This window comes from Takifugu rubripes, chromosome 4, assembly GCF_901000725.2.
Source record: "Takifugu rubripes chromosome 4, fTakRub1.2, whole genome shotgun sequence".
In the NCBI taxonomy this organism is placed as follows: domain Eukaryota; kingdom Metazoa; phylum Chordata; class Actinopteri; order Tetraodontiformes; family Tetraodontidae; genus Takifugu; species Takifugu rubripes.
The window spans coordinates 8082391-8186724 of NC_042288.1; the positions used below are offsets into that span (position 1 = coordinate 8082391).

Consider the following 104334-nt stretch of genomic DNA (forward strand, 5'->3'; position numbering starts at 1 on the left):
GTCCCCGTTTTCTCCGATGCTGTTTAGCTTGAGCTTCCTTCCAAACGCTGAATCGTTCACTGAAGCCTAATGAGGTTTAAAAAATAAATAATTAAATAACAACCAGGCCCATCAGGAAAGAAATGATTTGAGAGCTATTGGTGAACAGTCAGAATCACTTTGTATTGATTTCTGTCTTAGTGGACAAATGGAAAAGCACCACAGTCAGATGACCCTTGCCCCACACACCCAGACCACTGAGGCCAATCTCTTGGCCTATGCTTAAAACATGATTCATCTCACTGTGATTTATATATTTATTCCTTGCTCCACTCAACTCTAAAAAATATGAATTTGTCGCTGCAATGAGGCGTAATGTTTCTCTAATATTACAAAAGCATTGAGATTAATGTACATACACCTCATATCTTACATTTGCAGTGAAACTTCAGACGTTTACTGCATATTAAATAAAATCGGTCCCATGAAAGCACCATATTGTTGCATTTTGTTGTTGGTATAAAAAAAGGTGTTCTCCTTTGGGGTTCAGCAGATCAATCCGAAACACAAGGGATGTCATGTTGGAGGCATGTCTGCAGCGAGATAAATCCACCCTCCTGCAGTCGTGGGCGGGGGTCGGTGGCCGATAACTAAGCCGTGACTGAGTCCAAAAGGCTGCTCAGATAAATCTATAAAGACTGGGCACTGCGGCAGCAGCTTGAGCGAAATGAAAGTGGGGAGAAGCCCATGAGCTCGTGGCTGACAATGAAACTGTGTAGCTGTGCTGCTGGACCGATGAGGCCATCAGAATGACATCAGAATATTAAGAGTCCATGAGTGTGCCATAGAGTTGCATGATAAATTTAAAGAGTATTGACGCTTGGCTAAAATTTCACTTGAGCTGTGAACGGTGTCTGACATGGATGAGCAGCTGTCACACAGCAGCTGCGTGATGTCTGCGTGCTCTTCATCACAAAAATGCGAGCCTGAGCAGCGCTTCCTGTTTCAAAATCACTTGGACTGAACTGGAAATGCGGTCAACTGGAGTGCAATTCCCCTTAAAGATCAGCTGGAAGATCTTCAAGTGGAGCATTTCCTGTTTCAAAGTAGGCAGGGAGCTGCAGAGAAAATCATCAAGAAATAATGCTCAGCTATAAAGGTGCCAATCAAAGCCTGATGCTGCATCTAAAAACAGCCCAGGAATATCTGGACAGCTCCAAACCACAGTGGTGAAACTGCGAGAGCAGAACAGAAGGTGCATGAGAATGTTGATGCTTTGAAAAGCGGGTAGAATCTCCTAAGAGTGCAGCAGCAGCAGCAGCAGCAGCAGCAGCAGCAGCAGCAGCATCAGCATCAGCGCGTGGCCGATGACCCTGGTGAGATGCTCAACCGGCAGCTCTGCTGGTGATCTCAGCAAAGGGGACGCCCACTTCGTACAGGCTGCAGGTGGAGGTCAACCGTGAGGCAAAGTGAAGAGGTAAGAAAAGACCACGTGACCGCGCAGATTACTGAAACACCAAAGAAGCAAAATAGCAGCTCGTGATTTCATGTGCAACCTGGAATTCAAAATAGTCTACATTTTAAACATGAGAGAAATAAAGCCAAAGGAGGGAGTGTCGTCGTTATCAGGAATGCTGCTGCAAGTGAATCAACGGCAGGTTGGAGAAGGAAACTGGCAAATGTGTGACAGGGGGGGGAGAAGAAAATAAAGACTGGTGATCAGGCACTTTGAGGGTTTGCATCCAAATGTGGGACATTAGTGATGGCCTGTCATGCCAAAAAAGCTCCCAATATCACCAAAAATGGGGGGAAGCAATTTGTTTATCTTTTCATGAACACAGGAAACAGATTGCCAAGACATGAGGTGGGATTTGGGATTCCACATGGCAGAAAAGATGTTTTTGTAAAGATAATACACAGTTAAAAAGTAATTCAGCTGAAACACATTTACAGTAACAGATACATCACTGGGGCAGCACGGTGGTGTGGTGGTTAGCATACATAAATAGTAAGAAATAGTGCAGAAATAGTGAGACCTTAATGGTGAGCATGAGAGGGTATAATGGGCTGATTTGTAAGTCAGTGTTTGATCTCATTAACACATATTTCTTCTGTAGCCTCATGCCCCCTCCCCTCCCCTCCCCTCTCTGTCTCTCTGTCGCACTCCCTGTGCAACCATCTACAGGTATTGCTGACTTCACAGTTATGCACCGACCTCCAGCACCACTGACCCGCTCGGTTTTAAATCTATATCGTCGAGATGTGAGTCTTTGGCTCTCCTCTTTCTGTCCTTCCCCTTTGTCCCATCTCTCCTTCCCCTCCTCCTTTACTTGGCTGACCATCAGTAGCAAGGCCTCACCCTTATGAGCCTGGTCCTGCTCAATGCTTCTTCCTGTTAAAATGGATCTTTTCCCTTCGACTGTTGCTTGCTTAAGGGTCAGGTGAAAGATAGCCTTGATTATTACAGATGCTTTAGGTGTAAATTTGAAAATTTGAATGAAAGAACAACCTGAAAGAATTGTGATGCCAGTCTGGATGAGATGTTTGCAGGCCGTGCTTACTTCACCACCTACTCTCCAGCGCAGCCGTGCAACAACAGTGACAGTGATTAATGACTGGATTCACAGTAGTTATTGTCCAAACAGACCTGCTTTTATTCAATTTTGTCACTTGTAATGAATAAACATGTTAGTTTTTTTTTTTTTTAATACAGTACAATACAACAATATTTTTGGTTTCTTTCTTTAGTTTATTCATTTGATGGATATTTGCATTTGAATTTGAATGAAAGATCTGAGGGGGATTAATGCTTTTGTACTTTAATCAACTGCTGTTATCAACTTTATCAGCATTTCCACTCTTCATCTCAGCATAGGGTATAACTCGGAAATGGAGGGAGAAATTGCATTAATTTATTGCAACTTGCTCAACATAGTCAGGTCGAGGTAAAGGAAAGAGGCTTGACAAACTCACCTGTGATTGGAAATGAAATGGAAACCATCAGAGTGTGAACTGTGATTTAAGTCAGGTCAGGAGTTGAAGGTAAATACACACTTTGATCCAGCAGCAGAGACCTCCACACTCCTGCCTCGATCTTTGTAATTTCACTCTCGCACACTTTTCATGTCAGTGGAAAATATTTTCTCTTATTTTTCCCTGCACCTGGCATTTGCATTAGGCCAAACTTCTTCACCTCCACGTATCACCGCTGTAAGGTTTGCTAATGACAGCAAAAGTGGCATTTGTGCCTTTGAAAATGCAGATTCCAAACACTCTGGCCTCTTTTTTTTTTTTTTTTTGCCGCACTGATGCAAAGACTATGAGCCGCAGAAGAAGCCATTTGACAACCATCTACATCCTGATGTTAAACCGGCTAAAAGGATTTTTAAAAGACAGACCTTCCTTCTGAAATCACTGTGGCCTTCTAAGACATTCTTTAATTTCCTGCCCCTTCAGCCTCGACTCTCTCTCTCTCTTTCTCTTACACACACATATGCACAGATCGCCCTCACTCTCTGCTTCCCAACTCGGTGTTTGATGTAATTGGGGAGGAGGTGGTGCGTGCATTCCCACAGCCAACAGTCCAGAGAGTGAAACCTCTAATCTAGGATGTCATCAGATGACATGTTTGCAGCGCCGCAACACCGATGCTGATAAGAACGACTGTGTTAAGCGGTGCAACACTAACAATCCCTCTGATTTCTGCGCAGCAACAAAAGGAGGAGACGTTCAGATGTTTTTCTATGGCGACCGGGATGTTACTGCCACAGTCTTTTCACTGGAATGGCTGATAATACTTGACGTAGCCAGTGCTCCGGAAGCTCCCCACAACGTCCTAGAGAGACATCAAAGCTGCGTTTGAATCAAATCACACGAATGAACTCACTTCATGTGTACTTTGTGTCACGCTGTCGCAACTGAAAATCGAACAGTTGCGCTTCAATCTTGATTACCGTCCTTTAGCACATTAACATATAAATTAACAATTATGTGGCCACAGGTGTGCATTAATTGGCTGTTTAATGGTGGCTCCAACCCAGCAAATTAGAGCAGCAAGTAAGGAGTCTCCATTTAAAAACCCATCATTAACAGATGTCGTCCATTCTCAGTCTCGTATCCTTTATCTCTCTGATGGAAAACAAACTGTATTCCTGAATTAAATGTGAAATCATTTTAGAAGAAAAAAAATAAATGTGTAGTCATGGCTCTGGTCTCGGGTGGAAAAAGCTGAACAGCAGTTAAACAGCGACGGAGCGTTTGTGAAGCTCAAGCTTGAATGTGGATCGCAGCTTTGGGACAGGCTGTCTGCCAAGCCGCTGGTGGGTCTGTGCATCTATCTTATTTGCAATCAAATGTGCAAAATTTCTGTGTAGGTGCAGAGCAGCACCATCATTGCTGAACATGATGGGGTGCTGAATAAATGAGATGTTTATTCCACAAGCCGATCTAAAACCTTTTGCCCTCTTTCGTGGAAATGTTTTTAAAAGGAAACGTCAGAAATATAAAAGCAGAGCAGAAAACAGTACCAGCAAATAGAAGAGACATCATGTTCTTTGGGTGTTTGCATGAAAAAAAAGATTAGATGATAAAATATGACGATTTAGCACACTTTTAAAGGGTTCCTATGAATACATCAATTCATCTATTACTCAAATACAATGTGTGTTAACATTGTTTTGCATGCTTTTTGTATTACAATGACTCACGGCAAGAACAAAACCTCAATCACAAATCACACAGCAGCATTTTTAACTAAAATCTACAGATTCATGAGCAGCAACGGTAACTGGGAAACTGCGAGATGAACGCATATTTCTCAAAGGTAATTACGGACGATGGCACGCTGCACTTAATATCCCATCTGGTGAAATTTGGCAGATCGATGCTGATGCTTCAGCGTGCTGACACACGACTCTGATCTTTTCACAGGTCAGCTCAGGTGAGCTGTAATCACGCTGTAATCGGCGCTGCTTCTTCCTTAGATGCTGCCTGCCGCGCTGACGGTTTTGGCAGATCATCAGCAATTATGACAGAGGAGTTAAGTGGCACTTGACCTCTGACCCGTGATTAAAGCCCCCCCCCCCCTTCCACTTTATTTTATTGTCTCGAGAGCTTCAAAAGCCATTTCAAGTAAAGGGTGAAACTGCTGTTGCTATGGTTTTAAATAATCATGCTCAAGCTTTTAACATTTAGTGGTGGTGAACATTTGTATTTTGACAAGCATTAGCCCGACAATAGTCCCACTATTCAACACTTTGTTACAAAAATAGCAGTTGCTTGAAAACTGTGATATGATATGAAAGGACTATGATGCTGCTGACATCGTCCACAATAAGAGTATTAATAAGAGTAGTAATTTTCTCTAAAGTAGAACCCTCCGTTGAAAAGCACACACCAATTTATATCAAAAAAGCAAAACGCTTACAGAAAAATACTTTTTTTCAGAGAGCATTCCAAAGGTTTTCTTCTCATGCCGATTTTATATTAATCTCATTTTTGTAGAACATTTTACAAACAAGAACATGTGGCCAACTAATGCTTATCACAATCCATTGACATCTCTCAATTTTTCACTTTTTGCACTGCATTTCAATGGCAAATGAAGAGGAATATAATCTATTATTACCTGAACATCTCAAGCCCCTTTATAATAACACTGGGCTCCTCAAAAGCCTTCTTCTCAGAAACCGGAGTTCCAGAACATCATCTCAGGTTCCTTGAAGGAGCCACATTTTCCACGTTGCTGGATTGCTCTTGCTGCTTGACCAATATTTAGACCACTTTCTGGTTCTGCTGTAAAAATAGAGTGATACACTTCCAAACTGAGCAAATGGGATTTTACACCGTTTCCCCTGTGGCATCACAACACTAACTGTCTGGATTAAACTTCTCTTCCTCTGTGCTGTTGCCCTGTCAACACTTTATAGCGATTTAGCCAAATTGCGAACATGGATACAGTCCAGTCTGGATGGATGGTGGGATTTTCCCCATCTCCATGGCACCCTTTTGACTGCGGTGCTGAAGCGGATGCTTTTAATAGATGGTGGACAAAGGTACCCATGAAAAACCTGCGGAGGATGTTGAGCATAAAATCTTGCACCAGAAAGAAACCTTACATTAAGCAATGCGACTGTGCCTATGGCTGAACTGCGTCAGCAGGCTAAGCTCAATTCCAAATCAATCTAAAACTCCCGGAAAGTCTGTATTTGAATTGAAACCATTTGTAATTTGGATCAAACTTTTTCCACCGAAAAGAAAACAGATGAGGAGGCATAAGAACAAAGGCTCTGCTCCGGGTCACCTCCTCCCCGTTCTGTCGTATTTCCCCCTCCCAACTGCTTGCGTATCCCAGGTTGGGTCTTCTAAGCTGTTGGAGCTCACAGACAATGCTGCCGTTGTTGGGCTGATTACAAATGATGAATCACTTCTACACCGTAAGTAATGCGGTGCGTCAGAGACGCATTCAATCTGCAACCTTTTGTTTTTCCCTAAACACGTACAACAATAAAAAGGAAACAATGTCCCCGAGCGAGAAGCGAGACATGATCAGTCATCATCAACGAGAAGAAAAGTGGCAGACTTAGTTCCTCAGCGCTAAATCACTGTCGGCTTTGAAATCGGGGGGAGTCGTGTTGACAGCATGGTGAGAAAAGGCCCATCAGAGGTTCCACTGACTCGGATGTCTACGTATATGTTTGATCCGGCAGCCATGACCCATTTCTGCACAGGGGCGCCAAGTAGGAGTGATCAAAAACCTCAGAATAAATGTTATTGCTTCCCGTTGCTTCCCTGTGGTTTCGGAGGGGGAGTTTCAGAGTCCTGACTTCCTGCAGTGGAAGTGTGCGCCCATCCTGAAAGAATAACCGCCAACTATTCAGGCAGCGGGACGATGCCCTGAGGATTACACAGCTCCTCCATTTCCCTGAAGTTACAGCACGATACATCCCCAGTGAAAGGTGCACCTCAGCGTTTTTCTACCTTCGCCACAGAATACCAGAGTCAAAAGCAAAATAATGTTTAAATGTTTAAAAAAGGTGTTGTGTTATAATATAGGAATGACTCTGTGCTTTCTGAATGGCATCTGCAGTGGAAGCGGAGAAAGGAGGGAACCATAATGCACTGCTGCTCGCACGCTGTAGAGTCTATTAACTCATTCAACAGGAACTGGCTGCTTGAGCTGAGGCGTCCATCAGCTGTTGCGGGAGGAAGCTGAACCACCCACTGAGCAAGGAGAGAGGAGTTTGAGTTGTGTTGAGATCTTGGGCTTATACACTCACGTACCACAGACACATGCACACACACACACACACACATGTCACAGAACTAAATCTATATGGCCAAGTTTTAATGTCAGAAGGTTTTCTTCTTGGCTTTTAAAGGTCATGGCAGCAAATGGACGAGAACCGTTGATTCAGTAATAAAGTGAACTTGACTTGGCGCGTGCACACACACACACACACACACACACACACACACACACACACACACACACACACACACACACGCACATACACACACACACACACACAGACTGGAAATATTATGCATAAGCCAGAGACATACAGCCTCAGGTGTTGAACATGTTGGGTTTTAACGCTAATTTAGCCGTTGGAAATGACAATCCCAGCTGTCTAAAGGCCTTCCAGACACACACAAACGCACAAAAAACACACACATCTGATCAACGGAAGGACTGTATGTGAATTTGTCCATGTCAAAATGCATTTTCCATGATTAAATGTGAGTCAAATATTCTTATGAATATAATACATATAAAATTCAAATATTCACATTTATAAGATTTTTGCCCTAATTGCTTTAGTTCCCTGATAGTAATGTTGTGATTAGAGTTGTGCATAGCCAGATCTCTCTAATAAGATTCCATTCCAAAGTGAACCCTCTCTGGGAGAAGCAATGACCACAAGACACGCTAATATGACCTCTTCTGATTTATTTTCATTTTCAGAGGAATTTCTTTTTCTCAATAGATTTACAAGATCTATAATATATGCAGGCGTAAAATCAGTGGATATGAGTCCGCTGGAATTGGATTACACAAAAATAAATTTGACAAATTGGTCCAAGACATTTCTTCGACAAAATTGCTTTCTGGGGGAACTTAAACAGCCTTTTAAACACATTCATTGATTACACAGACGTTGAAGAACATTTACAACAGCTTGACAAGAGAATAAATTGGATATTTTAGGTTTCTAGCTTAAAATATTGGATTACAAATACAAAAACTGGGCCTCATTCAACTGAGGTATTTCTACAAAAATACATCTAATAACAGCATTTCCCCCCCCCCTAATTTATACAGCTTTATTACAATTAAATAAAACAAATGAGATCAGAAATAACATATGGACTTAGTCCCTGCTTTCTCTCCCCGTGGCCATGTCCTGGGCCACGGGGAGAGAAAGCCGTCGCAACTGGTTTTAAATAAATCTTGCACCGGGAAGTCCAAGGTCTGAAGTATCACATTGTTAGCTCTATTCATAAACACATCAGGAAGCAAAAGAGTCATGCGCATAAGCCTAGGCTCGATAATGTTGCCATGACAACGCAGCCAACTGATTGATCATGTGGGGAGAAGTTAGCCTACCAACTGCTGACCTATAGGCGAGATTGCTAAATATTTTACAGCGTGGATATGGAAAAATGTACACGGTGACGCATCGCAAACTGTGCTGCGTGTTGTCTACTGATGATGATGCTATTGCACCTGAAGAATTAATTCACTGAGATAGCGAAAGGTAATAAGCTATCGCCCCGATCCTTTACAGCCACACGTATTTCACTGGAGAGAAGTGAGAGAAATGAGGACATAATTGGTTAATCAGGATGGCAGTTGCTCCTCCTATTGATGCCTCTCCTTGCAGATATGCAGCAGAATCACACATCTTAATTGCGAGGTGCTTCTGCAGCTAGGAATTAAAGTGTTGAGAGCGCAATGGGGATTGAGACAGTTTCTTTTTTTCTGAACTGCACAGACCCAACCCCAAGGTTCTGACTGACAGGCGTGCACCTGGAAAGAAACACCTGGAACTTTCTGCGCAGGAAGTAAAACGGCCGTTATGTGAAAAGTAGAGAGTGGTTCCCTGTCATTTTGCCCCTCTGTGGAAATTTCCTGACAAGCAGAAAGGACGGACCGATGACAACGTGAAGCGACATACTTAATGAAAACGGTTATCTTGTGGTTTCCCGACAATCCTAACCCCCCCACCCCCTCTCACTTCCAATTCTGTCTCTCACGCAGACACATGATGAGCTGAATCACTGCGACGTCATCTTTATGTGGATGAATCACTCAGTGCAACCGTCTCCCACACCGGGAATATTTTCAGTCCAGCATGGGTAGGAAATCTGCGGTCTGGAACACGAGGAGGGACGAGCAGACACTCGAGTTCAACGATCTGATGTTCAACAGTCTCCCCACACATAATGAACTGTCGAAAAATATGATTGCACCCGTTAATTACAACACCACAGTTAGTATGATGGAGCCATAAGAGTATGCAACTGCCCTTTCTGGAGTAATTGGAAATGCGTCTATTTCCATTCTTTTTTAATTAAACTGACACTATTTTTTTTATCCTGTAACAAAAATGTTGGCGTGATGGGGAGATGTAACCAGGCACATTGAATATAACCCATAAAAGTACTCCCTAAATGTGAATCTAAATTAATTTCTGTTTCTTTCAGGGGAACTTAATCCCCTTTTCTGTTAGACAAAATGAGAGGAAAACTATCTGTTCACATCTAACCAAAGCTCTGACTCAACTTTTGCATGATGCATTTACAATATCTGAATGGATCAAGAAGAGTGTTTTGACAAGTTGTTTCAATCTTCCATAGAAACTGTAAAGGAAAGGAAAGGAAAGGAAAGGAAAGGAAAGGAAAGGAAAGGAAAGGAAAGGAAAGGAAAGGAAAGGAAAGGAAAGGGTCCCCCGTCGAGGGTCCCTCTTTTTCCAACCACCCAAATTTAAGAGTTGTTTTTTTGATCAGTCACTTTTTCATGAAACAAAATAAAAACGCAACATCAGGAGCAGAGGAGCTGAATAAAATAAAGCAGGATTTGACTTCAGCAATTTGATTATTCCTTGCTAGTTGTATCCCAGGTCAAAATAAACATGTAAAAGAAGAAATAAGACTGCCCGAAGCCGTCTTAATACCCCTTACACCATTCATACCGTCGTAAATGCAAACAGAATCTTTGCAGATTTTAGAAATCTGAATATTTACTAGGCTGAGGTTCCCACCATTAACGATTGACCGCATTTAAAAAAAAAAAAAAAAAAGCTGTAATGGCTGATTTCTTGAGAGGAAAAACGAGCACAGCTGTGAATCCCCACCGCAGCTCTAATGGCTGCCCACCTGAGGCTTTTTCTTTCTTAGCAGGATTTCCATTGATGAAGATAATCAGCGGCCTTCTCTTCCTTTCAGGCGCTCGGAGTAAATGCTGGGGTGGTCGAACTCCCAAAGGTTTAGCTTCAGAACAACATCTGTAGGGGCAGGACTGCAGGATAAGCTGGGGGATACAGAGATGGGTGGTGACTCTGCAGTGGGTGAAAAGCAGCTGGGATGGGATACGGACCAGGGTCGTCGAGGAAAGGGAAGGAGGGTGCGGCGTAGAAAGCAGGTGGAAGTGGAGGAGGAGGTGGTGGCGGAGGAGGAGCAGGAGCTGGGTTGAGAGCGAGGGGTGAGAGATGTGGTGAGAAGGAAGGGTGAAGATGAGGATAAGGGTGCACAGGTAGGTGGGCTGAAGGTGGAGGAAGAAGAGAGAGGTGATGCTGGACAATGGTGTGGTGGAAAGAGAAGGCTGTGGAGGAGGAGGAGGAGGAGAGGGACGGTGGAAGAAGGAAAGGAGAATGGAGGGGTATACAATGGGGAGGGTGGGTATGAGGGAAAAAGGGCCTTTTTTCTGGATAATGATCAATATCTCTCTCTTTTCTCCTCTCCCTGTCCTTCTTTTCCTTTTCTTTTCTCCTCACCCATGTCTTTTCCCACTCCTCTTGCCTCTCCTTCAGCCTCTCCCTCTCTTTCTCCTCTTCCTTCCTGCGCTCCTTCTCAGCATCTGTTTGCTCCGTCTCTTGCCTCCTGCGCGCACTCGTCTGTTCCTCCGCCGCATTTTGATCGGCATCAGCGCAGTGATTGCAATCACTGGCGTGATTACTGTGGGAATTACCACACTGTCCACTGTCAATATCATCATGGCCATTTGCCTCCCTTTGATCAATAACACTGCAATCAATCGGTGAATCAGAAAGGTTGCTACTCTGGTCAATATGCCACTCATTCTTGGTTTTATCCCTCCCACTGTGATCTTTTTTACTACAACATATCTGCGTAATCTTTCCAATAGTGTATCTTTTGTCTTTACTAGAAATAACAGAATTGGACATTTCCTGGCTGTCATTTTGCCTGTTTTTATATTGGCTGTGCGCCGTGCATGTGTCTTTAGAACAGGCAGAAAGGTCTTTTGAAAGTAGCAGCGCAGATCTGTCTGTGTTGTTGCTCTGAGCAGGAGGATTCTCATCTTTACTTGTGCAGCCTTTGCTGTTTTTGATGTGCAGATCGTCTCGCGAAGGATTCCAGTTCCCAGAACTTTCATCACTGTTGTTTGGTGTGATGCCGGCAGGACTTTGCTGCTGTCCCTCAGCACTGAAAGGAACATAGTCTAAGCCACAGGAGCAATCCATATTGTTGCTCTCGCTGTCATGACGGGTGAAGGGTGCGTTCGCGTTAACTGTTGTCCCATCGTTGATTTTTATTGTTCCATTAGAAAACTGAGTGTTTTCCTCTGTCCTGCTTCTTTTGGTGCTGTGCTCTGTCGTGGGTCCGTAACTTAGAGTCTCCAGAACCTTTGCAGAGTCTTTGCTGTTTAATTTAAGTGCTTTTTCATGGTCCTGCATACACGCCTCATCTACACCGATCTCTGTAATCAACTGAACAGGAGGTCTTTCCTGTTGCTGCACGCAATTCCTCAAAGCACAGGTGATTCTTCTCGCCTGTCTCCTTCCACGTTTCCGCTTTTTCCTCGGTGTTTCCCCGGCCTCTGGCAATTTCCTCTTGCCTGTGTCGGCTGTCACTGCCCCGTTTTGCATTTCTTCTTTTGAAACCTCGTTGCCGGTGAGGGTGACGTGGGCACAGAGTGATCTAATTTCCAGTTGTGTTCTGGTCTGTGCTGTTGTGCAGCATGGGGCCGAGTCCCGCGTTGGACCTCTGTGTCCTGCAGGTATTATTTGTGTCTGACTGCCTGCTGTTCCTCTAAAGGGAGCAGGGATGAGGCTAATCGCTGGATCACACGCTGTTTCCGTGTGAGTTGTACGAACGAGACCAATTTCTTGTCCTGGTTTTGCTGCTTCTTGGCAGGGAAAAGTAACGCCGCTGATAACAAGGTTGCACATGCTTTCTTCAGCATTCGGAATGCCTCTTATCGCAGCCTTCCCCAGATTCCTCCGCTGCTCACCCCTCCACCTTCCCCCCTCAATCCCTGCTTGTGTGTTTTTCTTTATCTCCCTCATCTCATCCTGAGCCAGGCCAGGTGTAATTGCGGGGCAGCATGGCATCTGTATAACAGACCTAGAGCGGGGGCTAATCATTGAGTTACATGCTGTACCCCTGCAGAGGGGTGTTCTGAGTTCCTGGCCCAACCCGGAGTCTGATTGCTGGAATTGACAGTGGTTGGCCTCCCTTTTCACCTGTGCACACAGCTGGTTACACAGATTACAGCGATTTAAGGGAAGATCACTTAATAGCTCTCCTGTCTTTTTGTTATTTCTGCCTGCCCTCACTGGCTCTGTCTGATCTCCTTGAATCTTTCTCTCTTCTCCTTTTATCCCCCTTTTTCTGCCACCTACTAGTCGATGATCTCCGAGATTACTTAGCATCACCTCCTCCCTCTTTTCTTCTTTGTCTGTGGCTTCTCCTTTTTCCAGATTCTGAAAAGGACTATTTATTATCTTATTTTCTCTTCTGGGCTTTTCTCCCATCTTTCTTCTTCCCTTTCGCCTCACTCCTCCCCTTTTCCTCCTTCTCCTCCCCACCATTTCAGGAAGGCCCAGTGTGAGTTCAAGGTGGCCTTCTGAAGCCAATTTTAAAGTGCTTTCGTCACGGCAGCCACAGCGGCGGGAAACTGTATCGCTTCTGCTACAATGGCTTATAACTTCCATAGGATTTCCTGCTTGTCCTCCTTCATTATCTTCCTCTCTTTCATCTAACTTCCCTTCCCTTCCTCCTTCCATAACTTCCTGCCTCTGCTGGCTGTCGGCTTGTTTGATCACAGACGGCTTTATTCTCTCGCTCCTTTCCTCTAGCCTTCCTTTCTTGTCCGTTCCCCCTTCCTTGGCCCTGTTATGTGCTCTGAAGTCATAGAGTAGGGGGTTGATGCTGTAAGAGATGGAAGGTGATGTTTTGGTGTAGCTGACCATCTCTGATGGCCAGAGAAGAACCCTGCTACCGTCTCGACTCTGGACATGGCAAAATGGCTCTTTAGGACGACTGGGAGGCAAAGTTATGGTCTCGTTACCATCATTTGATGATGGTGATGAGATATTTGGTGCTTGAGTGTGACTGGACGATTCTTTGGAGTCTTCCGAAGAACCAAAAATGATCTTTCCAGGCAGATTCATAACAGAAAACTGCAGTCCGTTTGCTAGCTTGGTGGGGATTATCTGTGTTTGGTTTTCCACCTCAGGCTGGTTGTCGCTGCATGCTAAATCTTTAGACCGATCCGTGGCAACATTATCAGGAGTGTTTTCTTGCGGGACTCCACTGTTTAAATAAAGATGAGCTTCAGTCCCACTTTTGGTGCAGACTTGGTCTCCAGTCCCATCACCATTACATGAGGAGAACTGAGCTTCATTCCTACTAATAACAGAGTCCTCAACTCTGATCACATTACATAAATGAGTCTGTGTTCCTGTTCTTATTCCGTCAGACTCTCTGCCTGCAGTTTCAGTAGCTTGAATTGCAGTTTTACTATCTAAATTGGGCGGTTTTCCCATGTCCCAGTGATCCATGTCTTCATTATTCACATCTGCGGATACTGGGGACTTATGTTGTTGGTCTTCCACCTTTTCACCATCTTTGATTCGTTCTTGCAGCATCACTCCTTCCTCCTTCTCTAACAAGCCAGAATTTCGAGTGGCTTGGATAAAAATGGCAGCTGATTGGTGGAGAAGCACACAGCTTCGTTTGGGCAGCGAGAACGAGACTGGGCGGAGTCTGGGGCGGATGGACTGGAGCTCTGAGCCTCCACCTGTCACGCGTGCGTCTTTGCTCCTCTCGACGCTGATGTCTGATGTTTTAGAAACAGTTGCAGTGGTGGTGGTTGTTATTTTCGGACTGCATCTCGCTGTTGTTGTCTTCTTTATAATGCCATTAGCAGTGTCTGTAACAGTTGCTGGGGTGAAACTGGGACTAGTGGTTTGCCTTAAATAACGATTAGCCCAAGTCATTTGGTTAAGGTCATGAGTTTCAGCAGAGGGATTTGTGTTTGGGTTCCTGATATTTTTACTAGTACAGGGCATAATGTCTGCAGCCTTCATGCCCTTGTATCCCATTTGGGTCCCAGTGAGGATGCTGGGTTCGGTAACTCTTGCGTTATTGGGGTCTGTTTGCCTGTATGTCCATGGCCTGTTGCACAAGAGTCTGGTTTCCAGTGCGGGGTTCAAAGGAAAGAGGGCCTTGGTTGTTGAGTCTTGAGATGCTGGAGGGAGAGACAATAGAAACAAATACATGGACCCTGGTTAAGGCAAAACTACAGAAATATCTCTCTATAAAAACAACAAATAATACAGATGCATATAGAATAATGACATTCACTTTTTGGATTACACCTTTATCATATTTTCTAATGCATTTAGCTTCTCTCATCTTTTACTCTTTTGTTGCTTTTGTGTTAGAGATGGACTTTAAGACAACATGAATAAGAGTGTACTGGGCTTTAAACCTGGACAAGAATTCAGATGAAGGGCTTCCCTCTAAAATGTCATATCCACTTATATAACCTTTCTAATGCAGAAGATTCTGCCAGACAATTACCTGTCTTTCCGTTGGTGCGGCACATTATTCAGCCTCATAATAACCCAATAAAACACGCAGGGTCATTCAAGGTGATGCTCTGTTTTCCTCCTTAATGTTTTAACCTCTTATTAAATAGTGCAGCTGCTCCGTCAAATTCTATTGTGATCGAATCAAAATCTGCAGTCCGCTGTATGTGTTGATAAATTCTGGTGATGTGTATAATCGAAGAATTACTGAGACCATCTGTAATTTCCTTATTGTTATTAAATGAGGTTTCCATCAGTAACAATATTTGAATACATTCAAAGCTGTAAAATGATATTAGAGGGTAGGTGTTCATTTTGATCCAATTTTCCCATCAAACTTTGGAAAGTCTCTTTTGTATAGCAGGTCTCCCCCCAGCAGAGCAAGGTTCTATACTCTTAGTTGAAGTAATATAATAGCTTTTTTTCCCTGCTGCTTTTAAAGGTCAGCAGTCTGTTTGCAGAAGTCAGGTATATGTCTGACAAAATTTAGCTAAATGTGAAAGCTCTGTGCAGGTTTAGTGCAGCAATTGCAGTAATGGCTGCGATTCAATTGAAAATAATTGATTTGACTCTGAAATTAACATGCAAATGAGTCTCTGGAGCAATTAGTCAGAAGTTTGATGTATTGTTCCTGTTGCCTGCACCCTAAACACTAGCCTTTCACTTGATCTGCTTTTAATGCATCATTCCTTTTATAAAAAATTAATTCAGACACTTTTGTATTACTGCGGCAGGTTGTTAATCCCTCAGTATTAAAGTGATATCTCCATCAGCAAAAACAGACAAGTGCTCATTAAATATTCAAAAGTCTGACAGAAGTGCTTACTTGTTTCCAGTGTGGTGCTACTTGGATTCATGTCAGCCCAGCTCTGTACTGAGGTTGTTCTTGTTTGGCTGACTGGTTCCACTGCTACTGTTGTGGACCTGAACATGGGCCCAGATCCTGGAGCACTGCGGAGGATGGGGAGGAGAGGATGAGAGAGAGAAGATCCTTACACAGAGAAGATCCTTACACATCATAGACAAATGAGATAAAGATGTCTACTTTTAACCAGGTTACAAAGACTCTTTCACTTATTAACGACATGACTTGCTTTGTTGGATTTGAAGCAAACCTCTCTTTTGACTTGTAGCTAATATACATACATTAAATATCACTGAACGGATTACTAGCCTGCACTTCCTGCATTTTGGGCCTGCCAGAAGTGTGTCAGAAGGAGCTTAAAGGAGGATGACCCAGAACAAATAAAAAGAGAAGGTGAAAGAAACAAGAGGAGAGGATGAAGGCCGTAAGAGAGGACAGAATCATCCAAGGAAGCCGAAAGAGAAGATCAGCGAGGAGGTCAAGATGGGCTGAAATCCAGCTCAAAATCAATTTAGCCACGCTTTCCATCTTCTCTCTTTGTGCTGGGATGCTGCATTTTTCCAAATCTAAAAATGCTCAGGACATAAGGCGCTCTGTAACTGGGCAGGAAAACAGCAAAGCCATGCTGATTATCTCAATTATGGACACTATATGTATATTATTACCATCTTGGGGAGGGAGCTTTCCCACCTCCCCTGTTTTGGAGTTACTCTATTTCATTCATGTTTAATAGACAGATTGCAACATGGCAAAGTGCAAATGTAACAGAAAAGAGAATAAATAAATGAAGAGACAAAAAATAGTTGTTTTTTTTATCCCATCATCATGGAACTTTTTGGGCTTGTTGTTCTTCGTTCTGTGTGGGCATCTCCAGCACCGAGCGCAAATGGTGCATTCATGTGCACTTGAACCAGATTCCCTCATTTTGGTGGCGTGCCAGGTGAACTTTCATACTGACTTTTTGTCTGTCGGGGGAGAATACACAGCGCCTGTTGCCTGTTTCTGCACATCTCTGTGCTTGTTTAGCGTTTAAGCTTTTTAAGAGAAGAAAATGCAGACAAATACTGTTGGGCAGCCAGATAAGAAGTCATAAAATCAGAAAAAACACAGAGAGAGAGAAAGAGAGAGATAAAAAACTGGTGTTCTGAGAATACCATCTGTACAACTGTTTAATTCTGCGATTCCTCTGAAGACTGCCTTGCATATTTTGATTGAACTTGTTTTTTTCATTGAAATAAAGAAAAATATTTTTTTTAAATCAACAGATAGAAAAAAAATAGATTTTTAAAAAATATCGTTCACTTTTATGTTTATTTGTGCTATTTATCTTCACACAATTTGGAGTCACTTTTTAATTTAATGGAATCTTTTTACATTTTATAACATTTGATAACAGCTGCAGTAAAGTAAAAAGTAGTGTAAGTCAGTTTGTGACAGATTAAGAAAGCACAGCCTCGATGGAAAAGAAGTGTGAATCATTTCACAAAAAAGAGTTTGTTGGTTCGTACTCAACAAAGTTGTTAATATTCATATATTCCTCTTTCCACTTAAGAAGGATGTAGTTTGAAAAGAGGACTACCCACCACTCTCCTGACCGCCTTGCTTCATTCTTCTGGAGGCTCCTCAGCGCTCTCTCCTCCCTCCTCTCCTCCCTGCGTCTTCTCTGCCTCCTGCAGGCCAGAGCTCGGTAAAACTCCCTCTGTTTCAGCTCTTTGAGGCGCTGAATGGCAAACACATTGATTATGACTGCGGGTAATTGCAAGAGCATAAGCTGATTTCAAAGAAAACAATTTAAAGAAGAAAATAAGGTGCCTCTTTGCACCTATTTATCTGCCGTGCATGTGTGGTTTTATGTTCTTCCTTAGTTATCCAGTGTCAGCTTTATTAGAGTCCATCACTGCTTAACTTGCTTACTGAGCTCTGTCTGCAAGCTGTCTGCAAGTCCGAGATACAGACTGTGTGCATGCGTGTGCAGGTGTGTGTGTGTATGTGTGTGTTACAAGTAACATCAATAAAATAGCAGTGGGTTAATATCAAAGACAGGGATGACAACAGAGAGACAGACAGCCCGGGAGGCCGAGAGGTTGACAAATAGATAAACAGACCAAAAAACACAGACAGACGGACGGATGGACAGGCAGGCAGGCAGGCAGGCAGGCAGAGAGACAGACACCAGCATGGCGGGGAAGACACACAGGTACACCGTCTCCAGGTTACACTGGCTTTAACGGTCAGACAACCCATTGCAGACCCCAAAATAGCACAATCCCATTCAGACTGCAGCACAACATCTGGAACATGTGGCCTGTGGTTTGTAGCGGCAGATCAGGTAATGAAGCACGGCTCTGTCCCACTGGGGGTCATTGATCCGAACGGTTCTGCGCCAGGTTGCGAAGTTCAAACAGGCTCCAGATGCATTTGGACATTTTCCGCTTACGGTAATATTACACAGGCTGTTACAAGTAGGAGAGAATAAATAGTTGTTTAAATTAGGAGGAAACTCTGTATGACTAAATAATTACATATTTATGACGCCGTGTAAGTTTTCTTTCACCAGAGTGAGAAATGTGTAGCTACAGTAAGTGCCCATTTAAATGAACGCATCATTGACATAATAGTGTTTTGTATTGGTATTTAGATGATTGCAGTGAGCACTGCTGTAAAATGTTAGAAACAGAGATGATGACTATTATGCTTAGGATTTTATGGGCAAAAGATGTCCAGTCCCGTTACTGTCCATGAAAGCACCGTTAGGGGTATAAAGAGGTAATATAATACATAAATTATATGTTGCAAATATAAAGAGGCAGCACGAAAGACAGCTGTTGCATGAAAACCGTGAAATGTTAATTTCACAGGTAAGCTGATGGAGATGTAAATACTCTGAAACTAGAGCTGGGAAAGGACATTTAGGATAATAGTCATTTTATCCTGAAGGAGGATTAAAACCGTAAATAATGTGTCAGCTTCCTGCTCTCACTGTTTACTACATTAGGGATTTAAGCAGAAACAAAAACAGTGTTTTTAAAGTGACGGGATAAACTGCACACGGATCTTCACTTTCCCAGCCCGGGCCATCGATGACGTTGCCTTTGTGGAAACCTCGTTTTTGAAAAGAGCAGGAGACTGCGCCTGAATGGGAGCCAAAGACAGGCAGCTTAGGCCTGGGTGAGGCTGGGGAATATTCCTAAAAACCTATTTCCTGTAAGTGCCGAGGTATCCAACAATATGCCCTAAATGCTCTGCATCCTCAAGTAAACCTAATAACAGTGACACGCGGCAAAGGAAACAATATTATGCCTCTTTCAGCACGAGCAACTGAACAAATGATAATTGCAGCAAATTCATTCCTCCCAGCACCAATAATTTCGTAAACACCCAAACAGCTGCAAGTTCTCGCTCTCCCTTCTGCAGGTCCTGTGGAGAAATAACTTCTGCCACCTCAGAGGGAAATGAGAAGGAAAAGAGGGAGAGGCGAGGACAGCGCCACAATATGTGCTTCTGCAGCCGTGTCCTATTGATTTTAACACCAAAGATAACACGCCCTGGTGTTTGTGGTTGCATTTCCTGACTGTTTTTTTTTTTTTTTTCTAGCTTTTTCAAATTCAATTTTATAAGTTCTAAAATGACTAGCCTGAAGAAGTCAGTGGAGGAGGTGTGGAGTAGTGGGGTTTTGGAGTGATTGAAAATGGTATAAAGTGTGACATAAAGTGCTCTAGGAACTACAAACAGGTGGAGGTAGGGAGAACATAATTCTACAAATCGATAATCTATAATGTCATTTTTAATGTGTGTGTCAAGTCAAATCATTGCTGTCAACACAATGTTTCTGTTTCATCTGTTAATGATACTGATATGCGCACAAGGATATTTATTGTTTCATCCACGGTTGTGTGAACATACCTCACAGTGATCTTGGTCGTTTTTATGTATGTTCAGCTATCAGCAGTGATTTAGCAAATATCTAAAACCCCATTTGGTCAGCTAAAACATCTTTTTTATAGCATTAGCGAGTTTGCAGAGTGGCATTTTTCTAAGTCCTGCCCTCACAAGCCGTTGCTAGCTTTGCCATGATAGTGGTGGAATTTCGCAGAGGAACGAAGAGCTGAAACAGTTCTTGTGATGTGCGTCGAGCTGAGTGCTCATTATGTTGTTGCGACATAACAAATCCCTGACCTTGGTCAGCGAGGTTTAAGGCATGCGTATGGATAAACTCGACCCCCCTGGATGCCTCGTTAAGGCGCTCTGAGCTACCTGCTTGTGGTGATGGTCGTAGGAGTTGATGTGATTGTCATACTGCTGGTGTCTCAAGTACTGCTTATCACACAGCTCGCAGTAGAAACTCGAGTCTCCGTCCTCCTGTATTAAGACACAAAAGGCAAAATGGTCAGAAGTGGAAATGGCACAGATGCACATTGTTTAGCTCAAAGAAATGAAAGAAAAAGGGACTGAAATAAAAGGTACATTAGTGTGTAACATGTTAAACATCAGGTGGATATTAGCATGTTTTTATCACAGCTTACCTGTTCCTTACCTGCTTTTGCAGCCAGATTGATGAGCAGACTCATAATTAGACGACTGTAAAGTTGCTTTTGCGTAGATCTAAATGATTCGTCTCAGACTTAGCTTTGAATGCCAAATTTAAACAAAGCCTGTGAGGATGCCCGAGACTCTGTTTGTATAAGTGAGTTTTAGGTGAGGACTGAACTGCTGTTATACTGTATAAAGTGTGGGCCATAAAATGTATTTGAGGGAAATGTACATTCATCACACTCTAGCTTTTAATTTGTCAACTCTCATATACTGTGTGTGTGCTCGTGTGTGTGTGTGTGTGTGTGTGTGTGTGTGTGTGTGTGTGTGTGTGTGCAGTCTGATGCAGTTTGTCATGTGGAGTAATGCTGTCTTTTTGGCTTCCGATGCCTAATGGGCCCTTCAATCACAACTATTGATCAGCACTCTGAGTTTCTGAGCACACACACACACACACACACACACACACACACACACACACACACACACACACGTGCGTTTATGTAAAGCCATTTACGGATACATGGAGCTCTTAATCCAAAAGTTTAAATTTAGTCTACACACAGATTCGCAGAAATGTTGGATTGTGCATGTGCACACATGTATTGCGTCGGACTGCACACACACACACACACATCCACACAAACAGATAAAGTGAGCAAGAGTAAGAGAGAAACACTGTTAATGGAAGATTGATTTATCTTTAAAACCAGTGAACATTCAATCTGTGACATGACCTTCAGTGGAGGTTTGGGCACTCTGTGTGTGTGTGTGTGTGTGTGTGTGTGTGTGTGTGTGTGTGTGTGTGTGTGTGTGTGTGTGTGTGTGTGTGTGTGTGTCACAGTTTGCATAAGTCCCCTCCATTTTGTCTCCAACAATCAAGCTTCTTGAACTGTGCGCCCATTTGGAGCCAGACTGAGGGCGGTGGGGGGGGGGGCAGGGCACCAGAGATAAGAAGCACAGGAATGGACTTGGATTTAAAGTGTGACAGAGGATTAATAAAGACAAACAGGCAGACAGTGAAAACGCCAAACAGAAACACAGACATCCTAGTTTAAGTCCTCATCATACATCCCGCTACCTTGGCCATTACTGTCAGGATCCTTTCCGTCACTCAGCATTAGATGATTAGACAAGTGATTACTGCAGTACTGTAATTCTATTAAGTAACAAATTTATGTTGCATTATTGTATTACAGAAAAACAACAAAACATTACATTTGCATTATTGCATAATGAAAGACAGCACTGGTTTGCATTATACCATTAAAGATCTCATTGGGTTGCATTAGCCTCCAGAAGATGGGTTTGGACATCCATTAAACATGGCCAGCTGAATGGCTTTAAAACCACAGCTTTGTAAACTCAAATTAAAACACATTATAATTCAAAACCTTTTGCCCAACCAAAACAGATTTATTATCCTTTTCAACAATTGTTTGAATTTGTCTTGTAGGTGGAATGAAACCTCCAAAATCCATGTTAAAAACCTTAAATCTGGACTGTAAAACAACCTTTTTAGAGTGACCTTGGGCTGACGCTTTACCTGTTCATGAGGTGGAAAATGCTCTGGATCCCATTTGAATCCTTTAAGATCCTTTTATAAATAATTTCATCGCTCTAATTTTAGTTTGGTTGTTAGCCCCGAGTGACTGCTGGGAGAAACAACTGTTTCTATATTCTCTCGTTTTTGCTATATCTCTGTTTCCTGCCACACGTTTGGATAAATAACAAAAAGGTCTAAAAATGTTGGTGGTTTGAAGTGTAACATTTGCATCCAATTAGCAAAAATGGGTTCTTTTGTTGTATTTTGTTTTGCATCTTACTTTTGTCTCTGGGCAAAAACATGACAAAAGTGAGGCGAAAAGGCGTCTCGCTCGGCTTCAGATCAAATGTATTTCACTTGCAGAAACTAAGTTGTCGCCCATGACTAATTTGATTTTTTCCTCCGTGTCATAAAAGTAGCTGGATAAGAATGGACTGTGAAGACTTGTGACGTAAAGCTTCTCTGCAGATTTTTTTTTCATTTATATATTTCATTTTTTTGCCATCAAGTGCTCACTGAGCAGCTACTCTACAGTAAATGACAGGATTTTTTCCCCTTTTTCTCCCTCATCTTCACGTTCCACCTCCGAGCTCGTGCTGTTTATTTAACATAATGATCAGCATGTCTTGCAACTTGATAGCTTCTCTTCTAGTTAAATTATTTCTTAGATTGCAACAAAAGAGTAAAAACATGAGGGAAGCTGTGGATACTTTATAAAAGCGATAAAGACGAGGTCGCTATGACTTTATTGAAGACCTGCAGTAGCTGCATTTATTCAAATAGAACACTAAAATAATAGCAAATTTTTTTGTTAGAAATGATTATTCACTTCTTCGCTACAAATTTCTCCTACGCAGAGCGAAAGACAAAAAAACTCCCTGGAAATTCCAAGAGAAACGGTTGCTGGATTTGTTTGTTCCATATAGATGTAATTGCCTAAAATGGTGAGGCCGGGCAGCTTTGCGTCATCATTTTTCTTTTCAATACTAATAAACGTTTTATTGCACTATATGGAGCTATTGTCTCTGGAGTAATTACCCTTTTTTCTTATTTGTATTATAATGTGCTGTTGCTTATAGATAGATAGATAGATAGATAGATAGATAGATAGATAGATAGATAGATAGATAGATAGATAGATAGATAGATAGATAGATAGATAGATAGATAGATAGATAGATAGATAGATAGATAGATAGATGAAAATGTCAGCGTCTGCTTTCAACACAAGGTGATTGGCCACATGTTTACATCCATGGAAACCTTAATGACAAAACAGGAGAAAGGCATCTGTTTTTTTGTGAGTCATTAGGGAATATGTTGACTGATCATGGAAAAGTATTTTAATTACATTCGCCAGCTCGAAGTTTGTAAAGACACTAAAAGAGCAAAAGCAGGTATGCGGATGTTTATCACCGCGGTAACCTGCTCATGTCTGGTCATCCAGGGATGCGCTGGAGACTTTGGCGGGTGTTCCGAGACGGCACTCACCCAAAGACCTGCTGCATTTCTGTTCACCTCAGCCACTTTCAAGTCGGCACACGCACAGGAGGATGTCCCGCATCCCATCACATTCTCCATAATGCTGCCGAGTCAAAGCCTGCTGGAGGAGGTGTGAGACTTGGAACCCAACAAAAAAAAGGCAGAGGCTCCGACTGCTGTCTGACAGCTGCACCTCTGGTCGAGACTCCAAAGGCCAGATGAATGCAAAACGCTGTGCTGCGGGGGGGGGGTATTCTTTGGGCTCGCTTCACTTCGGTTGTTGAATTTTGTTGCCGACTCCAGCCCTGAAAGTGTGTTTGTGTGTGGCAGCAGGGGGGCTGAGAATGTCCTCAAAGGCAAACAGTAAGAAACAGCCAACGCAGAGAGAAGCACGAGATCTTGAATTAGAATCAACAACATCAAGGCAGCAGACTGCATCAAAATTAGCTTCAACCGACACTCCGGCTGCACCTCGCGCTTTAAGTAGTCCTCCAAAATAAAACACACTTCTGTGTCTACCTTTGTAAATCTGTGCCAGAGGCATCACCGTTGCCAGGAATGTAAATGATTAACTGTGGGTCTGACAGCTATAGGGATTCATTTATGGCAATTTAAAGAAATAACTGTGGTAAATGTATTCAAATGTCAAACTTTATCTGTTCTTTCTGTTTCTGTACTGCACTTCGTTCACCATTTGTGCTCGCAGGGTCCTCAGTCAAGGCACTAACGAACAAGAGACGCCGGTCCGTGTCTCTCAGACTACGCATGCAGAGGGGAGGTGGGGGTCATACTTTTAGAAAGGGTGACAACTTCTTCAGATCTTCACCCACATGCTCCGACTCAAAGGAGGAGGTTGCGCATGCATGTGGGCTGAGTCTAAAGGCATGAGTTCAAACATACTGCAGTGCCTCTGGCTCAGTATTTGTGATGCAGAATTGTAAGCATATTTCACAAAGTCCTGTAAAGAAGGCGAGGATGGGAATCATCTGCAATTTAAATGGGTGGACCCGCACGTCCAGAGAACAGCTCATGCTGTACAATCCTATTTCCGAAGAAATTAGTTCATTTTTATTGAACTGCTGTTGTCTGGTGCAGTTTAGCGCTTCCTCTGTTCCCTGCCTGCTTAATCAGACCGCCAAAACCTGATTATCCTCAAGAAACATTCTGTCATTTATCATGCTGATTACTACTGACTACTGTCAGGAACCAGGTAATGTTGCAACAATAATTGGTCTGTGGCACAATATGTAGAGAGCATTAACGTACAGTGGTATCATAGCAACCATGACTGTAACTGTGGTGATTTGTCTCAGGGTTTTAAAAAAAGTCATTGTAATTTTAAGTGATAGCCAAAGAGAAAGAAGACAATAATGGGGGGAGCATTAAGTGGTCACAAAGTTTAAGACAATGTTTAAAATGAATTCAAAGGAGGCGTTCTGTGCACTTGTACAATACACACATCAGAAATCCTCTCTTCATTTTGTGCCACTGTTATTTCATGGGGCGGTGTTTCTTGTGTTCCTGCTAGAGTCTGGGATTTTCTTGGCTGGTCAACAGTGCAGTGGCCATTTAATTCACATATTTTTCAGCTTCCAATTTTGATTTTGTGCCTGCCAAAGGATTTTTGGACCAGAAAAAGTCTGATGAAACACAGGTGGGCTACTTTCCAAAGTGGCTAGTTTACCCAATAAACTTCAAAGCCAAAGTCAGAATCACACACACACACACAAACACACACACGTACACACACACACACACACACACGCACGCGCAAAACTACCAACCCACCCACAGAAAGAAACACTCGTAGAAGTCTCTTCGTGTCTTAATGGGAAATATTTTAAGGCTCATTTCACTGGGTATCTGAACAACAGAAACAAAAACAGAGATAAAAACTAATGATGTAGACCAAGAAAAGGATGGATAACAGGAAAAAAGACAGAAGAAAGGGCAAATTATAAAAGAAGAAAAATTAGTCTATATGGAAGAATGTGATGATGTAGGAATAACATTCTCAGCTGTCAGTTGTCTCCGTTTCTGCCTCTTTTGTGTCTTTTCACTGTCATTTCCTGTCTCTTTGTCCCTCATCTTTCAGGTCATTTCATCATCAATCGCACAACAGAGCTGAGGCCAAGTCAAGAACCTCTCCAAGTCTGTGTATTTTCAGTCAAAATGAAACCACACAAGAGTTTTTGTGCGTGTCTTTGTGTGTGTCTTTTTTTCCTTCTTTTTTTTTTACAATTCTGGCAAAATCATGAAGACATTCACTGAAGAAAATGTCACACAACAGCTACAAGGAGATGCAAATACAATATTAAGCTTAAACTGGAGATGTCAAATTGCTTTAAGAGGCACTAAACAATTACAGTGAGATGCAGTATAACCATAGAAAGAAAGAATGTCAACGCAAAACAGGCTGCGAAAATGTCTGCAGAAAATAAATAATGCCAGCAAATAAACAGAAAATGGCCCCAGAAATCTTTAAAGCGGGGACACATTAAAACACAAACGACTGGTTCAATCAAAATATAGCTTCAGCGTCACAATAGCGATAAAGTAGCAATGAGGAAATGCAAATATAGACAGAGATTTAGATGGATGTGGTGAAATGATAAATGAACAACCACCAAGGCAACAACAAGATGACAATAACACACAAAGAGCTTAAAAAAAGGCTGCAATGAGATGCAAAATTAATTCAGTTAGAGGAAAGGGCCTAACAGTGAGAAAAAAAAGTGGGAGCAAAGAAATATACAGTGGCTACTAATTTTTTCAGATGACCACTGGACAGGAGCAAAAATGACTCCAGACAGGAGGACTTTTCCACCATCATTGAACAGGCAGCAGGTAGATCCTGGATGGGAGTAATTCCACCACATTTGTGTTTCACTCCCAATCATAATGAGTTTCAAATACCTCACAGAAAAATGCACATAGGTGTCCCCTCAGGAGGCACCTTTATCTCACAGCTGATTTAAAATGACTGGACTATGTTGAAAAGAGGGGGGGTTTCCTCCAGGGAGGTCCTTAGGCAGCATGTTACATTTATTTAACTTTTAAACTAGCCTTAATGAAGACCCTACAGGCATCAGCTGTTCCTCTTATAAGAACTTGATTCTTTTTTAAAGGGTGAAACTGTGCAAATGTGTGTATTTTATAGTTCTACTCTTCTGAATATTTCACTGCAAGTGAGTGCAGAAGGAAATTCAGATTTCCGTGGATTCGTGAGTGTGTTTCTGTCTATAGGATACACTCCTTTGATAAGAATATGACATGAGCAAATCATTCTTTCGTACATTCATCTCACACCTCTGTCCTCCCCGTTTCTCCTCCTCCTCCTCCTCCTCTTCGTCTTTTCTCTCATTATGCGCAACTTTAATTAGCCCTTCTGATATGGCAACTGGACTTCAGAGAGACAGCAGGAGAGAAAGATGGAGAGATAGGGCGAGCAAGGGAAAATAGAGCAATAAAAGAAGACGGGTTTTGAAGTCGACAGCACACTTTTTGGGTTAATTACACAGAGTTTTCCTCCCACTTCCCTTTCCGCTTTTTTTTTTTTTTAAATTCCAGCTCGTGTGCAAGCGTGTGTGCGCGCGTGCCAACTTGTGTAACAATTGATCTCGTAATGAAATTAAGCTCCGGGAAATCTGGAAGCTTATACTCGGTCTCTCCTCTCATGTTGTCATCTTCTGACATCGTCTTCAAGGCCTCGTCAACCGTTTGTCCGCCGCCGACCTCTTCATCCGAGATCAGTCAGCACCACATTCGGTCCACATAATAACACCATTTACTGTGTGGTTCCGCATTTTCTCACCCAATGTGTGGTAAATACTAGCCCAAGTAATTCAACCGTCATTATGGGCCAAATAGGTTGTGTGAGTTGGTTTTGTGAATCAGCACACACACGAGCTGGATATTGGACAGATTGACTTCTTGCTTCTGTGGCTAAAAAAAGAGTAAAAAGGGGAATTAACAGCTTGTTGCACACTCTCTCTCTCTCTCTCTCTCTTTTTATATGGATCTGTTGTCATCTTTTTTTCTTCCTTTCCAAGGGATAGGTTACCCCAAATGATGCACTTATGGCTGTATTCATGGTAGTTTAAGCCCATAATCTACTAAAATGGGAGCTAATGCGCACCAGATACACAAATATAAACAGAACGGGCCATGCAGGTGTGGGGAATAATGCTATATAGATTTAAACATGCGGAGATCAGTTCAAAAATGGTTGGTTGTAGCTTCATCGCTACATCACATTCTTACGCGTACTGAGCCACTTGTATGGGATGGCAAAAGAAGAGTCATCCCAAACCTGCAGCAGTGTGCTGAAGCATAAGTGACAAGCATTTGGGCATTAATATTGCATCAATTTCATGAGATTGCCACATTTTTTGTGAGCATCGCCCACATTCAGCCAGACAGTCCAGGCCCCACGAACAAACACACACACACACACACACACACACACCTTCAACTATTAGGCACCAGCAGAGGACTTGTCGCTCACACTAATGGCAGTTATTTCAGGTTAGACTGACTGAGACTTTATTGGCCACAGTAGAGGGGAGGTGTTTTTAATAGAGACAGAGGGCGAGCACCACCTTTCCATCTCTGAATAAATGAGAGGAGAGTCTGCTCGCAAATGAGTTTGCTACACGTCACCCCCCCTCCACACACACACACACACACACACACAGCCCTTCACAGGTGATTTTAAAGGCTTTTATCAGCACACAGAAACCTGGAAATTATAGAAAACTGCTCTGACTGAAGATGTGAATTAAAATGCATTTGAGTGGCAGCTGTAGCGTCTCAACCCTGTTCATCTGTGGCAGGTGAGGACTCCCAAGTGCACTTCAGGGGACACAGAGCTTAGCTGATGCATCAGTTGCATGCGTGTTAGCAAGTGTGCGCAAGTGTGTGTGTGTGAAGTATCAGGAAAGTGTCTGCAGCCAGAAGGCCAGATGGAGACAAATGGATGATCCCTCAAGACAACAGCCCTCCAATTAACACACAGACACACTCGCAAATCACACACCCTCTCCCTCCACACACATATGCAGACACACATTCACACATCACGCATACACACACTAACAGATACAGACGTCTATGTAAAATTGTGCCAGGTCCTGTTAGTGACAGCCCTTTTTTTCATCTTCTGCTCATCATCATCTTTGATATTTTGTCATGGTTGCTTCCAGAAACATCCAGAGGTTTGACATGGTGAGGCAGAAGCTGCACAAGAGCAGAAAAGTTTAATGTACCAGCAAGACAGGACGACATGATAGAGAGACCGTGCGGGTTTCAAAGCGAATGGCTGCCTCAAAGTTCACATTAAGTTATTGATTAAACCCTATCAAAGTGCATTTCTCTGAATAAATTGTCTTTTAAATGGCTTGGTATTATCCTACAGCATTGCCTCATCCATTTGGAACCAGTTACTGGCACATAAGTCTCTCTGTATTTTCCTAAAATTTTAAGCTAATGCAGAACTGAATAAAAAGAAGACAAGATGAAACAAATCAATATTTTGTTGGACCAGAACAGGCACTGCAGTTTCATTTGGTTTGCTAGTGAAGAATGACGCCTCACCTCCTGCAGCTGTCAGTGTTTTCTCTCTGACTGCCTCTAAGTCTTAATTTTAACCAACATGTTAAAAAAAAAAGAAGTCTCGACCAAAAGTCAATTCAACGTATCAAATTTCAAACACATAAGACCTTTCCTGACTACTGAGGCAGCAGAGATGCTATACACTTGTTAATAAGTACAAAAACCATGGACTTTGATATCCACCAGCTGTTCTTGGATGTCCGTCTCATCTTTACGGTTTTGAATGGAACCAGCCCCTCAGCTATGTCAGGATTTCATCAAGAAACAAAAAACTCTTCTCGAGCACTGACTAGATGTGATACTGTGAAGCACAGCGGCACAAGTCAATTTGAGCAAATGGTGGTGTCCATCTGAGGGACACAGGCTTGGATCACACTGCCCGCTCATGTTGGAACAGTCATGTCAGACCTGCTCTCATGGGGAAGTTCTTCATCTTTTATAAGATTAAGATTTCATATTTAAAATGAATCTCTATCAATTTATTGGGGTTGTTTTGATACCTGATTATACCAGATTTTTGATGCTTGTTGCTGATATGCGGATCAATGTCCATTGTCCTAATCAAATAAATAACTACCGGTAAGTAGGAGAGAGTTGTTATGAAGTACTGCAGTTCATGCTAAAACATTTTATTTCTGAATATAAGTTGCTTACAGCTGCATTGATATTATTGAATTAGCCTAAACACAATTAACTAACAACTCAGATTGTGTCGAGTCTGCAGAGTCGTCTGACAAATATAGGCATATTTATTAATATTTGTGGAGGAATCTCAAATATTCTCTTATGTGAGCACCTTAGGTCTGCACTGCAATCACTACATTAACATCTGATAATATTTTGAAGCACAGTGTTTAATTTTTAACATTTATCTAATGGCTTGAGGAAAAATGGATGTTTGAATACTTCGACCCACATTCTGTAACTCTCACTTTTTCTCTCTACGTGTGTGTTTGAATATGTACAATGGGCTGCTATAGTGTGTCTGACCAGGTGAAGCCCACCGACCTTGTGACGTCGTTCTAACATCATAATAACTTCCTTGCAGTGTCTGACATTCTGTTCACAATTCATTCGGTTAGTGGCCAAGTGCATTTATTCATTTTTTTCAGGTTTCGACTCAATATATGATACATAGACAGTGAGACGTTCAAGTGGAAGCTGTATAATTCTATTATTAATTAACACAAGTCTGAACACTTCTGATCACTGTGTTTTCATGACCAGGGCTCAGATTGCTTCATGAGATATAGTATATAGAGTCTTTGTTGCCTCAAGTGTCTCAGAGTCTATTTGTGCTCTTTAGGTCCATGTGTTCTCCTTTTTGCTGCCAGATTGTTGCATATGTTTCTATCTTTGCCACCAGGCTCTAGTTTTCCTATTCTACTTTGTGTTAGTGTATCTGTGATACTATCTGCAATCGTTATACGCTCAAATTGAACAGAACTCTCCCTCTCTGTGGGGAAAAAAAAAGAAAAACAAAGACTCGTTTCATTACCAGGGATGGAACTGTGAAAAACAGTGGGCAGATTTTTATACATCAGCATGCTCAGAGGTGCATAACAGACATTATATAAAAAGAAAAGTAGAAGGAGAAGCAAATCTCCGTGGCTTGATTTGGTTTGGGCATCCCAGTGACTTGTGCACACACGTGTGCTACTGCAACATGCCTGGGACCAGTCCATTCAGTGAGTGATTCACTGTAAGTGTGTGAGCGTCTCACTGAGATGCTCTTTCATTTCTGCATTGTCTCATTACTCTCCCTGGACTCACACATTTCTCTTCATTCACAGCTTGAGATTCTCCTTCTAAAAACAAAGCCAAGTGTCTATTTGTGTCCATGCGTCTGAGTGCACGAGGGGAGATATTTCATGACTCATTCATTGATTATCTGTGCTATTTCTTAGTTACCTGATAAACCAAAATCATTCTTACTATTTTCTAAACACGATATATATGTGATTGAAAGGGCTTAAGTAGATCTGGTTGACTTAAAAGATGTGTTTCCACCCCTGGTTTTGCATACATGAAACCAGGCATAGTTGTGCACGCGTGCATTTCAATTTGACAGCCAGGAAAATGAACTTTATGATCAACTGTGTCTCCATCTCCACCACAACTTTAAAATGAATAAGCTACTGATTAACTGCTTGTCACGCCTGGATTTGGCTCTGCTCATATGGATTTCTTGGAACGCTCAGCGTGACCAGGAATAATGATTTTGGATCGGCACTTGAAGCTTGGGATCTGGACAAGATAGAGCTGCATGTAGTGACACGACCCCGTCTTTAACCTCAAAACACTCCTTCCCACCATGGCACATTCACCTCCTCTGCTTCCTGTTTACCTTCTCCCTCTGTCCACGGGCCAGTGGAACCAGCCAAGCAGAACTGGTGTGCAGGAAGAGGCTTAGTTTCACTTCACACCTCTGCCCTTACCTGACAGATTCAATAAAGTGACTTTGTTGAAGCCGGCCTCTGCTCCTGGCGAGCTGAGTGTACCTCCAGCCAAAAACGTAACATAAGTACACTTGCAGAAATACATGCACATGCACACACAAATTGTTGAAGCAGATACACCAAGCAGCCTCTGACTCTGTATCAGAGTTAGACACACATCCTCAGGCTTAGTCGGGATTAGACCGTACACACAGTTACACACACACAAACTCTGCAGATATCCAGTTCTGCACACACAGCTTGTTTTGCACACACACGTCGTCTGTCAGAGTGCCCCCAACACACAAACACCCCCACACACACTTTCTGTGCGGTTGAATTTAAGTCAGAGTGGAAATCAATGCAACTACTGCCACAACGCATGATAATGAGAAAGACTGTAAAAGTGGTTTTCTCTATGTGTGTGTGTGTGTGTGTGTGTGTAAGTGTTGGGGGTTGAGGGAGGGGTCATCTTAGGCTTCTGCAGCCTAAGTGAAGATTACGGCTCAGAGATTTTTCACTTCTCCTCCTTTTTACCCTCCCTGCTCCTTTGCTCCTTTCCCTCTATTATCCCCCTTCACTTACTCATACTCCCTCTCTTCATGTCTCTTTATTGCAGTTCTTTCCATCAATCTCTATCTTTGCTCCCTCTCCCCGAACAGAAAGTATCGTTATGGAATTTCTAGCAGGCAACGAGAGGGGAAGTGAGGAAGAAATGAGAAGAGGGCAGACATGATAAGAGGAGATGAAGAGGAGGAAAAGGCCCAGTGGAGGATAGGAAGAGGGACAAGCCAGATAAAAAGTGGTAATGCGTGGTAGGTTAGTAATGAACAGGCATTCAGGGGGGCTGAAGGAAGGAGGCTTTAACTAAGTTTGGAAATTATTTTTCGCATGGTGACTAAAACCAGCCGTCAGGATTGACAAATAAAGCGGTGAAAAGCAGGCGGCCGCTTTCCTTCCCCAGCTTTGCGGATGTCAGAAGATGCAGCTGTAAGACCGAGCTGATCTCCTCCACTCCAAGAGGCTGTTCAGCCAGGATCTCTCAGGCATTATGGCTATATTATGGGATGTTTTAACTGCTGGCACTGCTCCATTCTAATTAACTACCTCACGGTTTATATCGGGCTCCTCCGACATTTAGCTAATGGTTTTGCAGCAAGGCATGAGCAATTCAATACCGCAATTAGAAAGGTTTACTAACTTCTTGCAGAAGGTACCTGCAACATAATTACTTAAAGCTTCAATCCCTAATGGCGAAAGCTCTTTTTTCTTTTTTAAACACAGCCTTGCATAATGAATTTCCTGAATAAGAACTGTGATCGATTTGCTGACGCCTGTCAGCTGCCAAACTGAAGGTCTGAATTTGTGCATTGAAAAGTGCTGTGAATATAATCTGCTTAGTTTTGTACAAAACAGCTAGATGCAAATAACAGCTTCATTTAAATGTCAGTTAAAGTATGTGGAAAATATGATGAATTTTCCAAATCAAAGCGAAAAGTGAACCTTTCCATTCTTTTCTTAAAATCCGGTTTTAAAGTCAGTCCCAATCCTCACGAATGAAGACCGGCACCTGATTGCAGGTCTGTCCACCTGATTTTGAATATTTCAGACCCCTGTTCTTAAATACACTCATTTCACAGTGAAGGTCAAACTTTAAGAATGAGCGAGGCACATTTTTAAATATTACTCATATCAGGGACTGACTCAAATGTGTGCCCTTGCAAATGAATTCAGTCATCCTGAATAAGTTAAGTGCCAACACATTTTTTTTCTTTGCCGCAAGTGCCGTCTTTTCCTTGCTGTTTTAATCTTCATCACAGGCTTCAACAACAATATACTGTACATACTTGTGTATATACTCATAAATCGATGATCATGGTTGTACAGTCACCCTTATACGGATATCACATCACACAATGTCATCCAAGAATTGTTTGAGAAACATGTCAAAGTCAAATCTGCACAGGCCTGGCCTTTAAAAAGCAATATTCCCACTTCCATGGGATGCAAGGCACCTTAGTGAGTCCAGGGCATTGCCTCCCACACAGCAATACCACTGATTTTGTTCTGGAGACCATGTGACCAAAAAGCCCCTTGTCCTTTCCTTATTTATTCTGTCTTTTGCACTGTGTGGTTTTGCAGTCTTTCCACTCCAAAGTTCTGGAAGCTTTTACAATTTTCAGTCCTAACAATGGCTCCGTCACGGGGGACGTCTCACAGAGATGAGCTGCACAATGCTGAATAGAAAGCTAGTTTTCCTCTCCATTCTGTTGTTGGTTTATGGAAAGGGCACATTTAGAATACCAAGCACAAAGTCAGAAATATTGTGGACAGCGTTGTCTTCCTAAAATATTGCCCGAGACACACCATTGCAAACCTAAGCTTCTGAAATCAAGCAATGCCAATTTAAGCAGCGCATCATAAAACTGTCATTCTTGTACAGCAAGGTCGGTACATTCAGGACAATCCTTGGACTTTTTCCTGCCAGCAGAATGTGAAAACAAATGGAAAAAACTAAAAACATAGTGTTGGTTTCATGATGACATCAGAACAGCAAGCCGTTAAATCATAAATAACTGAATAGTTTATTACATTAGAAAAAAAGGAACTTTTTTAACTGGCACTTTCCATACCAAGGGCAGTGTACCATTTAATACATTGTGTGAGGGGTTCGATGTTAGACGCCACTGCAGAAATAGATCGATCGGATTATCGCTTGGAGTAATCATTATAAAGAAGGGTATGTTAAACTGTTCGTATCAGTACCGCCGTCTCCCAGCTCTGTTCAGAAAAAAACATATTGAAAATCAGTATTATCGCTTGATGTCAGCACACAAACCTCTACTCGTATACATTTTTTATGGGATTACGTGAGTTACGTGAAGCTGAACCGTCACAGGCACCTCTGGGTTAGTTATATGTGCAAAAGACAATGTATTTGGCTGTGCCGTTAGCATCCAGCAAAATGTTTTATTAACATTTGTTAGGCCTGGAGAGAGAACTATTTTGCTATCGGCTAAGTTGTAATATGTCACACTGAATCCCAATAACCTCTCCTCTATAATAGAATTGCTGTGTCAGCACGGTCGAAAAATTGTCGATTAGCCCCCTGTGATCATGGAAAGGTATTGTTGCTTGAAATGCCTCTCCCTACTCCTTATATCTGTTTTAAACTCAATCTCAACTCTTACCAAAAACCTTATTTTTGTTTGTTTGCAACAAGCAAAAGGACATCCCAATTCTCTGTAAGGTTAATCGGTAGGGCTATACAGCCCTTGAAAAGAAGACAATCCAAGGCCGTCACTTGAAACGAAAGGGTAGAGACATGTTTTCCTGATTTTAAATTGTTTGTTATAAGAGCGATACTGCACCTATAGCTAAAATGCTACACCAATGGCAAATTCACTGTAAACTGATCATCACTACAATGTTCTGCATTTCATGAAGGATTAGAGAGCTAACATATGAGCAGCGAAGGTCACGCATTTCAGAAGCTACATTAGCTGATGCTGCTTCTGGAGCTGCCTGCATCGCGCCATAGCTGCCTGGAAAAACACAAGAGACCAACGTAATAACGGACATCAGACACGTTTTCCTCCACTGGGACGCTAGAGGAGGAAAACATCTTATAAGATTTAGGATCGAAAAAGGGGTGATGACTTAGCAAAAGTCAAGTGGTGTCCTGCTTCAAGGGAAAATGTCTTCACCCCTTGCTACTCCATTTTGAGGGACAATGGGGAGATGAAGGGGAAGGGGTGAAAGGAGAATTTGGAAGAATTTCCGTTTAAATCTCTGTACCTTTACTCATAAATGAACTATTTTTTTGCTGGTATATCTCATCTCCCATTCTGTGTACTGGTCCTTTTCATATGTTGTACTCATGCATGCAATTACGCTCTTCTCCCAGAAATGATACATTATACAGGAGAGCAGTTGAACTGACAAATGCAAAGTACAACCTTGCTGTGCCCTACCAGCCCCTCTTGTCTCCCATTTGCTCCAGCCATAACTAATTTGTTCTCCCTCTCACCTAATCCCCATACATCTCCTTTTATTCTTTCACCCTCTATCACTCATTTCCCCTCCTTTAAATCTTCCTCTGCCATTTTATCCTCTGTTACCCTTTTTTTCCCCCTTTCCCTCTCTCGGTTCCTCTCATCCATCTCCCGCCTCAACATCTCCCTCTCTTCTCCCATTTCTTTGCCATCTTCATATCTATCTCGCTCTCTGTCAGGGGTAGAGGAGGCAGGGTATCATTTAGAGGAGATAGCTTTCGCAAGACATGTCAGTGCATGCACACACACACAGACACACACACACACAACTTAGCCCGGCTATCTATTGTCTCCCCGGTGAAGTGCTGTTTGGTGGGCAGCTGCTAAACTAGATGTTATAAAGTGCAACTGGTGGTCTGTTCGGAGAAAGGTGGAGAAGAGTGTAATGGAAAGCAGAGAAGGAGGTAGGGATTGGGGGTAGAGAGGAGGGCTAAGACTGCACAGAGTGGGCCCAGGCGGGGTAGATAGACAGAGGAATGGAAAACAGGAAAAAGCAAAAGCGGGGGGGAAAGCAATCCTGTTGGCGCTGATAGATTTCTGGGAGAACAATGTTATCTCTGTGTCTTTCTCTCTTTACACACACTGAGCAGCACACACGCTCACACACAGGCCATGTTACGGAGAGAGCTAACAAATCTTTGTGGAGAAGTACTTGTATCCAAAACCTTTACTTTACAAGCACAAAGGCTCCAAAGGCAGCACAGCAGACTTACAAAGAAGCCAAGCCATCCAGAAATAGAAACACGGTCAAACTCTGCATACCAATCTGTGTGTCTATGTTGGCTGTGGCATCTCAATGTCGGTTTATTTACATTCACCACTGCATGGGGGCACGTGGCGAGGAATACGGTAAACCCACAGAGGCTGTAAATAGCACCGACGGAAAATCCGAGACAGGTGATATTCAAGCAGCGACAAAAAATGCTGGCTAAAATCAGAATGGACGTTTGCGCGAGGTTGAGCGTGAGGCGACTGAATGGAGCGTCTGAAGAAAGCCAGTGGAAAGCTGCCCTTTCAAAGTGCCCCCCTGGTGTTGGAAGGATTTGCAGGCTTACTCTCAGAATGAAGGCCACATTGTTCACTTTGGATTCATTACGATGTTCATTGTGGCAGCCAGTCAGCAGCTATAATAAGTAAACAAAGGCAACAGTCTTGTCGCAAAAGTAACAAATTATACGCAGAAAGAAATAACAACTTCGGCAGAAGCAACCTTCCTTTAGTACAGCTATAAAACCACAACTGTTGAGCGCAGTTGCTGCTTTGTTTATAAATTATGGCTACAGCAGAAAAAGCAGATAACAGCAGGTGAATGTTTAGTGATTATTGCTGCCACGTACCTAATTTTTTAACAAAAACTATTCAAACGCATTTATTCATTATTGTGTGATTGAAATGCATTGACATAATGAGTTATAATCTGTTTCTTTTATGACTGTGAACTCTACGGATAGAAACATCCAAAAGAATCAGAAAATAATCTGAGCATGAAGGGAGTATTATAAAAATGCTTTATTCTCACGTGTTTTAGATTAGCTGTCAGATGCTGTGTGGTGTCGGTAAATGACAAGCTTGCAAAGTGTGAAATGTAGTACAGGTGAATAATAAATGCTGACCTGCTTCTGGAGCTATTTATGAAAAAAGAACAAACCAATTACTGTATCATATCATATAGTTTACACAGATTAAAAGCCTCTCCTCAGATTTAAAGGTACATTTATAGGATTGAGGAAAGGATCTGATCTGAGTGAAGTTGATTACAATAAACCAGACAGCAGGAAACTGAAATACTACCAAGATGAAACATAGTCAATCATGCGGCATTTCACACTCGTCACCAAGTGGCTGCTGGTGTGTGAAATGAACGACTGGCACACACTACGTGGTACATACAGTACCAACCAAATGTGGCTTCATATCTTTTGATAAACATGGACTTTGTCTGGGTGCACCTGTCAAAATTAGATTAGTTTTCCACAGCAAGTATTGCCTTTACACGTGCACAGAAACGCTAAGTTAACACACACACACACACACACACACACACAGGGATGGACTCAGGTTCCTTTGTGTTAGGCAATTCATTTTGCCACAAGTGGTCCCAGATTGGATCTGGTCAGAGTCCTATTACACCTCACCTTGGCTGACCTTAAGCTGCCCTCACCAATACCCACTCGAACCCACTTTTACACACGCATATATGCACACAGGGGAATACACACAGACAGCAACAGTCTCATGAAGACATGGGTCAGGTCGCTAAGAGATAGCAGCCACACATCCACACAGATTTATTGATCGAGTGTAACGTTATCTAGATGGGATCATTTCTATTGATTGAGACAGAAGGGGTCACTCTGATCAATCCTATCTGCTCTGTCTGCTGTGTCATTAGAGCAGAGCCTGAGTGCTAAAATATCTGATGGTCTTTGCTTCACTCTTAGACAGACCACCAAGCAGAAGGGATTACTTGTTTAAGCTATCAGCATTGCCCGGTGCTGCTGATGTGCCCCTGCAAGGGCATCTATGTGTCATCTGTGTCTCAACTGCTCTGAGGATTTGTACACAACATAAGTTAACAAGTGCTACCCAGAGATAACAGGAGTGGAGGTCTGCAGTCTCTCAGGGGAGGGGTGGGTCCATTACAGATGCAGTCATTATGTTTCAGAATGGCTGAGGTGAGAACGTGCGCTCCTGATTCGAGACAGAATCCATGTCGTGGCTCGGCTTATTTCAATGACGCTAACATCACATTAATAAACCATTCCTGTGCCTTCCTCATCTCTTATCGATGTTTTTCTCATCTCACCAAAGCCATTTGCATCAGTTTCAGATGACCTGAGCAGACGGTGTCCCACGAGGTGCATCCCAAAATCATTTCAAAACGCCAAGAGAGTGAGGACAGGGGTGGGTTCAAACCAATGAACGGAATTACAAAATGTCATCAGTGGTGATGGGAAAGGGAAATGAAAAATTCTTGAACTTGTCAACATGGAATATCATTAGCAATACGATAGCAACGTGTGGTAATTAGTTAGCAATGTCACTTTACAGCAGGAAGGTTCTTGGTTTAGGACCTGGGACCATTCTATGTCGAGCGTTCATAGTGTACGGAGCCCAAAGATGTGTGGTAGACTATTGACCTGTCCAGGGTTTATTTCTGCCTCTCCCTGGATGAACTGTTGGGTGAGGCTCCAGTTCCATCTGTGACTGTGATGATTCATGAGTCTGGAATTTCAGTCAACAGAAGAAGAATGGATGGGCAAGCTCCAACAAGGACAACATATATGGATGATGAAAACATTCTTTTTTATTAAATAAGAGATAGGCGAGTGTATGTGTGCAAGTGTATGTGTGTGTGTGTGCGCGTGTGTGTGTGTGTGTGTGCGCATGTGTGTGTGTGTGTACGCGTTGGGGGGCGTCTCCCTGAGGCTCTCATGACCAGATGTGTTCTTTTTAGCCCATTTTTCTGCACCAGTGGTCCTTAAACTTAATCAAGCGGACCAGGTTCACCATAGTTGACATGCAGACACACACATGCGCATACCCACAAACACATCACATGCACATGCCCACATACAGGCTTTTATATTAAAAATAAAAAAATTAAAGGTGGGACAAAAACAAAAGTGCCCCAGGGCGTCTGCTGACTGAAACATGGGAAACCTGTTAAATTCATCGACATCTTGTGAAAAATGCTGCCTGGATTTTTCATCACCGGTTCCACTGGTTTTCAGACTCCCTTCAGTCACTTCAACTTGATTCCCAGTTTCCACTAAATTTATTTAGCGGTGAGGTGAGGAGGTGTCTCTCCCTCACTTTAAAAGTTTACTTAAGTATCGACCAAAGGAAGTCAAAGGGATTATTCCGCGTTCGTGTGGCTGCAAGCTTCACACAATGACAGGAGTGAATACCATTCCTGTTCACACACACACAGTCTCACTTATTTCTCATTCTATCGCTCTCACACACTGTGCAGTCGCCTCCAGTCAAGCGTGTCTTATTGGCCTTCTGTTTCACTTCCTATTCAGCTCAGTGTGTGTGCGCGTGTGCCGCAGTGTGAGGGAGTGACAGATCCAGATGGAGATGGGTTTATAATCACGAGACGGTCATTGTTGTTTTTATTATTATTTTATTGCTGTTTTTATTGCTAACTGAGAACAACAAACACAATGCAAGGGTGCAAAGGCTTTGCAGAAAGAGAGAGGTCGATTCGCCTCACTTTTGTCAAATGACGCATCCTAAAGCACTGCAGAGCCCTGACCGGTCAGATGGAACGACCATTTCTTTTCTTAACATTTTCTCAGGCTTCCAAAAGGTGGAATTGTCAAATTCACCACCACAAATGGCATTACACTGCTACATGAAAGACAAATGTTCTTACACTGAGGCAAAACACAACCCGTCTGTAATTTCAGGGTATGTGTACCTCAAAGTTCTTTGGATCAATGTTATTTATCTGATTAGTTTTGAAGTTTTTAAAATTATAAGGACACTTTCCACTCTGAGTTAAAAAGGAAATTAAAATCCATTCATTTAAAAAATCATCTATTTGCACCACTGGGCAATGAGAATTTCTGGCAGATGATGTGTGCTTTTCATTATATATATTTTCTATCCTTATCAGGTCTTTCTTACTCTTGTGTATTCCGTCTTCCACTTGTCTTTTTCAACGCGGTCCCTGACACAGTTGAGTGTATTTTAACACACAGCTTGAACATGGTTGTTTTCAGCCCCAACTGAAGCACTTTTCCAGCTCCTGGGAAACAACAATCGAGACTTTTCTTGGTTGGGAGAAGCAATATTGTTTTTAACACGTCTTGCTGCTAACTTTCTGTTTAGCATAAGCTCACCATTATATTATGTGCTGGCTCAGTGTGCACTTTTATCTATGCAAGCACAACCTTTATTTTACTGTACAAAGGTTTGATAGACACATACTCATACAAACACAAACTACTATAAAAATAGATTGTGGGAAAGGGCCAACGAGAGCAGCAAAGAAGGAAGGAAGATGAGAAATTGAAGAGGTGATGTTCAAATAAATGCTTGGTTTGTATTGGAGAGAAGTATAAAAGGCAAAAAGGGGGATTGAGCAGGAAAGGAGGAGGAAATTAAATACCCTTTGAGCGAAAGCTTCGATGAGACGAGTCCAGCAGAGCTGATGGACAGGAGGATGTATAAGGCCATGAACAGAGGGAAGGTATCGGGCAAGTATAGAGAGGCTGGAAAGAGGTGGGGGGTCATAAGAAACAGGAGAATAGAGAGGAGAATAATGGAGAGGGGAGAAGGCAAATTAAAGAGTGAAAGTGTACAAAGAAAAGAGAAAATCCAACACACAAAGAAGGTGGGGAACAGAATAGAGTCAATGTTTCATGTTCTGGAGAGATTTTCCACTCAGGTCTAAAAGTCACAATGCTGTTTCTGGTGGTATGAGGAAGACTGCAATACTTTCCCATTTGTTTTTGTTATAAAACACTAAATGGGTTTTTGGGAATGTTATGATCTTCTGACATTAGGCAAAGAAAACCCTCAGGTAATCTGAGCACACCCACAAATAGTCAAACCTTTATAATATACGCATGATAATGTGGACCCTGTTGTTTCTTCTGTCATCCAATATAATCTGCAGAAGATAAATCCAGCCAGCTTTAGGACTGGAACCTAATAGAGATGGAGGTGAAAACATCCCATCTTGACCTCAGCTTGTAGGTGATCTTGTCTGATTCGTAAAAAAAATAAAATAAATACAAGCAACCTTGTAACAACAAAAGTGTTAGAATGTAGCTCTTTTTCAGTCCTGCAGCTGGCTATTTTCATATCTTATTATGTTAATTTCACATGTATTTAAACGAGCCCCTTATACAGTACCATCATAATATTTTTCAAATCTCACCATTTTTTTGCAGAAATATCTTGCAGAAGATATTAATTTACGCCAGCGTTTCAGCCCGTAATTGGCTGTGATTGTACGTGCTGTTGTTCATCGTGTGGCAGCAGCTGTGCTGTGGAAAGTCTTTGTCTTGTCTGATTTATTTACTCTGTAAACCATGATCCACTGCTCCTCCTCCGTACCATCAAATGCTGTTTATCATTAGATTAATCATTCGAACCCGAGTTTTTAAATATTTTAAGTTTGAATTACTCGCTTTTGTGCTGCATGCTGGTTCTCTACATGTTTTATGTCAAAATGTGATATATATCTCCTTCCAATGGTAGTCACTGCAAGCCTACTACTTTGAAACTTTATATCCGAGTCTATATCAACACTGTTCTATAAACCTGACATTAGCTATCAAGACACGTTTATCATTCAACATTATTTTTCTCTTGAGAGCTGTTGCAAATATTGTGCTCTACTCAATGAGAGATAGGTATGACCCTTTTTGACATTTTATTTGGAGGCGTTGTTTGGCAGAGAAATGAGAAAACAATGGAAAAAGGAGTTTGGAGGACAGCAAATTTATGTCCTTCTGGAGAGCAGAGGTAAGAGGTGGGAAGGAAAAAAATGACGGCTAAACAAAATTGTTGTCTCTTTTACTTTTCTCCATATCCACTCTCTCGCTCCTTCTCTCTCTCTCCCCTGTCCCTCCTACCACATTTGCAGGGTTCATCTAAGCCGCGTTGACGCCCACTCACCTCCAACATGCTACCTCAGTTTCCATGGCAATTGGGTAGCGACCGTGCTACACAAATATATACTTTAACGCTCAGCACTCCACAACTCATTAAGGACATCTTAGGATGAAAAATGGATCTCTTGGGGTGTTCTTCTTCTTAAGGCGCGATACATTTGGAGACTTTGTTTTTGTGGGTTCTGTTTGTTTCCTGGGCCTGTGAGGTCATTAGGATGCTCTGTCAAGTGTAACATGATGAAAAATAGGACCCCCGAGGGGATTTCACGAGTACATGACAATGTTCGTTTCCATGAGAGAGTGGGAGCAAAGCTTATTTTGGTCTAAATGCTCCCAAGACTTTACTGAGAATGTAATTCAGCTCTCTGTGAGTCTGTTTCTTTGTCTTTGTTTGAAACCCTAGTTCACATTTGTGAAAGAAAAGGATGAATTTTGGATTTTTAATCGTTTTTCTGAAAGGTTTGTTGTTAAGGTGTTGCAAACAGGATTTTATAATTGCAGGAAATAAAAAATGTTTAACTTTTCATGGAAGGATATCGCTATTAATTTGGTATTACAACCAGTTACACAATACTCAAAATTCATTCCTTCATTAGGTCGGTACAACCAACTAATCCATTCAAATCACCAGGCACAATTAGTTCTGTAGCCCAAACAATTCAAGTACGAAAAGGTCCAATTACACAAACAGCAGGAAATGTTGGATGATTCAAACACAGACAGCCTGGCTCATGAGGGGAGGAGAGGCAGGTTTAAGTACACCAGGAGAGGAGCAGGCCTGACTGGGAACAGGTGAGACACATGAAGGTAAGTAGTTCTGCAGGAGGTAGGAGGGAGGTCGGGGGAGTAGAGCAAAGCAAACCGGACAGGTTCTGACATCAGCATAGTAACTATTCTTAGTCTTCATCAAATTAAATACAATTTTTCATCGCATCAATGTGAATTCTTAGTCTTCTTTAGGCCATGTCCAGGCTGCAGTTCCACCTGGAAAACACTAAAATAACAGGAACTGACTCATGACCCAATGAATATAATTAAAGATGTATGAGGTTCCTAAAATCTGAAGGTTACATCACTCTGACCTTTGCCTTGTAGAAGTCTTATGGTCAATTAATAGCAGTGATTTAATCAGCAGAAGTACTTGCAGCCAGTGTTTAGCTACTTTACATTTCACTGAATAATTCTCATCAAAATAATATATCAGCACAAGTCAGTACAAGTAAATGCAGTTTAATGTATCACTTCAAGATCTTTGTATTGATTTGCATACATCAACAAATTTCTATGTAGAATTGTGGCAAAAAAATAAAAAATATTAATAAAATGTAAGAAACTGAATTATTCTGCAGGTTTAAACTTGCATTTTAGTAATAAGACAGCCTCTTGAAATTAAACAAAACTGCAAACACACATACACAGATACAAAGTATCTTTGTAGCAGATGGCTCAACAGTCATAGCTGATGTTTCACACATCAGTGAAGCACACCATGTCCTCACAACTCATGAAATGCACTCCAAATTCCTGAGCACACAAGTGCGGACACACTCCAGCCATACAAGCCCCTACACATGATTGCTCATGCACATGTGCGAACCCACTCAAACTCGGGCAGACTCACCGTTTCAGTTACAACTTTGAACCTTCACACAGAGCTACCCACAATCACAAGTGTGTGCACAAAGTGTTCCCATTGGTGCTAATTTATGAAGTGCAGCACCACTCTGTTGATAACTCCCAAAATCAAAACACACACACGGACACAAACACACACAAAAACCCCATTCTCTCACAAAGTCAAGCATATTAACAGTCCACGTAGTGTCGGTTATGGGCTCTACTAAGCTGTTGTGTCATCATTGTTGCTATTGAGTCTACTCTCATTTTGGCAGTAGCACCCCTCGGGAATATTGCACCTGATGATCCAAGGACCTTCCTTTTCTAAAGACAGTCAGTGTGATCTTTGATTATGGTTTAAAAAAAAACAAAAAAAACCCCACCTTTGACCGAAATTGGAACCGAGTCTCTTTTAATTGGATTTGAACACATCCAGTGGCTCTTTCAAACCTTTCAATAAATAGTTCTTCCTACCCGACCAAAAAAAGAAACTCCCAGAGGAAATTTGTGTAAAATTTCAGCCTCTCACGGATTAGAAAATCAGCAGTATTTAAGTTATTGAGCAATGTTTCCATGGTAACACAACTCTGCCCTTGCTGATATTGGGAAAGGTGTGAAATATTCCCTGACGGCTGGTGGGCTGTCAGGAATTAGCATCACTGTGGAGTCACTGCAGACTGACTGATCTCCCAAAACACAAGACACAGGAGAGACGAGGGCAGGAATGCGTGCACATTTCTTGAATGGCCTTAGAGTATGTACCGGCATTGTGCCCAAAATTGCTACATTCATACAATTCATGTATGAAAAGGGATTAAAAAAAGAGATGGTTTTGCCATTTGAATGAATTCCATCATGTTAAAAAAATAAAATAAATTTGCACAAAACTGTTGGATTGAGAAGAAAAAACTGTGGAAAAAGCCATTTGAGTATATATTCATCTTTGAGTCCTAAATGTTATTGTCGACAACCTTCCAAAAATACCTCTATTAATTTTAAAGGCCTTGTTTTGGGATCACAAAGGTCTCAAGTGACTGAACAGCTCCAGAAGCCCCAAATAAAGGAGTGTTTGTTCCCATTAGTTCACGGTGTATTGATCAGGAATAAATTTTGAAGGTCAGTATGAATAAACACAAATGGGTTGAGTCATTGCTCTCACCAGCAAAATAAAGGTGAGTCTTTTGTGTGGATGTTCAAAGGGTAATAAAATAGGGTATCTGAATATTGTTATGGATAAAAAAAAACAACTATTATAAAAAGAAAACTCACTTTTACATTACATTATGTGTGCAGCAAGATTTGTCTCCACATTAATCAAGTGTAATAGATGTCACATAGAGTAAGTAATAGGGCTCTGTGCACACAGAACTTAGACGTAAAGCGTTTAGAGCTCTGGGCTGAAGAAAGTGGCAGTTTTTGGCAGTGAGAGTACCGAGTATGTTGATTTGATTTGTGGCCCCACACGTGGTAAAAACCATTAAAAACCCCAGCAGCAATACTTTCCCCAAATGTACGCCCCGGTACTGTAGTGAAGCCGCTGAATTTTGTGCGCACAGCTTCATTATGAAGCTCTCTGACCAGAGCGTTGCCACACAGAGGGGGCCTGATGGTGTGGAGTTAATGGCACTGGCCTCGCTTCAGTTATAGGGTTTAGCTTTGTTGGAACTTTGTTTAGTTAGTTAGCAACAGACCCTCATCCATCCTAGAGAAGCTGTGTAGCTTCTCCAGCGCAGTGACAGGGAAACAAAATAGCCGCTCCCTGAAATTGCTCAGAACGAGGCAAGGGAACTGAGTCAGCATTTGTGGAGTGTTCCTTGGATAAAACATCAATACATGAAAACTCTCATGGTGAGAGGCTTTTTTTTCAACGTTTAGTGGAACCTCCTCTTTCAGTTTTATATCTTTGAGCTTTAATTATTATTATTATTTCTTCTCTTTTTTTTTTACCGTCCTTTTTGTTGGAAACCTGTTGTCAACAGTGATGCAAGTTTCTCCAGCCTCCATAGAAACAAGTGTTGGATCTCATCAGAAATGGAAATGAATCCAACCCACGCACAATTTACATGATGTTCATTGCTGCTATGGCATTGTGAGCCTGTCATGTATGTCTTCTTCACCAGTCATCAATTATTTAAAGCAGAAAATAAAAATTAGAAATTAAAAGCATTTAAGACCGGATAGTTATTTTTTTTTTACATCTTACATCTAATTCTTGGAGCTTAACCCACTCCAATCCGGTTTTAAATTCTACCCTCCTGATTCTGCTCGTGTCATCTGTGCAACACTTTTGTTGCAATGATATCAGTCTCATTTTCTGCAGCCAAAGTATGTTATTCTAATTTCTAAGCTGTGGACTTTTCATCTAATTTCATCAGATGAGCTTGTGCAGAAGAACTTCCAGATAAAATAAGATCAGGAACGGATCCAGGGTGACTGGGTCTAGTCATGTTTGCCAGTTAAATCTCTTGATATAGCTTTCTATTCCTGGAAGAAGTGACAAACAGAGTTGAGTGTCTGCATTTGAAAATGCTTCAGTTACTAATGTGCATAATTGAAGTATCTTTATTGAGGGAAGCCTTTGATGTCTGATATATGATGATAACTTGGTAACAAATGTTGTACGGCACTGGGTAGTCAATGCCAATATCTATTAAAGCTATAATGCTAATCAATGTGCTATAACTGGAGGAAGAGGGAGAGTCTATAAATGAAATGGACTTATTTATATAGGCCAATAACAGTCCATCAACGTTAGTGGCTTCTAGAATGATGCTATCGGTACCTGTCCATCATCACTCTTTGAGAGGTATAGATTGTTCAATAAATATCAGGGGCCATCACGACTCAATGATGATGTATGCATATGTTGACTTAAGTATATTGGTTGAAATTTTGGAGCACTTTCAAACATTAAAATGGAGTCAAATATTTTCAGTGATGAAAAGGGCAATTGTTTTTCCTATTGTTCATTTATTTAAATGCTGATTTATTTATTAAGTTAAAACCATAGACTCATTCCATAGACAGGTGATGAGGTTTTGTTATTACCATTGCCTCAGCTCGTCAGGTTCATGCAAAAAGCTTTTGGGCATGTATTGTACTTGTACTTGACTTAATCTTCATCTCTGCACATTCATGAGAGATTTGTGACTGTCTTCCAGTGCTGCTGTGATCCAGATTTAGAATTTGCCAAGCGAGATTCCATTTGAAACCGTAAAAGAAAACATTAGATAAGAATGATTTGAGCTCAGATGCGGTCACTAAATGACCCGCATGCTGGGCTTTAATACATTCAATTTATCACAATAAAACACAATTAAAGAGTAAAACCATTTCAGCTGCAGAACTGTGCTGCTGCAGGCTGTCTTTTTATTGTGTGCCCTGTAGTTAATTGCAGGCTCACTCAGATCAAGGCTGGGCTCTCAGAAATATGTTTTTCCCCACTATTCCACAATGATGTGTTTTATAATTTGTGAATGATGATGGTTATTAGAATTATTGACACATCCAGGCACATCAGACAGGTGTGATTCCACACGAGACGGAACAAAGGCTTTACTGCAGCCTCTGTAGTAACTATTATTCAACATTGTTCTGTACCTGACTTCTAAAGGTTAGAGTGGTTTTGAGACATGTTCTGGGTTGTAGCTTATCAAATATTGTGCAGCTTTATCTCTCAGCCATCACAATCACAATTTCTGTAAGTTCCCCGAACACATGTGCAGGAGGTTTGAGCCGGAAAGTGTCAACCCTGATACAGATGTAAAAGCAGCTTCAATTTATAATAATGACTGTGACAAAAGGCGACCTCTGATATCTGTAAACACTTAAAAAGAATGCTGAGCATCTTAAATAGCCAAAAATCGAGCTAGAGAAGCTCTTAGCACATGAACAGGGAGCGTCCCATGTCGCCATCTGCATCTTTGTGCTTCCAATAGCAAGTCAATTAACCTAATGGAAGTGACAATTAATTAACTGGCAAACAGAATGATTAAGGACCTGACAATCAAGGTAGATGGAGTGATTCACAGAATAATGATTTGGAACTCAAATTTCCCCCAATTCGTTTTGATGCAGAAGACAGAACGAAGGACTGAGGATTATGCGGGATTTATATTGGCTGAGAACTCGAAAATGTGGATGGGGTTTGATTCGGGAAGTCAATTATTGCCTTCTGGGAGCGTGTTTCACAAAACACTGGAGCACTTTCCCCCAGAAATTCCATCACCAGTTCCTTTATGTGTTCATTTCAAGGCAAATTAATTGGAGAAATGTGAGAAAGAAGCATTTTTAAATCATTTAAATAGTTTAAGTTGTAGAACAAGCATTCAGATGTGGGGATGCTGACTTTCTCACCTACTTCATGCTCATATTATCTCTACTAATGCGATGTTGTCTAATAAGAATTACAAAGCTGTCACACACACTTAAACTTTGGTTGTTTCACATCCGTGAAGCTGAAGTAAATACCATTGTTCTTACCGTGTTTCTTTGGCCGTGGGTTCCTATTGGTCCTCTGAAAACCCCTTTTATGTTCCTCAGCTGTCCGTCACGCAGATGGGTGGAACTGATCACAATGTAGTAGCACGCCATTGGATTCAGCTTCTTTTTAAATACTTCTGAAGCCGAAATGTCTTAAAAGCGTCTTCCCGCTCCTTCTGCGGCCGCGTCTTCACCTCTCTCCCGCTCTTCTCATTCCTTCTCCCCTCCTTTATAAAGTAGAAGTGGACCCACCAGGAGTGTCATTTCCCTCCCGCCCCCTCAACGCTAATTTATTCTCTCTCTTCTCAAAGTTTCTCTGATGCGCTGCACATCTTCGCTTCAGCTTTTGTCTCCTCTTTAAATATTTCACCTCCTGCTCCTCCTTTACTTCCTTCTCTTGTCTTTCACTCTTGTTTTATTTCTAAATTCCCTCCAGACTCTGCTGTCTTCTTTCAAATATTTCTGACTAGTCTCCTCTCAAGATGCTTTGCTTCCATCTTTCATTCATCACTCTCTCTCTCTGTCATTCTCACTGAAATCTCAGCCGCTCATTGAACATCCTCTAACTATCTCTTGTCTCCTCCTCAGCACTCCAACCTTCTTTTGTTGTGGCTCCTTCTTTGTCTAAGTGGTGAGGAGGGACACTTTTCTTCCCTCCTCTTCTCAGAGTGTCCTCCTCTTTTCGCTCTCTGCTTGCTTGTTAAAGTATGTAGAAGAAGAAGTACTCAGTCTTCTCCTCCCTCTGCCAGGGCCACCGTGCAGCTTCCTCTCAGATGCTCTTTTCCTCCTCCTCCTCTTTTGCTGCGCTGCATGTGTTGGCTCTCCTCCCTCCCTCCACCTCCCCTCTCTCTGCTGATCTCTTGCTCTGTGGCCAGCAGAGTGGTTTGCTCCTCAGTTACCCGCGGTTACCATCTGCCCTTTTAACGTGTGGAGTGCTGACGCTCACTCCCCACCCTACTTCACCATCTCTCCCTCTCTCTCTCTCTCTTTGGCTGTCTTTCTTCTTGCTTTAATCATCTCCTTCTCTCCCTCCTTCTCGTTTTTCTCTCATGCCAAAGGAGACAAGCTCCACCTACTGGTAAGCATGAGATCACACTGAGAGAAAAGACTGTGACAGCAGGTGAGTTTCTTTAAACAGACTCATGTCACTTAAATCTTGGTTCTGGTTCACAGTGAATAAAACCAAACAATAACAATGACCAAAAAAACAGGTATAAACATGAGGACACATAACTAAATATGAGTATTTGGATCTTCCAATAGCCAAAAAATATATAGGTAGGACACATGTATTTAGTGTACATTTTTATGTTAAACCAGCCTTATTTAAGACAAAATATGCCAATTATCCATATTTGATTACATTTTTATTGTGTTGTCCTATTGTCATATTAAAAACCTTTACTACTGATACACATATATAATATCAGATCTATAAGAAAGCAGAACTTGATGTGTTTTTCTTCCCTCAAGTAGCACAAATCCACTGGATGGTTGTGGATGGTGACATCTTGCAGTCATTTTGCCAGAAACTGCAACAGCAGCCAAGTAGCCGAGTTTAATTCCTGCCAGGAAGATGCCAGATTACAATGAGAAATCATAATTATTCTTTGAGGATAAATAAATGACAAATTAGCATTTTGCTTTGTAAATTAGATTTTCTTTACATGTGAAAACGCAAAATGGCACAGACTTGTTCATTAAGATATGCTGTGACTAAAGTGACAATTATACAAAACCAAAAAATACATCGTAACAATAATCAGCCTTCACAGAGCATCTCCATTCTAAAGTAAACGTGCAGGTCCAGTAGTGTCACACGGTGTGTGTGTGTGTGTGTGTGTGTGTGTGTGTGTGCGTGTGTGTGTGTGTGTGCGTGTGTGTGTGTGTGTGTGTGTGTGTGTGAAATTAGTGTATACCTTGGATCAAAGTTAAACCAGGAAGCAAATGGAGCCCAATTTCATTCATTTTTGAGAGATAGATAACTTCTCACTGCATATTCAGAATAAGACCAGCGTGTTCAGTTCACCTGAAGCTGCTGAAAATCAGTTCTGGGTCTACAATGGTCCCATCATGTATTGCACTACGGCCAACACAGGCTAATCAGTTGCTATGCTACGTATACAAAAGCAAAAGGAACTTCTGTTTTGTTGCTTGGAAATATTTTTGAGTAAGTTGAGACCTTCACCACCATAAAGTCAAGTATGGAGGTGTAGAATCCATAGAGGGAGTTCTGTATAAAGTACCGTAAATGTTGATTTCAAAAGAGAAGATTGTGTTTAAATATGACAAAAATATTACGTCAAAAATTATTAATCGAAAAAGGGGCAGAGTAGGTCAGGAAAAGAATTGTTTTGTTTCATTGAACTTTCAGTAAGGCTGGAAGATAAAAGCTGAAAATGTCTGATCTGCATCTGCAGTCAAGTAATTCAACCTTGACATAACCTGTAGATAGATTTTTTGTGGCAAAAGAAAAGCAAAATTACTCTTGACTAATGTATCAAAAAACTGGTCCATTTGTCCATGTTCCATATTGGTCCTGCTTCTGCGTAATCTTCTTTGGGTTTTATTTTTTCCCCTCTGTTGATTGGAACATTTATTTACTTTATCTGCAAAAACTAAACTTGTAGCAAGCTTCTTATTTTAAAAGCGCACCGTGGGTCTTGATGATGCGTTGTCAGGCATATAGAGCCTTTCTGTAAATTCACCTCTCCCTTCATTTAAATTTTCACAGAAAGTAAGGCACTATTTTGCATATTTATATTGTTTTGTGCTGCTAAAAACTGAGGAAAAACTGAAAAGGCAATGCATGAATAATGGATTTCTACCTTGTATGGAATTAATTGTGACACCTTGTGTCTTGTGGTTCAGTAATCACGGCTAATTTTAGACACGACTCAAAATTCCAAATGGCACAGAGAAAAACACCAAATGTTGGTGTTTGTCTTCCAGATGTGATCAAGCACCTCATGGGTTTGGGTTTAGAAAACTCCTACAAAAGTCAGCTGATGCTCACAATGTTTTAAAAGGCTTTTTAAAAGGTTTTAAAAGGAGACCATGGGTGTTATAACATGTATTTTTATTTCCCCTTCCCCCCCTGATATGAAGTTTCGGGTTTTTGCACCTTTTCCAAGGCTCTGAGTTATGATCTGAGGATTCACAAGAACGGACCCACTGATGCCGACGCTCCCGTTTGGGTAATAGCTTCTGATTTCACCGCTGTTGTGCCAAACTAGACTGACAATTGATTTTACGTTTCATCATCCGCTTAATGCGAGTAACTTTTCACAGTGATGTACAGCTGCACTTCACAGCTGTTCAAACTGGCGTTAATAGCATCAACTGTGGCGCGTGTGTGCATTACAGCACGTGAAACAAAAAACAAATAAATAACCCATTTCCAAAAATAGCAATCAAGTTAAATTATGAATGGTTCTCAGAAGAAAACATTTCAGTGCTTGATGAAAACAGCTGACTCAACCTAACATCAAGAGCGTAGCAACAAAATGAAGCAGCTAATGGAAAAGGGCAAAACTGCATTCAGGTCAGTCTCATTACAGGAAAGAAAGGTCAGTGTTCTGTTTCTAGCCAAAGGAAGTTCATATTATGACAGTGTGACGTGTTGGCTTTAGTACTAATGGAGCCATGCTTCTTTTCTGCTCCTTTTTCTATTACCTACTTGTTTTAAGTTCTTTTTTTTGTTTCCTTTGTGTCTTATTAAATCTGACCAGTCAATCTCACTTGTGAAACAGTTTTACAAAGGTCATAAGGTCATATGCACGAGTGCTTATTAGCAGCCTCTGAACTGTGTAACTACTGAAGATTTAACATTTACAGTCCGGAAGAGTCAGCTCGTAATCTTTAACCATTAGTTATGGTCAGATTTACTTTTGACACATATGTCCTTCACTGGTTAATTAAGTTCTGTGTGCTTTATTATTCATTTCACAACAGTACTTTTAATTTTAAAAATGATGAAATAGGCATCATTTTTCAGTATTATCTTGTGTTTATCAATGGGACACTGCTAAAATAGACCGTAGATTGTATTAAAGGTACCGAAGCAAAATCTGCTGGGAGCAAGGACAAGCATACAAGCAAAGGAGATGAGATGGCATTGGAAAGACAGGATAGGTGATTTTAGTCTGTGCATGCTTCTAAATGTGTGCCCGTCCCAGTTGGACCACATAGCCATGATGACCTTTAGCAACGCTTCACTCTGTTGCAGCTCAAATTAAACAAATCGCTGTAAAAAAACAAAACATCATTATTGTCTAGTCCCAGCCTGTCTCAACATTGAGAAACAAGAAACTGTTCTTGTTTCTCGCTCACTGATCCCAAATCTCTGTATTTCCATCATTGGTGGCTTGTGGGAGGATTTTCCTGAACAGGAAATTGTCAAGGATCCCCAGAGTTTCTCTTCAGTTTAGTGTTGAGAAAATAATGCACTCACTAAGCGGCTTATCTGATAAATTTCCTCCTACTCTTGGTCCCATGATCCAATGATGAAAATAAGCTTAAAATCCTCCAAGTGGCTCCCGTAGATTAATTATTTCCTATTATATCCTATTATTAGAGGTTTTGTAGAGATTATTTGGTTTGTCAGTGAATTATTGAGGTAGTCTTTGGTGGCTTAAAAGTCAGTTTTGTGGTTTGGGGGAAAAGGAAATCATTAAATATGTAAAAATGAATTAAAAATGCACCACACATGCAATATGTTCTTATTTAATGACATTCTTACATCCAACCAAAAGGGAAAATAACACAGAAAATGCAAATGAAGGAATTACAGTGTAACATTACATTTATATACATCCAATAATGAAAACAGAAATCACTTTTATTGTTTTATGACTGAAAATTTTGATATTTAAAATGAAGGTGTACAGATCTATAAAAGCAATAAAAGTAGCAGTCACAGAAATCTGACATTTGCAATAACTAGGCTTAATATTTTAAAATCTGCACCTAAGCTGGCATAAAGGCTCTAAAGGAAAGTGGATAAATGAAAGTCCTGGTGCGTAATTATGTGTCCACAACTCACCAGACTGACTAAATGTGCCCAGAATATCGAGATTGCTCTGTGAACTGCATGTCTCATATCCTACATACAGCCAACATCAAACTGTTAGTATTCTAAGGTCTGCACAGACGGAGATGCTGGTTGAACCCCTTGAGACTCTGCAGATGGGCAAGCTTGTGCCATACTGTGGGTCTTCACATCCAGACGGTAAAATGCCACACAAATGTCAAGGGAAGCCCAGTTGGCTGCACAGCACATACTCCTAGTTTGATACACAACTGAATAATACCAAAGAAAAGGCCACACTCCCATACACACGAGTGCCTCTGCAAACCGCATATTGGCACCAACAATGTTAGAAAGACTGGTTCAGTATTTTATTGGTTTCTTTTCAAGTTGGAACTATAACAATCAGATCTGTACATTTAAGGAACAGTAGCGTAACAGTCAGGGGCAAACAAAGATTTAGCTTGTTTAGTGATCGACCATGACGGTGGCCTTCTGTCTGCAACCACTCCAGGGTTTTAAGGGCAATGTTAAATTATCTATGACCTTTATAGGTCTGGTAGGAATTGGAGCCAATTTGGCAGATATCATGTTCACCCCCAAGTGTCTGGCACAGGACCAGCAACTACCCCCCCACTTCTTCTGCAATGCAGCAGTTTGTAAAATACACTTATTTATCCAAAATGAACCCAATCAAGCTTTAAAATAGGACAGTAATGCAGCGCAAAAGTTGCAAAAGTGTTTAGCAGCAGAAATATATAGGCAGGATTCCACGTAGACTAAATGTCAGATTTAAAATTTATCCACGGTGCTCCACTAACTGGTGACTGAGGGTGTTGCTGTCAGCTCATCACCCACGCCGCATTTGTCCTGTCGTGCCTTCAGGCAGATTCTGAGCATGCATTCACTTACCTGCTCTGTGTTTTAATGTCAGCTCACCCACTCCATCCTGCCCTGGCCCACCATTCCCACCCCCAGCTCAAAGCTGGATTTGCCACCCTTATCTGTCTCCCTGTCTGCATTCCAGAACAGACACAGATATCATGGTCTGTGTAGGATAGCACACGAGCAAACTGGAATTGAAATTGTGGAAATATAGTTTTCACTGTATTCTGTGTATACAAACTGCACACAGAAATAAGATCTATATGGTGCTGATATAACTTTTATCTAATTCAGCATGGCTGTAATTTAGGAAAATAGCTGCAGAGTCCACTGTGAGGAGCAGCAAATAGAAAAACTTCAACGGCCTTGAGGTTTGTAGCTTTGAAGCTGCTGGTGAAAGCCGCGGTTCGGATGAATTGAGGGCCTTGCCAGTTTCACCTGGCTGTATGCATCCTCAAACGAAAGCTCCTCTCTCTGCATCAGGTAGCCAATCACGACGGAGGACGAGCGTGACACGCCCGCGTTGCAGTGGACTAGCACCACGCCTTCCTGCCGAAGGAGCAAAACAAGAAAGGATTGTTCCAGTGTGTGCATCGATGGCGTTCAAAAGTAAAAATCAAACATAAAATACAAAAAGGGTAACTGTTTGATAGATAAAACAGTCTGTAATGACTGAACATATGCTCTCAACTGCTGTCTTTGTGATTAAGGAAAAAAGATTAAGTAAAAAAGGGTTTAAGTGTGTGTGTGTTATTCAGAGAAATCTGCTGCTGTTGAGCATGTGGGGCAAGTTCTTATGGAATCAATCTGCGTCGGTATTTCGGTTTGCGAGTCAAAATTAGCGACTACGATTAATATTTTAGTTCAAGCAATTAATTCACTGCAGACAGTGCTGGAAATGAATATTAAAAATCCAGCCACAACTTAGACAATGTGTGCAGGGCAATTGCTCCATTCTAAAGCTCAGCATAATGACAATCTTCTCTCTTATTCTGGTAATATTGAATAAAATATTTTATGGCATACAGTAAGTGTAGAAGAACAGAAGAATGTATTATGATCAGCACAATATTTGTCAAGAACATATAATAATGTCCCCCTCTAAGTGCTTCTTGGCTGCTTTGATATCCAAAGTAATTGCACATGATGTACATCTAAGGCCTTAGAAATCTTTATACTGTGAAAATTGACTTACCGGGCTAACCCATCACAACAAACATGGAAACTTAATTAAGTCTTGTCAGAGTTTCTTGTTTGCTGTTATTTCACTGTGTTCAACTTGAGCTCCCTCATAACAGTGTTCACTTCATATTATATTTTCCTTGCAGTCAATCCCCAGACATACGCGTACACACACACACACACACACACACACACACACACACACATACACACACACACACACAGAGGGCCAAAAATGTAAGTCTCTGCCAACCAATATTCTAAAATGACTTCATAAAGTGACAGAGCCCCAACATGAGTTTTAAGCTGTAATAGGTTCTCTGGCCAGCAGCCGCACAGTTGTGATGTTACACATAACTGTTGCCTTACATCTAACACATCACCGTGAGCTAACTGCATAGATGTGCGCCCGCAATGCCATCTTCAATAAATTGGCAGACATAAATAGGCATGTTTTTGGGCAACACGGGCCTTCTGAGAGATGGGGATATTGTCAAATTTCAGCAGATCTGAGATGCTTTCATCTGGAAAAATGGAAAATTCCATTGTGTGTCATTTCCCCGGGAGTTCATATCCTTCACTGATGATGATGATGATGAGCAAATGTGCTAAAGTGTAATGGCAAATTTCACACTTCAATGAATCACACTTTCTGAGTTTGATTCTGTTTATGATTCATTAAAATATTGGATTCTTATTTCAAAGGCAGGAAAGGATAAGATGTACAGCTCAGCTTCTATTCTCTGGGTACATTTCCACGTTACAGTACAATTTTAAAAAAATAACAAGAACGATTTGCTGTATGTGTACTGTACCTGTTTCCGTGCTTCGTCTATAAAGGAGCTGCATTCTGCCAGGTGTGAGGTGATATCAGTGTCTGGAAGGTCCAGAATCTGAAGCGTCTTATAGACAAACAAATCTGGGTACAGATTTGTGACTCCATAAGCCACATTGAGAATGTGAGACACCTGATGGAGGAAAAACATAAAATCCTTTCAACACACAGCCCCTGGCCCTCCACTTGTCCCGTAGACTGTATATGTTTGGCCAAAGAGATCTTCTGTCAGCAGTATTGATGACAAGAGGCCACCTGAATGTGACTGAGCGAGTGGGCAGAAAGAGTCCCAGCCAGGGTGCTGACAGAGAGGGACGAGGGGAGAGGAAAGATGAAGGGGAATGAGGTCACGTGGAAGAAGACAAATGGGTCCAATTGGTTTTACAGCATTACTCAGATAAACGCAGCAGAGCTGAGAGTGCTCTCAGAATCATACATATTGGTGTTGTTATTTAAATGTAACATTCTGTGTCAACATCCAAATCTTACTTTCTAAACTTGAACAAAGAGGATGTGATTAATGTTTATCGCCTCCTTTAGTTCCATTAGCATCTATGCACATTGACATGCAATCTAGAAGGTTTAAAAACATTCTTACGCTGTACTTGATAACTCCTAAACTCAGTAACTCACTTCTAAAACATAGGCTCAATACAATGCCGCAGAAATGACTAGTATGGTTGTGATTGAGACACCATTTAGTGTTTATTTGGTTAACTTCCAGGAAAATCCTTCATCCTGGAAAACAGGGAGTGGAGGCCTTTGAGAAGCGTCCAATTCATCATCCTTGGATTACACAGGCACCATAATGCTACTGGCTCCGAGCAGCCACTGCAGAATGTCCTCATCTCCCAGACTTACTGTAATCACATACTCCCTCTACTGAGCTAAACTGTCACTGCACAACTCTTGGAGCTCCACAGGCAGTTGGTCTCACCTACATGGATGCCTCTGTAATCTCATGTCACTGCACATGTGATGCAGCTAGACAAGGGCATGGCTGCTGCATCGATCCGTCTCTACTGACCTTATATCTCTGCAGGGTGTCAATGTCGTGGGCTGCATCCTGAGAGGCTGTAAATGACACAAACAACTCGATGAAAGGACATCAAACGTCAAACTAAATTCATCAAAAGTTGCTTCCAATGCACCTTTGGATATTTGATCAAAAGAATTAGTAATGTTAGTTTTACATTCTTGTAAAGAAATGTGGTTGTATAATGGTTTTGGCTTATTCTTTAGCTTTATTCCTGTCACTGTTGAGCTTTTGTCTTATGCTGGTTCTGTTTATCTGTTCTGTATAATTCCAACTGCCGCAGGCACAAGTGCTAAAGGCGTCAGAATCTGTGTCATTTAATAAAACATTTAATCAGGAAAAGTTGCTAAACAACAGCAGCACCGGAGGGAGAGCTATCATTCAGCAGAAGCCAAAACTGAAAAAAGGCTGCTGAACAATACACTCAATGGTGCCTGCAAATAGAAAGAAGAAAGAAATGATTTTTCATGAAAACAGAGGGAAAAAGCAAAGCTTTTACATGACACAGCTGGGAGTCTAAATGACTGATACAGTAAACTGGTCAAAGAAATAAAGACAATAACAATAAAATCCTGGATGACATTTCATCTGAAACAGCAGGAAATGACTGCCGTGAGGCTAATTATATTAAAAAGAATAATAATAATACGAAGCAAGAGTTTCTCCTGACTCACTCAAAGGAGTCTTCATGGAGACAGCAGTGTTCTCCTAAAAGAACTGAGGTGGTTAATTTTGTAAAAGTGGCATATGGACAAGGAGTCTTCCTTCAGCTGCTCAAGGAGTAACATTTGCACTTAATCTGCAGGCGCCCAGAAGATGGGCTGCCTTTGCAAATAAGCCACACATCCTATGCTTTATTAAATATAGATGGAAATATCACATCTGTCAGAAAAGCAGGGATGAAGGCAGTTTCAAAATCATTTTTGAATAGAAATAATGAGTGGTTTGAGCCAATGCTAACAGATTTGCCCCACTTATAGCCTTTAAAGCAAGCCAACGGTATAGATTTAATATTAACATGCTGCTGTCACCAGATTTAGTCACTGAAGGAAAATGTTGAAGTCATTTCAAATAATGCTTTAAGAATTAATGCAACTGTGGCATTTCGTTCTAGTCTATGAATATTAAAAAATGAATGATTCAACAGCTGAGGCAACGATTTGACATTTTTAGGACTAAATCTGTCTAAAAAAAAACACGATCTCAATCAAACCTCACCAACATAATGTGTTATTGATCTGTAGTAAGAAATTCCATAATACTTTTCTAGGTCAAAGAACAATGAAGGTGAGCAACACCTCTGAGCTGTAAGAAGATTCAGTGTGACGCTCAAGGACACTCGATCGGGATGGATTCATGCTGACATGTGAAGCGATAATGCCGTGTCCTACAACTGAAGGTCGCGTCATGTTGCTCCCTGAGATGTCTTCAAAATTAATGCCATTGATTTACTCATTACAGGGATTTTATACTTATTATTCTGAACAAACCATGAAAGACAGCCTTAGGGTAGTGGAATACTTTAGGGACCATGTGACAATTAATTAACATTTAAGCCACATTTAACGTTGGTCGCACAAGCTAATCAACCACAGAAACACATTCCTCTTTCTGAGTAATCTAATCTCATATTCAACACAATAATCTCTGCAATTTTCCACTTGGTTCACATTTTTATAGGGCCATCTTATCTGTATTTACTGCCTGAAAGAGCAATTATAATGGTAATGTTAGTATTAATGCTAATATTACTTCAAAGAGATTCATACAGAACCCAAGAAGGCTTTACAAGCAAGGTGGTAAATACAGGTAATACCAAAGGTAGGGAGGCACTTGAATAATCACTATGGCCTTTGTTTTGTTTTATTAATGATATTTCAAAAATATATTTTACATAAATTCTCATGTTTATCCAATACTGTTATATATAAACTAGTTTCAAGGTTTGACATTGGGTTATTTTCTTGTTCCCATGGGGGGTTGGTTGTGAGTACCAGTTAGGTCTGTGCACTTATAGACAGAATTTGTTGTGACTACAACATTAGAATTATGAGAAAATAAAGAATGTGGCAGCATCGGTCAGAGATTTATGTGAATCACAACCAATAAACAAGTCATAGAATTTCTTTAGAATCCAAGATAAGGTTCCTGTGTCAACTGGACTGTTTTTCCTCCTTAAAGACGTTTCGCCTTCTCTCCAGAAGGCATCTTCAGTACTCACTCGCTGAGAGCAGAGTTTGGAATTATAACCCTTGTGGACCATTAGCATGCTAATGATCTGGGTGGTCACCTGATGGTGGCCACCAGGCAGTCACCCACTCTTTTATGGAGAGGTTGTTTAGTTTCACCAATGTACAGTTCCTTTCATTGCTCCTGGCACTGTGCCACTGAACTAAACAAACTCTCCATAAAAGAATGGCCCAACACAGAGGTGCCACCTCTTCAGGTCAAGACTCAGCAGTCCACTTACACCTAAAGGAGAGAGGGCACTCCTATGAGGACAGCCAAGTATGGGTACTGGCCAGAGAAGACTGCTGGTTTAAGAGGGGTGTCAAGGAAGCCATCCATGTCAAATTTGAAAAACCATCCTTAAACAGAGGTGGTGGCCTGAGGCACTTCCTATCACCCACATACAATGCAGTCCTCCACTCCTTCCAACAACAATCCAAAGGTTCCCCCTGTTTCAGGAGACCTGGAGATCCACCACCATGTGAGCCAGCAGACAAAGGGTAGACATACAAACCGAAACAAGGTGAACAACCCGACCAACGACCCTGCAGACAACTCTCAGGTGACCACCCAGATCATTAGCATGCTAATGGTCCACAAGGGCTATAATTCCAAGATCTGCTCTCTGTTCAGAACTGACGAAGCCTTCTGGAGAGAGGCCAGTTGGCAGAGAAACGTCTTCAAGGAAAAATTAGTCCAGCTGACACAGAAATCTTACCTTGGATAACTATGACCTGGATGAATGAGAATCTACTCAGACAATTTCTTTAGAAGTTTTAAAAATGATTCAAATAAATATTTACCTAGCAGCAGAAATGGTCTAACAACACCAACTTGAAGGTCCAGGCTTTTATCTTCAACAAATCCACAACCGACTCCAGCTTCTAGCTCCTCCAATTGGTCCTGGCCTTCACCTCCATCACTCCTCCTCTCTAGCAACATCCTGCCAGTTACTGTGGTAACCCTTGTGCACTGTTTCCTCAGACGGTTTCTGGAGAAGCCCTCAATCTCCTGAGCCAACGAATGCATGGCAGCAGAGTTTTGCAGGAATCAGCTGCAAAAATCCAAAGAGCAACGACTAAAGACCACAGCTGAGAGTTGACAATGAACAAAGATGATGCATATGTTGATCGACTGTAATGCCAATTTAAGATAAATTGACAACCAATACAAATTTCAGATTATTCTAGACCTCAGCAAAATGTATTTGTATAATTAACAGGCGGAACAATTGTCACGGACACTGCTCGGATTTGTGCAATGTAACGTTTAGAGTTCCAGTGTCGCTTACATACCGGTGTTTTCTTAATGTATTTTGCTTAAATCTACAATAACTGCATCCTCACAGCGTTATGGTTGGCTGTTACCTGGTTCCATACATTTAAACTAGTTAATTCAGGCTCCAAATGTGCAGAAAAGTGTGGTGACGCGAAGACCCGAAGAAGCTGACAGCTGAACCGGAAGTTGCGTCACAATGTGATGCGTTCACTGACTCACAAAGAACGGTAAAAAATCTCGCTCACCAGGAAGTCGAAATGTGGCGAGGAGAGTGCTTTAATACTGCTGGCAGAGTAGGAAAAGATAGATTTAAATGTTCGACATTGATATGACGAACCCCATTTAACTTTTTAAAAAGCCTAATATGGACTGTAGAAAAAACAAAATATTGATTTGGCCCTAAGCGTCCTTTTTAAAACACAGCTTTATTTTTGGATTCAAAACGTTAATTAAATAAAACTGAAATCAAGTAAATACAAGTGTGTCTGTAAGATTCCCACCCAGAGTCGTGTGAACACTTTGCAAAAGTGGGTCGACAGATCTACTATTAACGTGCTGACGTGAACGCAGCAGGAAAGCCTCGTAAAAATCAGGACAGCTCCTGATCCCTGTGACCGAAAAAAGCAGGGAGACGGTGGGTGGAGTACAGGAAGCTGCTGTCCCTGGTTCTTTGAACATGGGCGAAATCTAACAACACTAAAACCACATACGCTCTTTCTTTGTTTACGGGCGAGAGACCGCAGAGGTTTGTGGTGATTTTTCGGGGGGTTTTACGATTGGAAATCTGATCGAACCGCAAGAAGATGTCTCGGGGAGTCATCCAGCCCAGCCAGCAGAAGCTGGCAGAAAAACTCACCATCCTCAACGACAGAGGAATCGGGATGTTGACCCGTGTTTACAATATAAAGAAGGTTTGCAGACACACGCACACATAATCAACTGAAACAGCCAAATGAAGAAAGCGCTATTGTGGGTTTTGTGGTTGTAAACGCTAATGGTTGAGGCGGTATGAATGTATGATTAGCCCAGCAATGATTGCTAATTGTAGCAGTAGATTGGATATTTTATCAATAGGGTATAACAGTGACCGTATATAATATTCATAGAACCTGCGATCATGCATCGGTCGACACATTTGCATCCTAAATGTGCCTCCTTAGCAAGGAAGCGATGTGTGGGCAGTGCTAGCTGCCTACAAGCTGTCGCTTTAGCTTGCGGCAAAGCTGGTAATTTTTTAAAACGTAAACCTCTCCTCGTTCCGCATTAAATACGCCGTGTACATAAACCCATCGTGGCCGATTTGAGTTTTTTTCGAACGTAATTTAAGGAATCAAGCAAGTAAAGTGATGTAGGCACACCGTCAGGCCTGCACCAGCGTTGATAACAAGCTAGCGTCGAGCGGCAGGGTTAATGGCGGCGACGGGGCTATGCTAAGCTAGCGTTGGGGCGTCGTCTCTGCTGGCTGAGCAGCCAAAACACGAAGCTCACCACAACATTAAAGCAACACATTCAGGTGCTCTTGCTGGGTGCTTCAGTATTAAAACATCCAGTGTATAAAGAGCTTTCAAAACACCTTACATATCTGTGCAAATACCCGCGTCGTTAATGTACTAAGACGGTCCGTAACGTATAGTTTTAATTAATACAAATAATTGACCTAAGTTCCCTTTAGCCACTGTTACTGTCAGCAGATCATAGAAGCTGTAATTAATAGATCAGTACCCAAAGTTAATAAAAAGGTCGCATTGTTTTGAGAAAGTGAGAACAGTGCGGTCGTAGTTTTATCCCGCAGATGCACAGATTCATCAGGGTGGAATCAAAAGCGTCTTTACACACCGATCTGTGTGAGTTGATGTGGGTTCTGATGTGGAGGAGTGGAGATAATGATGTTGTGGCATGAGCTTTGTGTGTATGATGAGAAAGAGTTCAGTGTTTTCCTCCACTGTCTGAATGCTCATAGCGTTTGAGCTTTTCTACTTGGTGAACCACCCCCTCCCCCCAAAACCCCCCACAACTTTAACAAGATGGATTTTCCTGGGTGTTAAAAGCAAACAGTATGAGCAATCGGGCACGTTGCCAGTTTGTTAATGATGACAGTCCACCCTTCCTCTTCATTCTCCCTCCTCCTTTATCCTTGTCTGTCCCACCATCGCCATATCTTGACCGATCTGTCTGACTGTAAGACTTCTGAACATTCCCTCACTGGGATCGTTCCACTACTCTTCCTGTAATATTAGGAACCTGGATTCCAGCCACTCCACAAATGTTGAAGTTATGTACAAGATGGGCACGCGTGGTTTCTATAGCGACCGCAGGAACTCACTGTCGTGAACCTCCCGATTGGCAGGGCGGTGCTTTGGTCCACAGTCGGTGCAGCGTTGTGAAAACGTGACGGTGCTTGTTTTTGCCGGCCCACCACGTATAGAGCTGGTAGTTTCTACCCTTCCGTTTGTTGGAGCCTCTCACACCCTACTGGAGCAACACCACAGCAGGGCGACTGGGATTTCTGTTATCTTAGTGTTAACATTTCTGCTTTCTTCCTCACACAATCTACCCTTGGGAGGATCTAAACACTCCTTTCTGGCCTTGACATGTGGTCGTTGTCGGCCACTTGAAACATTTATGTTGCGTGGAGTCAACTGGTGGATAAACTGCTCGTTTCTGTCGTCTGCTGCTCCAGCATGGAAGGTTTACCCCGGTTTGATTCCCGACAGTGGCTGCGAACACGTGTCTTTACCGGTGCAAACATAGCAACCATCGTGTTCGCTTATATTTCGTGCCCTCGTCTGTTTTTCAACTTGAATTTCATGTAAAAAAAAAAACCCCACTTGATTTCTTAATGAGGTAATAGGAAAGGTTTATTTTCAAATCAGATTTTGCCACGATGTCATTAGATTTATTGCAGGTTCGCTTCTGTTTATGAGCAACCAATCTGTGTCCCAATGCCTGTAAAAAGTGACGGTTTTAGATATTCTGGAGGTGCAGAATGGCTGTAGATTATCGGAAGTGGCTAAGAAAGTGCATGAGCGGTGGTCTTTTGTGTTAAATTAGCCACTGGATCCAGTTAGAATATGACACAGGGCACCTGTGATGGACAGGGGGATTTTCTGCTTCCAATGTTGAAACTCAGGAATATTATTTTTTGGGTTTTAAAGGGCACATTGCTAACCTTTTAAAATAAAATAATCACTTATTGTTACAGCGAGGTCATTCTCGCTCCTAATATCACCAGCATGAGCTGATGTTTCCCTTTTTGCCTTGATGACTTCCTCTGGAGTTGTTTGTTTCTCCCCTTCCGTCACATTCGTATCAGGTCAAACCTCTTAGTTTATTATTCTGTTAGTGCCTTTGGACCCACTCTCAGCCAGTTAGCTCATTTTGTTCAGCTAACTTTAGGTAGGAAAACATGCCAGCTCATTGTTGAATAATGTAATGATGATTTAATATTTCCCCCTGGGGATGTAGCGTATTGTGCAGCCCAGAGATAAATGAATAACTGTGTGTCCACATAATGAAATGACTTCCAACATTTGTTCATACATCATCAGCATTAAACCCAACCCTTCTGTGCAACTGTCATTTGATAACACTGTCTTAGCCGCATTCTGGAGCCAAATATTGTCACCGGGGCCCGACTTTAAACTGTTCTTAATGAGACAGGGCTGCTGCTGACAGAATATCCGCCTTAACGTTCCGTCCGAAAATTCACATGCAATTGTAAATGAATGTGTCCGAGTGTGTAGGTAGTGTGTTACTTTGAGGACAGCATGTGTTACAACAAGTGTTAATACTATCACATGTTAGCGCAGCGTGTGTTGTCTGTGTTTTAGTTAGAAATATTATTTTAAAAGCCTGAATGGCGGTCCCTGATGCAGGTGTATGCTAGGCTGTGTGAAGACACGTGTCCATGTGAGTGTGTGTGTGTGCACATTTGTGTTAAACGAGACAACCAACAGTGTGTCTGGGTGGGCTCTTTGTTTTGATTTCTTCTCTTTTTCTCTCCGTTCCAATGCTTCCCCCATCTCCTATGCAGCAAGGACAAGTTTGGAAGGTTTGCAAAGTTTATCACCTTCCACTTATGAATCCGTACCTCCCCCCCCTTCACCCTTCCTCAGCTCCCTCCTTTTCCTCTCCAGCCCATCTTCTCCTGGCTACCTGTACTGACATGTTGGGCTACTTGTTTGTTCCCCAATAACGTCCATAACTGATAGATTTTTTTTTTAAATTATTTCACAAAGCCTCACTAGAGAATGTGTTTTACATTGTTTATTGTGCGGAGTTCAATTTTATGAAAGCTACATTTCTAAATGCAGCTCAAACAAGGTAGGATGACCAAATATTAACATTTTACACTGGAGAACTAACAATATTGACAATAGTTGGCCAAAATCTGAATAAATGTCAAAGAGATTCTAAAAAGAATGATCTTTTCTGTTGAGAATAAAGAAAGTAGTCGAGTACAACGATTTGTGCTATTTATTGTCGTTAATCTTATTTTCTGAACTTTATTCTGTGAAAACTCTCCACTGTACATTACAATAATCGTGTTGGCAGGTTACACAACGAAGAATTTCCGTGTCAGGATCACTCCCGACACGACTTTTGTAAGATCTGTCATTATTACTGTTATTATACCCAGTGCTGTATTCTCAGCTGTAGATGGCCTAAATAAGATTTCTCATTGCTGCTCCGCCAACCGATTTTTCTAAATCTACTAAACGAAAGCAGACAGATTCTAGTCTGACTGAAGAATTTAAATCTGGTCTTTAGTTAGACTTTAATGTGACAATGTAAGGACTGACAAAAATAGGGCTGCACCACAGTTAGGATAAGAACATTTGGTGTCTGGAGTGTAGAAGGAGCACTGGGAAAGTGCCTTTTTATCAGTCGCTCCCTCGTGTTTGGTCACAGATGCAAACAGTGGCATCCAGATCGGTTCTGGTATCCAGGAAAAGCCCTCGATTCATCTCCCACCTTCTTCTGTTTCTTCACATCTACTGTTCTTTCATTTGCTGACGTCTCCTTTCCATCCATTGTCCCATCAGCCCCGACCCAGCCAGCTAGCTTATTTTACCAGCAGCAGCACTGACTGTATAGACGAGGCCACGCTGTCACGAACAAATGATCATTGTTGAAGGATTTCTTGTGTGATGCTGTTCCTTTTAGGGAATTTAGTCGGTGAAAGTGGCATAACTGAACCACCAAACTAGATGTTTGCAGAAGGGAAACATTAATACAGTTTGCTGCATTCTGTTAGATCAATTTTCTATATTTAGCATGTTTTAGCCCAACAATTGACTCATTTAGAACATTTCCAACATTGATCCAACAGTGTTAATTTTCTAATAGCCTTTTTATGCTATGTGATCAGGTTTGGGCTAAAATGTGAGCAAAAATATCTAGAACCAAAGTCCCTTTGGTAATTTGACAGTGCTTTTTTTCACTCTACAGTTGCCTGGCTTGAATCAAAGGGTAAATACAGTTTAGTGCTCCGTATAGATGATGTGTAGGTCTAGGCTGGTGGTATGTTGTGATCATCAGAACTGTGCTGTGTTAGCAAAATAACAAGGCTTGTGCTTCTGCAGCTGCATGGACTTTGCAGTCACATCTTTATTCCTTCCTGTCATGTACCATAGATTCAGTCCAGCCCTCATGCACATAAAGAATACATTTTCTCTTCCCACATACCCAGTGACGGGTAAGATTCTGTCTGCAGATTGGCCAAGACAATGTAAACTAGCCTTGTTTATGTAAAGGAACAGAAGTGTAATTGAAATAAATGTGGACATACATCAAGTGCTAATAACTCGCTATGTAGCAATAACCTTTTGACCTGAAGAAGGTTTTTTGTGGGTTCTTTTGGGTCCCAAATTGTTGGTCATATGTCAGTCTTGCCATAGGCTCATTAACTAGCTGTCTAAGCTGTTCTTTAATGTTAAGTACGGTGGGTTTGAAGCTGTTTAGGTCTGACAAAAGTGGACGCAAGGAAAGACCCAAGAGTAGGGTGCATCAGCAGTAGTTGTGTGTTTTTGTGTTAGATTCCCCGTTATTTGTCAGACTTGTCTTTTAGAGTTCATTCGGGCATTCCCCACAGGTTTGATTTGTACCAATTTTCTGTCCTTTTGTAAAACATATTGCTAAATTAGAGCAGATGACAAGCAGCAACAAATGCTAATCACCCCTAATCAACAGCAACAATAATGGGAGTGGAGAAAGTCAGCTGTATTTAAGGTCATCTGTAACCAGAATGGACAATGTTGAGCTGCTTACAGGCATTTATTGTGTCTTCTGTGGAGTGTAGGATTGAAGAAACTTGTCGAGACTTGATAACAAAAAAGGATCATTTTATCCTGTTTTAATACTGGTGTGGTAGCTGAATGCTGTGTTTTAGCTGTTTTAATTCACCTGGCGATACTGGAAATGGCTCAGATACTCCAAACTAAATCCTAGTTTATGGTAATAGTCCCTTTTCTTCCCTGGTTTCCTCCTGACGAGTTCAGAAATTCTACTAAATTTAACCTGAACTCAGGAGGCTGTGTAACCTCAGAGCTGCCAGTGGTGCCGTTCTCTTCCGTTTTGTTGATAGTTACCACATGCATGGTCCTCATCATCTTCCCTATCACTCACTGTTCCACTACCCATAATGCATGAGCACTGTTGCCTCCTGCCACACAAAGAAGCAGCCCTTGTGGAATAATGAGAATATTGATGAGAAGAAAAAGGCAGCCCGGCAGGTGTCGTTAAATATTTATGCTCCTGCTCTGCCAAAGAAATTCAATGTCGCACAGTTGTGGACAGCAGCAAATATGCTCCTCTCTAACCGCTGGTCTGTCTTGGGTCTTTTCTCAGTTGACCTCACCGTGGGCCTTCATGCTTTTTCTTCTCCTCTTTGTTTCTCTTGCTCCTGTGGCATTGGGTCCCTTCACCATCCCGCTGTACCTGTCCATCACCCTCTCCCTGCCCATCATGCAGCAGTACTAACCTGCGTCAGAAGTGAAATTCTCATTATCTGGTTCTCAGTGGTTCTCATCATTTTTGTGTTGTGGATAGATGTATAACATACGCGACACGAAGGTCGGCAGATGCAGGCATTTGTCGTGAAGTATGTGTTTCAATAAGAATTATTCCTATTTTGAATCAACATTTTTGCATCTGGTCCCAATTTTCCACAACTTAGTAGCTGAGAGCCACTGTTTTGAATTCAGACCAGTATTTCTAACAGTTAAACCTGGTTTATCTAACCCACAAAATACCAACTGTTAAACTTCACCCTCCCGTGAAACAGTTTTCAGTCTTCTTGATGCACCTGCAGTAGTCTGGAAGAAGCATCATTATTTACATAGAACCTGGAATAAACCAGTTTTTACTGTAAGCACAGCTTTTCTTCCCCAGAATCAAGATAATAAGAACTCAAGTATCAGAGTTAAGTTGTGTAGAAGCCGGAAATGCATCTATTCTTGATAGAGAAGCATTATTTAGATAGAGATGCAGCTGGATGTAATTGTTTTGTCGCCTCTCACCTTTATTTCCTCCCTCTCATTTCCAGGCCTGTGGCGATGCGAAGGCTAAGCCCTCCTACCTTGTTGATAAAAACTTGGAATCTGCGGTTAAATTTATTGTCAGAAAGTTCCCTGCTGTGGAGACACGTAATAACAACGTAAGTACGTGTGTGTTTGCCTGTGGTTGTCTCTGTTTGGGGGGCGGGGGGGCAGGCAAAATTTCATCAATATTAGTTCTGCTGTCTAACCATTTTTCTCCGTTACAGTGGCTCCAGACTATTTAAAATAGTTCACAGGAACCGTGATTTCTGGCATCTCGGTTCATCAGTATTAAATGTTATATAACTCAACCACAGCACCACTGTCACTTTTAATTCTAAAATCACAGATAATGCACTGATGTCACAGGGACACCTGTATCATATATTAAAACGTGCGTTGCAGTACTTGGGTTTCAAATAATGTGCGTGCACGTCCATCTGTCTAGCTGTTGGATGAGCTGGAGTCATTGCTCAGGTGTTCCTACTGGACCTGTTAGCGTAGCCCACAGCTACTGCCTTATGTGATTATTTGCTATTTAGTGTCAGCTTTGTGTTTGTGGATGAGTGGATGTCTGTCTGACTGGCTGGCTGACTGCTTTAGTAAGTATAACTGTGCAAAATATGTCTCTTACGTTGTTTTCTGCTTTGTTTCTGTGTTTGTTTATGTTTTGCATGCTATACTTGGCTTATTCCGGACTTGTGCTTTTTGGTAAGTTTTTGTATCCAAGTTTCTGTATTTTACTTTAGCGACCTTAATTTTGTGATAATGTAAGTGTTTGTAACTGTTGTTAAAGGCCGTGAGTGTTTTTTTTTTAGTTGCTGTGCTGTATTTCCTTTCCTAACTCTGCTGGCAGCCTGTTTTTAATCATCATTATCATTATTTTCATGATGTATTTTTATTATGGTTTACTGCAAATTGGTTAAATGGCTGACTGGCTGATTACGTGCACTGAGGAGCGTTTGGTGGGATCTGATAGAATAAAGATATTGTTTTTGCTAGTCTGAGTAGCCCTTAGTAACCCTGTTTGAACTCCTCGGTGCAGCACCGTTGCCTTATATTCTATAATTCTATAGTCTTCTTTTCTGTCCCATTTGGGTCATTACATTTTTGCCCTGATAATAGAAGTTTTATTGTTTTTTTTAATCACCTTTTACAGCAACAGCTGGCTCAGCTGCAGAAGGAAAAGTCAGAGATTCTGAAGAACCTGGCTCTGTACTATTTTACCTTCGTAGATGTAATGGAATTCAAGGTAGGAAAACGTGACCCAACACTTAAGAATTATGTAGAGATGTCATTTATCGTGGTATTCATACTATGTTTTGGAACAGGACCATGTGTGTGAGCTGCTAAACACCATCGACGCTTGCCAGGTCTTCTTTGATATTGTAAGTGCAGGACAGACACACGCTGTAGGCAATGCAAAAGCTCAGCTATAACTCTGCCTTTGCTAAGAAGGAAGAAAGCAGAATGTTGTTTACAGTGTCTTTGTGGAAATAGATGGTTTTCTGTTCTGTGGAGCTTTTAACCGCTGTTACAGATGGTGCAGTGGTCACATAGACAGACAAATGGCAGCTGTTAGCGGGCTGGCTGCTGTTTGAAAGCAGCATGGGTGAGATTTCCCAGACACAAAAAGAATCAAATTGAAATGTATTATTTGCAGAGTACTATTTCCACAGAGACTTTTCTTTCCTGCTGTTTAAAAAAAAGAAAAAAGAAAAAAAGAAAACCCCAACAACAGTGCCATCATCTCATTTTGCTTCCACCAAAGCTTCAACATCTGTATTCATATTATAATGGGTGTCAGGTGGACATATCAGACATGGATTTTCCTAGAAGGGAAAAATCTATTTAAATAAAATCTAACCTGATTTCTTTTTTTTTTTTCCCCACCTATGTCAGACTGTAAACTTTGACCTGACCAAAAACTACCTGGACCTGGTGGTAACATACACTACCCTGATGGTCATACTGTCCCGCATAGAGGAGAGAAAAGCCATCATTGGACTGTACAACTACGCCCATGAGATGACACATGGAGCCAGGTACTCAGGACACACCAAAATCACTGAAGGAATCTGAGCGAGTGTGGCATTTATACACATAAACACGCACTAGAACTTAGAAGCAGCTGTTATCTTATATCTGTTTTAACTGTAATACCTTATGTGTGCTGTAGTGATCGGGAGTACCCCAGATTGGGTCAGATGATTGTAGATTATGAAAACCCAATGAAGAAGATGATGGAGGAGTTTGTTCCCCATGGAAAGGTAGAACAACTCACTTCAATGCTTCATCTTATCTTGGTCAAGTGAAATTAAACATGTTTTACTAATGAGACATTGTTATCGTCGTGCTCATTGGTGCTTTTCTGCCCTTGTTATAATGTAAATCACATTTTTGTCTATGACTTCTTCCACCTGTCCATTCTCTTCCTCCATCCATCCTACTTTCTTTCCTTTCGCGGATTTATGGTCTGCAGTCGCTATCGGATGCGTTGATCAGTCTGCAGATGGTCTATCCCAGGAGAAATCTTTCGGCTGACCAGTGGAGGAATGCCCAGCTGCTTTCTCTTATCTCTGCGCCATCCACCATGCTCAACCCCGCACAGTCAGACACGGTTAGTAGCGCATCTATTTAACGAGGATTTTAATTACAGGGGTGTTTAATTTCAAACATATCTGCTTTTAGATGCCGTGTGAATATCTGTCCCTGGACGCAATGGAGAAGTGGATTGTTTGTAAGTGCTGTTAACAACCTGAACTCGTATGTGTTTATATTATATTACTGAGTGACATGCTACCTGTGTGTACTCTTTCAGTTGGTTTTATCCTGTGCCACGCGGCACTGAATAGCGACGCAGCAGCATTGTCTCTGTGGAAGCTGGCTCTGCAGAGCTCTACCTGCCTCTGTCTGTTCAGGGATGAAGTGTTTCACATCCACAAAGCAGCAGAGGATCTCTTTGTCAACATCAGAGGGTAAGAGGGAATTAAATCACACATAAACAATCGCAATTATTGGGCATTGATGGTGAATATCTGCTGCTTCTGACATGTGAGAAACTGTTGTTTTTGCTTGGAAAAATTCAAATAGTAATTCAAATTTTTTTAAAAACCACCTCTTTCTTTTTTTCCCCCGTGTTTTCCAGCTACAACAAACGCATCAATGACATCAGAGAGTGCAAGGAACATGCTCTTTCTCATGCGTAAGTACATAATGCTGATTGATTAATCTCTCTGTTGTACGGCTTCATACCTGTCATATGCAATCTTCTAGTTTTATCACTCGGACCACATTTTCTTTTATTCACTTATATTTCTAGTTCTTTCTCTTTCTTCCTACCTTTAACCACCCTGTGAGCTCTTCCTTCAGCCTTAAATCTCTCTTTCAGCCAGTGTCACACAGAAACGCTGCGTTCTTATCTTCATCCTCCACTTGCTGCATTTTTTTCGTCTTCCTTTTGTCTTCCCGGTTGCCTCGTCTCTGCTTTTATCCTTATTACTTATTCTGTCTGTCCCTTTCATCTTCACTCTCATTCTTCTTCCTTCAGTGCCATCTGCTTACTTTTGTACTCATGCAGGATTGTCCTAAAAGTGTCAAAGTACTGTTTAATCGTGTGTTTTGATGCTTTGATTCCTTCTGCCTGTTGCTCTCTAGAGGCACGATGCACAGAGAGAGACGCAAATTCCTCCGGTCAGCTCTGAAGGAGTTGGCCACAGTTTTGGCTGATCAGCCTGGCCTGCTGGGTCCAAAGGTAACAATTCTGACACCATGGCATGATTAAATAATGCAGTTGCCCAAGGCTACTTTAGAATTCTAAAAAGTTGGCTTTGATTTATTTTTACTTTTAGTCTCTTTAGTTTGTAAAGAGACTCATAATATGATTTGTAATAATAAATAACTTATAGTTATAATATACACTCACCGGCCACTTTATTAGGTACACCATGCTAGTAACGGGTTGGACCCCCTTTTGCCTTCAGAACTGCCTCAATTCTTCGTGGCATAGATTCAACAAGGTGCTGGAAGCATTCCTCAGAGTTTGGTCCATATTGACATGATGGCATCACACAGTTGCCGCAGATTTGTCGGCTGCACATCCATGATATATATGTATATTTGAAATAAATAACATAATTGAATAAGTCAGATTTAAGAGGATATTTTATGAAATACCACTTTAGAGCGATAAGTTTATACAAATGTTTCCATTTATTCACTTCACATAAATCTGGTCCACTGGGTGCTGTTGATATAACATTAACTTTATGCAACAGTGCTTAAAAGGTGGTGCTGTGATGTTGTAAATGTTGTGCAGGAGAGACAGTTTTCCCACCTGCCCTATAAGTTATCCTGGACAGATGGCGGTCTTCCAAGCACGGCTGATTCTATAAACGCAGTGCAGATTTCATTCAGGGGGGACGAGAGTGCAGCAGCTGCTTACTGTTTGGCGTAATTGATCATTTTGACTGTTACATCTCAGGTTTCGCTTTTCTTGTTTTAGTGTGTGTATCTGTCTGATTCCTCTGTTGTGTTCCATCAGGCCTTATTTGTTTTTATGGCGCTGTCTTTTGCCCGCGACGAAATCATCTGGTTGCTTCGACATGCCGACAACATCCAGAAGAAAAGCACAGATGACTTTATTGATAAGTAGGCAAACATATTTACATATTTACGTATACTTGCAAAGCAAGCAGATGGTCACACTTGTCCAAGTTTAGCTGTTTGTTGATGATGTTTTGTGCTTTGCAGACACATAGCAGAGTTGATCTTCTACATGGAGGAGCTCAGAGCTCATGTTAGGAAATACGGCCCAGTGATGCAGCGATACTACGTCCAGTATCTCTCTGGTTTTGATGCTGTTGTGCTGAATGAGCTGGTGCAGGTATGAGTGTGCACTTCAAACACAAAATGGACATTTAGGCACCTTATTACTCGTTATATGCAAATTTACAGAAAGAACGGACAGAAATATTGAAAAGGCTTTAAATTATTTCAGAATCTTTACTTTTGCATTTGAAAATTGCATCTAGATTGAAATTGGAATTCACAATGGGGATTTAAATGACACATCTATCCCAGCTGAACTTTATAATCAGATTTTTACCCCGTCTTCTTTTAATAGAACCTGTCAGTTTGCCCGGAGGACGAATCCATAATTATGTCTTCATTTGTCAACACGATGACCTCTCTCAGTGTCAAACAAGGTAAACTTTTACGTGCTGGTTTTATTGAGGAAGCCATCCAAGCTGGAATTAGTAGTTGTTCAAGAAACACTTGTGTTCTGGGAGAAGGAAGCATTTCTAAAGGATCACATTGTTGAGGGATGACTTATCATTTCTGTTACAGTGGAGGATGGAGACGTGTTTGACTTCAGAGGCATGAGGCTGGACTGGTTCAGGCTTCAGGTATGCACATAGTCATAGAAAACGTCCGTGCCATTTATCTAAGCATACATTCTTTGTTTACGTGAGCTGTAAAATATTCCTACTGCTCATATCAGAGAAGTGATGTGCTCAGATTTGGTAGTCTAATTCTACGGGTGAATCTGATTGAGACGGATGGCTCAACTCTTTTTTTTCTTTTCTTTTTTTTGTGTCTCTTCTCTCTTTTTAGGCCTACACAAGTGTTTCAAAAGCCAGTCTTGGCTTGGCTGATCACAAGGAACTGGGCAAAATGATGAACACTATTATTTTCCACACAAAGATGGTGGACTCTCTGGTGGATATGCTGGTGGAGACATCAGACCTTTCTATTTTCTGGTAAGAGGCACTAAATTGTACAGTACATGCACCCTCTATGCATGTATGAAAGGAAAACAGTGCTGTTAAATTGTTCATCATCCTTGTTTTATTCTGCCCATCCTCTAGTTTCTACAGCCGTGCATTTGAGAAGATGTTTCAGCAGTGTTTGGAACTTCCTTCCCAAAGTCGACACTCCGTCTGCTTCCCTCTGCTCTGCACACACTTCATGTCCTGTACACACGAGCTCTGTCCTGAAGAGGTAATGCCACAGTAGCAGCTGTGGGCGGAGTATTCAAAATAATAAAAATGATGCAGCTACTAATTGAGGTTTCCTCCACCATAGCGCCATCACATAGGAGATCGAAGTCTGTCATTGTGTAACATGTTTCTGGACGAGATGGCCAAACAGGCCAGAAACCTCATTACTGATATCTGTACAGAACAATGTACCCTCAGTGACCAGGTAAGGACCCCCGAGGATAATATTAACTCATGTTACATTCATGTCTAATAGGCATTCGCTTTCATTTGTTTTATCAATGAAATATTGTTTACTCATTTTCTTTTTATTCTTTTACTTTGTCATAGTTGCTTCCTAAGCACTGTGCAAAAACCATCAGTCAGGCTGTAAATAAGAAAAGCAAGAAGGCTACGGGGAAGAAAGGAGAGACCGAGAGGGAGAAACCAGGAGTGGAGAGTATGAGGAAGAACAGACTACTGGTTACCAAGTCAGTTTGAAAATAAAAATGTGTTAAAACAAAGCATTTATTTTACTACTTTGGAGTCATTTGTTATTCCTGCACTATTGCTTCTCCCCAGTCTGGATAAACTGCACACGGCTTTATCTGAACTCTGCTTCTCCATCAACTACGTTCCTAACCTGGTTGTTTGGGAGCACACGTTCACACCAAGAGAGTACCTCACCTCACACCTGGAGATCCGATTCACCAAGTAAGCGAACCGGAGGGCAATGATGTGATTTTAAATGTTGCGTTGAAGCATTTTCCTCTTGAGCGTCACTGGTTAATGAAAACGTTCTGATTCTAGATCCATAGTGGGGATGACCATGTACAACCAGGCTACTCAGGAGATAGCCAAACCCAGTGAGCTGCTGACCAGCGTCCGCGCCTACATGACTGTACTTCAGTCCATAGAGAATTATGTCACTATCGACATCACCCGGGTGTTCAACAACGTCCTCTTACAGCAGACGCAGCATTTGGACAGTCATGGGGAGCCCACCATCACCAGTCTGTATACAAACTGGTATGTTTTCTCACTATTCTTGAGTAACACTTCGAGTATATTTCCCTTGAGCTTGTTCTCGTTTATTAAAACCCTTTTCTGTGTGATTACTTATACCACCACGCCACAGTTGATTTTCATTTTCAAGGTTAACTTTATGAATTGACTGTCATGACACTGTAGTTAGCTCAGACTTGTGATCAAAAGAACTCTTTGCATTTGTCTGTAGGTACCTGGAGACGTTGCTTCGCCAAGTCAGCAATGGACACATTGCTTATTTCCCAGCCATGAAAGCCTTTGTCAACCTCCCCACAGAAAATGAGCTGACCTTTAATGCAGAAGAATATTCAGACATCTCTGGTACAAACATAAATCACCCTTTTTCTTAAACAAAATCAGGTTTATCTGTATTTTTCCACGAGCTATGTGGTGGTGGTGTTGTTGTTTGGTTTGTAATTTCTGGTGTCTGAATTTCTGCAGAGATGCGTTCTTTGTCTGAGCTCTTGGGTCCATACGGGATGAAGTTCCTTAGCGAGAGTCTGATGTGGCACATCTCATCCCAGGTTGCTGAGCTGAAGGTATTTCTCCCGCGTAGCAACAACTTTGTAATAACCTTTTTCATGTATTCAGGAGCAAAAACACAATTGCAGGAAAAAGTCTTTTCTTACTGTGAAAACTTTTTTTCCCCTTGTAGAAGCTAGTGGTAGAAAACATGGAGGTGCTGACCCAGATGAGGACAAGCTTTGACAAACCAGATCACATGGCAGCCCTGTTCAAGAAACTCACCTGTAATTACACACTCTTTACTCATTTGCCATGAATTCATGTTCTGCTGGTAGAGCCCAGCTGTTGTTATAATATTTAACGATCACTTTCTGTAATTTACAATACAGTTTGTCAGATTTGTAGGTGAATTCTGTTTGTGTTTGGATTTCAGCTGTGGACAGCGTGTTGAAGAGAATGACCATCATTGGTGTCATCCTGTCCTTCCGCTCCCTTGCTCAGGAGGCTCTGAGAGATGTAAGACATGACTGTTAAAAACACTGGAGCCATTCAGAGCGCAGCCAGTTCAAAATGGCTATATTTATTATAATTTATTTAATGCACTGTTATTATACTGTATATTCTATACAAGCCACGGGGGCTATCATGTAACACAGACAGGAAGCTCGATGATCAGGTAACCGTGGTGATGTGTATCATTTGGAACCACGTGAATACCTAAAATTACAAAACAGCAGTTTACACAGCAATTTAATACTAAAGGATATAAATGTATTCTTCAGTATCAAAGTTAGATGAATTATAGGAGACCTTGACCTTTGATATGAGGGGTAAATGACTGGTTTTAAACTGGTACTTTGGAGAAGAATGGGCACAGCAGTAAAAGTGTGGAAGTGTTGACTTGCACATTTAAGGTACTTGAAACCCTCTGGTGTGGTTTAGAGCAAAAGAAGAGTCTTGACTGTCAAATGACCTCATAAATACATGTATGGAATACAAGATTGCTTCCAAATTCACCATCATTCACTGATATATTTATCATAGTTGGTCTAAAGGCATCCTTAATCCTGTAAATCCTGCGGTTCACGCCACACAGTAAAGAGTCTTTATTTCTGTCATGGCACCTGCAGGTGTTGTCCTGTCACATTCCTTTCTTGGTCAGTTCTGTGGAGGACTTCAAGGATCACATTCCCAGAGAGACAGACATGAAGGTGACATTAAAGGACGTGAAACCATCTTTGAATGATGTCATTGTCAGCGCGCATCCGGTGGCCTCATGCATATTTTTTGTGTTTCCAGGTGGCCATGAATGTTTATGAGCTGTCGTCAGCAGCAGGATTACCCTGCGAGATCGACCCAGCTCTTGTCGTGGCTCTTTCTTCACAAAAAAGTGGTGAGAACCTTCTCCAGTTATGCATATTATAAAGTCTCTTTTTTCCCTCAGTCTCTGGGGTTTTTTAAAACATGCTTCCTGTGTTTGAAGCCATGCCTGATGTGTAAAAGCACTTGTCTCTCTGCAGAGAACATCAGTCCAGAGGAGGAATACAAGATCGCCTGTCTGCTGATGGTCTTCGTGGCCGTCTCCTTGCCGACACTGGCCAGCAACGTGATGTCCCAATACAGCCCCGCCATAGAAGGTAAAGACCCTTGTATTTTATCAGAAATGTTTTATTTTTTAAGTCTGACCTGTATCTTAAATCCTAATTCTGCTTGCCTCAAAGAATTGTTGACTGCTCTATGCTGCAGACAATCGTGAAAAATGCACATAACTACTGATTATTTGCTGTACAAATGTTGTTATTCTGTCTTATAATTAGTTACTGTGAGTGTAACATATAATAATTTTCTTTTTACATAATGACATTGAACCTCTGATCAGTGTCGTAGAATGTATCAGGAAACATAATTTATTGCATCAGTGCCATGAGACTGTTCTGCATGTAAATATTACTCAGTTTGTACCCTCACATGGGTTCATTTGCATGCACAATAACTTTATAATCCTCTTCATTATGTTCACTTTTTAAATGACAATTCATTTTAGAGGTCAGTGATCTCACTATGACATGTTTAACCTTCATTGTGGGGTGTATTTAAATGAAAAAGATATATATTCCAGTCAAGACAGCTGCTTTTGTTTGAAATCGACATGCACTGTTGTAGCTTAATGAACTTTTGATAAGATATCAAAACCTTTGTCACTCAAGGATGAATTATCAAGGCTTCTTAACAACCTTGAAATGAACAGCGCTGTTGATAATAAGGGGCATTTGAAAAGGATAATTAGTTGTAATGCGCTCCCTCATTGTTGGTATGCTGACTGCATATTGGCCAACATGTCTAGCAGCACATACCAATGCAAAGCACCAGCGTAACCATGCCAGTTGGAGTTTAAATTCCTTTGTGTGTATTTATATACATTTATACGCACATCTTGTTGTTTAGCTCATGTTTTGATCCCATATGGATTTTTCTGTTTTCAAATTCTGGACAGTGCTGATGGTGCCACAAAATAAAGCAACTATTAAGAGCTGAGGTTTTTATGTCGCCTTTTTCACGGTGTGCATCTACTGCCCCCTACAGGCCACTGTAACAACATCCACTGTCTGGCCAAAGCCATCAACCAGATTGCTGCTGCTCTTTTCACCATCCATAAGGGGAGCATAGAGGACCGCCTGAAAGAGTTCCTCGCTGTAAGATTGACCTTAATCGCAATCTGATATACTGTATTAACCCCCTTTTTTTTTAAGAATTAGATGAAACAGAGACATGGTAACTATATGAAAACATGTGTATGTTTCAGAAACATTAGAAATTCCCTTCTTAACAATTTAAAAACTGAATTGTGAACGATAAATGTTTGAGTGTGGAACTTTTTGTGTGTGTAGTTGGCGTCTTCCAGCCTGCTGAAGATCGGCCAAGAGACGGACAAGATGACAACACGCAACAGAGAATCTGTCTATCTGCTGCTGGACATGGTGCGAGACAGTGAATCACTTAAATAACCTTTTCCCTTTGTGGTTCCGCTCTGTGAAGGATCGAAGTGAACTAAATTGTCCTTCAAACAGTTACAAAATATGAAAATCATGGCTCCTCCAGCATTTTTGGCTTGGTTATTTGGGGTGTTTATCAGTTTTTGTCCCCCAAACTAACAGTGAGCGTTCAAGTAGTGAGAAACACAAACCTGAACATTTGAAAGAATGAGTGATCCGCTCTGATCGCTGGACTTTGGCTCCTGGTAACATTACAGCAGCTAAACAGGCTCAACTTCTAATCTTTGTGTTTCCAAACTCGATTGACATGTGATTTCTTTGCAGATTGTGCAGGAGTCCCCTTTCCTCACCATGGACCTCCTGGAGTCCTGTTTTCCCTACGTCCTCCTGCGAAACGCCTATCACGCCGTCTACAAACAGAGCATCAGTGCCAACGCCTAGACGCACGGCGAGCGGGTGTGATCAGATGAGCCTCGTTGCTGACAGACATTTTTAAATACTAACAACAAACACTAAATCCAGACTTAACAGTAAACCTTGGGTTTACCTTTGGGTCCTCTTTTCAGACAAAAATGAGGTCAATGGCATTTTCCAAATTCAATCACTGCAAATAAAATACCCACAATTCAATGGAGCAGTTAAAGATGCTGACATTGAAAAGATACAGGCACACAAATACAGTACATACTAGCTGGATGAAGATAGGGAATCAGTGTCTTTATTTTAATTATTGTACTTTTACATGATGTTGCCAGGGACCATAACCATAGCAACACTTATAATACAACATGTATGGTTGGTAAAAGAACAAAAATATAAATATATAGTATATATATATAGTTGACACTAAAATATTATTTCCTTTTTCAGTAAAGATTAGAGATTTTCGGTGGCCAGCTGAACCTCTCGTGGATGCTTTTTTTGGGGGGGATAGCGGGTGTTTCTGAAATGGTGTGGAGGGTTTTTCTTTGCTTTGAGAGAGGGTGGCTGATGATTCCCGTGTTGATAAATGAACATGTTGCTTGTTAATGTATGTTTACACTACATGACACTTACAGACATTCTGAGCAGATATTAAATGACAAACACTAATCTTTGAGCATTTGATAGTGAACACAGACATTTGTATAACATGGTGATGTTTTCTTCCTTTTATTTTCATGCTAGTTGTAACATGACCTTTTTGTGTGTAAAGATATAATATCTGTATTCTGCTTTGATGTGAATTGAACTTGTCTGTTTTAATGTTTTGTTTTATGATGATGACAATGATGATTTGCCAAATGTGTAAAAATTGTGTATCGGGGCTTGGAAGTGGTGCAGCGTTTGGGTGAGCGTTGGGTTTTGGATGGCTGCCTGGCGGCAGTAGTTTAGGTGACAGAAGGTGTTTACATTGGATCTAAATGACTGCAGTTATACATAGAAGCCCTCAGAACAAGTCAATACTTTATATTCCTCACTGCAAAGTCACTTCTGATTCAGTCAAAGTCCACTAGGTGCTGATCTTTTTCTCTGACATAGAAATGCTACAGACTTGTGATTTTGTCATGGTGAACCATCCCCTTTTTAACTGTTACAGCTGCCACGCTGCAGCTTTGGCCACCAAGAAACTCCACTGAAGAATCTAGAGGAACGGTGCCTTGCTCAAAGGCAACACAGAAGCTGTTATGAATCTTCCATCAACGCTACATTTCTGTAAAAAGGGCTGAGGCTGTAACTTCAACAGAACTGATGTGATAATCTGAGGCTTGGTGGAGCAGCGTACTGTTGAAGGGACCTCCTCTGCAGACTCTCATGGTGGCTCTGTGATGCCTTTAAGGACACACGGCCTCCACACAGATGGACGGAAACCATTTGACAGTCAAGTATATTCCTTCATCAAGGCATTTCTTTACCTTAGCCCTTAATATTTCACTAGCGCCAGGGCTCTGTCTGACGGCTCATACTGCATACTGTTGGAACTGGTGAGGTCAACATCCAGGAGCAGAGAGGCATGTTTACTGTACAGAGCAGAAGCACATCCATTTAGTTGATGGTATGCAATATTAGTACATGAAGATGGAAACGCTGGCTCATTCTCCCACTTTGGGTGGAACGATTGCTCTAATTTTTTTGCTAACTTCTATTTTTTGTCTCTGATTCCTCTGTGTAACTTAAATGAAAAGAGTAAAATAAAGTTTAGCACTGTGTCAGAACTTCTGGAGCTTCCATAAAAGCTTTCTGGTTGCAACAAAGAAAAACTGCTTGTTTTTTTTGTTTTTTTAACAATGAATCTTTTATTCTATAAACTTTACATTAAAGTTGCGAAAGTAGGTCGGGTGGAAAATTGATTCTCTAATATTAGCGTGAAGCAATTACTAAAATTGATCTTGGATAAGTCAGTCTCTTTGGGGGGAAAACCAGTAGAAATTATAAAAGCAAATTGTTTTTGTCTGCTCCAGGCCCTGATTAAAGTCTTAAAACTGATTTCCAACCACACCGTTGCTTATTCTGACTTCTTGTTTTTTCAAACCTTGAAATAGTTTGGATACATTCGCACACAATTCTAAGGTGATGAGCAATGTGTGACCTGCCTCTCCTCCTATCAGGAAGCGTGCACCCCTATCAAGGTGCGGCTGTTGATTGGGGGGGGGCGCAAATGATAAACTTGGAGTATTACTGTAAGCCATGTTGACAGTAGTTAGCATTGAAATAATCTATTGCACTGGCAAATGCAAAAATCTTTATTTAGTGGATGCTCTTGGTAGTATAGGTTGTGTGGTTTGTTTACAAGTCCAATGCTTCTTTTGCTTAAGCGTAGTAGTAGAACGGGACGTCATTCACGCAGAAATCTGGCTGCAGGCTCTGGAAGGTGCAGTCGGATGTGTTCATAGAGCAACGGCTGCAGTGGCAACTTAAAGCCACGGGGTAGGTGACCATCGGGTCCACTCCTGGCGGACATCCTGGCAGCTCATAGGTTTTGTAGTAGACGCTTTTGTACGTGCACACATTCTGATGGATTTTGTTGAAAGGGATCTTAATGACTGGGTCCTGGAAGAGAGTGACAGGCATACATTTATACACATTTTTGGACAAAACATATATTTTGACAGTATTAAAGATGATGTCACCTGTGCGCCTGCAGCATCCTGTGGCCCTCTCTAAAGTGTCCCTAATGCCATTTATTTAAACACCCCTCACCCCCACCCCCCCAATCAACACGGTGGCCCAACTCTGACACTCCTGCCTGGACCATCACCAGTACCTTGGTGATGCAGTGGCCGCTACAGATGCTTGTTTCCACCAAGTGACATGTGGGACAACCTTCTTTCTCCAGAGACACCATGTGATTGATGGGCTGGCACAGCGGCAGATGGAAGTCTTCTGCTGATGAAGATGTTGCGTGTCACATTTCTCAAATGCCTTTATTGTCAGTTTTTTTAGAACATTTATTTGTATGCGAGTAAATGGAACAATTTTTATGCATTAGCCTTTTTCAAAAAAATAATCAGCAGGGAGGGAGTCAAAAGTGCATGTAGAATTTACCTGTAGCATTAAGTGTTGAAATGAAGGATGAAGCTGCCAGAAAGAAGCACAGCATCACTCTGCTCATTTGCACAGCTGGCATCCTGCAAGTAAAAAACATCGAGTTATACAGTTGCAGCATGCGTGCAAATCATAAAACATTGAGGTTTAATTGTTGAACGATCGGCTGTCTTACCTGTCTGGTTCCTGCAGGTAATCTGCTAAAGTGTGCCTGCAGCTCAGCCTTTATAGCCCACACAGGAGCCAGGTTTGAGGAAATCCCATATTGGATGTCAAGAGTGTTTCCTGTTTTCGGTAGACGAGAAAGAACACTTTGACAATTTTCCATCTTCCATGGGGCATGCTAGTAGTCAAAATGTTCTTAATAAATTGAGGCAGATGTTACAATGTAGCATTCGCTATCCTGATAATTGTTTTTTGATAACAAGTACTTACCCAGATTATAGTAGATTTTCGCTTTATTCTTAAAGTGGTAGTTACTTCGCATATTTCCCATATGGTCTAGCGGTTAGGATTCCTGGTTTTCACCCAGGCGGCCCGGGTTCGACTCCCGGTATGGGAACGATATGTTTTTTGGCCCAGCTAGGAGGTCGAGCTGGCTTTATTTTAAAACAGAAAAAACAATAAATACCACTCATTAGATCAGATTACTGGTTCTCTATTTGAAATATTAATAATAAAGAGTAATAATAGCAGGAGCAATTTTAGTTACTGGGAAAAAATATACATAATTGTTTGGCCCATATTTGTTTTTTTCCCCCGCACAAAATTGTCGCCTTTCGTTTTGAATAAAACCACAGCGAAATATTTATAACATCAGTTTTAAATAGTGACTGGCAAAAATAAACTAATATCAACGAATATCACCCACTAATAAAAAAAAATAAATTATTGGATTTATTTATTATTGGATTTAAATTTATATATTATTGACTTTATAAATTTACGGGTCACTTCCTCACACAGACGCACCAAAACTGACTTTCGAGTCAAGAGATGTTGACTATGAAGACCTCCGGTACCTGATATCTTGTTACCGGTGAAATAATCCTATTTATCAAAGCGAGATCACTGTGACATGTGAACTGTATAAATTGGCTTATGTCGTTCATCTTGACATTGAGTGTTTCCCTTTTTTTTTTTTTTTAATGTAATGGCACACCAACTAGTCTCCAAAAATTCAACCACATTTACTCAAACCACATCCTTTCTGGGACGCAACATAGAGGTAATGATTAGCACAGAATGTCGAAGGTGGTAGCATAATAATAGAAATTCCAATCTTTGTAAAAACAATCAGTTCATTTCTGTTTTTGAAAATCTTTAGGGAAGAAATATACAAATTAGATATCAATTTATGTTTCCTTGGATTTTTAAATCTGAAAGAAAGTCTGTAAAGTCTTACAGGCTTTAGCTAACCTTTCGTTCATTTTTAACAAAATGTCCTGGGATTTACATAAAAGAATAAAACTAACAATCTATAAAATTAAATAAAAAGATTTGTTTTGAGGAAGAAACAAAGGAATAGTCCGAATATCGCATTCATATTGAAGGAGAACTAATATTTCAAATAATTTTTTTTTTTTTAATATATTAAAAAACACGTACACTATGTACTCCGGAACTATACTCAAGACATTGTGTTCTTTCGGTGATTAATAATGGACGGAACCGGTAGCAAAACTCCGCGCATGCGTTAAACGTAGTCCGGGTTACGAAATGAAAACACTATTTGGTTATTCAATTCTAGGATGAACTGAATTTATTCTTTATACAGAGAACTATCGAGCTGGGCAATGACAGAGAGCGGAGAGGAGACCAAGAACCAAGTGAGTATTTTCTATTTTCTGATACAAATTTATCCCAGATCCCAAATTTATCATTTCTAAGCTAGCGATACACTAACATGCGTGAGAAGGTCAAAAACATCGCCATATGTACCCAAACGACAGCTATCATTAATATTTTAGGCAGACATCTCATCATTAAACTCTAGAAACACCATCCGGATAGTAAACATATATTTTAATATATAGTATTAAATTCATTTTAACATACAAAATATACTTTACACATAGTGAGTAAACATAGACAGCGCAGTAATGACTTGGGATTCGATAATATCACTTAAATGCATCTTTTCATTGTGAATTTTTCACTACATGATGTATTTGTTTTTCATAAAGAGTATTGATTAAATAAGCAAAGAAAACCGCTAACTCCTATTTATCTTTCATTGTTACTCAGGGTTTCAGGCTCCTGGGTATCCTGGATGTCAAGAACACTCCATGTGCCAGGGATGCCATCCTGCATGGAGCTGGAGGATCAATAGCTATTGGTCTTCTTCACTTTCTGTCCACTAGTGAGTCTTTTCTCCTGAAATGTTCGTGCATGCTTCGAACACGTCACTGATTTTATTGTGAGCTTCTCTTCCACAGTGTTTTAGACTTTAAAGGAAATGTCTGTTCTGTTGTCTGCAGGCCGAGTAAGGAGGTCATTTGATGTGGGATTTGCAGGCTTTATGCTGACCACACTCGGATCCTGGTAGGTCCTACATTGTTTAAGTTTCGGTCTTTGCTTTTAATCCTCAAATGAAAGCAAATTTGTCAATCAGCTTTTTCAACAAAACGCTTGCACCACAGATTTATGTCCAGTTGCATTTTTTGGTGATGCTCGCCATGTGTCTCCCACTCCAGGTTTTACTGTAGGATGAACAATGCTAAACTTCGTGTCCAGCAAAGGCTGATCCAAGATGGGATCAAAAACAAGGTTGTGTATGAAGGAACTCAGCTTGATCCCACAATGAAACCACAAGAAGAGAAACCATCAACTGCCTCATGACCTCCAGCATTGAAACTACATTATCTAATTTGGTTAGAAGAACCCAACAAGCTCCTACAAAGACGATACAATGCTTTTGCATTAAAGAAAAAACTCTCTATTATTGACAACTCGGGAGCTGAGTGGAAAAGAAATCTATGTATGAATGTATTGTTTGACGTCTTAATAAGTGTTTAATGTTGGATTTTCTGGAACGATACTGGCACTACTGTCCAGCAGGTGGTGCAAAAAGGTGATTGTCTGGTAATGGGGTCAGAGATGAGTCACCAGAGAAATAAATCAGAACTGGAAGTACCAAAGTACAGAAGAGAAACATAAACTGATTAAAGGGAATTCAAACATTTTATGATCTGAATAAAAAAGCTTTAAAAAAACTACCCTTAAATGCTGTGTTGGATTTCTCAAATGTGAAAAGCATGTGTGCATTGTTGGTAAAGTGGCTTTGACACTGAGCCTTTTAAGCAGAGGTGGAGATGCTAGAGTACAGACTGGTTGTTCCTGTCAAGTCCCCATGTGCCAATAGATGTGGTAGGGAGGAACGATTCTGCTTGGAGTGTCAATCTTGTGAATCACGCTACGAAATGGGGAGACAGTGACACATTGGCACATCTTCCTTCTGAAAATCCTTGGATGGGAAATAAAAAAGGGTGCTTCTCTCTTCTGTAAGTGTAGCAAAAGAGTGTCACCTTGAGGCCAGTCTACCCCGGTGGGTACTGCATCACCTATGTCATTAGCCTTTCTGTATTTTTGACCTTTTCTCCTTTTTTGATTTATCCTGGAGTTAATCCACAGATACTTCATCCTTTTAATGATTTTTGCACATTTGATCTGTGGCTTCTCTTCACCACAGAGCATAAAATACAGGAACCCTCTTGGAAAGATGGTAAAATAAAGCAACAGATCACTGTTTCAACTTGACCATCCATTAAATGACAGAGGAATCAGCCTGCGTAGATTACGCCTCTCTTGCGCGGTCTTATTATAGGATACTCCAGAGCTGTTGGCATGCCGACAGTAGTGGGACGTCTTCTCATGTAATGCAACACTGATACGACACTGTTTTACTTGGACTGAGATACACGAGGGGACAAACCAAACATACAGCACTGCTTCAGCATGCCACAAAGGCCTGAGCCTAATCAACCAGCAGAGAGCAGTTTATTCTATTTTTATTTGTCAGGCTTTGTTCCAAGGACACTTAGCCAGCCAACTTATAATGAGTTAAATGTTTTTTATTGTAGTAGTTAAGCAGATCATAGATCAGTAGCTACTGTGCAAAATTATGACCTCTTATTTGAAGAGAAGGAGAAACTGGCTGTAAGATGTTTTTACTTTTAAACGTTGTCTTCTAACATAGGAAATTCTCTGAAACACTTGAAAGGCAGTGTGTGTGGGCCTCTCTTCCTATTTCACTTATCATAAACACTTCAATTATAATTATCTCTAATGACCATGAGCGCACCTGACCGTAATAAATATACCTCTTATTTTAGTGGATTTGATTTTTTTTTTTTTTAATTATGACTTGTCAGGACTCTGTTTTGTGTTTTTATGTGCTTCTAGATCTGTTTTTAATTAATTAAAACTTGAGGTTTTAACATAAATATGTAACAGACCTGAGGTACAAATGCATATATAGGTGTATATATACATCAATATTTTAATTTCTGGTCACTGTATACATTTAATTCCATGAAGATATGATCCTGTGTATCTTTGAAATGAACAGACAGGAACCACTGTAAAAACAAAACCAATTAAAAAAACACACGATTCACCACAAATATGGACATTGCAACATCAAATAGTATAAAGGCAATCCCCATCGTATACTGTATAAAAATATTCAGATATTTAGGAAGCAGTGCACTATTAAAGAAAGCCCTACCATACTGTGCATATTTGTTTCTAATTTAGAAGGCCAATCTTCAGCCTAATGAAAATAACACTAAAAACTATTTTTTCTGCCCCTTCACTTACAGACATTTTGTCTCCTAAACCAGAGATAAAAGGCACAGATATGATCTTGCATGAGTATTTGAACACTGTTATGTTATTTCATTTATTGCATATAATACATGGCAGTTGCTCGATGGCTATTGTCTGTGATTAGATTAACTTAACTAGGTTACAGTTTATTCTATGTCCAATGGTTGCAGACGGCGTAAGATCTTTGCAGTCTACGAAACTTTTACAACTTGGCACGAGACCCATTTGTGTGACACACAGGTCATTATGAACCTGTAAACTCGCATTAGAATCACAACAATATCTGAGATTACATACATGGTGGACTAGGACTTCCTGGGTCTTACTCCTCTTCTGGCCTTTGGCCTCTTTTGCATTTATAGCTGTATTTTTGTCGTAGCATTCAATGCCGGTCATTGAATCATTCATTTCTACTTTAATCCATCCACCCTTTTGATCACTACCAGAAACGTTTAACAAAGGTCCAAGGTTTATTGTCTCTGGTGTTTGAATGTAAAAAAAAAAAAAAAACACATTAGTGTGAGCCACCAAATAATTCTTAGCACGTTGATTCTAACATAGGTTCGTATACTTCATTGTTCATATTTTGCTCTTCAAAGTCTTTAACGTCTTTGGCAACAGTTTCCGATTTCGTTGAGGACTGAGCTTTCACTTTGAAAACGTCCAGTTTCTCTGGAATCAGGCCACGGTTGAAGAGAAACGAGGCTAAATACGAGAACAGCAGGACGAACACCACGGTGGACAGCATGCAGATGGTCCTGATTGGGGCATGCTGGACGTAAACGCCGTTTACCATCCTGCATCCTGGAAATTGGATAATAGGCGGTATTCTGAGAAGAGGCTCTCCGCACAGCACCCGCAGCAGCATGCCTAAAGTGCAGCCCAAAACAGCTCCATAACCATTGGAGATCTTAAAGAAAAGGACGCAGACCAGCTGAGGCAACATGAGGGTATAAGTGAGGTCAGCACGAAGCATCCAGATCATCAGGACGCTGTTATCCAGAAAGGTGAGAGATGTACCAGCCAAGCCCATGATTACCACGGAGATCCGGATCACCCACTGGATCTCCTGATCTGATGCCTAGAACGAGGGAGGCAAACCGGTATAATTAATGTTTTTGTAAGTGCAGCCTGGTGAGGTCACTTCCTAAGCTGGACTCTCTTTAGATGATCCCTCCCAACCCATGATTCTAGGTTTCGAGGCACTAAGGCGTCTTCTGTCCCTCACCTGCACTCTCAGGATGCTCTTGTAGATGTTGGAGGTGAAGATGGAGGCCGCGGACAGCAAAGCCGAGTCGGTGGACGACATCACGGCCGCTGCCACCGCCCCGATCCCGATGATGGAGATGTAGGTCGGGGTGAGGTGCTGCAAGACGATGGGCAGGATGAGTCCGGTCTCCCCTCGCACAAATGGGGACGGAGAACCATAAGAAGTCAAGTTCCAATCTGAGAAGATCAAATAAAATGCTTTTTAATTTATTTTGCCTGCCATTTCCAGCTGTAAAGTCTGATTTCTGTTCCTGAACCGTACTCGTCGATGCAGCCGCTGCCCCAAGGAGTATCGGAGGGATGCCCAATGTGGGAACGATGAAGGCGGCGGCAAAGCAGGTGATCTTAGCCGTGGAGGAGGAGGCGGCTGACAGTGTCCGCTGATGGAAGTTCTGCAGACCCAAGTTCCCCAAACCCTGGAGGGATGAGACAAAGGCTGAAGGTGCGAGGAGGCTCCCCAAAGTGTGCAGCCGAAGCATCCGGACAAATCTAGATCACTTTAGACTCTAATGTCGACAAAAGTGACAGTTTAGAGCAATCTCTCCGTCTAAAAATCCATAAAGGGTTCTCAGGAACGCTACCAGATCGGGGTCATACAACAAGTATCATCTTTTTCTCCGAAGCGTTCTCATTCAATTGCAGTTATGGAATTTTTTTTAATGTATTTTTTTCCTGTCTACTTCAAGCTGAGAAATAAACATTTATGCAACCGGTCCAAAAACGTTGGCAGCGCATTTAACAGTATGATTGGATCCTCTTCGGCCAACACAAACAGCAGTGCAGTGTTCTCTCGGCTCAGAAACCAGAGGTAAATCTTAAACTAACAGTATTATGTGGCGCCTGCAGGAACTCATAACTGACACATTGTTCTTTCCCACAAGTGTAGCGGGCGTCGACGTATGACCTGGTGCACTGCGTGTCCTGCCCCGTGGTACGTCGTCAGGATTCTGCCGTGGCCAAAAGAGATTGTGTTTAAGAGATCACTGACAAAGCAGACAGCTTCAACAGGGTGCACAGCAGCCTGTTTAACGGGCTTGGCTCACATCCAGGCGCATTTTATTTTCATGCGATCAGCTGAGCCACACAACAGCCGGAGTGACAAGGTGACCAACAGGTCGCTATGATCCGACGGGCTCTGCGTGTTTTCGCCATTATGAATAGAAAGCAAGGCGTGCTTATATAAGTGGCGCGTCGAACGGGGGCCTTTACGGGGAGGAGGGGGGGTTAATAAAATGGAAATGAGTTCTTACCAGAATTAGAAAGTTATCAATCCACCACCAGGCCCTGTCTGCGTCCACAGTGCCTAACCAGGGGGACTGGAAAGTGTTGTTGTAAGCTGTCTCGGTGATGTCCATCACGGCGGGGTTCATCAGGGAGAAGGGCACACACAGCCACTACGGAAAAACAAAGACTTTTGCCCAACTGTGGCTCTGAATGCAGACGAGGAGGTTTTGATCCATTTGTGAATTGGCCACGCTTGTAGTTTTGAAGTTACAGCTCAAGTATAAGTTAAAATGACGCAGTTGAGAAGAAATGTTTAGCTCAGCTATTACACATTTGAAGTACCTCAGCCAGCTGTCACAGATACGCTGTTTTCTGCACATAGCACGGCTTGGCAGTGTCATAAATATAGTTGACCAATCACCTGAGAATTCCTAAGCTATGAAAGGGACATGGTCTGTTTATATTCTGTGAGCGTTAGCTCCTCAGGGTGACACCCTCTGATGTACAGTTTGCACTGACGCTGCTATAGCGAACACAATGTCACAATTCAAATGCTCTTGGCTGAAATTAGTCTGCTCCCGGTAGAAGGGGCAACTCACCAAGCTGACGAAAATAAGGACAAGCTGGATGACGTCAGTGTACGCCACGGAGTACAGGCCGCCCATCAGCGTGTAGGTGATGGCCACGGCGGCAGAAATCCAGATGCTCACAGTGTAGGAGAAATCCAGGATCACACTCATAGTTACGCCTGTTGTGTCCAAAAACTGGGTTAGAAACTCAAAATATTCCCACACTGATTATATAAACTCATGTTTACTATTTGTCCACTGATCTAATTCAATCTTAACAGTATGATCTTTCACTGATTTTCACTAATCTAATTCTCGCACATTAAACTGCTGTATGCAAACATGCGTCGCTAAACTCAAACCAACCTTTCGAGATTATGATCTGTTTAATGCAAACGACAGAAGAAAGTTCAATGTAGTTTGTTTGTGGGGGCGCACACGGCTGTCTTTCTACACTCATATGGTTGCGCTGATCTGCCAACGGAGTTATTTCACGCCATACCTGCCGGAACAGCTGCTATACTGTCATGGTCAAGGCGCAAGCGTCACATGCATCACACCCTCCCACGGAAACATTCTTACCTAATCCTATGAGTGTTCCGGTCACCCACATAATCTCTGATATGAGCGAAGCCACAGACAGGGCTGCTGTTGCCACTTTTCCATATTTGATCTGGAAAGGATCCATCATGGTCACGTATTTATTGTTCCTCATGGGCTCGGCGAAGAACAGGCCACCTCAGTGATGAGATGAGGAGAGAGAGATTTAGACCCAGTGTCATTGCATTTAATCCTTTACTGACATGTGAACATACGTTTTAATAAAGTCAATTCTGATTCTGAACACAGCTTAAATACCCTTTTGTACCCTTTTGTGAAAACCCTATGAAAAGTGATCAATAAATATATCAAATCCATATTTAATGACAAAAGACCTAAAACAACAGACCCAAAGTCTGCATGTAGCATCGTGTTTAAAGTGGAAAGAGACAATCTTTCCTCACTTGAGTTTCATGTGATAAATGTGTTGGGTTATTTTCTCCTATAATACTCAAACCTAAGGCAATTGGCTGTTACACAACTTCTATTTCCACTGAAGTTGTCACTATCACATGTTCGGAGGGAGATTAAGAGTAATGCATTGGAATAAATAATTAATGCAGTTGACTTGGAGTGTGTCGGTATTACTGGACGTGTAAATCCAGCGGAAAATCCTTACATTGACTCTTTTAAAATTGGTGACATTCATTGCCTCTTCTCAGCGTGTGCCGTCTTTGCTTATCCTCTTAACAGGCGGGCGGTCAGCTGTTCCTTATGTACCCATATTCCACCGAACATGCTGAAAGCAGCACGACGGCTTGAGCTACAAAGAACCGAGCAAAGCGTGCGATAGAAGCAAATCGGAGAAATTCTTTCCCCCCTAAATTTGCTGTCGCCACAGCTCTATATTGTTTTGCTTCCCCCCTGAATTATATTTTATGCTGACGCAACTGAGTGCAAGTTGTCCCAGTTGCAAGAAAAAAACCTGAAAGCAACAGATTAACTTCAGCTTACAGTAAGTAACATCTTACGTGCACACAACACACACAACTATTCAGCCACCGAATTTCACAGTTGAGCTATATACTGTAAAACCAAACTAGCATTGTAATCATCCTGTAGCAGCTGCCGAATGGTTGCTCAGAAAATGTAGAACTCGACTCAAGCCAGGTCAAATGAGAACATTTGTCCAGCTACGTACAGACGCCAAAGACTCAAACACACAACCCGCAATCTGCAATAGTTGGCTCTTCTCCCACTCACACATTATGTGCAGCTCCTGTGCTGATTTGATCTTGTCTTTGTGCTGTGAGTCATGTTAGTCATGTTAGTCCCCCCCCCCCCCCATTTTAATACTGGAAAGTAAACCCTCAACGAAACTGCCATAGAGCCCGCTGATGTAAAGGTCTGGTAAACCACAGACCGTTTAAGAGGACATAAGAGAGACAGGAAAATGCAAGGTTTCAGCTTCTCCTGGCTGATTTCTCGATCCAAACCCGAACAGTACTGCGCAACTTCTGACTTCAGTTGATATCACGTGGGCCTCAGTGCTGTCAGGTATTATTGTGAAGGGTGGAGAAGACAAATTTAGCTCTTCCTCTCATCTTATTTTGATTCACGCCATTGATTAATACATCGCCCTCGTCTATTTATTGCTAAAAGCAGACAGTCTTACCAATGACAAAACACATGGTTGCTGTGATTGGCATCACAGCCCAGGTGAGTCCCATGGAAGGGTTGTACACTGCCTCCGCTGTGCCCACAATAAAACCACCTCCAACCCACGTCGCTGAAACACGCAAACACACACAAAAGGCTGCATCAGAAACACGCTCATGCTCCAAATAGCCTCTTCTCCTATATTTACCACTCTCCTACATCTGGAGGTTCCACACCAAGTTGTGAAGTAGTTAGGAAGGCGTAATTAAGCACAATGAGGTAAAACCAGTTGTGTTTAATCCAAAATCTCCACAAACATCACACACATTTCTAGTCAGACACATTTTATGCATATTACCCACTCCACTACATATCAATAAAGCACCTACAGGACATATATCTTTCCTGATTTCTTCTTTTATAAAACGTGAAACTCCATTAATTAATTATGGAGCCCATATAGAGTAGCTGGGCCACAACTCTCAGGTTGTTTTATGATAAATTCATTCTTATTGTAATACGCCATAAAAACGGGAGATGCCAATGCTTTTAATATTTGTACTTATTGTCATAATGAGTCACGTTAGGGGAAAGTGTGACCCGCTCGTCCATCATTTTGAAATCCTGCTAGAGAAAACGCATTTCAGCCGTGATTATAGGAATACACAGATACCATTGACCTGTGTGTACCTATATTATATGTGACATAAACAGTGAGGAAGGACGAGCCTATTGTCCCGTTCCAGTGCTCCAGCTACACTCGCCTGTCATGGTGAAGATGCCGATCACAAGGCTGATGCCCCGGTTGCCCAGAAGCGCCATCTCCGTCTTGTTCCCGTTGCCCTTTTTGGCTTCCTTCTTGGACTTGATGGAGGCCCAGATGCCGATCCCGAGGACCAGCAGGTAGAATAAGATCATAACAGTCACTCCGGGGATGTTGAGAGCCATGATGGAGCGGTGGTTGTCCGGATGAAGAGCGCGGTTAGCAGCCTGGATGGTGCAGCGTGCATGTGCCTGTGCGCGCAGAGAGGGAGCGGAGCTGGATCACAGCGGAGGCGCCTGGAACTGCAACGGATAAACGCACGTCAGCCTACGCATAAAGTGTGACCCGCATGTGAGGTATGGAAGCCCACATTTGCAGAAAAATCATAGGCTATCTGAGAATTTCGCTCAAAATTCTGACCTATCAAAATTCTCTAAAACACAGACAGACAGACAGACAGGCAGACAGACAGACAGACAGACAGACAGGCAGACAGACAGACAGACACACACACACGCGCGCGCACACACACACATTATTTGTTTAAAATCTATACATAATCACAAATGAAGGAAGATTGCTTGTGCAACAATACACCCATCTGACTCATAAATACCACGCTTATTAATAGAACATCCATCTACCTATACAGATACGGCCACAATCAATAAACAATGTAATGTTATCAAACTGTAACGTTTGGTTTCCCCCATTTGCGTACAGTTGTATTATTTTGTATCTAGTCTTACTTCTTGTAGACATGTTAAACTCTTTATTGCTGCTCTGCATGGGTGCGTGGTTCTTTTTATATCTTTAAGTGTCTGGTGTTACACTGCAAAGAGAAATTCACCGTCTTTTCTAAAGTTGGTTTCAGTACTTTTCACAAGATGTTATAAATAATAATAATATCTACGTTATGGCAAATGTTTTCTTTACGTTTATTACCAGAAGGCCCATCTTTAATACATTGAAATCACACATGGTGTCATGACTTGTTCCACTGATTTAATCAGACTGCTGCTTTAATCTCTTCATGCTGCTCAATAACTAATTAGAATTGTGACTGACTGCAATGATTTCTGTCTGACTAAAATGAGACCTGTCCATTAATTTACTGCCCTACTTTGTCAAATCCTCGTATGCAACATTGGTCACTGAAAACTACTTTTGCGGCTTTTTGTACAAATGGGTTCTCAAATTCGTCGTAAAACATTTTCCCCTGACTTCTGTGTGACCTAAGACAGCATGTTCCCTGGATACAGCAGGGAAATGTGTGTCTGAGGCGATCACCATAAAATATTTCGCTATAACAGGGCATGGGATTGGTCAGGGGGATACTCTCGCCACATGTTATGGTCATTTTATTTTTATTTTTTATGTTTTTCCAACAGGAACATCGCAACTACTGTCGCTGACTGGTCTCAGTTAGATGTTCGACAATTCTCTCAGCAGAGGATCAGAACTATTCCTGTCGTTGCTGAACGGATGTGCATGAAAGTGAAAACTACTACTATTGGTTTGGACATTTTTAGATGTTAACATGTCAATAAAGAAATGAAAATGTGGTTACAAACATAGAAAAGAGCAGCACGTTGAGTCCACTCAGCCCTCAGATGTCAATATGCACAGTAGCATTATTTATTATATAATAGGTGCTGACTTTGTTGCACCACTGTCATAAATCATAAGATATACAGGCCTGACAGGTATGCTTATTCTATACCACAGACTATAAAATAAAAATGAAATGTAAACACATAATGTAACATGTAACAAAAGTTACATGTTACAACCAGAATTGATTTTTGAATGGAAAGTCTGTTGGTCAAGTATTGGAGCATTGTTCAACATATTCTGGTAGTTGAATCACAGCAACTGAACTGTTTGAGTTCCATGAAGATATTTTACCTCTCATCCAAGTGGCTTCATCAGTTCTGACTGTTAAGGAGTTCCCAATAGTTAGTATCTGGAATATAAGTATAAGTATTCCAGATATTATCTGGAATACGAGTATCTGGAACTCCCTAACTGTCAGAACTGATGAAGCCTCTTGGATGAGAGGTGAGATGTCTTCATTGAACTCAAAGTCCAGTTGCTGTGATTTACCTACCAGGATGTGAGAACCTTCGCAGACACATTGTTCAAAACATTTTCAAAACTGAATAGAAACACAAACTATCAGCGTTGCTATTGCAGTGTTATAAGCGCCCTTATTGGCTGCCCAAAAACTGCTCGAAACCAACATCCAAGTTACAATTTTACATTTGTATCTTTTTGTATAGCTACAATTTTGTCGTGAGACAGACAAGAAAGAGCCAAAAACCCCTTTAAAAAGTTTTGAAGTGTAAAACCTTTAAACAATTTTATGCTGAGCTGATTAGCGTAAAGTGTCTGTGTTCTATGTCATACATTGTATTCTTGCTATAATTGCCGACTGGGATTGCATTAAATGATGGCAGTATAGAAGGCAGGCCTATTGTGATATAAGATACTTGTAATAATATATTGTTTTCAGTCAATGCTCTTTTGAGGGATCCAAACTGAAGCTTTCTTTGATCTTTTACATTTCAATGTAGGTACGTTGCACTAGTTTCAAGTTATAGTAAACACATGTGATGGTGCAAATTCAAGCCCGTCAGGGCGGATCAAGCACTTCACATGGCACAAATCCTGCCAATATTGTGGTAGAAGCGAAATTCGGCATATCAGCCCAGTCCCCAAAACTGAAATAAATCAAACTGAAATACTGTATAACAATATTACCCCTTTAAATCTTAGTTTTAACCTTCACCCTCATCTGTGGTGTGTACAGTTATATTTATCATTCCTTTGTAGCTATTTTTTTTCTTGTAGAACATTTCAATGGCCTGTGAATGCTGCCTGCTTCTTTTATTGCTGCTCTGAATGCTTGTATTGTTTTATATTTTCATCCATGTTTGTGGTAATAGCTCAAACTTCCCTACTGTGGGACAAATAAAGGAATTTCATGCTGATTTAAATACTTTAACAGAGCAGCTATTTCACAAAAGCTAATCTACATTATGGCAGTCATTTTTTCTTTGAGTTTAACGCAAAAAGGCCTATCAAAATTATATGGAATTTTTTTTGGGGGGGAGGGGGTACCTCAGCATATGTTAACATGCCCAATACTCCTGTCTTGACATGTTATTCAGACCTCCGCTTTGATCTCTTCGTGCTGTTCAATAACTAATTAGAATTGTGACTGACTGCAATGATTTTTGTCTGTCTAAAGACCTGTCCATGATTTTACTGTCCTACTTTGTCAAATCCTGATATACAACTAAACCTGTCACTGAAGTCTATACATATATGCTGATTTTTGCACAATTATTTTCTCAAATTTACCATGAAACATTTTCCCCTTCCTGCTGTGAGGTTCAAGACAGAAGCACAGCACGTTCTCTGGATACCACAGGGAAATTAGTATCTGAGTCAATCATCGGAAAAGATTTCATAATAAACTGTAAAACAAACTGGGACATGGGATCAGTCAGGGGGCTACTCTCGCCACACGTTTGAAATTACAGGAACATCATATCTTTTCACGATGACTCCTGCTGCTCTCAGTAAGATGTCGGACAGAACTCTCAGCATTGTCTCAGAACTATTCCTGTCGATGGGGAACACACCAGATGAGTCCCGGATGTGCATGATGGTGGAAACTATTACCCCCACTAAGGAGGTTATGCGATAACAAGCGTTTATCCAACTGTTGGCAAAATAACTCTGAAAAATAAGAGTGGATTTGAAAGAAATTTATAGGAAATGTTGATCATGGAACAAGGAAGAGCTGGATTTTGGAGGGATATTGACCCTCCATCAGATAAAGGTCAAGGGGCTTTGTTTATAAAGCAACCTATGATAAAAACTGAATCCAGTAATTTCTTTGAAGAATTCAATTTCAGTTCAGTGTAAAAAGCTTGATTCACATATCTTTATCATCTTCAAGTCAGAAAATACAAAGGCTCAAGTAGTAAGATTATTTTAATCCATTATGCAATAAAAATGAAACTAGAATAACATACCACGTAACATGTCACTAAAGTTCACCAGAGTTTTGTGACTTTATTTATAAATTTATTTCTAACTTATGACAGAATAGGGCTCGATGGGGCACGATATCTCGCAATGCATTCTGGTCTGCGGTCACCATTTTAACGGACAAGGGTTTTTAAATGTTCACAGAGATAAACAAACACATGAGAAAATGGACCGAGACAAGGTAGACTTTGTTGCACAGGTTCGCCACCTTGAGAAAGAACAGTAAAATCGGCGGAATTGATTCAGCGCATTACAAGGGATTGTAATGACCCGCCGCCATTGTATGAAGATGAGCTTGTCCCATATCTCGTCAGTGGAGTTATTTATTAAAAACAGTGACGTTATTCAGTGGGGTTTTTTTTTCTTTTGTTGTATTTGACTGCGTCTCTTGTTGCTTAGAGCTCAAACGCGCCATCTTCTGGTGGAGTGTATGAAGTGCCACGGAGGCTGAAGTTCTTTTGGTGTTCTGGACGTCACGAGTTTCTAAGTTCTCGCCCTCTTCCTTTATATCGATGCTGTGGAGACTGCAAGAGGACCTGGAAACCTTTTGCTCAGCATCTCTGCGCCTGTTGATCCTAATGTTCGCTCAGATGTCTCAAACCTTGTGTTATATTTTTAGTCCGTCAGAAAAGAGCCTCTACGATAAAGTGACTTTTAAGAATGATCATTTTCTTCACTTTTGGCATCTTTTGCTTCACATTCAGCAAAATCCACAGGGTTGGAGGAGCTGCTGTTTCTACTGAAATGAAAATGAAAACCAAAACCATATTGTTTTTACAATATTGTTGAACGTTAATGTACCGGTATTTCAACCAGTGTCAGATTAGTCTTATGCCAGGATCGACCAACCTCAGCCTTTCAACGTCATCGATTGACTCTGGCAGCGTCGCATTTCTCGTCTCTGGAAGCAGCAGACATGAAAGCCCACAAAGGATGGCTACAAAGCAGATGATGACCTGAGGAAGAAGAGTCCACAGGTCCTCCAGCAGCAAGACGAGCGGAGCCATGGAGACTCCAAGGCGACTCATGAAATTGTTGTAGCCCAAAGCATTTTGTCTGGTCAGACCAAAAGAGAACATTGTGAACTCCTGTCGGGTCACATTTACTGTCTTTTTTTGCAGTGTGGTCTCAACAGACATTTTCTACTGAATATACTTTAAATATGATTGTGACCCTGCCATTCTGCAGGATGTAGAAATGTAACGGGAGCTAGTGACCTGATGACCGTGGGGTAAAGCTCTGCCGTGTACAGTATGACAGTTGTGAAGGCGGCCTCGGAGAAGCCTTTTCCGATTGTGGTGATAACAGCGCGCAGGTGCCAGAGATCTATAAGAAACGTCAAGGGTGACCGAGGGGGAAGTTCAAAAACAATTTAGATTCGAGAGCTGATTTTCAACCTTTTGAAAGGAAGATGTTTATGGCAATGCAGGTTCCTGTGACCAGCAGCGTTGTGGCTTGACAGGTCCTTCGTCCTATGACCCGGAGTAAGAAGTAGACCATCAGCTTGGCGGGCACTTCAATGGCAGCGTAGATGAACTGGGTGAGGTACACGTTCAAGCCAAATCCAGTGATGTTCATGCTGATGCCATAGTAGGTCAGTGAAACGCCATACCTGCAGAACAACTGCAGATGTTAGAAAAATACTGTGACTTTCAGTATCAATGACTTAAAAATATACCGTAAACATTATGTATCTTTGCATGGACACCTACCACATGATCCCAGTCAGCAGAGTCCTCTTTCTCAATTCCGGGGTCTTGATTAAATCAAGATAACTGTAGTTTTTGTCCTTCTTTTCAAGCACTTTTATGTTGGAGAGTGTCTGTACAGATCACAACAAATATTAGCACTATTAGTCTCCTTTTTCTCCACTACACTGACCATTTTCTAGTCAGTCAGGTGTGGGCACAATCAAATAAGCTGAAATTTCCACTGACACGCTGACCTTCACGTGCAGTGCCTCAACATCTCACTGTTCTTGGACCTGATGAAAGGATCCCCTGTGGCGTTCAAGCGCTCACTTACCTCCAATTCAAATTTAGATGACACCTGTCTCTTGTTGAATTTGGCACACCTCCTTAGGTAAAACTGGGCTCTTTCAACTTTACCGTTGGCTAACAGCCACCGTGCAGACTCAGGAATCCACCTGCGGTTAAATTCAGATCAGATGACAGACTCCACTCAAAAGTCGGTGAAAACAATGGCTTTTTAAATACGGTTGAAGACGTGTGGATGTTTCTGCGGTTTCCAGCAAAGTACAGATTGTCAGTTTAGTTTCTCTTACCACCATGTTAATATTGCAAGTCCAAGTGGGCTTGTAACTGTGAGGATGAGCATCCTCCAGTCATTAACCATGTAGGCAAATGCAGCCAGCAGCATGTTGCCTAAAGACCAGGACAGGCTGCCGATCACACCCATAAACGAGCGATGAGGCGTGTCGGCCCATTCAACACCTGCAGGGCAGTCAGAGCAAAAAAGGTCGGAATTACAACATTTGGAAATAGTTTTTGGAGTGAAATCATTTTCAACTTGCATAACACAATGCAGATGAGGCTGATTCCTGTCAGAGAGAAGCCGGTGAAGAACCGCAGAACCGAAAACATTATGTAGGAATTGGCGAATGCGCTGGCAAAGCCAAACACGGTGGTCAGGATGTACGACACCAGAAGAGTGCTTTTCCTCCCGTACCTGGATGTAAGGAAGGAAATGCACAAATACAAAAACAATCGGAGGGAAATTTGGATGAGAATCTGTAGAATTTACATCATGTGAGCTGTTCCGTTACCATGGAAACCACATACTTATCAGAGAGGTAGCCAAATACAATGGCCCCGAGCATCACTCCAATAAAGAAGGTGGTGGCTGTCATGTTAGCCAGGCTTTTTCTGTCACAGACCAAGTCCCACTGAAGAAAGAGCAGATTTGCAAGAAAATAAGTCTTTTTTGACGTCCCTGATATGCATAACTATGAAATTTATAGAACACAGAAATGGACTAAACTGTCAGCAGTAACTTTATGATGAAAAAAACTTTTCGGGTTGGCTGTGTGAGCTTAATGCTCCCATTTTGTGGAGGCTCAAATAATTTCCTCTCAAGCAGATGTGACCAAACCAACCTCAAACACCAATTTAATAACATATAAAGCCTGACAAGTGTGACCAACATCTTCCAGATCTGAAGATCCTGAGTGTTTAGCTGTTGTAAATATTACTTTCAAGAAAGAAAATTAGGTCCTGTACCTCCATTACCATAGAAGAAGTGAAAGTGGAGTTGTCGTAGATCCATCCACTCGGACAAGGAAGTGTCTGCAGCTTGGTGCTGTTGGAGCTGTTGGCTAAAAATTGAAACTGGGGCGCTGCAAACATCTCGCAGGCAGCTGGACCCCCATTCTCCCCGACTGGTATGCTGACGGTGAACCGCTGCTCCTGCGTCAAATTCCTGAAGTGGCTTCCGCTGTCCAGCGAGCTGAAGTCACAGTGGTGTGGCGGCAGCACTGCGATGAAGTTGTTCAGGAGAAAATGACAGGGCAGAACGATGCGAGGAATGCAGAACAGGACCAAAAGAGTGATTTGGAAAGGCCCCAAACCGTTGACCTCCTCCAGGATATTGTCAAACTTCATTTTCATTGTGCTCGTCGCAACCGAAAACAAGACTCCAGAGTAGATTGCAAAAAAAAAAAAAAACCTAAACAAATCCAATTAAAAATGTGGGTCAAGATGGAAAAAAACCCCAACTGTAAATAAATGATTTAAATATTTTCACAAATAAAAACAGCTGCGTGTCGCCTGCATGTGTGCCTGAACTAGACCGGTGTCTTCTCGACTACACCAGCGTTTGCTGTCAAACAATATGACCCTTCAACCCTGGAAAACCTTTGGACACTGTAAAATTAATCAACAATGGTTTACACATTCAGCTGAAACCTATAATATTTCCAGACAAAGTTAATTTTATGCTGAGATTTAGCAGCATAATCGAAATTTCATACATGAAACCAGCTGGTTTCCTCCTGACTGAGCGGTTGCAACCATAGTAATGAAAGAAAGGATCTGCCACTCTCCAGAATTCGCATCATTTTCAGGTATCTCTATCATCTATCACTGCAGAGTCATGTGAGAATATATATTCTTTACTTTTGTTACATGGCATAACCATCCATTCCTGTCCCTCCATCCTTCTGTTTGATAGTTTTTGTTGCTTTTAAATGGTTCTTGTAATGCAAAAAAGAAAAAAAAAACCTCAATAAACATAGTGAACAAATGAAATGCTCATATATTGATGTCTAATCAGCCTCTGGAGGCAGTTGGTCCTGCTTCCCAACACTAAAGGGAAACATCCTCATGAGATCTTTGTTTGACGTCATGCCCCAGCATCACAAGCGATCAGGACACACCTTTTCCACTTCCATTCAATTTCCAGTCAGAGGTTCACATTCTTGCATGGAATCACTTTCCCCACTCCCTCTCCTCTCCCTGTCATGATCCCAGCCTAGACATCAATTGTTCATTGTCGGCTTTACAACAAAGGCTCAATAGCTACAACCTCAGTCTGGGAGGGTGCTGTATGTGTGCTGAGGGACGCCAGGGGGCAGCAGAGGCCAACAGGTGAGTGAGTGAGCGCCGAAGGGCCCAGCATCGATACAACTGGGCTGAAGCTCATAATCGCCTATGATATTATATATGCTATTATTATATTATATATGATATTATATATGATATTTGGATCAAACTCGAATCTGACCGCAGCAGGAATGGAGAAGTCATCAGCTTGATATTATACAGTTGGATCATTTTGGAACCATTTACCAGGGCATTTACTTACACACACACACACACACACACACACACACACACACACACACACACACACACACACACACACACACACACAAGCTGTTACAGTAAGTGAGAAACATTCTCACGAGAAAGCTGAAAGCTGATGTTTACCCTCCGGAAGCTAAAGAGCCCGCTCTGTCAGCAGTGGCTTTCACTTAAACACACACACACACACACACACACACACACACACAAACACACGCACACACGCACGCATGCACGCAGAGAGAGAGATGTCCCTGCCATCTGTCTGTCTTCCCCACAACACAGGAAGTGCTCCCTGGGGTCAATGCTGGGCTGAACTAGAGAAGAGCAAAACCACAGTGTAAAACTGAAGAGAGCTGCAATGTTCAGTGAAACCACTACTCATGACAGTTTCCTCTGTTTGAAGGTACTAGAGTAAAAAATGATGCACAATTTGGGACTCCCAACCTCATTTTCTAGAAAATGATTGATTTTATTTTATTTTTTCATCTTTGAGACATATTTGTGTCACATGTAGGGTAACTAGATTCCAATTCACCAAATGTGGGACAAAGACCACACATGTATGTGTGGGACATTCAGTCTAAAATAACAAAAAAGGTATAGTTAGCATGAAGCTTTTGTGCTATTTCACAGCTCCTCTCACGTTAACGCTCCTTTCTGCCATCAAATCAAAGAGTGAGCAGTTCTCTGACATCAAGTCAGGTCACAGGTCACTTTCCTCGGGTCTGCCTGTAACCTGGTGGTGTATGGTGCCTAAGACACGTTTTTTGTTGTTTTACTGATCACAGGGGGCATCAAACAGCGATGGGTGATTATTGCATAAGCTCATTGTCTTCATGCTTCCTAGGTCTGAACAATTGCTGAGACGCAATTGTGAGCTGCATCGTGAAGATCTGTATTTCTGGATGAATTCCCCCAGAAAAAGAGAAACCTCAGGACAATGGGATTCTGCAACATATGATGTAAGATGTCTATTGTTGTGCTGAAGTCTGGTTCTGGTTGAGCCCTCATTTGGAATTATGTTGACCGTCTTGTAAAGGTTGGGGATTGTTCTTGTGAATGGCAGTTTGCCCCAGCGGAGTAGATGAGCTCATTGCTTCTGTGAAAATCATGAGATGGATGCTTGTCCACCTGCATGCATGCACGCTAACAAAGTTCACTTATTGAATTTGAACAAATTTGACCAAAAGTAGAAGGGTTTTTTGTGTAATGGACCAGTTTTGGAGTTTTATGAAATCAAAAAGGCCTCCTGCGGGTTAACAGGTCATCCCATTTAACCAAGGTAAAAAGAAAACCTGAAAAGACAGCATAATCTAACAAAGAAGAATTTTTCAATCCCATAATTGAGCTAAAAAGACTCTAATTCAACTTGTGACGGGCCACGCTTAAGTTGGACCACAGGCCTGCCCTCAAAATGGTGCTACAAACACACCTCTCTCCCTCCATTATCCTGGGATTACCTTGAGAATATTCAGGACCGGGAAAATGTCAATTTTTACCTTCACTTCATTGGGATATGTGCTGCTGATAAAACAGATCAATGTCTGACTAATGATTCGAATGTTGATGGCCTAGAACACCTATTTTTAACATCCCCTTATTTCTACTAAAATCCAGATAATGAACTATGTTGGTTCAACATTAAAACTGAATAAACATTAAAACCCGCTGTTTGCGGAAACATACAGGACTAATATTTATCCTGGCAACTGCTGAGGATTTTACTGCAAAATGTCTTTATCATATGTGGCAATCAAAACACAAGTAGTCTGATTCCAACATGGGAAAGTGGATATTTGTTTACAGTGAGATTTGAGCTGCTGCATTTTGGGGTCAGTCCCAGCAGGAGCAGCTCAGTGTGATGGGATTGGATACAAGGACAAACAAACGGTGCCTGGATTATCTTGTTGGACAACTGTGTTGAGACTTGCTAAGGTCCCAGAGGAAAGCCATGTGACCAGTGAAAAAAACCACTGCCTGAGCCCACAGCCTGACAAAGAAGACCGTCTGCTGTCTAGAGTGCTGAATGCCGTCGGTGCCTTGATGTCTGTACGATGACCCAGTTAACTATTTTGCTTGAAATGAAAATATGGTCAGAAATCAAATATCACCCGTTAGCATGCACCCGGGAGAAAATGTGCAGCATCCTTAGCTGGAAATGGATGAATCACTTGGGTGCTGCCACAGAGGCTAACAGACGGCGAGATTTTTGATGTTTTGGTGGAAGGTGAATTGTTCTGCTGCAGACGAGGAATAAGGGCTAGCCTTGGAAAC

At 41.5% G+C, this 104334-nt stretch overlaps 7 protein-coding genes and 1 non-coding gene across 17 annotated transcripts; 3 read left to right on the forward strand and 5 right to left on the reverse strand.

Annotated features, from left to right (window-relative positions):
• Positions 1 to 7913: 7913 nt before the first annotated feature.
• LOC105416345 (uncharacterized) lies at positions 7914 to 49178 on the reverse strand. Its single transcript, XM_029835605.1, has 5 exons — positions 48299 to 49178; positions 20158 to 20262; positions 17487 to 17623; positions 15865 to 15989; positions 7914 to 14695 (listed from the first exon to the last, which is right to left on the reverse strand). Exons 1-5 carry the CDS (start codon positions 48407 to 48409, stop codon positions 10476 to 10478), a joined length of 4698 nt encoding a protein of 1565 aa, XP_029691465.1. The 5' UTR covers positions 48410 to 49178; the 3' UTR covers positions 7914 to 10475.
• A 3829-nt stretch (positions 49179 to 53007) lies between these two features.
• Positions 53008 to 62223, reverse strand: LOC101068456 (dual specificity protein phosphatase 19-like). Of its 5 annotated transcripts, none has more exons than XM_029834998.1 (5): positions 62131 to 62223; positions 60298 to 60548; positions 57257 to 57303; positions 56210 to 56362; positions 53008 to 54761 (listed from the first exon to the last, which is right to left on the reverse strand). In XM_029834998.1, the coding sequence occupies exons 2-5, from the start codon at positions 60521 to 60523 to the stop codon at positions 54570 to 54572; spliced, it is 618 nt and encodes a 205-aa protein (XP_029690858.1). In that variant the 5' UTR covers positions 60524 to 60548; positions 62131 to 62223; the 3' UTR covers positions 53008 to 54569. The 5 variants fall into 5 exon arrangements, with proteins under 5 accessions (XP_029690858.1, XP_011601363.1, XP_011601361.1 ...); XM_011603061.2 differs by lacking the exon at positions 62131 to 62223 and adding an exon at positions 60874 to 60984; XM_011603059.2 differs by lacking the exon at positions 62131 to 62223 and adding an exon at positions 60862 to 60981.
• Positions 61335 to 81272, forward strand: nckap1 (NCK-associated protein 1). 4 transcript variants are annotated; one of them, XM_011603056.2, is made up of 32 exons: positions 61338 to 61683; positions 64806 to 64823; positions 68319 to 68429; positions 69476 to 69562; positions 69642 to 69698; positions 70213 to 70355; positions 70490 to 70580; positions 70793 to 70930; positions 71002 to 71050; positions 71132 to 71288; positions 71459 to 71515; positions 71968 to 72064; positions 72854 to 72960; positions 73063 to 73195; positions 73436 to 73517; positions 73660 to 73718; positions 73927 to 74072; positions 74181 to 74313; positions 74398 to 74517; positions 74643 to 74782; positions 74874 to 75005; positions 75102 to 75320; positions 75529 to 75659; positions 75780 to 75877; positions 75994 to 76087; positions 76237 to 76319; positions 76934 to 77014; positions 77103 to 77196; positions 77324 to 77440; positions 78387 to 78496; positions 78692 to 78781; positions 79121 to 81272. In XM_011603056.2, the coding sequence occupies exons 1-32, from the start codon at positions 61576 to 61578 to the stop codon at positions 79235 to 79237; spliced, it is 3399 nt and encodes a 1132-aa protein (XP_011601358.1). In that variant the 5' UTR covers positions 61338 to 61575; the 3' UTR covers positions 79238 to 81272. The 4 variants fall into 4 exon arrangements, with proteins under 4 accessions (XP_029690857.1, XP_011601358.1, XP_011601359.1 ...); XM_029834996.1 differs by having other exon boundaries at positions 61576 to 61683; positions 69470 to 69562; XM_029834997.1 differs by lacking the exon at positions 64806 to 64823 and having other exon boundaries at positions 61335 to 61683; positions 69470 to 69562; positions 79121 to 79237.
• Positions 81273 to 81466: 194 nt separating this feature from the next.
• On the reverse strand, positions 81467 to 82657 carry lhb (luteinizing hormone subunit beta). 2 transcript variants are annotated; one of them, XM_003963794.3, is made up of 4 exons: positions 82497 to 82657; positions 82322 to 82404; positions 82041 to 82159; positions 81467 to 81826 (listed from the first exon to the last, which is right to left on the reverse strand). In XM_003963794.3, the coding sequence occupies exons 2-4, from the start codon at positions 82401 to 82403 to the stop codon at positions 81587 to 81589; spliced, it is 441 nt and encodes a 146-aa protein (XP_003963843.1). In that variant the 5' UTR covers position 82404; positions 82497 to 82657; the 3' UTR covers positions 81467 to 81586. The 2 variants fall into 2 exon arrangements, with proteins under 2 accessions (XP_003963843.1, XP_011601356.1); XM_011603054.2 differs by having other exon boundaries at positions 81505 to 81826; positions 82041 to 82162.
• Positions 82658 to 82811: 154 nt separating this feature from the next.
• trnae-uuc (transfer RNA glutamic acid (anticodon UUC)) lies at positions 82812 to 82883 on the forward strand. Its single transcript has one exon. It is a non-coding gene; the product is annotated as a tRNA-Glu (tRNA).
• A 1110-nt stretch (positions 82884 to 83993) lies between these two features.
• cox20 (cytochrome c oxidase assembly factor COX20) lies at positions 83994 to 85539 on the forward strand. Its single transcript, XM_011603053.2, has 4 exons — positions 83994 to 84150; positions 84569 to 84683; positions 84802 to 84865; positions 85018 to 85539. The coding sequence occupies exons 1-4, from the start codon at positions 84118 to 84120 to the stop codon at positions 85160 to 85162; spliced, it is 357 nt and encodes a 118-aa protein (XP_011601355.1). The 5' UTR covers positions 83994 to 84117; the 3' UTR covers positions 85163 to 85539.
• Positions 85540 to 86796: 1257 nt separating this feature from the next.
• On the reverse strand, positions 86797 to 93483 carry LOC101067992 (high-affinity choline transporter 1-like). 2 transcript variants are annotated; one of them, XM_003963836.2, is made up of 8 exons: positions 93177 to 93483; positions 92429 to 92542; positions 90796 to 90951; positions 90244 to 90392; positions 89671 to 89814; positions 88683 to 88836; positions 88380 to 88597; positions 86797 to 88232 (listed from the first exon to the last, which is right to left on the reverse strand). In XM_003963836.2, exons 1-8 carry the CDS (start codon positions 93358 to 93360, stop codon positions 87690 to 87692), a joined length of 1662 nt encoding a protein of 553 aa, XP_003963885.1. In that variant the 5' UTR covers positions 93361 to 93483; the 3' UTR covers positions 86797 to 87689. The 2 variants fall into 2 exon arrangements, with proteins under 2 accessions (XP_003963885.1, XP_029691406.1); XM_029835546.1 differs by lacking the exon at positions 92429 to 92542.
• A 3897-nt stretch (positions 93484 to 97380) lies between these two features.
• On the reverse strand, positions 97381 to 101252 carry LOC101067764 (solute carrier family 22 member 7-like). Its single transcript, XM_003963835.3, has 10 exons — positions 100477 to 101252; positions 100039 to 100142; positions 99771 to 99925; positions 99522 to 99690; positions 99263 to 99383; positions 98950 to 99059; positions 98635 to 98849; positions 98455 to 98563; positions 98087 to 98293; positions 97381 to 97976 (listed from the first exon to the last, which is right to left on the reverse strand). The coding sequence occupies exons 1-10, from the start codon at positions 100861 to 100863 to the stop codon at positions 97892 to 97894; spliced, it is 1662 nt and encodes a 553-aa protein (XP_003963884.2). The 5' UTR covers positions 100864 to 101252; the 3' UTR covers positions 97381 to 97891.
• Positions 101253 to 104334: the final 3082 nt, after the last annotated feature.

Bases quoted from the DNA above. Each gene is read 5' to 3' on its own strand.
- cox20 (XM_011603053.2), top strand. From the start codon at position 84,118: ATGACAGAGAGCGGAGAGGAGACCAAGAACCAA. The intron at 84,151-84,568 runs GTGAGTATTTTC...ATTGTTACTCAG, and splicing joins GAGAGGAGACCAAGAACCAA to GGTTTCAGGCTCCTGGGTAT. The intron at 84,866-85,017 runs GTAGGTCCTACA...CTCCCACTCCAG, and splicing joins CTGACCACACTCGGATCCTG to GTTTTACTGTAGGATGAACA.
- lhb (XM_011603054.2), bottom strand. From the start codon at position 82,403: ATGCCAGCTGTGCAAATGAGCAGAGTGATGCTGTGCTTCTTTCTGGCA. The intron at 82,163-82,321 runs GTAAATTCTACA...CATCTTCATCAG, and splicing joins TTCAACACTTAATGCTACAG to CAGAAGACTTCCATCTGCCG. The intron at 81,827-82,040 runs GTACTGGTGATG...ACTCTCTTCCAG, and splicing joins GCGGCCACTGCATCACCAAG to GACCCAGTCATTAAGATCCC.
- LOC101067992 (XM_003963836.2), bottom strand. From the start codon at position 93,360: ATGGCTCTCAACATCCCCGGAGTGACTGTTATGATCTTATTCTACCTG. The intron at 92,543-93,176 runs GCGAGTGTAGCT...TGCGTGTTTCAG, and splicing joins CGGCATCTTCACCATGACAG to CGACGTGGGTTGGAGGTGGT. The intron at 89,815-90,243 runs GTGAGTTGCCCC...GTTTTTCCGTAG, and splicing joins TCCTTATTTTCGTCAGCTTG to TGGCTGTGTGTGCCCTTCTC.
- LOC101067764 (XM_003963835.3), bottom strand. From the start codon at position 100,863: ATGAAAATGAAGTTTGACAATATCCTGGAGGAGGTCAACGGTTTGGGG. The intron at 100,143-100,476 runs GTACAGGACCTA...CTCTTTCTTCAG, and splicing joins CTTCTTCTATGGTAATGGAG to TGGGACTTGGTCTGTGACAG. The intron at 97,977-98,086 runs GTTGGTCGATCC...TTTTCATTTCAG, and splicing joins GATGACGTTGAAAGGCTGAG to TAGAAACAGCAGCTCCTCCA.
- LOC101068456 (XM_029834998.1), bottom strand. From the start codon at position 60,523: ATGCATTCGTTGGCTCAGGAGATTGAGGGCTTCTCCAGAAACCGTCTG. The intron at 56,363-57,256 runs GTCAGTAGAGAC...TTCCTCCATCAG, and splicing joins ACACCCTGCAGAGATATAAG to GTGTCTCACATTCTCAATGT. The intron at 54,762-56,209 runs GTACAGTACACA...CTCCTTCGGCAG, and splicing joins TAGACGAAGCACGGAAACAG to GAAGGCGTGGTGCTAGTCCA.
- nckap1 (XM_029834996.1), top strand. From the start codon at position 61,576: ATGTCTCGGGGAGTCATCCAGCCCAGCCAGCAGAAGCTGGCAGAAAAA. The intron at 76,320-76,933 runs GTAAGACATGAC...TGGCACCTGCAG, and splicing joins CTCAGGAGGCTCTGAGAGAT to GTGTTGTCCTGTCACATTCC. The intron at 77,441-78,386 runs GTAAAGACCCTT...TGCCCCCTACAG, and splicing joins ATACAGCCCCGCCATAGAAG to GCCACTGTAACAACATCCAC.
- LOC105416345 (XM_029835605.1), bottom strand. From the start codon at position 48,409: ATGGCGTGCTACTACATTGTGATCAGTTCCACCCATCTGCGTGACGGA. The intron at 15,990-17,486 runs GTGGGTAGTCCT...CATCCTCCGCAG, and splicing joins GCAAGGCGGTCAGGAGAGTG to TGCTCCAGGATCTGGGCCCA. The intron at 14,696-15,864 runs GTAAGCACTTCT...CTCTCCCTCCAG, and splicing joins TAGCACCACACTGGAAACAA to CATCTCAAGACTCAACAACC.